The sequence below is a fragment of the Rhinolophus ferrumequinum genome, chromosome 21, assembly GCF_004115265.2.
Source record: "Rhinolophus ferrumequinum isolate MPI-CBG mRhiFer1 chromosome 21, mRhiFer1_v1.p, whole genome shotgun sequence".
In the NCBI taxonomy this organism is placed as follows: domain Eukaryota; kingdom Metazoa; phylum Chordata; class Mammalia; order Chiroptera; family Rhinolophidae; genus Rhinolophus; species Rhinolophus ferrumequinum.
The window spans coordinates 1762503-1899573 of NC_046304.1; the positions used below are offsets into that span (position 1 = coordinate 1762503).

General features: G+C 43.3%; 2 protein-coding genes across 2 annotated transcripts; one reads left to right on the top strand and one right to left on the bottom strand.

Annotated features, from left to right (window-relative positions):
- Positions 1-23652: 23652 nt before the first annotated feature.
- TNFRSF13B (TNF receptor superfamily member 13B) lies at positions 23653-66556 on the top strand. The gene is made up of 5 exons (XM_033089267.1): positions 23653-23740; positions 44765-44902; positions 47645-47881; positions 65557-65763; positions 66294-66556. Exons 1-5 carry the CDS (start codon positions 23680-23682, stop codon positions 66554-66556), a joined length of 906 nt encoding a protein of 301 aa, XP_032945158.1. The 5' UTR covers positions 23653-23679.
- An 11633-nt stretch (positions 66557-78189) lies between these two features.
- On the bottom strand, positions 78190-125267 carry USP22 (ubiquitin specific peptidase 22). The gene is made up of 13 exons (XM_033090004.1): positions 124878-125267; positions 102698-102830; positions 96994-97107; positions 94721-94822; positions 93839-94008; positions 92329-92476; positions 88509-88614; positions 86876-87034; positions 82387-82513; positions 81427-81518; positions 80594-80656; positions 79811-79960; positions 78190-79030 (listed from the first exon to the last, which is right to left on the bottom strand). Exons 1-13 carry the CDS (start codon positions 125046-125048, stop codon positions 78988-78990), a joined length of 1578 nt encoding a protein of 525 aa, XP_032945895.1. The 5' UTR covers positions 125049-125267; the 3' UTR covers positions 78190-78987.
- Positions 125268-137071: the final 11804 nt, after the last annotated feature.

Here is a 137071-nt window from a genome sequence, read left to right on the forward strand (position 1 = left end):
CTTATCAGGATCTCAATACAGATATCAGACACTTCGAAATCCGACAAGGGCCTCTCATACAACAAGGCCCAAACACTGGATCAAGCGGAGCCCTTTGAAATACAACACTGTAAGACTGTACAGAAAAATCAAATTGAACTACCCACTGTGTCTGAGATCCTCCTCCAACTTGATGGCCCACTGTGCGCTCTTGCAACCAGGAGTTGAATTTATGTATTTTTGTCCTGACTGTTTCTATTTAGACCTGTTCTTTTTTTATCCAGCTCTATACAGAGTGATGTCTTGTCCTCTCAAATGGACAGTGGAAGCTGTGAGGGCAAGGACATGTTTTCTTCTAAAAGAGCAGTGACGGGGAGCTCACTCCTTAGCTGGGGCAACCTTTGAATGGTGCTGACTGAAGGAGCTCTCCTCCCAGTTGTGCTGAAGACTTCTTGCCCCATGGAGTCTGCAGGATGACCCCCAGGGTGGCCCTGGGGTATGTGAAGGCTGTCACTGCACCGTCTGTTCTCCATTGGATGACAGTCTGGTTTTTCACGAGTACAGGCTCCAGGCTGCTTGGTGCCCTTCTCTGCTTACACACATTATGGAAAGCCCCTTTCCACCCTCTGTGCGGTCTCGCAATAACTGTCTTTAATAACACAGTGAGCCCATTAGGAGATCTAAGTCCCATACTGGCCAGAGTTCTAAAAGTTCTTATTCAACAATATTTATTGACTTCCTCCTCTGTGTCAGGCTCTGTGTTTGGGGCTGTGAATAAAATGTCCCCAAAGCAAATACAATCCTGTCAGTGTCCCTGGCAAATCCCTCTCAAGCCTTACTGCTTTACTGTGCCGCAGATAGCTTCCAACTGCTGGGGATGTATAGTTCTAATTGTGGGGGCTGCTATGCCTGCTGCAGGGCACGGCAGACGTGCCAGGGAATAAATATCGCTAGAAGAATCCCTTGGCCAATAGAACTGTCGGGAATTGGTGTATTAATGCCCCAGACCCCTTGCCTTGGGCGTGAGTTTCACACCATTTTCCAGAATTTTCCCCACGGGACCAAGCTGCAATTGTCCACAGTGGTAGCCGGCATAATAACATACCCTTCCTTGGCTGCCCCCTTTCCTATTACCTGCAATTCCCAAGCAAACAACTAGCATGCAATCTTCATTTCAGGGTCTGCTTATGGAGGAGACCAAACTATGATAGCTCAAGCCCTTGCGGGACTTCCATCCAGTGGGAAGGCAGAGAATCAACAAGTAATAACAAATCAATATACAACTTAAAATTACAGGAAGAGGAGTAAAGGAAAGAACAGGATGGATGGATAGATGATAGATAGATAGATAGATAGATAGATAGATAGATGATAGATAGATAGAGACAAAAAATGTACACATATTTTAAGATAGGAAAAAACTGTATTAAACTTGTAATACAATGAATGATGCTAGCATTCATTTGATTAATACCATCTTTTGAGCAAACGTCATACTACATATTGTTACCATAATTCAATTCAACTTTGAAAAGTAATACATAAATAACATCTTTTAAAATGTGTACATTTTTTGGCACCCTCGGTACATATATATATCAGGTAGAGAGATATGAGTGTATGGCTTGAATGCGATAGAATGCAAAGTCAGGAAAAACCTCTCAGAGGAACTGATATTTGTTTATTTATTTGTTTGTTTGGAACTGACATTTAAACAGGGACCTGGAGAGTGATGTAAAGGAAACGTTCTAGACAGAGGGGAGAGCACGTAAAATGGTCCTGGGGCATGAAGGAGCTTGTCATATTCGAGTTACATGAAAAAGCCCAACATCTCACTACAGTACAGTGAGCAAGGGGGAGTGATATGACAGGAAGTTGGAGGGCTAGGCAGCATCTAAGCCACGTATTGCCTGGTAGGCATCAGGCAAGTGTTTCCTTTTCTCTGAAGTGTTTTTTCCTTTTTTCAAGAAGTGTTTTCTTTTCTCTGAAGATAATGGAGGGAGGGGCCTCCAGCAATGGTGGACCAGATTGTTTCTGCTGCGGAGAACACTAGAAAGTTGGACAAAATCATAAAGAGAAATACATCTATTTGAAAATATCATCAGGGCAGTGAGAATTTATGGGAATTATGGGGCCAAGATCTAGGAGAGAATGGGGGTCCAGAGAGGTGGAGCTGGTGGTGGACACCTCTTTTCCCCTCGTGGTGATGGCTGACTTGAAAGCAACATCTGAGAGGCCAAGAAACTGAGCAGAGCTTCCATCAGACTCATGGAGCTTGGAGTTTAGAACCTGCCAAGGAAGAAGGGTTTATTAAATAGCTAAGGCTTTGGTTTGGGACCCTTAAGGGCTGATATTAAGAATAAAGATGAACAAGAAATAAAACAGCCCTCACAGGGATTGACTCTGAGATTCAAGCCATCTCAATTCCTCACTGGATTAAGGTGATTTGGGACTGCCAGCGATCCCAGCCTAGCTTCCTGCTAGAAGCAAAAGTAAGAAGGAAGATGACATCAAATTATCTCTACAAATTTTCATACTCAGTGTCCAGGTTTACAAGAAAACAAGACTCAGCCAAATATCAGATGAAAAACACACAGACAAACAATAAAAACAGACTCAAGGGAATACAGATAATGGAATTATCTAACATGAAATTTAAAATAACTGTGAGTATAGGAATGGTGGCAGCAGGGCGCACTTTCTGAGTTCTCCTCCGGATCTTATTACAAACGGGACCTATAACCCATCAAAGAACTCTTTGCTCATCACACAGAACAGCTAAGAGACTCGTGGATTACTTGAAGCTAAGGATTACTTGAAGGTGCGCTAATTGGGCAAGCAGGGGAAGGAAGGAAGGGAGCAGAGTGAAAACGCGCGCGCGGGCGGCAGCGGCGGCGCGAAATCCCAGCCCGTGGCGGAGTCTCAGCCAGCGGTGGCGAAAACCGCGGTGGCACCCGCAGTTCTGGGCACGCACGGGATCCCAGGGCGGAACAGAGAGCACAGAGACCAGGAGGTGGGCTCTTTCCCTGCGTCCCACGGCTGATTTCTCTCGCCGGGAGGGCGGCTAGTGGGCCCTGGGGCGGACAAAGAACACAGACTCCATACCCGGGCCCCTCCCCCACTCTTCCAATCCTACCCCCGCCCTTCCAGAGACTTAAACTGGCCCCTGAACTGAGGAGTAGTGTCAGATTACAGAGGAGCCATAGTAGTGCTCAGGCTCTGGGAAGACTGACAGGCAGCCCTGACCCAGGGAAGAGGCCGGGAAGAGTGTGATTTTGGCTGGGCTAGGAGGGAAGAGACTCCTCCATCCCCAGCCCCCATCCTTTCTGGCCTGCCTAGGGTGGGGCAAGTGCTACTGCCGAGACACTCCCAGGGATCAGCAGTAAGGCAGACACAGCTCTGGGCTTTCAGCAGCTCAGAAATCTCCCGCCCGCACCCCCCCATACACACACACTGAAGAAGTGCCCTAAGACTCAGGAGTACTGGACACGGGGCTGGTGGTGCTACTCTCAGTGTGCATATGTGCAGGCAAGGGCAGAAACTGCACTGACTTTGTAAAAACTATCATCCAGACCCCTCAGGCCCACGGATTTAAATCTACAGTCCCAAAGTCACTCTGGGCACCAGGTGACCGGCTCTGCCTGTGCAATAAGCAGGGGGCTCTTTGGTACAGCAGAGGACAACCTGGACATTGCTTGGTGGGCTTAAGCCAAGACTGGCTCTGCTTTTTGTTTTGCTTTGTTTTGTTTTGTTTTGCTTTGTCTTTATATCTTTGATATCTTTGCCTGTGTCGAGTGGGGGTTATCGGGTGTTTTTACATGTGAATGTATTTGATTTTTTTCTTTGTTGTTGTTGTTGCTGTTGTGCTTGGTGATTTGCTTTGTTCTGAAACTGCCCTACCAGGGCCCAGCTTAAGAGGCACAAGATTCAACATATCCAGAGGCCAACTCCAGACCAAACCAGAGTACTACCGGGTTTGACCTACAAGTCACACACCCAGAGGGAATTCTCTGCAGGCACTAGAGCCCATAGAGGCCAAACCACATTTAAGTGGTCAACCCTCACGCAGCAGAACGCCCTGCGGGGGGCAGAGCCAAGTCTCACAATGAGTCAGCCCAGGAGTTAACCCCACCTACTCACAAGCAAAAAGCAATTAAAGATCTTCTTGAACAGGACAATATACACAACACAAGAGTCACCTTTGGAGCACACGCAGAGGAGAAGAACGACGTAGTGCAAGTCAAATATAAAGGACACATACTACATAAGATAACCTAGCAAGAACTAAGAACTCTAGGGGATCTACCTAATACATCAAAACAAACACAGAGAATCAGCCAGAATGGGGAAACAAAGATACACGTCCCAAATAAAAGAACAGAAGAAACCTCCACAACTGGAACCAAATGAAGCAGAGGTAACCAGCCTTTCAGAGACAGAGTTCAGAACACTGGTGATAAGAATGTTTAAGGAGCTTAGAGAAGACATAAAGAAGGATGTAGAAATCATAACGAACAACCAGTTAGAACTAAAGAACACAATTACCGAAATTAAGAACTCACTTGAAGGAATTACCAGCAGGTTAGATGAAGCAGAGGATCGAATCAGCCACTTAGAAGACAAGGTAGCAGAGATCACCCAAACGGAACAACAGAAAGAAAAAAGAATAAAAAACAATGAGGATGGCTTAAGAGACCTCTGGGATAACATCAAGCGCAACAACATGCGCATCATAGGAATACCAGAAGGTGAAGAGAGGAAGCAAGGGATTGAGAACATATTTGAAGTAATAATGTCCGAAAACTTCCCCAACCTGATGAAGGAAACCAACATACAAACCCAGGAAGTGCAGAGAGTTCCAACCAGGATAAACCCAAACAGGTCCACACCAAGACACATTATAGTTAAATGGCAAAGGTTAAAGACAAAGAGAGAATCCTAAAAGCAGCAAGAGAAAGACAGAGGGTTACATACAAGGGAACTCCCATAAGACTATCAAATGATTTTTCTACAGAAACATTGAAGGCCAGGAGGGAGTGGCAGGAGATACTCAAAGTGATGGAAAACAAAGGCCTACAACCTAGATTGCTTTATCCAGCAAGGCTATCGTTTAAAGTTGATGGAGAGATAAAGAGCTTTCCAGAGAAAAATAAGCTAAAGGAATTTATTACCACCAAGCCAGCATTGCAAGAAATACTAAAAGGACTTCTGTAAATAGAAGAAAGATCAAAACAACCTAACTACAGATTTAAAAATGGCAATAACTACGTACCTATCAATAATCACTTTAAATGTAAATGGATTAAATGCTCCAATCAAGAGACATAGGGTGGCTGACTGGATAAGAAAGCAAGACCCTTGTATATGCTGTATACAAGAGACTCACCTCAGAACAAAAGACACACACAGGCTGAAAGTGAAGGGTTGGAGTAAGATATTTCATGCGAATGGAAATGAGAAAAAAGCTGGAGTTGCAATACTTATATCTGACAAAATAGACTTTAAAATGAAGAACATATTAAAAGACAAAGATGGGCACTATATAATAATAAAGGGATCGATCCGACAAGAGGACATAACCCTAGTAAGCATCTATGCACCCAACATAGGAGCACCTAAATATATAAAACAGGTACTGACTGACATAAAGACAGAAATCAACAGTAACACTATCATAGTAGGGGACTTCAACACACCTCTGACAACAAGGGACAGGTCTTCCAGACAGAAAATCAATATGGAAACAACAGCCTTAAATGATACATTGGACCACTTGGATTTAATCGATATTTTCAGAGCATTTCACCCCAATGCTGCAAAATACACGTTTTTCTCAAGCGCACATGGAACATTTTCCAAGATAGACCATATGTTAGGCCACAAAACAAGTCTTGATAAATTTAAGAAAATTGAAATCATACCAATTGTCTTCTCTGATCACAATGCTATGAAATTAGAAATGAACTACAGGAAAAAAACTGGAAGACACACCAATTCATGGAGGCTGAATAACTTATTACTAAATAATGAATGGGTCAAGCAGGAGATCAAGGAAGAAATCAAAAGATATCTCGAGACAAACGAAAATGAAAACACGACGACCCAAAATCTATGGGATGCCGCGAAAGCAGTCCTAAGAGGGAAATTCATAGCTTTGCAGGCCTACCTAAAGAAACAAGAAACATCACTAATCAACAGTTTATCTTCACACTTAAGGGATTTGGAAAAAGAACAGCAAAATAAGCCCAAAGGGAGAACAAGGAAGGAGATAATAAAGATCAGAGCAGAAATAAATGAAATAGAAACCAGAAAAACAATACAAAAGATCAATGAATCCAAGAGTTGGTTCTTAGAGAAGATAAACAAAATCGACAAACCTTTAGCCAGACTCATTTAAAAAAAAGAGAGAGAGGACCCAAATAATAAAATCAGAAATGAAAGAGGAGAAGTGACAACGGACACTACAGAAATACAAAGAGTTTTAAGAAATTACTATGAGCAACTATATGCCAACAAATTTGACAATTTGGAAGAAATGGACAATTTTCTAGAGGCGTACAACCTTCCAAGGCTAACTCAAGAAGAAACAGAAACCTGAATAGACTGATTACCACCACGGAAATTGAATCAGTAATCAACAATCTCCCAACAAACAAAAGCCCTGGACCAGATGGCTTTACAGGTGAATTTTACAAAACGTTCAAAAAAGAATTATCACCTATTCTCCTCAAGCTCTTCCAAAAAATCCAGAAGGAGGGAAGACTCCCAAACACTTTTTATGAAGCCAATATCACCCTGATCCCAAAATCAGACAAAGACACCACAAAAAAAGAAAACTACAGGCCGATATCTCTAATGAACATAGATGCAAAAATCCTCAACAAAATATTAGCGAACAGAATTCAGCAATACATTAAAAAGATCATACACCATGATCAAGTTGGATTCATCCCTGGTATGCAAGGGTGGTTCAACATCCGCAAATCAATTAATGTGATACACCACATTAACAAAATGAAAAATAAAAATCATATGATCATATCAATAGATGCAGAAAAAGCATTTGATAAAATCCAACAGCCATTTATGATAAAAACCCTTAAGAAAGTGGGAATAGAGGGATCATATCTCAACATAATAAAGGCCATATATGATAAACCCACAGCTAACATCATACTCAATGGGGAAAAGCTAAAACCATTCCCCCTAAGATCAGGAACAAGGCAAGGTTGCCCACTTTCTCCATTTCTATTCAACATATTGCTGGAAGTTCTAGCCACAGCAATCAGACAAGAAAAAGAAATAAAAGGCATCGAAATTGGTAAGGAGGAAGTAAAATTGTCATTATATGCAGATGATATGATACTATATATAGAGAACCCTAAAGACTCCACCAAGAAACTATTAGAGCTGATGGATGAATTTAGTAAAGTAGCAGGATACAAAATTAATATTCAGAAATCAGTTGCATTTGTATATACCGATAATAAAACATCAGAAGGAGAAATTTAAAAAGCAATCCCATTTACAATTGCTCCAAAGACTATAAAATACCTGGGAATAAATTTAACCAAAGAAGTAAAAGATCTGTACTCAGAAAATTATAAGACACTGAAGAAAGAAATGAAAGAAGATACAAATAGATGGAAACACATACCATGTTCATGGATAGGAAGAATTAATATAGTTTAAATGTCCATACTGCCTAAGGCAATATTCAATGCAATTCCTATCAAACAAATGCAAATAATCAATGCAATTCCTATCAAAGTTCAACGCAATTCCTATCAAACTACCAATGATGTTTTTCACAGAAATAGAACATATAATCCTAAAATTTATATAGGACCATAAAAGACCCCGGATAGCCTCAGCAATCTTGAGAAATAAGAACAAAGTGGGAGGTATAACAATACCTGACATCAAATTATACTACAAGGCTACAGTAATCAAAACAGCATGGTACTGGCATAAAAACAGATACATAGATCAATGGAACAGAATAGAGAGTCCAGAAATAAATCCATGCCTATATGGCCATTTAATCTATGACAATGGAAGCAAGAATGTATGGTGGGGTAAAGAAGGTCTAGTCAATAAATGGTGCTGGGAAACCTGGACAGACACATGTAAAAAAATGAAGCTGGACCACCTCCTTACACCATATACAAAAATAAATTCAAAATGGCTTAAAGACTTAAATGTAAGATCTGAAACCATAAAATACCTAGAAGAAAATATAGGAAGAAACTTCACAGACATTACCCGGAGTAAGATTTTTACTGATATATCCCCTCGCGTGAGGTAAGTAAGAGAAAAAATAAACATGTGGGATTACATCAAACTAAAAAGTTTTTTCACAGCAAAGGAAACCATCAATTAAACAAAAAGGGATCCTACTGAATGGGAAAAGATACTTGCCAATGATATATCTGATAAGGGATTAATATCACAAATTTATAAAAAACTCACTCAACTCAACTCCAAAAAAACAAACAACCCAATTGAAAAATGGGCAGAGGATATGAAGAGACATTTTTCTAAAAAGGACATAGAGATGGCAAACAGACATATGAAGAAATGCTCAACCTCACTAACCATCAGAGAAATGCAAATAAAAACCACAATGAGATACCACCTCACCCCAGTCAAAATGGCTATCATCAATAAATCAACAAACAACAAGTGCTGGCACGGATGTGGAAAAAAGGGAACACTTGTGCACTGTTGGTGGGATTGCAGATTGGTGCAGCCACTATGGAAAACAGTATGGAGGTATCTCAGAAATCTGAAAATGGAACTACCTTGTGATCCAGCAATTCCACTCCTAGGTATCTATCTGGAGAAATCCAAAACTCCAATTCAAAAATCTTTATGCACTCCTATGTTTATTGCAGCACTATACACAATAGCCAAGACATGGAAACAACCGAAATGCCAATCAGTAGATGACTGGATTAAGAAACTGTGGTACATTTATACAATGGAGTATTACGCAGCCATAAAGAAGAAAGAAATCTTACCATTTGCAACAACATGGATGGACCTAGAGAACATTATGTTAAGTGAAATAAGTCACACAGAGAAAGACAAATACCATATGATCTCACTTATATGCGAATCTAAAGAAAAGAATCAGTGAATGAACTAATCAGAAACAGTTTTGGAGACATAGAGGAAAAACTGAGGGTTGCTAGATGGAATAAGGGGATAAGGGGGGATAAGGGGGAAGGTGAGGGGATTAGAAAACAGTCGGTAACCACAAGATGGCCATGGGGTTTTGGAAATTAATTTGGGGAACATGATCAGTAATGTTGTAAAGATTTTGTAGGGTATCCGATGGACACGTGTCCCATTTGGGAGACCACTCAGGGATGATGTAGATGCCTGATCACTGCACTGTACACCTGAAGCTGAACAATAATGAATGCCAACTATAATCATATATATATATATATATATATATATATATATATATATATACTTACAAGAAGTGGAGTACAGCATTAGGAATAGAGACAGTGGAAATGTAATGGCTCTGTGTGATTGTGTGATGTCAGAGGGATAGTGGATGGGGGGAGGAGCGTTCACACAGTGTGAGGGATATAAATGATAAACGTCTAAGTATTATTTTGTCTTGTGCACCTGAAACTAATAAAAAAATAAAATAAAAATAATAAAAGACAAGATGGAGAATTTTGATAATGAATGGGACTATAGAAAAAGGAATCATAAAACTAAACATATTCTTACTATATGATCCAGCAATCGTGTTCCTTGGTATTCACCCAAATGTGTCAAAAACTTATGTCCACACAAAACCTGCACATGGATGTTTATAGCAGCCTTATTCATAATCGCCAAAAACTTGGAAGTAACTAAGATGTCCCTAGGTGGGTGAATGGATAAATAAATGAACATCCAGACAATAGAATGTTATTCAGTGCTAAAAAGAGTTATCAAGCAATGGAAAGACATGGAGGAACCTTAAATTCATATTACTATGTGAAAGAAACAATCTGAAAAGCCTACATACTGTATGATTCCAACTACATGACATTCTCTGAAAAGGCAAAATCATTGAAACAGTAAAAATGCCAGTGGTTGCCAGGAGTTAGGGTTCAGGGAGGGATGAACAAGCAAAGCCAGAAGATTTTTTAGGACAGTGAACCTATTCTGTATGATACCATCGTGGGGGATACATGTCATTATACATTTATCAAATCCCAGAGAATATACAACACCAGGAGTGAGCCATAATGGAAACAATGGATTTTAGGTGATGATGATGTGTCAATGTAGGTCCATCAATTGTAACAAATGTAATACTTTGATGTGGGATTTTTTTTTTTAAGATTTTATTGGGGAGGGGGAACAGTGTGTACTTTCAGGACTTTTCCAAGTCAAGTTGTTGTCCTTTCAGTCTTAGTTGTGGAGGGCGCAGCTCAGCTCCAGGTCCAGTTGCCATTGCTAGTTGCAGGGGGCGCAGTCCACCATCCCTTGCAGGACTCGAATTGTTGAACTGGCAACCTTGTGGTTGAGAGCCCACTGGCCCATGTGGGAATCGAATCGGTAGCCTTTGGAGCCTTTGGAGGAGCACGGAGCTCCAACCGCCTGAGCCACCGGACTGGCCCCTGATGTGGGATGTTGATAGTGAGTTAGGCTATGTGTGTGTCAGGAGGACAGGGGATATGTGGGAAATCTCTGTACTTTCTGCTCAGTTTTGCTTTGAACCTAAACCTGTTCTAAAAAATAAAATATATTATTGAAAAAAGAAGATTGGAAGAAAATAAACCATTAAGAAATAAAGAAGAAATGGGAGAGTCAAATGGAGATTGTGGACCTGCAAATTTCAGTAACTGAAATTAAGAACTCAAAATATAACTTTAATAGCTGATTAGACACATGTGAAGAGAGATGTAAGGGATTGGGATAGGTCAGAGGAAACTGTCCAGACTGAAGAGACAAAAGAGCATAAGAAATGTATGTATCATGGTGCAACAGGTCCAACGTACGTATAAATGGAGTCCCAGAAGAAGAGGAGGAAGTGTTAGGCAGTGGTAATAGTTTAAGAGATAATGACTAAGAATATTTTGAAATGAATAAAAGACATCAAGCACTGGACTTGAGAAGGACTATGAATCCTTAGCAGAATAAATATAAAGAAAACCACATCTAGGCACATAACATTACTGGAAATCAAGGAGAAAAATCTTAGAAATAGGCAGAGAGAAAATAAGGTAAATGAGAAGCGATTAGAGAGTTTTCAATGAGGGACTGTTTGGATATATGATTTATGTTTTGAAAAAATCATGTGCACCTGCTGGAGGAGAATGGGTGGTAAAGGTTAGTGGCTCAGCAGAGAGATGATGTGGGTACAAGGAGGGTAATAGCAATAACAAGTGGGGATGGGAAAGAAACAGTCATGTTGAGGACGTTCTATATTTTGAGGTAAAGGGCAGGATGTGAGAGTGAGTGGAGGAAAGAATCAAGAGTGATCTCGAGGTTTCTGGTTTGAGGAATTTGGTAATGGTGGTGTCATTTATTGAAATGGGAAAGACTGGGAGAGGAAGGGGTTTTGAATGTTATGTTTAGGTGATTTATTTTCACTGAGCCTCATTTTCCTTATCTCTAAAATGAAGCCACCTCATAGCTTTATCAGCTTTTATTATTATTATAGACATTCAAGTTGAAATGTCAAGTAAACAGTTCAGAGCAAGCAGCTGGAAGCAGGATCGTACAATTTCTACTCTGCAGCCCCAGTGTCCCTGGCCACTTTCGATCCAGAGCTGAAACAACCAGGCCAGCCCTGCTGTGTGGCTTAGGGGCCCCAGAGCTGGTTTAGCCTCCTGTATCAGAGCCAACTTCTCACGTATCAGCAAAACGGGGAAATGAATTAGCTTTCAATAGGAGCAGGAGATTAAGTTCAAATCCCGCTACACAAAAGGTCTTAAGCACTTTTTTCTCCTTTACCCAGAACTTTTAAATTCTGCTTCTGCAATTTGAGATTTGCTAATCTGCCTTACTCCATCTGTGAATATTGTATTGGTTTGCTAAGCACTAAGAGATTAGCATTCACTGTCATTCTTCCTGGAGGGAATTTTTCTGTGACACAGGTTGCACCAGAAACTGTTTTTTGTTTTTCCCAGATCAATTGCTCTGATCAAGCAGAGCATTGATCTGATTCGATTAGATTCCATTCGATTCGATTCGATTCGATTCAGATATTCCTGGAGGGTCTTCTCTGTGCCTGGCACTGAGGGAGCCCCAAATGAGAAGTCAATCATTCATTGGTCCAGTAAACATTTCTCCCTTGCTCCCCATGCCCACCACCATGGGCCTTTTTCCTATTTCATTGATATGATGAATTTGCTCACTCCTAAGTGCACCAACTGCCTGCACTACCCTTCACCCAGGCCTTTGCAAGCTGCCTGTCGACCCATGTAGGCTGCCCCAACCTGCCACCCCCAGGCACTCCTGATCCTGTCACGCCACTTTATCCCAGCTCAGACTAGTGTCTGATCTTCTGTTATCAATTTACAGGTATGTTGTTGTCCTCCCCCTCCCCCAAACCTGGACAGTGAGCCCCAGGAGTGCAGGAACTTTGACTCATGCACTGCTGTATCCGCAGCACCCACACCCCCAACACACACACAGTAAGTGCTCATCTAATGCTTGTGGACTGAATGAGAGAATAACTCTGCTTCTGGGCCCACATGTCCTCTCTGAGAGGGTTGGGGGTCACTGGGCAGGAGAACATCAGGGTCAGACAGGAGCTTGGGCTCAGATTTGGGACTTGATGAAAATTTGTAACAGCCCCAGCTGTTTCAGCACCCACTAGCAAGAACATGGCTCTGGGGTCAGATATTGTGGGAGAAAATCTTGGCTCTGTCACATACTAAACTACAGACAAAATGCTCGGTCTCTCTAAGCTTTTACTCCCTTTGTTACAGAAAAAGAGGGCCCTTGGCTTCATGTAAGAAGAAATTTGAGTGCGAGCATAGTTTACAGTGAAAGTAATTTCATTTAGCAGAGAGTAAGTAAGAAAAGAAAGGAAAGGCTACCCCACAGACAGAGTGGCGGTCTCTAATCGCTAGTGGAAGAGAGACCCCCCTCCATCTGCTGGGCTAGGGTTTATATGTGTTTCTTGTTTCCAGGGAAAACTTCTTGGAGTGGGGAACTTCTGCAAGGCACAGAAGAATAGGGGCGGTTTACCTTTAACTTTTGTAAGGTATAGACTAGGGTTTCCAGGTGGGAATTCCCGCCCGTTCTCAGGAATTGTTTTCGCTTTCTCGTCCCCAAATCCCGAGATATAAACTGTTTTCTGTTCTCCACAATGAATCATTTCCACAAAGTGACGGCCGATACTACCAACCACCTGAGTTCAAGGAGCTGATTTTTCCGATTTCCCGACCAACTTTTCTCAGGATTTGGGAATGGAAAAGTGAAAAAAATTCCTGAGAATAGGCGGGAATTCCCACCCAGAAACCCTAGAGATAAATAGGAAAAATGTCTAAGAGATACACTGTGAATGTATCTTTTGTTTCATTTTGTACATTAATCTTTTGTACATTTGTTTCCCATTGTGGGTATTACTGGGTTTAAGGAGCAGATTTTTCCTGATTTCCTGACCAACTTTTCTTGGGATTCGGGAACGCAAAAGCAAAAACAAATTCCTGAGAACAGGCAGGAATTCCCACCTGGAAACCCCACAGCCTGTGACTGTGTTACCTGAGAGCAGGCCCTTCTCCGCATGATGTCCAGGTTCTTGGCCTCTCCGGCAAAGACTTGAACGAGACACAGAAACAGTGGTGAACGAGCAGCTTATTAGAAGTGAAAGTACACGCCAAAGAGGCGGGAGTGGGCCTGAGCAAAAAGAAGTGGCTCAAGGGCCCTGACTAATGGGGACCTGGTGGTTTTATTTTCTTTTCTCAAGAATGGGTTACTCTTCTCCAGGTATGGGGCCACTTGATTGGCACCGGTGATTGACAAGAGGCTATTACCTCATCTTTTTAGACTGTGCATGTTCCTTCCCAGAATTCAGTCTGTTATAATGATATTAATGAACTTCCAGGCACATGCATGATATCATAATGATGGTATAATGAGGCTAAGGTGAGATGAAGGTGGTTGTAATCTTCACTGCGCACGTGTGAGTGACCAGTCTAATCTAGTTAGGTAGTGTCTTCTAGTGTCTTCACAATGGTTAATGGTTAAACCTTAACCCTAACCCTAACAATAACCCTAACCCTAACCCTAATATGGCAGATAAGAGAAAACTGTGGGTGTAGAGGGGAGTTTTGGGGAGGTGTCTGGGCGGTTGCTCTCCATAGGCCATGTTGAACACGCAGGAATGTCTGGAGACCCCATTACTATCTCCAACTCCTGCCTCATGTCCCCTGAGAGGCGTTAACGCCCTAAATCTCTATGCAAAATTGAGGGACAGGAGTTCTCTTCTTCTGTATCTGCTTCCTGCTGACTGTGGCCATTGTCCCTGCCTATTGGGGATCCCTGGCACTCTCGCCCTATCTGATCTTAGATGGGAGGAAGGGCTCTTGGCATCGCCTGGAAGGCCGAGTTGGCCTCTTTGGTCGGGGTGCACTGGAAGCCTTGCTGGGGCATCACTTGTATCCTGATGGCCCCTAAATGAGGAGAGATCAATTTTGGTCAATAGATTAAAAGCGCTGGCCCAAGGAGCAGGACTCAGAGCTACAGACGCAGGGTGAAAGTCCATTTTAGCTTCATGGGGCTTTAACTAGTTACTCGGGTGGTGTTGTTTACCAAGGAGTTGGGTCTGGAATGGCCTGGAGAGAATGCTGGGCTGCAATGATTACAGTCAATAGGCTTAAATCACAGGCATCTGGGTAGTTATCTGAAGCAGGGGGTGAGAGACATTCTACGATTCAGGCTAAGAGCAATCTTTAAGATTAAGAAACTGATTTAATTTAAGATTAAGAAAGTGATTAAAACTAGAGATTAGGGAACTAAGAAACTAGGGGAAAGGAGACTTAAAATTTCTGTAGTGGGGGGCTCTCCTGTATCAGCTAGTTTGTAATAGTTTTCATTATGGGAATGGCCATAATGGAATCTCTTTGCTCAATAGGCTTCGGATAATCTGTTCTGTGTGATTGATTAACGTCTGCCCAAGTTGGTGTCTGGCAGCTTGCAGGCAGCAGGCTTGGAATTGGAATCCCCTCCTTGTTCCTTCTGTAAAAATAGTGCTCATGCTTCTTCCTGTACTATCTTATCTGTAATAAGGGGGTCGTGACAGCATCTACCTTATTCTGAGGTTGAAGTGCTTTAAAAGAGTCAACTAACTGTGGTCACTTATTAATCACCTAATGCTCACTCAACACACACATGTGCACACACATGTGTACACACACACACACACACACACCATTACCTTCACTGTGAGGCCCCAGCCCCTCTTCCAGCTCGGGCTCCTACTGCTTGCAGATAGGAATGCCAGAGGCCTCAGCATAGAAACCAGTCCCTAACCCCCTTCTTTCTTTCATTCATGCAGCAGTTATCTGTGAGGTGCCTTTCATGTGCCAGGCACAGCTCCAGGGGCCAAGGACACAGTGACAAGAAGATGAAGCCCTTTGCCTCCTGGAGCTTATGTTCTAGTAAGGAAGCAGATGACCTAGCAGTAAGCACACAGAGAAGCTTGCCCATTCTAAGCACAAGTGCTCAGAGGAAAGAAACCAGATCAAAGTGGTAGGGAGTGGTTGGGGTGGGGCCCCTGGCCACGGTGGATGGGAAGCCCTCTCTGAGAAGGTGCTGCTAGAGCTGAGACTCAGTCATGCAAAGAGCCTGCAGCTGAGTGTTTCTGGCCAGGGCAACGGCAGGGGGAGAGGCCCTGAGGTGGGACTATGTCTGGCACAGAGTAAACAGGAGAGAGGTGGGAAAGGAGAGCCGGGAGGCAGTGGAGCCAGGCCACGCGGGGCCTTGTCCAGATTTTGTTGCTGGCTTGGTACTTCTTCCTGCACAGGAGGTCTGTGAGTCAGTGGGCTGTGGATGTGAATGCTCGCTGAGTCACTGATCGCTTCACTGCGGGGCTGGCCCCATCTTCTCATGAAGGACCTGGTTCATTGATTCTCCTTCCTCAATTGGTCACCTCAACCCAGTAGAATCCAAAGGAACCAAAAGCTTAAGGGTTTGCTTATTTTTAATTTTCGACTTTCTCATCCATTCATTTATTCATTCAACAAGTGTTTTAAAATATATATTGTACACTCAATACTTCACTGGGCTGTGAGGACAAGTCAGACACTTTGATGCCCTCGAGCCACCCAGAGCCTAGAGGTTTCAATGCCTCAACTTTCCCATCTGTAAAATGGGCAGGCTGACCTGAAGTCTGTAAGATACTGCTCTTCTAGAGTCCTTTGGCAATGGAGAAGTCTGTGAATATGTCTGCTCAACATTACATGTACAACAGAGGGCTTGGAGGCAAAAGAGAGAGAGGGAGAGAGAGAGAGAATGAGAGAGAGAAGGAAAGAGAGATTCTTTTTAACCCAAATTTAAGATATAACCAGTTGTTAAGTCTTATAGCTCTATTCCCTACCCACCCTGGCTACAACCAATCCAAAAACTGTAATATATTAAGAGATCACTAACCCACCTGTCCTTCCTGAGAAGCACTAAGAGAGAAATACTTTCAACGGCCCTCTCTGTCTCCTTATGCAGAAATCTAGGCCAGTGCCCTGGGAGTTATTTGCAAGGTTGCCCTTTTGATTAATTTCTGTGCTCATAGCCACGGGGTGGGGCAGAAAAACCCGAACCTGACTTCTTCTTTCAGTAGGAGCCATTTTTCATTCTCTCTGGGAACTATCTGTGCACGTGGGAGGAGTGTGGAGAGGCAATGCTGTACAGAGGGAAGGGTTTGGGCACTGGAGGCACATCACTTACCAACTCCATGACCTTAAGCAAGTCAGTGTACCTCTCTGACCCTCAGTCTCCTCTTCAGCAAAATAGCAAAAATACATGAATTCCTGAAAGGATTACATAAGGTCTGTACAGTGCCTGGCACATGGTAAGCCAGCAAATAGGTGGCAAATATTATTATTAATAGAAATATAGGAACATTATAAATGGAGAATAATTACGTTCCCTCCATGATATCCACCTGAGGCTTGCTAATGTAACACCTCTACGGGTGTAGGGTGGGCTTTAGGTTAGGGACACCAGACATCTCTAGAGAAGATGCTCAGAGCAGTACACCCCCCATGTCTCTTGTTGTCACACACATTCCTTCCTGGTGAGTGGCTGTAAGCCTTCAAGAAGCACCTCCTTCTCCCAATGGCCAATAAACATCTGTTCACAGCTTCGTTAGCAATAGTGACACGTAAATTAAAGCAACACGATACCATTTCTCATCTATGAGATTGCCCCAAACCTGATACTGACGGAAACAGTCTAAATGCTATCCTAAAAATATGGGGGAATGGGGACCATCACACATTGTTAGGAGGAGTGAATATTGGTGTGGTCAGTTTAGCAATATCTACTGAAACTGGGGAGTGCAGACCCCACAATTCAGAGGTCCCATGTGAGAACATCTGGCCAAGAGAGCCTCTCATGTGTTTGTACAAAGAGGCACAGCTCTGCCCAGAGCAGCATCACTCATGACAGCAAGGAATCAGAAACACTTCTCAGCTGAGGAGGGAAGGAAAAGGAGCTGTGGAATACCACACCGCAGGTCAAAGGAGTGGCCTGCTATAAAGGAATTAATCTGAGTTGATCTCAACAATGCTTGGTGAAAACAGGAAGATGCATAATGATAGCATACAAAACACTATTTATACACAGAGTTTAAAATAACTCATGCAAATTAGTGCTAATTACTGTGTTGTTCATAGATAAACACATTCTTATAAAGGTATAAAAATAAGCCTGGAAGACAGAGCTATATTCACGATGGTGGCTCCTTCTAGTAAGGAGAGGAAAGGTCGGGGGATTTCAGAGATTTCATTATAATGTTTTCTTTCTTAAAAGAACAATTTGAAGGTGAATATGCCAAACTTTTAACTCACAATTCTCAGTGATGAAAATAAGAGTTTTGTTATATTTTTTGTGGTTATTTTCTGTATATTTTTACAAAAAAAGGAAATAAAAAAGTTCTCCTTTACAGAAAACACTAGCTAAGAACTGTAGAAGGAACAATATGTTTAGAAAGTCACCATCTTGCAAGTGTTATGCTTGTTTCAGCTAGGAACCATCGGTAAATGTTACAGCTATCTACCCAAAGGTGATTGGGGACCAGGATACGCAAGGTGCCACGTAGCACCTGCAGGTGACACTAATTGCAGAGGGGGCAGGGTGCCTTTTCATGGGGACATCCAGTGTGACCACTTTCACAGGTGATCTGATTTGGCATCACTGCATTGGGATAAGCTGACATCATGTACCACTTGATGAGATTCAATAGGAAGTACACCCCACCACCTCGGTGGTCTCCCCAAAGTGTGTAACATGAATCTGTGTGTGTAGACCTAGCATTAGGTTCTAGGAATCATGAGGCTAGAGGAACACGTCGTAAAGCACACCAGGAGGAAATGGTCAGAGAGGCAGATGTGGGATATTCTATAAGAGGCTGAGTCCATGTCAAACAAAAGAAAGGAAAAGAAAACAGAGCAAGGAGGGGACTATTCTAAAGGAAAAATGACTACAGAGACATAACAATATCAAATGTAATATGTAACCTGTGGCTGGATTCTGATTCAAAAGCTGCAGCCATGAAAAGTTTCTTAGGACAACTGGGGAAATTGAAATATGCACTAGACATTAGGTGATGTTTCTGAATTGTTATTGATTTTCGTAGATGTGAGTTGGAAGTCCATGTGAGAGAATATGCATCTTAGGAGATGTCTGCTGCCGCCGTTCGGAGTGAAGAGTCCTGATGTCTATAAGCACCTGCAGGTATCTCAGCAGAAAGGTGGATCAGGAGATGTTGACGCCATTGTGGATAGTTGTTGAATCTTGGTGGAGGGTCCATGGGTATTCATTTTACTTTACTTTTTACCTTTCTATGAGTTTTGAAATTTTCATAATAATAAGTTTTGAGGAAAAAAATTTAAATGGAAAAAGAAGCCAGGTCTTCCTACAAAAGGTTGGGAGCTCTTACTGTAAAGAAACTACTCTTTGCATCTCTCAAGAGGGTTTTGCTAAAGTAACGCTATCTAGCATTTATGAGAAATCAGTACAAGCTGAGGGAACGAGTGTGTGAGCAATGTAGGAAATTCAGCAGATCTGAGCGGTATATGTAAATTGCAATCATGAAAATCAGGGCTTTCACTGCAGTTCTAAGAAATGTCCTTTTTGAATGCGCTTGGTTTTGTCTTACATCTTATACTCTCAGAGAAGGTTCAATGGCATGACCTCAAGGGGGACAGAGTAGGGTGGCAGACAGTCCATGAAGGAATCAAGCGCTCCCTGCCTCAGAAGAGACCACAACACCTAGCGTGGGCAGGAGCCTTGGGGCCAAAATGTCACAGATGCATTGCGTAGACTGGAACAGTCTCATTGGAAAATATTGATCAAGACAACTGTTGCGCGGGGCGTCCGGCGGGGTCTCTGCTCCTGCTCCCCACATAAGAACGCAGGACATAGTGAGGCCAAACAGGAACACCCACGGAGCCATAGGTAGGGGAGTCATACCACTATATTCTCGCTGGCGGCTGGGTTGGAGACACAGGAAGCAGGAGCCACACTGTTCACAACCCTCACTGCACCCCTTGCAGGCTCAGCCACCATCTTCTTGCTAGCCCCCATTTTCTGCTAGTGAAGCCACAGCAGTTATATTAGTGGCCAACGGCTCCCTGGTTACAGCTGACGGCCAACTAGCCACAGCTGATGGCCATCCAATCATAGTTGATGGCCATTTACTACTTGAGCGAGCACCTTTCCACGTGAGGCCGAGAGCCAGGAAACTGCACTCCTGGCTCTGTGCCCACAACAACACTGTTCCTTTTGACCTAGTAATTCCACTTAAGGGTCTTAAGCCATCTGACGAGACATGAAGACAGAATATATGTTAAATGATGTGTGTGGAGTGTTTAGAACAGTACGTGGAACACTCGTAAGTGCTTGCTGTTATTATTCCTAATGAGCATTTAAAGAGCTCATTTAAAAAGAGAAGGACTAGGGAACATTTGCTATCTTGCTCCCCAGCATGTGTTGTCAATTTGATTCAAATAAACTCTTGTAAAAATTAAAAAAAAGAGAGAGAGAAGGATTCATTGATAGGCTTTTTAAGTGAAAAAAGCAGCATGTCAACAGTGTGTTTAATCTATATAAGCCAGCAATTGTGTAAAAAGAATAACCAAAAAAGGGGGGAGGATGAAGCAGTATCTTTCATTTAATGACACACAGATGCTGGGCTTTGCTGCAGGGCTGTGTGCACAGGATCAGCTGTCTGAGTACGGAAACAGTGGCCTAGGGTATCCAGATGGGAGAGAAAAGTACTTTTCTCTGTATTCCCTTTCACGCTGTTGGAATTTGTCTTTAGCATGTGCTCATTGTAACTGCTTAAGCATACATATGTAAATGAACCAGTTCAAAAACCTTGAGGTCTACAAGGTATCTTTACTCTGGGTTCCAAAACAATTCTGTCACTTTGACTGCGGAACTTAAAATGAAAATCCTGTATTCCTCTGGAGACAGCTCAGAAAGTGCTGTTTCAATGAGGTTCAGAAACTCCAGCACCTGTTCTGCTTGCAACCGTGCAGCGCGGGAACGGGGTCACAGTGCTTTCACCTGTGCTTTCTTGTTTGAGTTTCCTGTTCATCCATTTGGCCAGGAGAAAATGAGGCCCACAAAGACTAAACAGCTTTCCCCTGAAGTGCTCCACAGCTTTGTTCTGTCTGGTTTAATAAAACCTAATGTCAATCAAAAGAAGCCAGAAGAAAGTGGATGATCCCATTTGTGTGTTCCCATTTATACAATGTTCAGAAACAGGCAAAAGGAATCTATGGTGACAGAAGTCAGAATAGTGGCTAATCTGTGGTGGGATGTCCTGCCTGGAGGAAAGGATGAGGGATGCACATGTTCTAAGCCTAGATCTGAATAGTGTTGCCTGGGTAGGCACATATGTAAACATTAAGTGGCCTGCTCACTTAAAATACGTGCATTTCCCTGCAGGTAAATGACACCTTTAATTAAAGAAAACAGAAAGCAAGTAAAATCTATTATTTGTAAATGGTGTTTGAGTAAAAGCATTAACAAGCAATGGTCAGCAAAGAGATGTTAGGGAACCCTACCATTCAATTCTCAGCCACCCCAAAAGTCAGGTTGGAGTTTGTTTTCCATTTCACACCCAACCTACACTGGCTTCAGACGCCAAAGGGCTACCTTATTGGCCAAGATAATGCATGTGGCTTCACAGAGCAGCGTTCAGTCCAGTGGGTCCGTTTAAGGACAGCACAGTCTGCTCAAAAGATGGAGATGAGCTTTCTAACAGTCAGAGCTAAACCTCAAGAAGCCAGCTGCTTTGGATGGTGGTCCTAAAAGGGGTATGCAAACAGAAGGTAAGGAGAGATTCAACAGTGACTCTGGGCTTGCCTTAACAGGCAACAGAATCTAGGATTGCCTCTGGCTCCCAAATCTACTTCACCAGCCCAGCTGTGGTTTCATTACTTTTCATTGACACAAGTAATACCTGACTATCTTCTCCGTGTGAAACATTAAAACATTACAAATAGGGCTAAGGTCCTCTCTACCGTCAACCCTAAGCCTGGGCCCCTTTTGCCCGACCTGGAGGCAGTCGCTGTCGTCATACGTATCCTTTCAGACCTCTGTACCACATGCACAGGTACCGTGTGTCCCCCAAAATAAGCCCCAGTTAAGATCATCAGCCAGACGGACGCATTTAGTACGTTGTGACAATGTTCCAGAAGAAGATGACATGACTGTATTTGAATAAATGTAGATTGTTTTACATGAAAAAATAAGACATCCCTGAAAATAAGCCCTAATGGAGCAAAAATTAATATAAGACCCGGTTTTATTTTCGGGGGAACGTGGTGAGTGATCACAGACTATACAGAGCAGCTTTGTGTGTGTCCTTTGTGTGTTTGTTTTACTAAAAGGCCTCTTAACTGTAAGTATCATGCTGTAAACTAGTTTTTTCCACTCAACGATCTGTCTTGACAATCTTTCCCATCTCAACAATCTGATAGATCTCATTCTTTTTACCTGTTGCATAGGACTCCGGGGTATGATCTCTGTACCTTGCTCATTCAGCCATCCTCCACTGGACCGGCATTTACGTTGTTCGGGTTGCTCGGTATTGTTAACTGTGCTTCGGTGAACATTCATGTGCGTCTGTGGCGTATGGAGAAGAATTTCTGGGTCGTGGGTTAGGGATATGTTCCACATTTTAAGTGACCCTGGCAAATTGCCCTCCAAAATGGCGGTACCAACTCCTCCCCCCAGCAGGGTGTGAGTCCACATTTCCCTAGACTACCTCTGGCACTTAACATTATCAAATTGTAAGACTTTGCCAACCTGCTGGATGAAAATTAGTTTTTCATTGTTTAACTTGTATTTTTCTGAGTATTGATGAGTGATTTTCAGGTTTATCAACCATTTGTGTTTCCTTTCCTCCTGGGCTCACTGTCATCCAAATCAGCCTTCAGCTTTCCTCCCTCCTGTCCTCTCACCTGTCCCAAAGCCTTCCCTCTTTTTCTCCACCTGCCTGAATCCGTCTTCCCATTCCTCAAAGTTTACTTCCTAAACTCCACAGGCTGTCTATGACTTCTAAATTCATCTCACTTTAGCCTTAAGCTACTGGGCTTCCTATCCCTGCAGAGGTTTCAGAGGAGTTGGGAAAATAGAAATAAAGTTACAACAGTGTAATAAACCTTACAGTGCTAATGTCATTTATTGAGAACTTACTATGTGCCAAGAACTTGCTCTAAGAATTTAACTGTTAACTAATTTCATTCTCATAACAACCTGTGAGACAGGTACCGTTATTATACCCATTTTACAGAAGAGAAAATGGAGGCACAGAGAAGTTAAGTATATTGCCACCAAGGCTGTAAGTAGCAGAGCCAAGATTCAAACCCAGGCTGTCTGGCTCTAGTGTCAGCCTCTTGAGTTCTTTGATAGGGGTAAGAACAGGCCTTAGGAAGCACAGAATGGGCTCCTAACCTGGCCTGGAGTGGTCAGGGATGTCTTCCTGGAGGAGTTGGCACCTGAAGAAGAAACAGGAGAGTATCAGGCAATAAAATATGAAACTGAGCCTGAAGAAGGAACAGGAGAGTATCAGGCAATAAAATATGAAAAAGTTGTCCAGGAAGAGGGAAGATGCCTCAGCAACGCTTGGAGGCTGGAGAACTGGTTCACCCTGGCTGCAGCCTGGGGTCTGTACACTGGAGCAGGAGACCGGGCCCAAATGATGGGCCAAGGCCAGATCTGGGCCAAATTAGAGTTTAGACCCCATCCCAAGGCCAGGCCAGCTCTTCCCCTGTTCGTTGCGCCCTGTGGGCACCGTGAGTGCAGTGCGGGTTCAGCAGACAGCACCAGACCCAAGTCCTGGAGCGTCAAGTCCACCCACCTCAGCCCATGAGACAGACTGCGCAGGCGTGGGGGTGGGAGTAGGTTCTGCTGATTTACATTTTACAGGTTGTGGGGAAAACCCAGGAAGTGCAGGCTAGGCACTAATCAAATCTAAGCCTAATAATAACATCCTGAGTAATGAGTGGCCTGGGCCGGAGCAGGCAAGGTGGCTGGAGCGGGGCAGGCCAGGAGGAGCCATGTGAGTAACTGCGGAGGCAGGCGAGTGGGCGCGAGGAGGGCTTGGCCTGGGGGACCGGGTGTGGGTTCAGTGGGGCTTGGTGGGCGTGGCGCCCACAGGAGGTGAGCAACCTCAGGAGGTCCAGGGGCCTCCCCACGTCCCCGCATGTGCAGAACCTGGAGTCTGGGCCTTTGGGGGTGTCGTGCAGGGGATCCTGCCGACTAAGCCAAGTGTCGTGCAGGGCGTCCGGTGGGGTCTCTGGTCCCGCTCCCCACATAAGAGCGCAGGACATGGTGAGGCCAAAAAGGAACACCCACGGAGCCATAGGTAGGGGAGTCATACCACTGTATTCTCGCTGGCGGCTGGGTTGGAGAAACAGGAAACAGGAGCCACACAATTCTCAACCCTCACTGCGCCGCTTGCAGGCTCAGCCACCATCTTCTCGCTAGCTCCCCCCTTTTTGCTAGCCTAGCCAGGGCAGTTATATTCATGGCTAATGGCTCACTGGTTACAGCTGACGGCCAACTAGCCACAGCTGATGGCCATTTGATCACAGTCGATGGCCATTTACTACCTTTCTATGTGAGGCCGAGAGCCTGGAAACTGCTGTTTGGGGCCCTGTCCCCACAGGGGGTCTGCGCCTTGCATTCCAGGAAAGGAGTGGTGAGGCAGGAAGGTGAGCCACACAGACCGGAATTCCCTCCGTGACCCCCACCCCACTCCAAACTGGTCCCAGAACCCAGAGCCAAATTGATCAGGACATTTTAAAAATATTTTCTTTTGAAGTTGACACTTAAGCAAAGGTAGAGAGGAGAGTCTAACACACCGTCCTGCATACATCAACCAGCTTCAACAATTATCGATATATGGCCAGCCTTCTAATATCCATGTCCCTCATTTACCCCCTTCGTCCCTACTGGATCATTTCAAAGCAAATTCCAAACACCACGTTGTTTGATTTGTAGATACTTCAGATTTATCTCTTAAAAACAAAAACTCTTTAAAAAACAAAACCAAAAAAACTAACCATCCATCATACCATGACCACTTCTGAAAAGAATAATTCCTTAGTGTCACCATATAGCCAGTGGTCAGACTGCCTCAATTGTCTTATCAATGTCTTTCCAATTGATTTGTTCAAATTAGGATCCAAAGACAGCCCACATTATACATTTTGTTATATGTTTTAATCTATAACAATTACCATTCTGTCTCACTGTTTGTTTCCTTGCTCTTTATTTCTTGAAGAAACTGGATCATTTATCTTGAAGAATTTTTATCAGGGCAGGTTTTAAAGGTTTGTTCAGCCCATAGGTTGCTAAAGCAGATGAGCAGATTCAAGTCTGTCACCGTGCAGAGGGGACCCAAGGCTGGATTTGAGGATGTGTCATGGTCATGAGTGGCATGGCCTGGATCTGCATGCTGCTCCCTGCCGCTTTGCCCCCTGCACCTTAGACAGGGAGTGTATCTTTTCTCTGCTTCCCTCGTATTTCCAGCGACCACATAAACCCAGACATGTCCCCAAACTAAGGGCTCAAATATATAAAATTTCTGAGAGTTGGACCAGGCGGTTTCGCGAGATTGCCCGGGACTGAGTCAGGAAGCTGTGATCTGGTGCAGTAGAATCAGCCCTGGCTGGGAGTCAGGAGTTCTAGCTCCCGCTGTTCACAGACTTGCTGCGTGACCTGGGGTGATCCCCTTTACCTCTCTGGGCTCTGTTTCCTCAGCTGTAAAATGAAGAAGGGCCTCTGTCACACCAGATGTTCCTCAAAAACATAAAAGCGTTTTGAACCTGCCGGAGCCCCATTTGAAGAGTCACAAGCAAAGGGTCTCAGAAGGGTTGCAGTTATAGTGCTTTGACCTTTAACCCAATGATTTTCAAATTAATTTGACCACAGAGGTCTTTCTTGATATAGCACCTATTAAGGGGTCAAGTACGTGAGGAAATACAGGCCAGAGGCTCCAAGAATCGTCTCTCCTGGCTGCTGTCTGGTCTCAGCGTGCAGGAGAGCCTAGGGTATGAGCCGGGCCCACAGAGGAGTTCTTCCCCATATGTTAATGGAGCTTCTTTCTTAAGCTTCTGTTCTGCCTGGCAGGTGTCAATTTGGGGGTGTTCCTGCCCCTCGTTGAGGCTGGATGATGGTTCTGAGATTTTATATAGGTCCAGGTGGTGGTGGAAGAAGGGAGAGCAGGGACAGTATCCACTGGTCAGTGGGGTGTCTGCAATCTGGCCAGTTGGTACAGATGTCCTCTTTAGGCCCAGTGGCTTGGTTGCTTCCCGATGATGAACAGGTTTTGAAAGCTCTCTAAGGCTTCCCTTGTCCGATCTAACCCACTGTTTATCCGCCCATCGCTTCCCAGTTGGGTGGGGTGGGTGGCAGCTTTCTCCTTCTCCTCCCCCCAGATGAGGGGAGGGGTCGGGTTTCTTTTTCATTTTGTTTGATCCTCTTATTTTTAAAATTTGCTTGTTGAATAGATAGTAGTTACATGTTGGAAGACCAGAAAATGCAAAACGTGATATAACAGAAAGCCTTCCCGCCTTGTCTTCCGTCTGCCCAGTTCCTGCCTCCCGTAGAATAAACAGCTTTATTTAGATATAATTTACATGCCATCAAGTTCACCTGTTTAAAGTAGACAATTCCATTTCTTTAAGAATATTCGCAGAGTGGTGTAACCATTGCTATAATCTAACTTTAGAACATTTCATCATCCCCAGAAGAAACCTGGTCACGCCTCGTTCCTCCCTACCCCCAGCCCTAGGCTACCACTAATCTACTGCCTGTCTCTATAGATGTAGGTATTTTGGACAAGTTATAAAAATGGAATGTGGTGTCTTGTGACTGGCTTCTTCTACTTAGCATACTGTTTTTGAGATTCATCCATGTTGTAGTGTGTAGCAGTACTTCATTCCTTTTGATGGCCAAATATTCCATTTTAATGGATATGCCTCATTTTATTTATTCACTTGTCAGTTGAGGACATTTGGATTGTTTGTACTTTTTTGTTGTTATGAATAATGCTGCTATGAACATTCCTGGACAAGTATTTGGGTGGATATGTTTTCCTTCTCTTGGGAGTGGAATTGTTGGGTCATGTAGTAAGTCTGTGTTTAACATTTTGAGGAACTGCCAACCTGTTTTCCAAAGTGGCTGCACTGTTTTATAATCCCACTTACTGCCTGAGGGTTCCAGTTTCTCAACATCCTCGTCCACACTTGTTTTTGTCTGTCTTTTTCATTATAGCTATCCTAGTAGGTATCTCCGTGTGGTTTTGATTTGCATTTCTCTAATGACAAATGATGTTGAGTATCTTCTCTTGTGCTTAGCCATTCGTGTATTTTTTGGGGGGGAAATGTCTATTTAACTCCTTAACCCAGTTTTAAATTGGATTACTTATCCTTTTATTATTCAGTTATATGAGTTCTTCATATGTTCTGATACAAATCCCTTATCACATACATGATTTGCAAACGTTTCCTCCAAGTCTGTGGATTGTCCTTTTATCTTCTTGATAGTGTTCTGTAAAACATAAAAATTTTAATTTTGATGAAGTCCAATCGCTCAATCTTCTCTTTAATCATTTGTGCATTTGATGTCATTCCCTAACACATGAGATTTATGCCCCCTTTTTAAAAAAACGTTGTCTAGTTTTAGCTATTACATTTAGGTGTATGGTCTACTGTGAGTTAGTTTTTGCGTATGGTGTGAGACAGGGGTCCAAATTCATTATTTTGCGCGTGGCTATTCCACTTGTCTCAGCACTATCTCCCACTGAATTGTCTTGGTACCTTTGTTGAAAATCAATTGACCATAAATGTTAGGCTTTATTTTTGGACTCTCAATTTTATTCTATTGATCTATGTCTATCGTTATGCCAGTACCACACTGTCTTATTTACTGTTGTTTTGAAGTTAGTTTTGAAATTGGCAAGTGTGAGTCCTCCAGCTTATTTTTTCTTTTTCAAGATTGTTTTGGCTCTTCCGGGTCTCTTGCATTTCCATATAATTTTAGGATCAGCTTGTCAAATTCTGCAGAAAAGTCAGCTGGGATTTTTATTGGAATTGCATTAAAGCTGTAGAACAATTTGAGAAGTATTACCATCTTAACAATATTCTTTAAATCCATAAACATGGAATGTCTCTTTGTTAATTTAGGTCTTCTTTAATTTCTTTCAACAATGTTTTATAGTTTCCAATGTACAAGTTTTGAATTCTTTTGTTAAATTTATTCCTAAGTAATTTATTCAAAACACTGGTTTTTTGGTTTTTGTTTCCTTACAGTGTTTCTTTATGTAAACACCAACACTTATGAATTTACAGATTAGAACTTTCCCTTTTGCAAGAAGGAAGGAAGGAAGAAAAAAAAAAAAAGGAAGGAAGGGAGACTATGAGCCATGCTGTTATATACCTTGTTTTGTATTTTTGTTTTTCCACTTAATATATCTTGGAGTTCTTTCCATAGCAATATATAAAGTGCTTCCTCATTTCTTTTTTTAATAGCTGCGTAATAGTCCTGTGCATAAGCATACTATAATTTACTCAGTCAGTCCCCTATTGATGGATATTTGGGTTATTTCCAGTCTTCTGCTATTACAAACATTGCTGCAATGAATTTATTATTTGGCACTCCGGGATAAATCCCAGTTTAGTCACTGTATTAATGGGTAAATACATCAGCAATATTGACAAGTGTTGCCAAATTGCTTTCCATGAGGGTTACTCTTACTTCCTTTCCTCCCATAATAAATGAGAATGCCACTTTCCTCATGACTGCCAATACCGTGTTTCCCCGGAAATAAGACCTAGTCAGACCATTAGCTCTAATGCATCTTTTGGAGCAAAAATTAATATAAGACCCGGTCTTATTTTAATATAATATAAGACCGGGTCTTATATAATATGATATAGTATAATATAATATAACATAACATAACGTAATATAATATAATACTAGGTCTTGATATAATATAATATAATACCGGGTCTTATATTAATTTTTGCTCCAAAAGACGCATTAGAGCTGATGGTCCGGCTAGGATCTTATTTTCAGGGAAACACGGTAGGTGTTATTAAGCTTCTGGACTTTTTTTTTTTTAAAAGATTTTATTGGGGAAGGGGAACAGGACTTTATTGGGGGAACAGTGTGTACTTCCAGGACTTTTTTTTTTCCAAGTCAAGTTGTTGTCCTTTCAATCTTAGTTGTGGAGGGCGCAGCTCAGCTCCAGGTCCAGTTGCCGTTGCTAGTTGCAGGGGGCACAGCCCACCATCCTTTGCGGGAGTTGAACTGGCAACCTTGTGGTTGAGAGGACGCGCTCCAACCAACTGAGCCATCCGGGAGCTCAGCGGCAGCTCAGCTCAAGGTGCCGTGTTCAATCTTAGTTGCAGGGGCGCTGCCCACCATCCCTTGCGGGACTTGAGGAGTTGAACCGGCAACCCTGTGGTTGAGAGCCCAATGGCCCGTGTGGGAATCGAACCGGCAGCCTTCGGAGTTAGGAGCATGGAGCTCTAACCGCCTGAGCCACTGGGCCGGCCCCAAACTTCTGGATTTTTAACAATTTATTAGGTGGGAGATAACATCAGCATGGTTTGAATTTGCATGTCTCTTAGGAAAAAGACCAGGTGTCTTTATACCGTCTGTGAATTGTCTGTTCATTGCCTTTTCCCAGTTCTCTGTTGGGTATCTGCTCTTTTCCGTTCTGTTTACTTTTTAGATATGAGTTGCAAATGTTTTGTTCCCATTTTTCATTTGTCTTTCCTTAAGGTGTTTTTTACCATGCGGAAGTTTTTTGTTTGGGTGTTTTGTGTAGTCTATTTATCAATCTTTTATAGATTTTGGATTTGGGGTCATAGTTAGAAAGGTCTTTCATACTCCAAAGTTATAAAGAAATTAGCAGATTGTTTCTTTTTTAGAGCTTTTAATAATTTTATTCATTTTTCACATTAAAATGTTTGGGCTATGTTTTTCAATCTAGGAGAAATTATTTTCTGTGCTGATTTCTGGCCCAGTCACTTTGTCTGTACCAAGAGTCCTTTCCCCTAAATTATGAAAGCAAAAGCCAGGATTTCTACTTTCCTCTCTCCCCACCCCTCCCACCGGGACACCTCTCCCCTGAGTCCTACTTGAATAGAGGAAATGCAAGCAGTGGAGGGAGCAGAATAAAACTCAGATATTATCTCAGCCTAACTGTGTGTAATACAGTGCAAGAACCAGGACTGCTTTTCATTCTACAAGTCTTTACTGAGGACAATTATGTATAAGCTATTTGGTCATTTTTGAGCATTTGTCAAGGACCTACTATGTGCCTGGTATTATGGAAGTCAGTGGATTCAGAGATGAATGAGACCGTATGAAGAAGCAGAATGGCTACATCCTCCAATGTCAAGTTTTAAAACAAGAAACATCCGCAGGTAGGGGTGCTCAGGCCACATGATCATCCTGGAAGGCACAGACGAGAAAGCTCAGAGGAGAGGCAAGGTGACAAGGCAGCTATGGGGACAAGTGTCTTTGGAAAATTATGATGCTTGAGCTACAAGGTGAGGTTCTGGAAGCAGTTCTCAGGCCTGGAGTTTGATGTACTACTAATTTGATGTAATATAAATGATTATAAATAATCCGTTATATTTTATACCACTTATATCACAACAATAACTACCATTTGGCGATCATGTCTTGGGCCAATTATGTACTTGTTATGTCCATGAAAAAACTTTCTCTGCAAAGGAGAGCCTATAATCCCCAATTTACAGGCCTTTTCCCAAGTCGATTTGGTGGTGGCTCAGGTGTGCTCTCCCCACCACAGGCACCTTTCTTCTCACTCACATTCTGTCACGAAACTGTGGCAAATCCATTTTCTTTTGTCTTTCTAAAATAATTTTTTATTTTTTAATAATAGTTGACATACAAAATTATATTAGTTTCAGGTGTACAACATAGTGATTAGACATTTATATAACGTATGAAGTGGTGACCCTGATAAGTTCAGCATCTATCTGACACCATACAGAGTTCTTCCAATATTATTGATTATAGTCCCTATGCTGTACTTTACATTCCCTGTGACTGTTTTTATAACTGGCAATTTGCACATCTTAACCCCTTCCCCTTTTTCGCCCACCCCTTCAATCCCCATCCTCTCCCATCTGGCAACCATCAAAATGTTCTCTGTATCTATGGGCTTGTTTCCGTTTTGTTTGGTCATTTAATTTGATTTTTACATTCCACGTAGACGTGAAATCATATGGTATTTGTCTTTCTCTGTCTGACTTATTTCACTTAGCATAATACCCTCTAGTTTCATCCATGTTGTTGCAGGTGGCAAGATTTCATATATTTTTGTTGTTATGGCTAATATTCCATTATATACATGTACCACTTCTTCTTTATCCAGTCGTCTATTGATGGACATTTCGTTTATATCCATATCTTGGCTAGTGTAAATAATGCTGCAGTGAACATAGGGATGCACACGAGGTATGATCACAAAATACGGTGAATGCTGCTGCCATCCAATGGAAAGGCAGGGATCTTCAATATGGGAAGCGACACCTTAGTAACCTTAGTAGAACCTTAGTAACAGTGTGTGACAAGTTTCAACTTGTTCGGTGCAGTCAGTTCGGTGTGAGCTACGGTTGAGAGAAGAATGTTTTAAAATGTGCTATAAATCATCCTCCATCATGACAATGCTCCGTGTCACACATCGCTTCTGGTATACGGCAATTTCTGTCAAATAAAAACATTGCAGAGTGTCCTCGTTCACCTTATTCACCGGATCTGGCACCATGCGACTTCTGGCTCTTCCCCAAAGTCAAAATGACTTAGGACATCGAGGCAGCCATGACAGCGCAACTAAAGACACTTATGAAAGAGGACTTCCAGAACTGCTTCAGAAAGTGGCAAGAATGATGGGATAAGTGTGTTTGAAGCGAGGGGGAGTATTTTGAGGGAAATTAATGGTACCATGTCTTTTACTGTAATAAATTTTTTTAATTTAAACATTCACCGTATTTTTTTATCACACCTCTGATGTCTTTTCAAATTAGTGTTTTGGGTTTCTTCAGATAAATACCCAGAAGTGGAATTACTGAGTCCTTCTTTGCCTCTTGTTATAGCCTTTTTTTAAAGTCTATTTTATCTGATAGAACTATTGCTACTCAAGATATTTTTTTCCAGTTCCATTTTCATGAAGAATCATTTTCCATCTCTTTACTTTCAGTCTGTGTGTCTTTCGATCTGAAGTGGGTCTTTTGTAGGCAGCATAAGTATGGGTTTTCTTATGCATTAAGGCACCCTATGGCTTTTGATTGCAGCATTTAATCCATTTACATTTAAAGTAATTATTGATAGGTAAGTAGTCATTGTTATTATTCATATTTTCTATCTTTTTTCTTCTTAAAGAAGTTCCTTTAATATTTCTTGTAATACTGGTTTTATAATGATGAACCCCTTTAACTTTTTCTAGTCTGGGAAGCTCTTTATCTGTCCTTCCATTCTAAATTATAGCTTTGCTGGGTAGAATAATCTTGGTTATAGGTCCTGACTTTTCATCAATTTGAATATTTCCTGCTAATCCCTTCTGGCCTGCGAAGCTTCTTTTGAGAAACCATCTGATAATCTAATGGGCGCTCCCTTATAGGTAACTGCTTTTCTCTTGCTGTTTTTAAGGTTCTTTCTTTGTCTTTAAGCTTTGGCATTTTAATTTTGATGTGTCTTGGTGTGGGCCTCTTTGGGTTCACCTTGTTTGGGACTCTCTGCCCTTCCTGGACTTGTATGTCTATTTCCTTTGCCAGGTTAGGAAAGTTTTCTGTCATTATTTCTTCAAATAGCTTTTCAATTCCTTGCTCTCAGTATATTTCTTTGGATGCCTTTATGATGTGAATCTTGGTATGCTTGATGTTGTCCCAGAGGCCCCTCAGTTTTTTGGATTGTGTCCTATTTTTTTTTTATTCTCTTTTATATTCTGGTTAGGCTTTTTCTGCTACCTTATCCTCCAAATTGCTGATTCGATCCTCTGCTTTATTTAATCTACTGTTGATTCCCTCTAATGTATTCTTCATTTTGGTTATTGTGTTCTTAATTTCTGACTTTTAAAAAATGTTTCCTATCTCTATTTTTATGTTTCCTATCTCTTTGTTAAAGTTCTCGCTGAGTTCATCTACTCTGCTTCTAAGTTCATTGAGCATCCTTATAACCAGTGTTCTGAACTCTGCATCAGGTAGATTGCTTGTCTCCATTTTGTTTAGTTCTTCTGGAGTCTTGTTCTGTCCATTCATTTGAGACATATTTCTTTGTCTTCTCACTTTGGCTGCCTCCCTGTTTGTTTCTATGTACTAGGTAAAGCTGCTGTATCTCCTGGTCTTGGTAGAGTGGCCTTATGTAGCAGGTGTCCTGTGGGGCCCTGTAGTGCAGTATCTCTGGTCACCTGAACCAAGTGCTCCAGGTGTGTCCCTTGTGTTGGTTGTGTGTGCCCCCCTATTGTAGTTGAGTCTTGATTGTTATTGGCATGTCAATGGGAGGGATTGACCCTCAGGCTGACTGGCTGTGAGGACTGGCTGTGACTACAACAGAGGAGCTATGTGCTGGGGCTGACCCCACGGAACAGGATTCATTTTAGTGGGGCTCTGGTGCCTGTCGAGTCCACCCTTTGGGTGTGTCATTTATGGAGGTGATTAGATGGTCCTCTGGTATGAGCTACAAAGTAATCTATAGATGGTTGCCACTTGTGCTGGGCTTAGAGGTGCCTGAGAGAGGCTAAGCTGTGAACTGAGGCTGGCTGTCACTAGTGCTGGGCTTGGGGCCACTTAGCTAGAGGTATGGGGCATGCCAAGGACAGATGCTATCTGTTTGGGGTTTGTGAACCTTTGAGACATTTTTAGGAAAGTCCCCAGTGCAAGCCAAGACAGGCCATTTGAACGTAAAAGCCACTGGAAGCAGCTTGGGTGGGCCTGCAAGTTGGGCGGGTCTGGGGTCTTAGGGAATCACCAGGGTGGGGCTAATGGTGATTAGTCAGGTTGATGGAGACTCAGATATGGCACCTGCCTGCATCTGCACACTGGGTGGAGGGGAGGGTTCTAAAAAGGAACAATGGCTTCTGTTAGCACTTTTGTCTGAGAGAAAGCTGCCCCTCCATCCCTTGCCCTGGAGTCAGACAACTCAGTTCCTCCTCATATGTCCCTGACACCTTTCAAGCTGCTGCCCCACCTTGGAACTCAGAGCATGTGAGTCCATCAGCATATAAGTCTGTGCAGAGCCCTTTAAGAGGAATGCCTGGGACTCCAGCAGGCTTGTCTCACTCAGCCACAATCTCCACTGGTTTTCACAGCCAGAAATTATGGGGGCTTCTCTCCCTGGCACTGGAACCCTGGGCTGGGGAGCCTGATGTGAGGCTGTGACCCCTCACTCCTCAGAAGGGACTTCCACATAATTTACCATTTTAGTCATTTTTAAGTGTACAATTCAGTGTCATTAAGTACATGCCCTATATTGTGCTACCATCACCACTGTCTATACCAAAAACTTTTTCATCATCCCAAACAGAAATTCTGTACCCATTAAGCAATAGCTCCCAAAATCCCCCACCCCCTAGCTCCTGGTCTTCTAATCTACTTTCTAATCTACTTTCTAACTTTATTATTTTGACTATTCTAGTTACCTCATATGAGTGGAATTATATAATATTTGGCCCTTTGTGTCTGGCTTATTTCACTTAGCATAATGTCTTTAAGTTTCACCCATGTTGTAGCATGTATCAGTACTTAACTCATCTTAATAACTGAATAATATTCATAGATATCACATTTTATTTATCCTTTCATCTGTTGATGAACACCTGGGTTTCCCACCATTTGGCTATTGTGATTAATAACTGCTATGAATATTGGTGTACAAGTATCTGTTTGAATCACTGCTTTCAGTTCTTTTGTATTTGGAATTGCTGAGTCATGTGGTAGTTCTATGTTTAACATTTTAAGGAACTGCCAAATTGTTTTCTGTAGTGGTTGCACCTTTTACATTCCCATGATCAATACATGAGGATTTGAATTTCTCCACATCCTCTCCAACACTTGTTATTTCCCCCCCTTTATAAATAATAGTCATCTCATTATGGTTTTGATTGAGCATTTTTTTGTATGCTTATTGGCCATTTGTATATCTTCTATCGAGTAATGTTGATTCAAATCTTTTGTGCAGTTTTGATTTTAGTTGTTTGGTTTTTTATCATTGAGTTTTGAGTTCTTTATATAGTTTGGATATTAATCCCTTATCAAAGATATGATTTGTAAATATTTGCTCCCATTCTGTGAGTTGACTTTTCATTTTCTTGATAGTATCCTTTGATGCACAAAAGTTTTTTACTTTGATGAAGTCTAGGTGTCATATCCAAAGTGTTATTGCCAAATTCAATGCATGAAGATTTCCCCTTGCCTTCTCCTAAAAGTTTTATTGTTTTAACCCCCACGTTTAGAACTTCCATACATTTTAAGATAACTTTTGTACATGTTTTAAGCTAAGAGTCCAACTTCATTCTTTTGCATGTAGATATACTGTTTTCTCAGCAGCATTTAATTTTGGCACCCCTGCTGAAAATCACTTGACTGTGTATGTGAGAATTTATTCTTGGTTTTTATTCTATTTCACTGGTCTATGTGTCTGTCTTTATTCCAGTATCACACTGTTCACTTTAGCTTTATAGTAAGTTTTGAAATCAAGACGTGTAAGTCCACCAACTTTGTTCTTGTTATTCTTCAATACTTTTTGGCATGTTTGGGGTCTCTCACAATTCCATACGAATATTGAGAATTGGTTTTTCTGTGTAAAAAAATCATTGGGATTTTGTTAGGGATTGCATTTATCCTGTAGATCACTTTGGGTAGTATTAACATCATAACAATGTTGTTATTATCATCTTCCAATCCATGCACATGGGATGTCTTTTATTTAAGTTTTCTTTAATTTCAGCAATGTTTTGTAGTTTTCGGGGTATACTTCTTTCATCACTTTGGTTAAATGTACACCTAAGTACTGTATTCTTTTTTATGCTTTTGTAAATGGAATTGTTTCTTAATTTCCTTTTAGTATTGTTCATTGCAAATGCTTACATAAATGCAACTGATTTTTGTGTGTTGATTTTGTATCCTGCAGCAGTGCTGAATTCTTTTATTAGTTCTAATAGGTTTTTTGTGTGTAGGTTTTAGAGAGTTTACAAATATGATCATGTTATCTGTGAACAGAGGTCATTTTATTTTCTTCTTTCCAATTTGGATACCTTTATTTCTTTTTCTTGTCTAATTGCTTTGGCTAGAACTTCCAGTGCTTTGTTGAATTAAAGTAGTAAAAGCAGGCATTCTTGCCTTGTTGCTGATCTTACGGGAGAAGCTTTCAGTCTTTCACCATTGAGTATAATGTCAACTGTGGGTTTTTCATACATATATGGCTTTTTACATGTTGAGGAAGTTCTCTTCTATTTCTATTTTACTGAATGTTTTTATCATGAAAAGGTGTTAAATTTTGTCAAATGCTTTCTCTGAATCGGGATAATTACATAGTTTTTAATTCATTCTTTAATATGGTGTATTACACTGATTAATTTTCATATTTTGAACCATCATACAAATATGGGAATAAATCCCACTTGGTTATGGTGTATAACCCTTTAAATATGCTGTTGGATTTAATTTGCTAATATTTTGTTGAGGATTCATACATATATATTCATAAGGCATATTGGTCTGTGATTTTTTTTTTCTTTTGATGTCATTGTTAGGCTTTGGTATTAGTGTAATGCTGACCTCATAGAATGAGGTAGGAAGTATCTCTCTTCTCTTCAGTTTTTTTTTTTTTTTTTTTAAGAGTCTGAAAAGGATTAATGCTAACTCTTTCTTAAATGTTTGGCAGAATTCACCAGTGAAGCCATCTGTTCCTGGGCTTTTCGTTAGGAGGTTTCTGATTACTGATTCAATCTCCTTACTTGTTATAGGTGCATTCAGATATTCTGTCTTCATGTGTCAGTTTTTGTAGATTGTATGTTTCTGGGAATTTGTCCATTTATTTGCATTATTCAACTTGTTGGTGTATAATTGTTCATAGTACTTTCTTATAATCTATACCCTCACTTTCAATTCTGATTTTAGTAATTTCACGCTCCTCTCTTTTACTTAGTCAGTCTAGAAAAAGGTTTGTTAATTTTATTAAACTATTTAAAGAACAAACTTTTGGTTTTGTTGATTTTCTCTTTTAGTTTTTATATTCTCAATTTCATTTATCTCTGCTCTAATATTTATTAGTTCTTTCCTATGCTACTTTGGGTTTAGTTTGCTCTCTTCTTTTTCTAGTTCCTCATGGTATACAGTTAAGTTATGATTTGAAAATTTCTTCTTTCTTAGTGTATGCATTTACAGCTACAAATGTCCCTCTTAGCATTACTTTCACTGTATCCCATTACTTCTGGTATGTTGTGTTTTTGTTTTCATTTATCTCAAGATATTTTCTAATTTTCTTTGTGATTTGTTCTTTGACCCATTGGTTATTTAACAGTGTGTTGTTTAATTTCAACATATTTGTGAATTTTCCAGTTTTTCTTCTGTTACTGATTTTCAGTTCCATTCCATTTTGATCAGAAAAGATACTTTGAATGGTTTCAATCTTTTCAAAACTATTAATTAAGACTTGTTTTGTGACCTGGTATGTTATCTGTCCTGGAGGATGTTCTGTGTACACTTGAGAAGAATTTGTATTCTGCTGTTGTTGAGTGTAGTGTTGTCCATATGTCTGTTATATGTAATTGTCTTATAGTGTTGTTCAAGTCCCCTCTTTTTTATTTTTGTCTGGTTCTGCTATCTATTACTGAAAGTGGTGTATTGAAATATCCCAATATTATTGTATAACTATCTCTTTCTCCCTTCAATTCTGTCATTTTACTTTCATGTTTTGGGGCTGTGTTGTTGTGTGCATATATGTTTATAATTGTTATATCTTCTTACTGTATCAAACCTTTTATCAATATATATTGTCCTTCTTTGACTCTTGTAATCTCTTTTGATTTAAAGTCTATTTTGTCAGACAATAATATAGCCACTTCAACTCTTTTGGTTATTATTTGCACGGAATATATTTGTTGACTGTTTTATTTTCAACCTCTTTGTGTCCTTTTATCTAAAGTAAGTCTCTTGTAGACAGCATATTAGATGGGTACTGTTTTCTTTTTAAATCCAATCTGACAATTTCTGCTTTTTAATAGGGGAGCTTAGTTCATTTACAATAATGTGATTACTGATAAAGAAGGATTTACTTCTTTATCTATTTATCTATTTATCTATTTGTTTTCTGTATGTCTTATATTTTTTTTGTTCCTCAATTTCTCCATTACTACCCTTTCTTCTATTTAGTTGATTACTTCTAGTGCACCATTTTGATTCCCTTTTTCTTTCTTTTTCTGCTTTTTGTTTTTGTTGTTATTAGTGGTTACCTTGGGGATTACAATTAACATCTTAAATTTTTGAATAATACTAACTTAGTTTGATAACACTCTCTTCTTATATCTCTGTCCCTTCCCATTTATATTGTTGTCACAGAATGCATCTTTATACATTTTATGCCCAGTTGCATAGGTTTATAATCATTGTTTTATGTACTGGCCCATTAAGTCATATAGGAAAAAAGAAGAGTTACAAACCACCTAAAAAGTACAATAATACTAGCTTTTATATTTATCTATTCCTTATTTTTTCTTATGGCTTCAAGTTATTGTTTAGTGTACTTTCATTTAAGCATGAAGCATTTCTTTAGCATTTCTTGTGGGACAGGTCTACTGGTAATGAACTCCCTTAGCTTTTGGTTATCTAGAAATGTCTTAATTTCTCCATTTTTGAAAACTAGTTTTGCTGGATATACAATTCTTTTTTTTATTAAAGTTTATTGGGGTGACAATTGTTAGTAAAGTTACATTGGTTTCAGGTGTACAATTCTGTAATACATCATCTATGTATCACATTGTGTGCTCACCACCCAGTCAGTTCTCCTTCCATCATCATATATTTGACCACTTTTACCCTCATCTATCAACCTCCTCCCCCCTTACCTTCTGGTAACCACTAAACTATTGTGTGTGTCTATGAGATTTTGTTTCTTCATTTGTTTGTCTTGTTCCTTTGTTGTTTTCAATTTTATATCCCACATATCAGTGAAATCATATGGTTCTCGGCTTTTTCTGTTTGACCTATTTCATAGGTCAAACATAATAATCTCAAGATCCATCCATGTTGTTGCAAATGACATTATTTCATCTTTTCTTATGGCAGAATAGTATTCCATTGTGTATATATACCATATCTTCTTCATCCAATCATCTATCAAAGGACACTTTGATTATTTCCATGTCTTGGCTACTGTAAATAAAGCCGCAATGAACATAGAAGCACATATATCTTTACAGATAAATGTTTTCAGATTTTTGGGTAGAGAGGGATTGCTGGGTCATATGGTAATTCTATTCTTAACTTTTTGAGGAACCTCCAAACTGCCTTCCATAGCGGCTGCACCAATCTGCATTCCCACCAACAGTATATAAGTGTTACTTTTTCTCCACAGCCTCTCTAACGCTTGCTATTATTTGTCGTGTTGATGATAGCCAATCTAACTGGTGTGAGGTGATATCTCATTGTGGTTTTTATTTGCATTTCTCTGATGATTAGTGATGTTGAGCATTTTTTCATGTCTACTGGCCATTTGTATGTCCTCTTTGGAGAAATGTCTATTCAGGTCCTCTGCTCATTTTTTAATTGGATTATTTTTTGTTGTTGTTGTTGTTGTATTGTGTGAGTTTTTTATATATTTTGGATATTAGCCCCTTATCAATCAACACTTTCGATAATGGATATACACTTCTTGGTTGACAGGTTTTTTCTTTTTTCTTTTAGGACTTTAACTATATCATCCTATCACTTTCTGGCCTCCATGGTTTCTGATGAGAAATCAGCTGTTAATTTTATTGAGGATCCCTTGTATATGGCAAGTTGCTGCTTTCATAATTCTCTCTTTCTCCTTGGGTTTTGACAATTTTATTACAATGTATCTCACTGTAGGTCTCTTTGAGCTTATCCTATTTGGAGTTTGTTGAGATACTTGAAATTGTATATTCCTGACTTTCCTAAGATTTCATCCATTATTTCTTCTTATTATTAATTTTTGCCCCTTTCTTGCTCTCTTCTCCTTCTGGAACTCCTCTTAGCATATAGTGGTATGATTACTGGGGTCCCATAAGTCCCTTAAGTTCTGTTTATTTTTCTTGTTCTTTCTCAGACTAAATAATTTCAATTGTCTTATCTTTAGGTTCAATAATCCTTTCCTCTGCCTGTTCAAATCTGCTGTTCAACCCCTTCAGTGAGTTTTTCATTTCAGTTATTGGACTTTTAAATTCCAGAATTTATGTTTGTTTTCATATTTAATAGACTATTTTTAGAGCAGTTTGGGGTTCACAGAAAAGTTGAGCGGAAAGTACAGAGATTCCCATATACTCCCCTACACCCTCACGTGCACAGCCTCCTTCACTATCAATGTGCTGCACCTTCTGGTACATTTGTTACAATCAATGAACCTACATTAATACTTCATATCACCCATAGTCCATAGTTTACATTAAAGTTCAGTCAGTGCTGTACATTCTATGGGATTTGACAAGTGTATAATGACATGTATCTACCATGATAGCATCATATAGAATAGTTTTACTGCCCTATGAAATCCCTTGTGCTCTGCCTTTATGTCTCCTTCCCCTCAAACCCTGGCAAACACTGATCTTTCTACTGTTTCCATAGTTATGCCTTTTCCAGAATGTTATATGTCTGGAATCATACAGTAGCCTTTTCAGCTTGGCTTCTTTCAGTTAATTATATGCATGTAAGGCTCTTCCCTTTCTTTTCATAGCTTAATAACTCATTTCTTTTTAGTTAGAATAAATTCCATTGTTTGCATTTACCACAGTTTGTTTATCTATTCACCTACTGAAGGGAACCTTGGTTACTTCCACGTTTTGGTTCCTTTCATACAACTTGTATCTCTCTATTCATATTCTCATTTTGTTCATACATTATTTTCCTGATTTCCTTTAGTTCTTTGTCCATGGTTTCCTTTAGCTCATCAAACATATTTAAGACAGTTGATATAACCTCTTTGACTAATATTTCCAGTATATAGGCTTCCTTGGGGATAGTTTTTCTGTGAATGTGGCATGTTTTTCAGTTTCTTTGTATGTTTTGTAAGTTTTTTGGGAACTGGGCATTTTGAGTATTATGTTGTAGGAACTTGGGAAATCTGGTTCTCCCACTCCTCAGGGGTTGCCGAATGTTGCTTTTGAGGGCTGAAGTCCATTTGTGACTTTTCCAAACTATTTTTACAAAGTATGTATTCCTTTTGTGTGGCCACTGAAGTTTCTGTTCCTTTATCTTTGCAGTCAGCCAGTGACCTGACAAAAATGTCCTTAAATGTCTGGTTCCCAAAAGGTATGTGTGGGCAGAGAGTACTATTGCTTTAAATCCCCTGGACACCGCATCAGCCTTTGGACCACCAACAATGGCCACCAACTTTTATGCTGGCCCCTTAGTGATCAAAAGCAGCAATTGGCAATCAGAACCCACAATCCCAATAGATGGTGGGCAAGGTCCTCATTGCCCATCCAAGTTCCAGCAAATTGCACCAACAACATGAGCCACTGTCCACACTGCTGTCTACATGGGGCTGGGGACTGGGGAGTGGTAGCAAGTATGTTGAATAGGCTGAAATGCACCAAAATTTATCAACCTCTTCAACCAGCCCTCCCCTGTACAGCTCCAGAGTTCCAAAAATAATTACTTCAGAGAGTGGCTACCAGTTCAGAAAGTGAACGGGCAGATTACTGGAGCTTCCTACTCTGCCATCTTCCCTGATGTCATTCTCATATCCCAGTTTTGATTTGATATTTACACTGACTTCCTAACTAACAAAGCTCTGTGGGTAACCTGCTTGTTCTCAAGAAGATTTTAGAATTTGCTCGTAATCTCTGGTGCTCCACATCATTTCATGATGATGGGTGTTGGTTTGTGCCAGACACCTGATTGGCTCTTTGAATCTAGAAGCTAATGTTTTTCAAATCTGTTTTCTCAGAATTCCCATTAGTCAACTTTTGGACCTCCTAAAATGATTCCATAATTTTCATATCTTTTTTCTCCCTATTTTCTGGGAAATTTCTTCAGTTACATCTTACAATCCTCCTACTGATGTTCTTATTTTGAGTATTATATTTTTAATTTATAGTAATTTTTGTTTGTTTTATGCCTCTTATTCTCTTAAAAATAGTACACCATTCTTTTTTCTGAATGTAGGAATTCTCTTATGTTCCTGAGGATATCAATTGTCACTGTTTTTGTCTTTTAATTTTCTTCTGTTCCCTGCATTGTTTCTATTGACTCCCATCATGTGTCTTCTGCTTGCTGTGTTTGAGTTCTCTTTCATGGAGAGGGGGTGCTTCAATATTAAATGATCCTTGGCTGTTGGTTCACAATTCAGACTGAGACTCTAACAGCTTATTGGAAGTTCTGGGTAAATGAATGGAGTTGCTAATGTAGAAGCTTTGCTCTGGGTTGGTCAGGCAGTGACTTGGTCATTTTCTTGAGAGAATCTCCCAGTCAGTGCCTCCAGGTCTTTTCCGTTGGGTCAGTTTTCCTAGAGCAGAGTCTTCTGATTTCCTGCCAGTTGCAGGATGGGAAAGGAGACATTTTTTAAAACCTGGCCACCACACTTTTTAGGTAGTGGCTGGGGGAGAGTGGATCTTAATGCTACCCTCAGCTGTGTCTGAGGAGACTCCTAGTTTTCTGCCTGGGTGAACAAGGGGTTGTCACGTGTCAGGGAATGAAATTCTGGCTGGAGTTAAGCCCTCTTTATATAAATTACAATCAGTTCTTTTTTTCATTGCTTTGCCCTCCCACCCACAACTGTCAGAGATACCTGGTGTCTCCAGTCCTGGAAACTTCCTGGGATTCTGTGGCTCAAATCACTTTTCTTCCCCCAATGGGTTTCAAAGTAGAGAGGTGTTAAACTGAAGTCACTCACTCTGGTTCGTCTACCTTTCATCTTCCAAAATGTTGCTGACATCTGTCCCTTGTTATAGTAACTTCTTCCATTCTCTTATCTTTGAGGACAAATACCTTTTCCTGTTCTCTTAGTAGGGTTTCAAGAAGGAAGGAAGATAAATCCATGTATTTAAGCTGTGGTGTTCAACAGGGAGCCACTACTCTTTTCTAAGCTTGCTTTCATTAAAGAATAAATGAATGCCTTGCTGGACGTTTTAAGGGAGAAGTTGTGGGAGGAAGCAAATGTCATGAGATCAGACAGAAAAATATGGGAGATGCGATGCATTCATACAGTGGAAAACTCACCAATACAAAACAAACTGCTGACAGACCCTTAGTAGGGAAGAGTCTCGGGGAGCCAATGAAACCAGATGCAAAAGTTCAAGAATGGGCAATATGAATAACCTACAGTGATAAATGTCAGAATAGAAGTTACCTCTGGGAGTGGGCATGGGGTGGGAGGGGCCCCAAGAGAGTCTTTGGGGTGCAAGAAATGTTCTATATCCTGATGTGGGTCGTAGTGACGCATAGCACAGCGGTGCCCCTTATGTGGCTTCACTTCTGGTTTCAGCTAGCCCCCCATCAACCATGGTCCGAGAATATTAAATGAAAAATTCCAGAAACAATTCCTAAGTTTTAAATTGTGCACCATTCTGAGTGGCGTGATGAAATCTCACACTGTTCCTCTCCATCCTGTCCAGACGTGAGTCCCTTTGTTCAGTGACTCCAGGCTGTGCACACTCCTCGCCCATCTCAGGAGTGTCTCAGTTATCGGAGCAACTGTTTTGTTATCTCAGTGCTTATGCTCAAGTCACCTTTATTTCACTTAATAATGTCTGCAAAGCACAGGGTAGCGATCCTGCCAATTTGGACATGCCAAAGAGAAGCCAAGAAGTGCTCGCTTTAGGTGACAAGGTGGGTACAGTGCATAAGACGTTTTGCGAGACAGAGAGAGAAACAGTCACATAACTTTTATTATGACATATTGTTATAATTGTTCTATTTTATTATTAGCTGCTGTTGTTAATCTCTTACTGTGCCTACTTTATAAATTAGACTTTATCATAGCTATGTGTGTATAGGAAAAAATAATATATATAGGGTTCGGTGCTCTCAGCAGTTTCAGGCATCCACTGGGGGTCTTGAACATATTCCCTGTGGATAAAGGGGAACCACTGTATACACATGGAAAAATTCATCAAGCTGTACACTTAGGATCTGTGTACTCTACACATGACATTGCATGTGTCTCATATCTCAGTAAACAAGGAAAAACAGAAGGAAACTGCCAGTTATTGAGTGCTTGCAATATGCTAGGGACTGGCTTGATCTGCTTTTCTTTTTATTCATTTAAAGAGCAACTACTGTGTCCTAGGCACTCTCTAGGTTCTCAGGACACAGCAGCAAACAAACCAAATTAGACAGAGCCCTGCCCACATGATGTTTATAGTTAATGGGGGAGACAATATCAAATAATCACACTCATGAAAGTAAAGTGACAACTAAAGGGCATATAAGTGTGCAGAAAAAGGGGTGTCTCCTTGTCTGTGGGGAGAGTCAGAAAGGCTTCCCTGAGGAAATGAATTTGAAACAGAGATCTAAAGGAAATAACCAGCTGAGGAGGTGGGAAGAGGGCATTTTATGCAAAGGGAAAAGGATGTGCAAAGATCCTGTGGTAAGAAGAGGCATGGCAGAGAATAGTGCCAAGCAGGGCGTGGCTGATGTGAGGGAGGGACCTCAGATAGGCATTTTCACAGATGGGGAAACTCAGGCTCAGGGAGGTGAGGTGGCTGCCCCAGGTCACTCAGCGGCTGCAGCTGCAGTTGAAAGCCACTTTTGTCTGGTTCCCCCTCTGCTCACTGAGACAGAGTGGGAATATGAGCAGGAGAGGCTGCCTGGGTTCCAACCTCCAGCGAGTGCCAGCTGCCCTCACACTCCCTGCCTCTCAGCTCCGCAGGGCCTGCAGATGAGGGTGACCATGAAGCCATGCCCGGAAGAGCAATACTGGGATCATCTGCTGAACATCTGCCTCTCCTGCAAATCCATCTGCAGCCGTAAGATTCCACAAACCTGTGCAGACTTCTGCAGTGAGTTCTGGGACCTGAGCCCAGGGGATGACTGGGTCACCTCCCTCCTTTCCTCCCAGAGGTCCCTCTGGCCCCACTGCACTTGGGTGCCCGAGGACGGGGTGGTAGAAGGAGAGTTACAATGTGATACCCCTTCACCCCTCGATCTGCTCTGGCCACATTGGCCTCCTTGAAGTTACTTGAATGTGTTGTATTCTTTCCTGCCTCAGGACCTTTGCACTTGTACCCTCTGGATGGAAAGCTCTTCCTCATTCTTCTTCCCTTGACTCCCTCCTACCCAACCGTAAGAAGGTCTCAGCCCAAATGTCAGATGTCTTCTCTGACTGCCCAATAGAAATTAGGCCCTCTTTCGTCCTCTGTTCTTACTTTCTATTGAAACTTTTTATCATATGTTATTAAACATAGACAGGATAGCATAATAAACCCCTGCCAACCCATCATTGGCTTTAAATTTCTGCCTTTTTATTCCCCAACCAATTTTTTTCTTGTGTATTTTAAAGCAATTTCAAGAACTCGTATCACTTTACCTATAAATACTAGATCATGAATCCCTAACACACAAGGACCTTTAAAATGTAACCTCAATATCTTATCACCCCCAACAATAATCCCTAACATTATCTGTACTCAGGCCCCCAATTTTCTCTGATTGTCCTGAAAAATACATTTTGCTTGCTATTCTTTTTCATAATTTGTTCTTGTCCTTAATGGAACTTATCCCAATTTGTATTATGTTCTTTCGTGTTTCTTTTTGTTTCGTGTGTGTCTCAACCACCAGATTGTGAGCTCCTTTCCTTACCTGAGCTTAGCACAGTGCCTGTCACATAGTGAGTGCTTCATAAATACTGGTCAAGTGGATCTCAGAGAGACTGAGTGACTTGCCCAAGATCACACAGCATAATAGTGGAAAGCTTAGGAACCAGAACTCTCTGATTCCAAAACCATGGCATTTATTGTGTCATTCTGCAAGTATTCGTGGAACTCTCTAGCCCTTTGGAAATAAGAATCTGATATGACCCTTAAAGGAATTACCATCTAATGGGAGATTTCTCTACATTTCAAAGTAGAAAGGTAAAGTTCCATAAAATGCCACAGTTGGGAAAGACCACATCCAGCTCTTAGGGTGGGGAACAGGGAAGTGTTCTTGGAGGAAGTGCCCCCTGAGATGAAGTGTTAAGAGTTGGTAGGTGAGGAAGTCAGCTGAGGAGGACGGCACTCCTAGGAACGGGACCAGTGTGATCAAAAGCAAGACCCAGAGGAAGGTTTGTGAGGTCAGGCCATGAGGGTCGGTGGCCACGGTGGCCACGGGCGGTCAGGAACCAGCTGCGACAGCCATACTGCGGTCCCTGAGGAGGGGAGGAGGTCACAGAAAGCCCCAGGAGCACCACTGTCATTAGGTTAACTCTGCCTTATGAGTGGCAGTCCAGTGGTCCTGAGCAACTCAGCAGAGCCCTGGGGCCAGGGCAGGGCCAGGACAGGGGGAGGTCGTTGGTTTTATAAGGGCCATCTGAGTCTTCCCTGAGGCTTCAGTTCCACCATCTTTCTGGCCTTTTTCTTTATTCTGTCGAGGACATAAGGGTTGGTGTGCTGCGGTTGCAAAGAGGCACAAGTGAATATCGTACTGTGTTTCCCCGAAAATAAGACTGGATCTTATATGAAGGTTTGCTCCAAAACACGCATTAGGGCTTATGTTCAAGGGATGTCATCCTGAAAAATCATGCTAGGGCTTATTTTCCGTTTAGGTCTTATTTTGGGGGAAACACGGTACTTAAACCTTCCATTGACTGATCATTTATTTATTATGTGCCAGGCACTGTGCTGGGAACTTCAAATCCTCAAAACAACCTTAAGAAGTAAATATTATTGCCCCTCTCTTTGAAATGAGGAAACTGAGACACAGAGAGGTTAAGACCCCACAACCTGCAAGTAGTAGAGCTAGGGATACCCCAACCCCATTTGGCTTTGAAGTCTGTGGTGTTAACCTCTGTCTTGGCATCACCTCTGAAATGTGCTCTTAGAATACCCTATGTGAGTCATATTTTCATATAAATCGAATCTTATTTTAAAGACAAGAGAAGCTGCCTTGTAAAAGTATAGATTTCTGTTATGTGCTCAAAGTTGCTCTCTTAAGGCAAGTGTGGTTAGACTTTATTTGGCTTGGCTTCTGCTCTTTGGCACTGATACCTGTTTAAGCTCTGGTAATTCTCATTTATTATTAAGACAGAAGAAAATAATTTGAACTTTGCCACCTTTTTTACGGCCTCCTCTCCCAACTTTCCAAGGAAGATTCTGGCTTTCCCCTCCAATCCTTATGTTGACATGAAATATGTTTCTTCTTTCTGAGGCTTGAAAAATGCAAGTAAAGTACTTTATTGACAATGTAATCACCTAGATATCAATTTTAAAAGATAACAAGAAAATCCTTATATGTGTAGAAACTAAAGAATATACTTTTAAATAATCTTTAAGTGAGGAAGAAATAATGAAAAGTAAACACATTTTAAACTAGATATAGAAAAAAGACTACATATCAAAATGTGTGTGATGTGGCTAAAACAATACTTAGAGGACAATGTATAGCCTTACCATTGCATATTGGAAAAGGACTTGGATTACCCTGGAATTGATTTGGGGGAATTAGATTGATTTTTAAAAAAAAAAACTTTGATGCTCTTTGAGGTTAGACACACCACTCCTATAGGTCTCTGTCACCCAGTAGCACCAATCATTTCTGTCTCCCAGAGTCACTCAGTTGCCGCAAGGAGCAAGGCAGGTACTATGACTTGCTCCTGAGGGACTGCATCAGCTGCGCCTCCATCTGTGGACGTCACCCCAAGCAATGCACATACTTCTGTGAGAACAAGTTCAGGAGCCAAGTGAACCTCCAACCAGAGCTTAGAAGACAACAGATAGAAACCAGGTCAGACATCTTTGGAAGGTACCAAGGATCAGAGCACAGAGTCTCGGAGGCAGGTCCAGGTAAGCCACCTGTGTGGTTTCTGAGTGAGTGGAAGGCCAAGCACCAGAGCTAAATAAGGAGGGTCTGCAAAGAGGAAAGTCCAGGGTCCAGGCAAATAGCCAGAAGAGTCAGGGAGTTCATCACAGGATAGGAAAAGATCTGGGCAAAATATCCAGAAGCCTGTGGGCAAAAAGAAAGCAGGAAAAGAAAAGACTTGATTGTTGAGAGGCTTTTTCTAAATTAAAATCTTTTTTCAATTACAGTGACATACAATATTATATTAGTTTCATGTGTCAACATAGTGATTAGACATTTATATAACTTATGAAGTGATCTGTCCAATAAGTCTGACACAACACACAGTTATTACAATATTATTGATGTTCCTTGTTCTGTACTTTACATCCCCATGACTGTTTTTATAACTGGCAATTTGCACATCTTAATACCTACCCGCTTTTCATCCATCCCCCCAAACACTCTCCCATCTGGCAACCATAAAAATGTTTTCTATATCTATGAGTTTGTTTCTGTTTTGTTCATTTATTTTGTTTTTTAGATTCCACAGAGAAGTAAAATCACATGTTTTTCTCTGTGTGACTTATTTCACTTAGCATAATACCCTATAAGTCCATCTATATTGTCTCAAATGGCAAAATTTCCTTCATTTTTATGGCTAATATTCCTGTGTGTGTGTATGTATATATATATGCTATATCTGCTTTATCCATTCATCCATCGATGGACACTTAGGTTGCTTCCATATTTTGGCTAGTGTAAATAATGCCTGCAATGAACACAGGGTGCATATATAATTGCAAATTAGTGCTTTGGATGTCTTTAGATAAATATCCAGAAATGGAATTGCTGAGTCATATGATAGCTCTATTTTTAATTTTTTGAGGAATATCCATGCTGTTTTCCATAGTGGCTGCACCAATTTATAATCCCATGAACAGCTCCCAGGGTTCCCTTTCTCCACATCCTCGCCAACACTTACCTGTTGGTTTATTGATGATGGCCATTCTGACAGGTGTGAGGTGATACCTCATTGTGATTTTGATCTATATTTCCCTGATGATTAGTGATACTGAGCATCTTTTCATATGTGTACAAGTACTGGCCATCTGTATGTCCTCTTTGGAGAAATGTGTGCTCAGATCCTCCGCCCATTTTTTAATTTGATTGTTTTCTTTGGTGTTAAGTTGTGTATGTTTCTTATATATTTTGAATATTAACTCCTTATCGAATGTATCATTTGTGAATATCTTCTCCCATTCGGTAGGTTGATTTTTTCAGTTTGTTGATGGTTTCCTTTGCTGTGCAAAATACTTTTTAGTTTGATGTAGTCCCATATGTTTATTTTTGCTTCTGTGTCCCTTGCTCAATGAGACATATCAAAAAAACTATTACTAAGAGCAGTGTCAAAGAGTATACTGCCTGTGGTTTCTTCTAGGAGTTTTATGATTTTGGGTCTTACATTTAAGTCTTTAACCCATTTTGAGTTTATTCATGTACATGGTGTAAGAAAGTGATCCATTTTCATTCTTTTGTGTATATCTGTCCAGTTTTCCCAACACCATTTATTGAAGAGACTGTCTTTATCCCATAATATGTTCTTGCCTCCTTTGTCATAGATTAATTGACCGTATAGCCATAGGTTTATTCTGGGGTACTCTATTCTGTTCCATTGATCAGTGTGTGTTTTTATGCCAGCACCATGTTGTTTTCATTACTATAGACCTTGTATACTTTGATATCAAATAGCATGATACCTCCAACTTTGTTGTTTCTCAAGATTGCTTTGGCTATTTGGGGTCTTTTGTGATTCCATATAAATTTTAAGATTATTTGTCCTAGTTCTGTGAAAAATGCCATTGGTTTTTTGATTAGGATTGCATTGAATATGTAGATTGCTTTGGGTGGTATGGACATTTTAACTATATTAATTCTTCCTATTCATGAATATGCTGTATCCTTCAATTTATTTGTATCTTCTTCAATTTCTTTTTTCAATTTCTTATAGTTTTCCAAATACAGGTCTTTTACCAACTTGGTTAAATTTATTCCTAGGTATATTTTATTATGTTTAATGCAATTGTAAATTGTTTTCTTAATTTCTCTTTCTGATAGTTTGTTATTAGTGTATAAAAATGCAACCAATTTCTGACTATTGATTTTATATCCTGATACTTTACTGAATTCATTTATTAGTTCTAATTGTTTTCTGGTGAAATCTTTATGGTTCTCTCTATATATAGTATAATGTGGTCTACAAATAATGACAGTTTTACTTCTTCCTTTCCAATTTGGATTCCTTTTATTTTTTTTTCTGTCTAATTGCTGTGGCTAGTACTTGCAATACTATGTTGAATAAGAGTGTGAAAGTAGACATCTTTGTCTTCTTCCTGATCTTAAGGAAATCCCTTTCAGAGTTTCACCTTTGAGTAAGATCTTAGCTCATATATGGTCTTTATTATGTTTAGGTATATTTTCTGTATCTCCACTTTGCTGAGAGTTTTTATTATAAATGGATGTTGTATTTTGTCAAATGCTTTTCCTGCATCTAATGGTATGATCATATGATTTTTATCCTTCACTTTGTTGTATCATATTTATTGATTTATGGATATTGAACCAACATTGCATCTCAGAAATAAATCCCACTTGGTCATGGTGTATGACCTTTTAATGTATTGCTGAATTTGGTTTGCTAATATTTTGTTGAGAGTTTTTGCATCTATGTACATCAGGGATACTGGTCAATAATTTTTTTTTTTTTTGGTGGTGGTTTCTTTGTCTGGTTTTGGAATCAGGGTAAGGCTGGCCTTGTAAAATGAATTTAGGAGCCGTCTCTCTTCTTCAACTGTTTGGAATAGTTTAAGAGGGATAGGTATTAATTCTTTGAATTGGTAAAATTCACCTGTGAAGCTATCTGGTCCAGGGCTTCTGTTTGTTGGGAGTTTTTTGATTACTGATTCAATTTTGTTAGTATTTATTGGTCTGTTCAGATTACATGTTTCTTCCTGAGTCAGCGTTGGAAAATTGTATGTTCCTAGGAATTTATCCACTTCTTCCAGGGTGTCCAATTTGTTCGCGTATTATTGGTCATAGTAATCCATTGTATTTCTGTGGTGCCGGTTGTCACTACTCTTTCATTTCTGATTTTATTTATTTGGGCCCTCCTTTTTTTTTTTTATGAGTCTGGCTAATGGTTTATCAATTTTATCTTTTCAAAGAACCATCTCTTGGTTTCACTGATCTTTTCTATTGTTGTTTTAGACTCTATTTCATTTATTTCCTCTCTGATCTGTATTATTTCCTTCCTTCTACTCACTTTCGGCCTTGTTGGTTCTTCTCTTCTAGTTCCTTTAGGTGTAAGGTTAGATTGTTTATTTGAGGTTTTTCTTGTTTCTTGATGTGGGCCTGTATTGCTGTGAATTTCCCTCTTAGAACTGCTTTAACTGTGTCCCGTGGATTTTTGGGATGTTGTGTTTTTCACTTACATTTGTCTCAAGGTATCTTTTGATTTATTCCTTGATCTCATTGTTGAGCCATTCATTGTACAGTGGCATGTTATTTAGCCTCCATGTGTTTGGGTGTTCTTCATTTTTTTCTTGTAATTGATTTTTAGTTTCATACCATTGTGGTCAGAGAAGATGCTTGATATGATTTCAGTCTTCTTAAATTTATTAAGACTTGCTTTTTGGCGTAACGTGTTGTCTATCCTGGAAAATGTTTCATGTGCACTTGAAAAGAATGTATATTTGCTGCTTTGAGGTGAAATGTTCTAAAAATATCAATTAAATCCATCTGCTCTAATGTGTCATTTAAGGCCCCTGTTTCCTTGTTGATTTTCTGTCTGAATGATCTATCCATTGATGTCAATAGGATTTTAAAGTCCTCTACTATTGCTTTATTACTGTCAATCTCTCCCTTTATGTCCATCAATATTTGCTTTATATATTTAGGTGTTCCTAAGTTGGGTGAATAGATGTCTGCAAGAGTTATATTGTCCCTTTGGATTGAACCCTTTATCGTTATGAAATGCCCTTCTTACAGCCTTTGTTTTAAAGCCTATTTTGTCTGATAAAATTATTGTTACCCCAGCTTTCTTTTCACTTTTATTTTCATGAAAAATATTTTTCTATCCCTTTACTTTCAACCTATGTGTATCTTTCGATCTGAAGTGGGTCTCTTTTAGACAGCATATATACAGGTCTTGTATTTTTTTTTAATCAAATCAGCCACTCTGTGTCTTTTGATTGGAGCATTCAGTCCATTTACAGTTAAAGAAATTATTGATAGGTACGTAGTTATTGCCATTTTGTTGTTTTCTGATTGTTCTTGTAGTTCTTATGTATTCCTTTCTTATTCTTTTCTCTCTTCTCTTGTATGTTGATGATTTTCTATAGTGTTATGTTTGGACGTCTTTTTTTTCTTGTAGATTTTTGTTTTGTGGTTACCATGTGCTTCATGGTAGATTTATTTTAAGGTGATCATCACTTAAGTTCAAACACATTCTAAAATCATTACAATTTTTACTCCCTCCATGTATACATTTTGATCGTTATTTTTAAATTTTTGTTCATGTGTGTATCCCTTAATTTATTGTTGTAATTACACATGCTCTTCCTACTTTTGCCTTTTAATCTTTGTACTAGCTTTATAGTTGGTTGATCCACTGCTTTTACTAAGTGTTTCTCTTTGTCAATGAGAATTTTTTCTTTCCTGTTTTCTTATTCATATTTTTGATTTTTTTTTTCCCTAAAGAAGTCCCTTTATCATTTCTTATAATACTGGTTAAATGATAATGAACTCCTTTAGTTTTTTCTTGTCTGGGAAACTCTTTATCTCTCTTTTTATTCCAAATGATAGCCTTGCTGGGTACAGTAATCTTGGTTGTCTGTCTTTGTCTTTTGTCATTTTGAATGTTTCCTGACAATCCCTTCTGGCCTGCAAAGTTTCTGTTGAGAAATCATCTGACATAATCTTATGGGAGCTCCCTTTTACATAACTAACTGCTTTTTAGATTCTTTCTTTTTCTTTAACCTTTGGGATTTTAATTATGATGTGTCTTAGTGTGGGCCTCTTTGAATTCATCTTGTTTGGGACTCCCTGCACTTTCTGGACTTGTATGTCTATTTCCTTTGCCAGGTTAAGGAAATTTCCAGTCATTATAGCTACTACTAGGCTTGCAATTTCTTGATCTCTCTCTTCTCCTTCTGGTAACCCTGTGATGTGAATGTTGGTATGCTTAAAGTTGTCCCAGAGGCCCCTTAAACTGTCCTCATTTAATTTTTGTTTTCTTTTTCATGTTCTGATTGGGTGTTTTCTGCTACCTTGTCTTCCCAATCACTGCTTTGATTCTCTGCTTTATCTAATCTGATGTTGATTCTTTCTACTGTCTTCTTCATTTCAGTTATTGTATTTTTCAGTTCTGATTATTTTTTATGTTTCCTATCACTTTGTTGAAGTTCTTACTGAGTCTATCTATTCTTCCTTTAAGTTCTTTGAGCATCCTTATAACCAGTGTTTTGAACTCTGTATTCCATATATTACTTGTCACCATTCATTTAGTTCTTTTTTTTGAGTTTTCTCATGTTCTGTCATTTGGGAAATGTTTTTCTGTCTCCCCATTTTGACTGCCTCCCTGTTTATTTCTATGTATTGGGTAGATCTGCTACATCTCCTGGTCTTGACTGAGTGGCCTTATGTAGTAGGTTGCTGTGAGGCTGTGTCACAGTCTCCCTTGTCACCTGAGCCAAGAACTCCAGGGGTGTCCCCTGTGTGGGTTGTGTGTGCCCTCCTGTTGTAGCTGGGTCTTGATTGCTGTTGGCATGTCAGTGTGTGGGATTGACCCTCAGGCTGACTGGCTGTGAGAGCTGGCTGTGACTACAGCAGACAAGCTGTTGTCCAGGGACTGATTCCACAGCGCAGGAGTGACTTTAGCAGGGTTCTGGGGCTAGCTTAGTTCACCCTCCTGGTGTGCCATTTGTGGAGCTGGTTAGATGGTCTTCTGGTGTGGTCTGAAGCTGGCCACCAGGTGTGTTGGTTCTGGAGCCTCTTGAAAGGGGCTTTGGTTCAGGCCACGTTCAGCTTCATTTTGTGCCAGGCATGGGCCTACCTGGTGGGAGCTACATGGTGACCTGTATGTCCCTCGGGCTTTTCGAGCTGCTGCCCCTGCTGGAGCCCAGAGCAAGTGAGTTTGTGAGCAAGCGAGTCTTTGTAAGGGCCCCTCTAGAGGAATACCTGGGACTCTAGCAGCCCTCTGTCTCACTCAGATGCAATCTCACTGGTTTTCACAGCCAGATGTGATGGGGACTCCTCTTCCTGGCACTGGTGCCCCAGGCTGGGGAGCCTAGTCTGGGACTGGGACTCCTCATGGGGGGACCTCCACAGCCAAGATATCCCTTCTAAATCTTAATTTACACTCTGTGGGTATGGGACCTGCACATTCCATGTCTCTGCCCCTCCTACCAGTCTCGTTGTGGCTTATTCTTTATATCCTTAGTTGTAGGACTTCTGTTCATCTAGTCTCCAGGTGGTTGTCAATGATGGTTGTTCTATAATAATTTTGATGTGATTGTGGGAGGAGGTAAGGACAGTGTTTACCTACTCCACTATCTTGACCAGAAGTCATTGAGAGCCTTGTAATGGAGGTTGACTGAGTTCTTAAAACACAGGCAGCAAGTTACCAGCAGAGCTGACCTTGTGAGCAAGATCTCTAATTCCATTCGGAGGCAATGGGGACTTCCTAAGAATGAGAAGGGAAAAGTATTGCAAAAAAGCTTATTGTTGGGTTTAGCCACTTTGGACATGGTGAGGAGAGTCCCTTGGAAAGGGCATCTACCAAGTGCCATACATTGAAAGGATTTAGTTATCCGCCCAGAAAACACCTCTTGGCTCACCTACCACATTCTGTGGTGTCAGAAAGGATGGGAGGGGGATGTCTTACGGATCCATAAACACTTGGTGTTTACCCTGCTCTTGGTTGGTCAGTGGAGAGACAATAGGCCTGAAGCTCCGAGGGTGCTGCTTTCTTTCTTTCCTTTACTGTGACTTTCCTCATGATAGCATCATTTCTGTGAGGCCAGGCCCTGGTACCAAGATTCCACAGGGCAGGCCTTATGTGCTCTGATGATGAAAGGTGCCCAGCTCCAAGTTCTATGCGGTTAGACTGTTGTCTCTTACTCTTATGCTCTCTTTTAGTGAGCTGTTGCCATGTAACAAACACAACCAAAACTCAGTGGCTTATTATTCCTCCTGAGTCTAGGATTTGGCTGGGGCTAGCTGTGTCCAGCCATCTCAGCTGGAGGTGGGTCTGCTCCATGTTTCTCATCCTCCTCCTGGGACCAGCAGACTGGCAAGGCTTATCCTTCTAATGATGATGGCAGGAGTGTAAGAACCAGAAAATACAAGGCCTCTTGATGCCTACATTGGGAACTTGCATTATTACAGCATTGCTTCTGCATTCTATTACTCAAGTTAGAGTAATAGAAATGCAGCCAGATTCAAGGAAGGGCAAACAGATGCCACCTCTTTGTGGGAGGAGAAGCAAATCATTTGTGGCCATGGTGAGTTTGTGGCTGCCTCTCTCTCGTGAGAAGAACTGCAGACTCACATGCAGAAGGCATGGCTACAGAGGGGAGGACGAACCGAACCGTGAAGGTGGGGGCCACACCTGCTCCTCCAGTGTCTGGTGGCTTGTACATCTGCCCTGCTATTGGTGACATATGTGATTCTTCCAGCCAACCCGGATCCTTTCCCACTTCTGTTGCAATAGATTCCCCTTCAGATCAATCCTACCCAGATCAAGAACCTAAGTCTCAAAATTTGGAGTGACTCGCTGAGAGTTGCACAGCGAGTGCATGGCTGAGCTCAGATTCAGGCTCAGTCTGTGGGTTCCCAAATTTCTTTACGCTGCAAGAGCAAAAGTCCTCGAGCAGCGTCCATGGGATTGTCACTCCCTGAGGGTGACCTGCTGCCTGTGGGACACACTCAGCCATTCCTGTTTGTGACCACCAGCCAAGCCCCATCCTTGGAGTGCTTTGGGGAGAAGCTGGGAGCCTCACCTTGGCTTCAGGGATGGATCCCTCAGGATGAGTGGATGAGGGTGTGCAAGGACATGTCGGGGAGCCAGCCAGGTCAGCATGAGCATGCCTGGTCCTGCATTAGCTGTTGCATTCGTACCGTGGCATGGCTAAGGGCCACCACAGGCCTTCTCAGGGCCTCAGTGGCTCACTGTGCCCTACCCCTGCCCTGTGTGTCCCCAGCGGTCTGGGGTTTTGGTCAGTTCTGCTGTCGTCTCTGACACCTGTGTGCGCTGGCAGGGCAGGCGCTGGGCTTGGTGTGAATCGTAAACAGGAAGTACAGGGGTCACATGCCCAGGGCAGGGACCAGGTGTGGACCTGTTTGAAGGCAGGGGCTGGAGGACACCATGTGACCAGGTCACATCCAGCTGCACATAGTGGTGGAGCTTATCTATCCCCTGTCCCCTCTGTGGGCTCACTAGATCCTGCCATCCCCCTACTAACTCCCCATTCTGTCCAGGCCCCAGCTTAACCCCACTTCAGGTCTCTCATTCATCCCTCTCAGACTGTCATTCCTCTATTTGATGCATAACTGTGGAGGGCTTGCTGTGCATGGGGGAGGCAGCATGAGCAAGGCAGATCCTGTCTTGACCCCACGGAAATCACAGTCGGCTGGGAGGGAAGAGACTCATGCAAATGACAAATGAATCTCAGTGCATGGTGGCAACATAACCCAGCTTAGAGTGCTATGGGGAGCAAGGAAGGCTTATCTGAGGAGAGGCCTTTAAGGCAACTAGGGTGACGGGGTAGGCTTTGGACTCAGACCCAGGTTTCATCCCTCACTAGCTGTGTGATCTTGAGCAAGTTACTTAACCTCTCTGAGCCTTGGTTCTGTGAGACTGAGATCACATGACTTCATGGACTTGTGAAGATTATGAGATCAGTCAGTGAGGATCAATGAGAACCCACTCAACATACGCGTATAGTAACTGCTCATTTATTAAAAAAAACATGTTTAAGAGACAAGGTGGAGGAAGGCTGTTCCAGGCAGAGGGAACAGTACGTGCAAATGCTGTGAAGTGTAAGGGAACTGTGGAGGGGCTGGGAGGAGCTTTGTGCTAGAGACGGGTGACCTGAGGAAACCCCCTAGGCTGGGCACCAGGGAGCCCCAGGCTGGGCCAGTGTGGTGGCCACTCTGCAGAGGCAGGGGGACACCCACCTAAACTGTTGGATGTTTTGGATGTTGAGACTGGTGATGCCACACACTGGCCAAGAGGGTATGGAAAGGCTTGGGACTCACATGATGTGGCTTTTAGGAGTGAGAGTAGGGCAGTCTCCCAAGCTTGTCTGAAAATGGCTACGAGAGCGGGGAAGGAACCCAGTCTGGGTTTTATTGTGGTTGGGAGTTGGGTGGGTGAGTGTTCTCACATGTGGGAGGGATTTGCATAGTTGGGCTCTCTCACTGGCACCAAAGGAGGGAACACTTAGGCTTTCTTGCCAGCTTGCCCAGATGTGGGAAGGAGGGAAGCCTCAAACATCAGAATATGGAGTCTGACTGTTTACTCCAGGGAGGCAGACAAGTGGAAGACTCCAGGCCCACGAGATGAGCTCCCTGCCAGGATCAGGGGCACGGTGGGGGAAGCCTCTGCCTTTCCCTAAGGAGACTGCACAGGGAGGGGCTGCGTGGCTGCACCGCACAGCAGGAGGAGTGCCGTGGGCAGGCTGGTAGGCATTCTTGTGGGCAAGGTCAAAGGCCTAAGATGGGACAGCAAGCTCACAGGGGCGGTTGGAGAGGGCCCTGGGAGGGATCAGACAGCAGGTGACAGAGGGACCTGTCTGCCATACTGGGGAGAGTGACGGCTTCTACAGGCAGGGGCAGCCTGGGCTGTAGGGAGGTTCCCCACGGCCCCCGGGGTATGGATAGTGGCCATGGCAGCAGGGACCCTGCCAGAGGCTGTTTCTGGCAATAACGGCAGCCACCAATGACAAGGACCTGGGATGGAGGCAGAGGGGTGGTGCATTGGCACAAAATTGATGGGGTGGAAAGGCCCTCATGTTGGGTCAGCTATGGAGGCATCGCACACAGCAGGGTCACCCAGCCTCCATTACGCCTTGGCCTCAGGAGCCCACGAACCCCTTCTTGGAAGAATGTTTTAAAGTGCATTAAACACAGCACATGGTTACAAAGAAACCAGTGATGTGGAGAGATTGTCAAAATAGGATCTCAAAATATTAAACCAAATTAAATATTAAATAAATGTTACCCAAACATTGCACAAATGGTGCCGCCAGAATGATTCTGCATGCTTCTCTATCAGTGCATTAAATAGCAACATGGATGGTGTGCTGGGTGGCGGCAGTGACTTCCATAAGCAGACGACACTTGGGGCTGTGTGACATCACTGCACTTAGGGTATGGAAATGCCTGTGATTCTGCTCTCGACAAAGCCACCGTCGCTGCTCATACACTGAGGATGGTGGCCTCTGCGTACAGTGGAAGCGAAGGCTAAATTTCAGTGAAAATAAAGATTAGCTTTTCTTACCCAAGTCCACGGAGCCCCCACACTCTGTCCAGGGGCGCCGTGGAGTCCCAGTTTATGAGCTCTGGGGGGTGTTGCAAGCTATCCTCGCCAGCCTGCCTGCACCTGGACTCCAGCGCCTCCTCCCCGGGGGACCTGGGAAGTTTCCGGCCCACTCGTGCCTAACCATCCCCACAGGGCTCTCACGGGGCCTGAATCACTCTGGGTTCTGAGACATAGGACTGCACCTATGGGACGGCGTTTATGGGACGGTGGCTTCTGTGGCTGGGAAGAGTGGAACGTGGGTCCGTTCTTTAGAGAGACTGTTAGCTTCCCGCAGCTGCTGTAATACACCACAAACTGGGGGACTTAAAACGGCACAAACATATCTCACAGTTTTAGAGGCTGGAAGTCTGCTCTCAGGGTATCAGCAGGGCCGTGCTCCCACTGAAGTTCCAGGGGAGGGTTCTTCCTGCTTCTTCCAGCTCCTGGGGGCTCCAGGAGTTCCTTGGCCTCTGGTCGCACCCCTCCAGTCTCCACTACTGTCTTCACAGGGCTTCTCCTGTGTCTGCATCTGTCTTCTTTCCCTCTCTTCTAAGGACAGTTGTCATTGAAACTAGGGCCCACCCTAATCCAGGATGAGCTCATCTCCACACCATTAACTTAATTACACCCACAAAGGCTCTTTTTTTCAAATAAGGTTGTATTTGCAGGTTACGAGGGGACATATCTTTGGGGTAGGGGGGCACCATTCAGCCCTTTACATGGGGTAAGGAGGAGGGAACCCAAGAGCTCTGAGTTGGGTCCTTCTATGGTGATGCCAGCCTTGGGGACAGCCAGGACCACCACATGGATGGGAGCTCGGGGGAGCATCTCACCCAGGGAACTTGGGTTTCATTGGCCTAGAAGATGGCAGTTGTGATCACAGGAACGGGAAAGGTTTCCCAGGGACCCAGCAGGTATGAGAGAAAGGACTGAAGTGGAAACACTACTTGGGGGAATCCGCATCCAAGGGGTCAGTAGAGTGTCCACAGAGATGCTGGGAAGGAGCAGAGCTTGAAAGGCTGTGTGTCCATGAAGACAAACAAGGAGGAAAGTTCTACAAGGAGATGTTCACATCACAGAGAAGGGTGCAAATGTCCACCAGCTCTGGCCATAAGGAGGCCGGGGACCCTATCAAGGGCCACTTTCAGGCATCCCCAGGTGGAGGTGGCCCTTGACCAGAGGAAATGGGCAGGGGCTGCAGGCTCTCCCACCCCTCTCTTACCGTTCTTGAGGCCAGCAAGCCAGGCCTCTTTCTCTCACTTCCCCATTTAGCCTCGTCACCTGTCATCAGTCCCATAACAGGCTCAGGTCCATTTTAACTGATTTCCACCAGACAGGAATGTGCAGGGCAAGGCCCGTCAGGCCCCACTTGTCCCCCAAACAGCTCAGGGTGCCCAGCCTGGGCCCAGAGCCCCATGGGAAGACCTCAGATGGTGGGACTGAGGCCAGAGGAGGGCATGTGGAGGAGCCAGGAGTTGGCAGTGTCCCGTGTGGCAGGAGAGCACTGAGGCGGAGTGCCCACACCAAGGAGAGAGGGTGCGAGGCGGTCAGCGCTGGAGGACCAGCTCTCCAGACAGGAAGCACAACGGGCCTTTGAGGAAAAGAAACACAACGTCCAAGGTTAATCGGTTTGCAAGTCATCTGTGCAGGGTGGGAAACAGCTGTTTTCTTGCCGAGGTCGTGTCCATAAAAGTCAGGGATCAGCACTACAGGTTGGGATAACACTGCTTTTGTCCCTGAATTGCTTAAGGTTTCCTTTCTTCTGGGAACTGGAGCTGAGCAGGCATCCCTGCCGTTGGCCATAATTGTTGGGTTTTTGCTTATTTATCGCAGGGTGTGCAGTTGTCTCTCTTGCCCCCTATCCTCTTAGACCCCCACCTGACTTCAGTGTGCGATGTCCAGGTGGAGGCAGCCCCATGCCCCTCTGCCTCCCAGGGCTGAAGCCCAGGTCCCTGGGCCCAGGCCCCCAGTGAGACCGCCTGATAAGACATTGGGGACAGAAGACAGAGGAGAAAGTGCATGAGTGGAAGTGAAGTAAAGGAAGCAACTCTCTGGGGAAAGAAGGCTTTGAGGGGAGGAGAGGCACCGGCAGGAGCTGGAAGACTTGGGGCCGAGGGCACTTCCTTTGTTAACTGGAGAGACAACCACGTGCAAAGGCCCATGGCATTGAGCCAAGGCCAGGGAGAGGCCTGAAGCAGTGAGGGCTGTGTAGGGGCCATGTCTCCTCCCTCCCTGTCCTGCTGCAGCCCTGAGTGCGCCTCTCGGGAGGTTTGCTCTCAGGAGAGGTGGCACCAGAAAGAATGGGAACTTGGGGACCCCAGGCCTCGATTGGGTGGTGAGTAGAGTGAGGGTGTGGCATTCTGGAAACAGCCTCCTCCTCCCTCCTTTCCTGAACTTACCTCTAAGAATTATGCAGGCAAGTGCTTCTCTCAATCTCTCTTTCTCTCTCTCTCTCTCTCTCTCTCTCTCTCTCTCTCTCTCTCTCTGTCACACACACACACACACACACACACAGGAGATTGGGGAGGGTCCTCTATGGGGAAAGGCCCACAGATACCGACATTTGGAGGCCCCCTGATGACCTGATAGTGAGGTTTGCACTCACTGCAGGAACACCCTTCTCAAGTGTGAACATTCGACCGAACAGCACTGTCACGTGTGGAACTGAAGTCCACCTCCGCGTGGATGTGGCCCACAAGCCATCTGTGGAAGTGTTCTGTGTGGGAGGAGAAGCAGAAAACCTTCCATGCTGGGAGCCACCCCTGCGGCCTCACCACGCCCCCATGGGCAGCTAGCTGAGCTGTGGGGGCGTGGGGATGCCTGGCCTTTGGCCAGAAGGTTCCACCTGGGCCTAGCTGCCTCATGCAATTCACAGTGTTCCTCCCAGATGTCAAGCACCTGCTGAGAGATAGGAATATCCTGTGCCATTTTACAGAAAAGAAACTGAGGCCTGAAGAAGTTGAGTAAAATGTCCAAAGCCACATTGAACCCAAGCAGTGTGGCTGCAGGGCCCAAACTTAAAATTCTGCCTCCCTGCCCTGGCTTACACAGAGCTGAGGCTGGGATGCCTCTGATTCTTGGCCCAGCCCTGTCCAAGGCCATGAAGTCCGCTTTGCTCTGCCCCTAAATGCAAGTTATAATGCTGCCCAGCTGGCCAGCCCAAGCCTGAGCTCGGGCAGAAGCAGTCCCGGGCAATTCTATTTTTAGGTGAGACCGGGCTTTGAAAACAGCACAGAAACAAAACAAAACCAAAAAACAGCTTGGAAATAAACTTTCGGCTGGGGCTGGCTCTATTTTTAGGTGAAAGAGGGCTTTGAAAACAGTAAAGAAACAAAACAAAACAAAAACAAAAAAATAGCTTGGAAATAAACTGACAGCTGGCTCCCAAGCGGTGAGAAGCTATCTATGCGTGATGCCCCCTCGTGGTGGTGATTGGGAATTGCACCCGCAGTCCAGGTGCTGTCTCCCCAGGACTTAATTTTCAGACAAAGGCAGAGAATGCCTCCTTCCTTTTCTGACAAAAACTTGTGACTGTGCTCCTTTGCTCCTGGGGTCAGCAGACTGTGAAGCAAGTGACAGGACCTCTGTCCCGTAGGGGCCTGGTCACAGAGTTGACCACCTCCTCCCCCAGGACAGTCTTGGCACTCATTGCTGCCAGAGCTAGTGACTGAGCCCATCCAGGTCGTGCAGAAAGAAACATGGGGTCAGCTTTCCTGTTAGTGTCCCCACGACTGCTGGACCTCTGACTTCCTCATCCTCTGATCAGCCTTCAACCCGAGTCTTTGGAAGTGTGAACTACCACAGCAGCTTTGAGCTGTTTTTCTGTTTTGAATATGATACACAGAGATCATTTTTAAAGGAAGGTATTTTTTAAAAGGTTTTGGAAAAGAGTCTCCATCCCACCTCCAGGCACCCAGTTTCTCTCCCAGAAGCATGACTACTAGCAGTTTTTTTCCTTTCACACATGTTCTTATCTAAGGCATATTTGCATTCTTAAGTGTTTTATACCAATGGCAGCATTGAAATGCCCACCTCTCCATTGTTACTCCGTATCTCTAGGGGATGGGTCCATCTTAGGATGCACGGATGTGCCGCATTCATTCTAGTGACCGTGCTGTGGACATTCCACTCATGACGGGTGGCTAGGCCATCCCTGGCTTTTGCTGTTGCAAACAAAGCTCCAATGAAAGCCTGTGTCTGTGAGTGGGTCATGTCCCTGGAATTGGACTTAGTGAGTCCACAGGAATCAGGAAGGTGCATTTTCAGTGTTGGTAGATGGGTCCAAATGGCCCTCGAAGGAAGCAATCCCTGACCCCCCAGCAAGGAAGGAGGTCCCTGTTTTCCCATGCCTTTGTGAGATACGTGGAAAGTGACATCTTGTAATTTTAATTTGCTTTTCTCTTATTCCAAAGGTTTTGAAATGCATGTTTAGGGGGTGGTCACCAGGCAGAAACTAGTTTCATTTCCCACAGGAAACCTCAAATCACTGGTCTGGGCAGAGGGATGAAGAGAAGCTGGGACAAGCGCTTCACGCCTTCAGGAACAGAGAGAGTCTCTGCTCTGCTTGTCTACCAGGGCATCTGAAAGCCACCCAAACTTAGTGGCCTGTGAAAGAATAACAACCATTTTATTGTCTCCCACGGTTCTGTGGGTGATTGGGCTCAGCTGGGCAGGTCTCCTGCTGGTGTTGCTTGCAGCCTCCGTGTAGTTGCAGGCAGACAGTGCTGGGGACGCATCGCCTGGGGGCTCGGCTTGGATGGTGAGATGTCTGGGCCTCACTGTTTTCCCCTGTAGTCTCAGGGCTGACCCCGCTCCATGGGCCTCTTCACGTGGCCTCTCCATGTGAACTCTCCAGCTGAACTTCTCATTTGGTGGCTCAGGGCTCTCAGGGGAGCAAAAGCAGAGGCTGCCAGGCCTTCTGAGGACATGGGCCAGGACTGGCACAGTGTCACCTCCACCTCATTCTACTGGTTGCGGTGAGGCCCAACCCAGCCTGGATTTGAAGGGCAGGAAATGGGGAAGTGGTTCTTTGGGGCCATCTCTGAACATTCACTGCCACAGTCTTAAGAGTTGGTCTGGATGCTAGAAATCATGCTGAAAACATTTGAAATATCCAAATGTTTACTTTAGTCTTTCTCCTTGAATAGACATGGCAGTTCATTTGTACTTCGCAACAATCTGGTAGCTAGGCATCCCATCTCTGCTGTGAAGACTGCTGGCCTCTCCCTGTTGATCTAGCCAATACGATGTTCTCATTTAATTCTAGAGGCAAGTATGAGGTAAAGAGATGGAGAAACCTGGGAGTAGGGAAACGTGGATGTCACTTTGCTCTGCAATGTGCCCTGTGATTTCTTCCTGGATCCTCTCACCTCTTAGGGTCTCAGTCTCCAGATCTGTAGCACCAGCATTCCGTGTGCCCCACGGGGGGGAGGGTTGCTTCCCCCTCCCCATGGCCCTCTGAGCTCTAGGCGTGGGGCATGAAGGTCAGCTGTGCAGGCCTGGGGGTGGTGATATTAGCCCACCCAGAGCTCCTGTCCTCCCCAATGAACCTCAGGGTGACACTTGCCAATTCTGTCACTTTATGGAACTCCTGACCCTAGGAAGCTTGTGTAAGGACGAAGGGCAGTGTCCACCCTTGCTGCTTCTGTGTGGCAGGCCCAGAGCACTGGCTGGGAGTCCATCAGACCAGTTCCCAGGTGCAGCTCTGCGACTGGGAACGTGGGACTTTGACACTTGGCTTCGTCATCTGTAAAATGGAGTGTAAAATGGTGTAGCCCCTGTGGAAAACAGTCTGGCAGTTCCTCAGAAAGTTAAACATAGAGTTAACTTATGACTCAGTAATTCTACTCCTAGGTATATATATATCACACAAAAACTTGTACACAAATGTCCATAGCAGCATCATTCATAATAGCAAAAGGTGGAAACAACCCAAATGTCTATCCATAGATGAATGGATAAACAAATGAAGTATTTGAACAATGAAGTATTATCTGACCATAAAAAGGAGTGAAGTCCTGACCCATGCTGTATGGATGAGCCTTGAAGACATGCTAAGTAAAAGAAGCGAGACTCCCAAGGTCACCTGTAATCTGATTCCATTCATATGAAATGTCCAGAATAGGCAAATCCACAGAGACACAGAGTAGTCATTGCCAGGACCTGGGCGGGGATGGCGAGTGACTGCTAGTGGGTATCCAGGTGATGGAAATGCCTCAAATCAGGTAGTGGTGCTGGCCGCATAACCTCATGAAAGTACCAAAAGCCACTGAGTTGTATACTTTTAAATGGTGAATTGATGGCATATGGATTATGTCCATTTTTTAAAGGAGGTGATCAGTCCTCCTTCCTAGGAGCAGGAGAATTAAAGGACACACTATAGGAAGTGCCTGCACACAGAAAGGGCTCAGTAGGTGGTCCACGTCACGAGTATATTACAAACACATTATATGCACTTGGGTTCATCTGTCCTTCCACCCTGAGGCATAAGAAAACTCCAGGACCAAGGAAAAGCTTGGAATGACAGTGACTGGGCCCCATTTCCCAAGGCCCTCCTGGTTTACACCTGCTGTCCCAGATGCATTAGCGGCCACACCTGGCTCACTGTCAAAGTATGTGCTCCCTCAGGAAGGCTTCTCCCTGGGGGAAGGCCCAGGTCAGGACAGACAGAGATACCCGCCCTGGACTCTTGTCCATTCATTTGTCCAATCATTTGTCCACCCACCTTTGGCACTGTCCCATTCTACATCCCCAGAGCAAGCAGAGACAGCAAAGAGGACCAGCTTGAGAAGTGTCCCGCTCTCAGGTCCTGGGAAAACTTGCTACCAACCTCAGATAGAGGGACCTGGTTTCCTCCAGAATGCAGAGAGCACGCCAGCCAGGTCTCAGGATGAGGAAGGGACCAGCCTCTCCTGGAGTCAGGCCCACAGCAAGTGGCAGCTGGGGCTCGGCCCTCTAGGAGGGTGTGGGGATGGCCATGCAGCTTGCTGGGGCCTAAGCAGGGGACACAAAAGTTATAGGGCAGAGGGCTGCTGGACTAAGTGGGTGGGAGCACTTCAGAGAAGGGTCCGGGCAGTGATGGGCCCCTCCTGAACTCAGGGCCTCACTGCTGTCTTATAGCCCCTCCAGGGCTGAAGCTGAGCGCTGATCAGCTGGCCCTGGTCTACAGTACGCTGGGGCTGTGTCTTGGCACCGTCATCTGCTGCTTTCTCCTGGCCGTGGCCTGCTTCCTCAAGAGGAGAGGGGACCAGTTCTCCTGCCAGCTCCCCCCAGGGCCATGTCAGACCCGGGCCAAGTCCTCCAATGGTGAGCATGAAACGGGGGGGGGGGGGGGGGGTCCTCGCCCTCCCACTGCTTGTGGGACAAGCCGCCAGCCTTCCCTTTGTGCCCGCACTGCCGCTGCTTCTAAATGGAGAGCTGCTTCCTGGGAGAGGCTGGAGGCAAATCCCTGCAGTCTTTTTCCATGTTGGTGAGACCAGGTTCAAACATAAGGAAAGAGATGAGGCACCTGAGTAAGGGCCGGTGTAGGGTAACTGCAGGGGCCTGGAGGTTGCCGGGCTAAAATCGGAGGCGGTCTTTCCGGGTTTGGGGGGGCACAGGAAGAGTGTCAGCCAAGGTGTGACAGCCTGCTCCTGCACAGGTTCCCCCAGGCGGAAGGGGATCTGGCACTGGCAGCCCGCTGGGTGGAGGAGGGCATGGCGGGGTGCAGAGAGGTTTATGTCTGTGAGAGGCATCTCATTCTCCTGACAATCCACAACACAGCCGGAGGTTCCTGGGTGCAGGGCGGAGGAGGAGGGTCGGGACCAAGGCCAGCGCCCTCTCCCCTTTTCGTGCAGATCACTGGATGGAAGCTGGGAGCGCGGCGGACGTGGCGGACGGGCCGCCGGAGCCAGTGGAGACCTGCAGCTTCTGCTTCCCCGAGTGCAGGGTGCCCACCCAGGAGAGCACCGGGGGCACGCCGGGGACCCCCGGCCCTGCATGCGCTGGGAGGTGGGGGTGCCCCGACCCAACGGTAGCCGGACAGCTCTGCTCGGGACACCCGGACAGCAGCCTTGAGGTCGTGTGTGCAGCTGCCCAGGAGGGGGGCCCGGCCACATGAAACGGGTGGGGGTGGGGGGATGTGGGGGCAGGGAATGAAGAGAGAAAGAGACAGAGAGAGAGAGAGGGGAGAGAGAGAGAGAGAGAGAGAGAGAGAGAGAGGAGGGGAGAGCTGGGGGAAGAGAGGTGCCAGGGCAGCAGGCCAGCACTGCCCTTATTCCAGGTCTGGGTCATCACCACCTAAACATCAGAATAAAGTCGTCTGCATTTGCGGGACTCAGTCCCCAAGAGCCCTTCTATGGAAATAAAACCTTCCGTGGTTGTCTGCTCCTTTCTGTCACTGGTTTGGATCACGTGATGATTCTGGATGGTTCCACTCTCACGCTGCCTCCCTCGGCTGAAGGCTCCAACACAGCAGCCGCAGCCCCCTGGTTTCCCAGGACGTACATGTTGACTGTCCAGCAGGCTTGAGAGGGAGCTTGTTGACCTGTGGTGTCAGAAGCAGGGGTCCCCACTGGGACTGCCAAGAGGGAAAGCTAAAGCATGGCCCGTAGAAGTGCGTGCGTGTGGCCACACCAGAACTAGAGCTGGGCTTCCTTACATTTCATCTAGAAAATAATTCCTCACCGTGCCTCCTCAGGGAGGGCACAAAGCACATCGTGCGTGTGGAGCGGGCAGGAGCGGGCAGGCAGGCTGAGCCCAGCGATGTTCTTATTCGCACCCACCTTTGGCCCCATCTAGCCACCAACCTGCACTAGCAGTTGCTTATTATTTTTCTTTCCCTTAATTCTCCTTTTCTTCTATACCTATTTTAACCTCATGCTAAATTTTATGGACTCTGACTGATAACACTAAGCAATTCACAGTTTTAGATGTTACCTATACTTGACATTTTTATTAGCATTGAAATTTATTTTTAAGTAGCATTTAAACCTTAAAATGTATGATTCTTAGAAGCATTTTTGCAGTAAGGTAAACACATGATTATGTAAATTAAAATGATGCATCCCATGCTACCCAAGATTACCTTGCGCACACCCACAGGCACCGAAGGTTCACATACCGTATATTTCCCTGAAAATAAGACCAGGTCTTACACGTGTTTCCCTGAAAATAAGACCGGGTTGTATACTAATTTTTGCTCCAAAAGATGCATTAGGGCTTCTTTTCAGGGGATGTCTTATTTTTTCATGTACAACAATCTACATTTATTCAAATACAGTCATGTCATCTTCTTCTGGAACATCGTCATAATGTACTAAATGCATCCGTCTGGCTGACAATCTTAACTGGGGCTTATTTTCGGGGAAACACGGTACACACTGGGAGGTATAGACAGGAAGCCTGATGATGCTGTCTGATCACAGTCCATGGCTGCCAGGCTGTATCTGCTTCCTGGGGCTGCTGTAAGAAAGTACCACAACCTGTGCGGTTTAAACAACAGAATCTTAGTGTCTCACAGTTCTGGAGGTGAGATATCTGAAATCAAGGTGAGGGCAGGACTAGTTCCCTGAGGGACTGAGGGAAGGACCTGTTCTGACCGCTGTCCTAGGCCCATCTTCTCCCAGTGCATCTGCGTCCAGCTGATTTCTTTTTATAAGGACACCAGTCATACTGGATGAGGACCCAGCCTAATGACCTCATTTTAACCTGATCACCTCTGTAAAGACTCTCTAAATAAGGTCACATTCTGAGGTGCTGGGGTTCGGACTTCACGTGAATGTTGGGGGACACAGTTCAGCCCCTAACACAGGTTGTCCCGAATCCACCCTGCTTCATCTCTGTCTGCGGGTAAGCTGGATTCTAAAGTGCCTGCCCAAGCGAGATGTGTGTCTGAGCCGCTCACTGTCAGCCTAACAGGTAAATGGGGACGTGTCGGCTGTAGTTTCCCACCACCATGCCTAGTGCAAGAAACTTCTGGTCTTACTGCAGGACTGGCACTAAAACCCCGTAACCACAGACAACAGCCAGGCGCTGACAACATAATAGCACATTTAGGTACTGCCACAGTGCCCCTTGAATGCTAAGGCTTATCTCAAAGGCGTGCAGTCTTCCATTCCTCTGTAACACTCAAATTCTGCTCACTGGACGCCAGGGGCTGAGCTGGGTGTTTCTGGTAGTGCAGGAGGGGTTGGGGGGCCGACTCCCCAACTCCAGCTTCCGTCAGATAAAAGTAATCTGGGTTTTTGTCAGTCTTTCAATTGCTCTTTTGTTTTTCTGTTTTTTGAAACAGGGATCCCTTGCTAGAAAGACCATCTGAGACTCTAAATACTGTCCACTTCATCTATGCTCTGTCTGTTGGTTCTCTCTCCTAAATATATTCTGATTTCCGCCACTCATAGCCTCTTGAGACTGAGCTCCTGTCATGTCTCACCTGGGTGAATGCACCAGCCCCCACCAGCCTCCCTGTTGCCACCTTGTCCCCTGGGCCAGGGCTCAGCAGGCTGTTCTGAAAAGAACCAGGTAGGAAGTGTCTTGGTCTCTGGTGACCACACAGTGCCTGCGGCAATGGCCGCACACCTCGTCAAGTCGGCTGTGGCGCACCAGCCTTTGATGACAAGTACACAAGCAGGACGACTGTGCTCTGGCAAAACGGCTTCGGGAAACAGGTGGCAGGCCGAATTTGGACCATGGGCCGTAGCTTGCCAACCCACCTGCTTCACGGCAACACTGATCTTGTTTTTCCAAGCTTTGTTGAGACAAAATTAACATACAACATTGTGTAAGGTTACGCTGCTGATTGGATACATTTATGAGGGACAACATGATTACCGCCAGGCCAGTAACTACCACCTCCATCCTGTCACATGATTACAATCTTTTGTGGTGAGAACATTCAAGATCTACTCACTTAGCAACTTTCAAGTATATAATACAGTATAAATAGCTATCATCACCATGCGATACGTTACATCCCCAGAATTTGTTAATCTTCTAACTGGGAGTTTGTACTCTTTGACCAACATCTCCCCATTTCCCCCACCCCCACCCCCACCCCCTGTCCCTGGAACCACCACTGTACTCTATTTCTCCCAAAACTTACCTTTTTATTTATGCCTCAAGTTTTTAATGGTTATTTACAATATACGTCTTTAATCGCAATCAACCCTCAAATAATATAACATTTCACAGAGTATAAGAAACTTACAATATATTCCCAATTCCCCCCATCTTTTGTGCCACTGTTGTCATACATTTCACTTTTCACACATTCTATAAACTCACAATATATTGCTATTTTTGCTTCAGAAATTCAATACCTTTTAGAGTGATTTAAAGTAAGAAAAAATAATGTCTTTTCTATTTACCTTCATTTCTGGAAATCCTCATTTTTTTGCATAGATCCAAGTCTCTGGTATAATATTGCTTCCACCTGTTTTTTGTTTGTGGTGTTTTTTTTAAACATCTCTTATATTGCGAGTCTGCAGGATCTGAATTCCCAATTTGTATTTGAAAAGTCTTTCATTTTTGAAAGATTTTTTTCTGGGTATAGACATTGGGGTTGCCAGTTTTTTCCCTTTCAGCATTTTAAATGGCTTGTGTAATTTCTGACAACACATCTGCTATAATTCCTATCTTTGTTCCTCTATAACCTGTGCCCTCAAAATTGTCTCTTTATCTTTTTAGCAGTATGAGTATGTTGTATCTAGGAGTTTTTATTTTGGTTAGGTTAGGTTTGTGATTTATCTTTTTGTTTTTAATTTTTTTATTTGTTTCAGGTGCACAAACAATGTAATAGACATTTATCATTTATATCCCAAACAGTGATAACCCCCCTCCCCCAATCTACTACCCCTGACATCGCACACAGCCATTACATTTCCACTGTCTCTATTCCTATTGCTGTACTCCACTTCTTGTAACTATATATATATTTACATATATATGAAATTCATATATATATGAAATTGTAGTTGACATGCATTATTTTTAGCTTCAGCTTCAGGTGTACAGTGCAGTGGTCAGGCATCTACATCATACCTGAGGTGGTCTCCCTAATGAGACAAGTGTCCACTGGATACCCTACAAAATCTTTACATTATTGATCACATTCCCCAAATTGACTTTTGTATCCCTGTGGCAATCTTGTGGTTACCGACTGTGCTTTCTAATCCCCTCACCTCCCCCCTGATCCCCCCCCCACTCCCCTCCATCTAGCAACCCTCAGTTTTTCCTCTGTCTCTGAGACTGTTTCTGATTAGTTCATTCACTTATTCTTTCCTTTAGATTCCACATATAAGTGAGATCATATGGTATGTCTTTCTCTGTCTTATTTCACTCAGCATAATGTTCTCTAGGTCCATCCATATTGTTGCAAATGGTAAGATTTCCTTCTTCTTTATGGCTGCGTAATACTCCATTGTATAAATGTACCACTGTTTCTTAATCCAGTCGTCTACCGATGGGCATTTCAGTTGTTTCCATGTCTTGGCTATTGTGTGTAATAAACATAGGGCTGCATACATTTTTTTGAATTAGAGTTTTGGATTTCTCCGGATAAATACCTAGGAGTGGAATTGCTGGATCATAAGGTAGTTCCATTTTCAGTTTTTTGAGATACCTCCATGCTGTTTTCCATAGTGGCTGCACCAATCTGCAATCCCACCAACAGTGTGTTTTGTGATTTATCTTGCTTGGCATTCTTTGAGATTTTTGGATCTGTAGCTTGATGTTTTTCATTATTAAAAGAATATATTGCAAATATATGGTGATGGAAAGAGAACTGACTCTGGGTGGTGAACACACAATGTGATATATATATAGATGATGTATTACAGAATTGTACACCTGAAATCTATGTAACTTTACTAACCATTGTCACCCCAATAAACTTAAAAAAAAAATATATATATATAGGCCATCTCTTCAAACTGATATTGTCCCGCAGCTCTGATGCCCTGTTATTTTGGGGATTTCCCCCATTCTTTTTTTCGTTTGTGTTTCAGTTTGGCTAAGTTCCACTGACCTTCAAGTTCACTGCTTCTTTCCTCAGTTGTGTTAGTTCAATGATGGGCCTGTGAAAAGGCATTCTTCATCTGTTACCATGGGTGTTTCTTCTAGCCTCTCGGTTTGACTCTTCCTTATAACCTCCCTCTCTCTGCTGAAGTTCCCCATCTATCCATGCAGTGTTCCACATTTTTCATGACAGCCTTCAACACATTAACCTGAAGTATTTAAAATCTCCTGCCTAATAGTTTCACCATGTGGGTCATCTCTGAACCTGGCTCTGTAAATAGGTCTCTTGGCAGTGGGTTGTTTTACTTGCTCTTTTGTATGTCTTGAAATTTTTTATTGAATGCCAGACCTGAGTAGAAATTCAAATAGGAAGTATTTATGCCTGGAAGTGGGCACACCTTTTTCCTGCCAGGCTGTGTGAGGGGTGGAATCAACTGGATGGTGAGCAGAGCTTGGTTTGGGTTTTGTTGCTGTGATCACCTCAGGGTTCAATCTCCCGGAGTGTGGCCATGTTCTTAGGTGGGGGCTGGGTTCCCATTATTCCTGCTGCACCCTCAGCTTGCTGACCTGGGTGGGGAGACTGTCAGCCTCCATCTCAGCCTCGGGCAGGCCCTGTGCTCCTGGGCTAGAGGCGGCTTTTGCAGTGGTCTTTTCCCGGGAATTGGAGCCGGCTCGTGGCTCAGGCCCAGGCCAGCTTCCTGCCTTCCACTGCATGGAAGGGTTTTTCCTTCCTCCCACCCTCACTGGGTTTTCACCTGTATTCTGAGGCCTACAGGTTTTTGCTACCCTTTCCCCAGTAGCTTGTGGCTTTCGTTAGGGAAAGAATCTGAGTGGGGCTGTGTGTTCCTCTGCCACCATGGCTGCTCCCCTGTCCCAGGCCTGCATCCCTTGGGGAGGCTCCCTTTGGTCTCCCACTCTTTGCCTGTTTTTATGAGGGTCCACCGGAAGTCTGTGGAGAACCTGCAAGTGGTGTCAGCCCCCGTGTCTGCAGTTTCCAGCTCTACGCTCTCATGCTAACCCACACGCGGCCGCTAGCAATTCTTGGAAGCATCAGCGGAACTCCTCTTATCCGCTCGCATGGCCGCTAGGCCACAGGGCCGGTGTGCACGTCACCTCTCCTCGGAGGCACGTGCCCTCCTGAGACTTCCGGCTCATTGGCTGCCCTGCACCTTCACCACATGGATGTATTCGGCAGAAGACACGATTCTGTAGACTACCCAGCTTTTTATTTCTAGGGGAGCAGTGGGCCTGTCAGGCTTTCTACTCCTAGCTGGCAGGTGGAAGCCAGAGTGATCTTTTCAAAACATTGATCACATCATGTCTTTTCACTGCTTAAAACCTTCCGGTGTGTTCTTGACACAAAATAATCCAACATCTTACAAGGGAAACGACCACTGTGGGCCAGACTCCACAGTAGGCTGGGGTAAGCACGCTCTGGCGCCCTCTCAGCCTCAAGTTTCAAGGGCAGACACGCTTGCTGTTCCTCACACCTGGAACGTTCCAGCTCTGATAGCTCACGCTGGGTCTGTCCTCATTCAGGTCGAAGGTGTCCTGATTGGACAGCCTCCTCTGACCGCGCTGTGTGCAAAGCCTGGCACGGCAGCTGTGCACTGCGGCTCCCTTACTTGTCCCTTCTACACGTACTTACCACAATCTGATGCATACTTGTCCTCCACCAGGCTCTACCCTCTGAGAACAGGACGTTGGTCTCTCATCTCCCAGCGTCCAGAGCCGCACTTGCATGATATGGGACTGCCAAATACTGCTGAATGAACGAATTCAGGAGCCTGATCTGATCATTTTCAGTCTTTTCTAGTTTTAACATCCTACAAAAACTTAACTTATTTACATTTCTTCCTCCTGTCCTAACTACTAACACTTAAATCCATTCATGGCTGATTGGTATGACCATCAGAAGACGCACAGAGGAAGTAGCTTTAGATTCATCCATGGCAGGGTTGGAAAGAGACTTTCCAGACCACCCATGTTAACCTCTCTCTCTTCCCATCTAACAGACGAAGGGCCAGAGGGGCTCAGAGGGGGATCTCTAGTCCCAGGAGCCCTCTCAGTGAGCAGAGAGCCCTAACTAGAACACTCATCTCGTCTCCTGAACAGAGCTTTTCCCACTATATCAAACTGGTTCCTACGGAAACAGGCCGATCCACTGACAGAGACAGAATGAGGAGATCACGTGGAGCTCTGAAAAATCCTTAATAGTTTGCATGAATTTGTTGTATGAAGAATATTGTCTCCAGGGCAGTCAGACTGCTCAGCTGGTTAGAGCGCGAGCTCTCAACCACAGGTTGCCGGTTCAATTCCCGCATGGGATGGTGGGCTGCGCCCCCTGCAACTAAGATTGACAACGGCGACTGGACTTGGAGCTGAGTTGCGACCTCCACAACTAGATTGAAGGACAACAACTTGGAGATGATGGGTCCTGGAAAAACACACTGTCCCCCAATAAACTTAAAAAAAAAAGTCTCCAACTTCAATGAGCTCCCACACTGGGATAAGGCGCGTAAGATTCGTCCAGGGCCGAGAGGCAGTTTTATGGAGACTCTAGCAGGACCAACAGGAGAGTAGCAGCACTGACCCGCAGGACTGCAGAGCAGCGCAAACCAAATCTATATCCTCTCCTGCAGATGTTCACTCCCGTTTTAGAAATAGCTTCTGCTTGCTTGTGGGACTTAGTAGAGCCTAAACATCTGCTCATGCGACAGCAGTTGACCGTGCAGCCTGAGCACCCCGTAACTAAATGAGTACTGTCTGACTTGCTTAGCCTTAAGGTTGGGTGTGTACAGCAGCCATAGTGCACATGGCATGTACGAAGAGACTGAGTTTGGACATGGCCAAGGAACAGGAAATGACATGAGCAGGTGGCATGGCATCAAGCGTTCCTTGTGGCCAGATGACTGAGGATGGTCCTACAAGACCGTGGTGAGGAAATCCTGAGTGGAACTTGGAGGCAGACATCTGCTCACCCGCCTTGTCTGGAGCGAGATGGGACCAAACATACTGAGCTACACCCATTTATGGGGAGTTGCTAACAGATTGGCTGGATGGTCAAGGACTTGGAATACGATTGAAAGATTCAGTGACAATATCTGGATGGGTACAGATCTCTCAAAATGGGCAAAGGCTGGATGCCCACGAGAATCCCCCCAGAGGGAGCTCTTAATGACTGGGGAGACAAATGGCATGCCACGTGGATGGACTCAGCTTCCGGCCCCAGCCACCAGGCTTGCTCGGTGGAGGCAAGACAGGCTCAATGTCACCGACTTGCCCTGACCAAGAATCGCCAGGCTGACGACTGGCAGCGTGCCTAACCGGCTAACAAGAGACTAGCAGCACTGACTCCCTGCAATGGCATTTCCTAGGAGGCCCAGGAAGCCACCTGCTGACGCTGGGCCTCTTCCATCATGGAGGGGTCAATCTGTCTTCACTGGGAGAAACCAATATTCTGGCTATGGATTTGCCTACCCTGTCAGCGCCACCATCCACTGTTTCAACATTCCAGGTAGTATCGCTTCTGATCAGGGAACCCAACTCACAGCAAGGGCCATGCAGCCTGGCGCTTGTGTCTATGGAACTGTTCACCCGCCACCCAAAGCAGCTGCGCTTACTGAAGACTGTTCTGGTGAAGGGCTGGGGCTCTTCTCTCCTGGGATGACTTATGCTTTTAACCAGAGACCGTTAATGGTGCGCACTCCCCCACAGCCAGGACATACTGGCTGTCCTGTGAGATGGCACTTTGCAGCATTATGACACTCAATAACCCCATCACACATTTTTCTTATTCCTGTTTTGGAAAACTTGGGCTTTGCTGACGTGAAGGTCTTAGACACCAAACGGGGTGCTTCCCCTGGGGAACACAACCCTGGTTCTATTTAATTTGAAAAGACTGCTGCACAAAGGGGCCAGGAGGACTAAGGCCGGAACCCCCAAGAAATGCTCTGGCGCCTCTTGGTGTTGCTATGTAAGAGAAGCAAACGAACTTGCAACAATGGCATCCAGAAAAGGACACTTCAGAAATGAAGGTTTGGATGAACCAGGTAAAGAGCAACTAAGGTTTTGAGGGCAAGGGAAGTGTGCAAGGGGGAGGAGAAGGGTGTCACAGATGCCACCTGCAGCCCTGTGGCCAGTTACAGAATCAGCTGCCTATCTTCTCCTCGCTCATTTATTTTAGATGCCGCAGCCTGCCGCCTCTCACCCCTGCCACCCCTCTCTGGCTGCTGGTACAGGAAGGGCAGAGACGGCCAGTTTTCAGAATAAAATGTAGCTTTATTATGACATAGGAAAGACTACAAGCCATTAAAGGAGGGCGAAGAGTCAAACAGTTCCTCAAAATGACAGGTAAAAGAGGTGTAAACATCTTAGTAATTAATCCACAGCATGATCACTGGAATCTTCTTACAATTTTTGTTTTAAGTTACAGCAAACAAAACAGTCACTTCAAAGGTCAAAGAGGGGGCAGTTACACAAGGGAAGCATACACACCAAGCCGAACCACAAATGCTCGGGTTTATATGGTACAGGGGCCGCTGCAGAAGGTGAGTCCTGGCACGTTCTAGCACCCGACCAGAGAGGGGCTGCGTGGGCCCGAGGAGGGCACAGCCACGCAGCCCTCAAGCTGCCTACCGGGCTCAGGCCCTGACCCACCGCTCACTACACTGCTCGGAACCCACTTCTGATATCTGAAGAGCGGAGGACCACGTTTCACTGTGAAGTGCTCAAGTGACGGTCAACATATGAGAAATACAGGTAATGTTCAACACACTGGTGGGGGTGGATCACTCAGTGACTCCTTAGTGGTCAGACACTAGGTAGTGATCTGAACACCTACATAGGGTGGTTGTCAGCATAAAAAAAAAAAAATTTCCCAAACCCATTATGTACCAATTTGTTCCTAATGAGACAAATTCAAATGAGCACAGCAACGGCAGGGCCTACGGCTGAGCTGGCAGCGCAGGGAGAGGGCAAACACCACAGTGGCAGCAACACCCCCTCCACACGAGTTCTTTCAGTCGGAGGGGAGTTTCTCAGCAGCAGACAGAGAGAGGTACGTGCTTAGAACGCCAATGCCAAAGGGAATAAAGAGAACTACTTTGGATACAAAAGTTTAAAATACCGTCTGCAAAAGATACACATGGCCCCACTGTGTCTCCCCGTCCTCCTGTTCTCAGAGCAGCTGAGCCTGGAACACAAGTGGAGACAGGAAGGGGTGCAGGTGAGTGGCAGACTTCTTTGGGAAGCAGGCTGGCCACACCACAGGTAATCTGCCAGAAACTCCAAGGCCACTGCAGCTGCTTCGTCCCCACACTGCATTAGGACACTCCAGGAAAGCCAGGGGGTCACAGGCGGCAAAGCACAGGAAGAGACTCCATGGCTAAGAACTCTGCAGGCCAACTTCAGCCACTCTCCTTTCCATTAGTCTTTCCTTATGAAAGTCAACACCTCTTTCTAGAAAAAATCTTCACAGCAGAAAGACACACATACACATGCCCTAGGACACAGGGGACCACTTCTGAAAATCTGAACCCATCTATATTTCTCTGGTAATGCCTGCTGTTTTAAAACATGCTTTAAAACCTATGTTCCTTAAATGAAGAACTGTAAGAATGAACTGAGCAAATGAGCAGTGCCTAAACAACTATTACTGCTGTACACTTGAAACTAATATAAAATAATACTGAATGTCAACTGAAGTTGGAAAAAAACCCAAAACCCCTAGCACTGGGGATTTTTCCATATATGATGATTCTGCAGTATGACTGTTTCTTTTCATAATCTAGCATTTTCAATACTGAGTAGTAACTACTCAACTACGTGCTGTGACTACCCCACCTCCTAACTTAGCTAGCTAATGAGCTAGATCTGGTCCACTGCCTGATTTTGTATGGCGTGTCAGCCAGGAATAGTTTACACATTTTTAAATAGTGAAAAAAAATTTCTTTCATGACATGTGAAAATGATATGAAATTCAAATTTCAGTGTCCATTAATCAAGTTGTATTGGAACACGGCCAAGCTCCTTTGTTTACGTATTAGTGCTGGCAAGACCATATGGCCCACAAAGCCTAAAATATTTACCATCTGGCTCTTGATGAAAAAAGTCTGCTGACCCTGAAATAGATGATTCTACTCTTCTCCAGGAAATGAATATTCCAGTTCAGGCCGACTGGGCTCCCAGGACAAGCACAGCTTGTTTCACAACTATACTAAAGCAACTTTCTCTCTCCTGTGTCTCTGGGTTGCAATTTCTCAGAAATGGACAAACAATGTAACTTTGGGTTTCAATAGCTAGACATATGCAAGATATCTTACAAACAACTGTTCCAGCTCCTCAGTCAGCTCTTCCCACCAGCTCAATCACAGTCACTTTTTCTTGCTACAATTTCAACTAACTGAATGTAAAGCAGAGCACTCAGCAATGTAACACAGTCTCCAATGGAAGCTACTCCAGCTTCAATCCCAGCGACAGGGAAGGCAGGTGGGACAGGAGGCCAAGAAGAAAACAGGAAGGGAAGCAATGAAACCACCGAGAAATGCTTCACGTACTCAAACAATTAACATGATAGAGACAGTGAGCTGCAGCCTGATTTTCCTTTGCTGGTCTGTGAGCTTTCACCAGGACACACATGCTTCCGGGGACGGGGGTGGGGGTGGGGCCGCAGGGGTGCGCACGCAACCGAACAGCACCAAAAGCAAGATTCACTCTCAAGAATAAAGGAAAAACTACCTAGATTTCAATACAAACTCAATAATTCATTCACGTTACTATCATTACATTTATGAAATTCACCATTGTGGACAGAGAGGAAAAGGGAGGGGAATGAGAAAATGCCTATTCCTAGAAAACTGAGGGAGAACACCCAGGCTGATATTTCCACATGCAGTTTGATGCTACGTTATCTGCAGAACAGACGTGCTTGGAAACCCCAGTTAAGTGTCTTCAGTTCCACAGGCTCTGGGGGTGGGGGTGGGGGTGGGTCTTGATATCTGCAGACAAAAGAGAAGCTAAGAGTCCCACACTACACATACTCAATACTTAACCTCACAAAGATACTCGCAAAGTCCTCCTTGCACAGAATCTTTTTCCTCTCTAATGCTTTAATGGACCCATAATTGTAAAATGGGCTGGCGCCTTTTAACTGTCATGCAACGGAACTGAAGCACCAGGGCAAGGCTGCTCCATGCTGTGGGGGGTACCCCCACCCCAACTGCCCACACATCTGCTTGAGGAGCAAAGGAGATACACTCGTGAAACATCTACTTGGCCCCTTCCATGCAGAATACACCCCTCGTGATTTTTTGGTCGTGCAGTTCCTGGAGCCTCCTCCCACCGCAGCACGTGTCCATTCAAAGCCCGGTCCTGGGCACCAGCTGCTGCCGCTTTGGGCCCAGGACGCAGAAGAATCTGTCGCTTTCGGGGCACTTCCGTGTGGGTGGTGGGATCATGATGTTGGGGAGGTCGGGGTTCGTTCTGTGGGGCTTGCCAACTCGTGGCCTTCATTTTCCCGACCAGCTGAGGGTAAGGCTATTCGTATTCCAGGAACTGTTTGTGGTAGAACAGCAGGTATCTGAGTAGGCAAAGAAGAAGCATGGTTGTGTTCGATGTCATAAGAGGTCAGGCAAAACCGCCGCTCCCCAGCCAGAACCCTGGCACCACAGCCATCTGCTCTCTTGGTTGGATGGGTCCTTAGTGAGGTACTGGCAGTGCCCCACCAAATGCCCAAGGCCGAGCCCATCCACCAGGACGGCGTGAATCCTGCCAGTCCTGCCTCCCACACAGCCCCTGAACCCGGCGTCTCCTGTGTGACTGCCACTGCCTGTGTCGGGGCTCGCTGGTAAACCTCCTGTAACAGACTCTGGCGAACCCCTCTGCTCTGACCTCCTCAGCCACAAGGCTGTCCTCCCCAACACAAACTCTTCTACACACACTCCCAAGGGGGCTCCCCCACAGCTCAGAATACACCGTCCAGACGCGCCTCACAGACACATGGCAGGCAGCTCGTCCCTGGGGCTAGGATCCTACTGACCGTCTGAAGACTAAGGATTTGGCGAAGTTAAAGGTGGATGAGAATGTGCCACAAAAGAAAACAATGGGAAAGAAAAGAGGAGCCACGAAAGAACTCGCGTGTCAGCTCACAGTGCAACTGAAACACACGACACCACACCACACCACGTTCCCTGTAATCAGGACTGTCCTGCCACATACTATCTCGGCGCTGGCATCCCGTCCAGAATAAGCCTCCTTACTCCCGCCACCGAACGTGAACCTGCTTGAACGGAACCAAGAGCAGACGCGGCTTTGGATTCCCTGTAATCGAATCGGGGAAACAACCTGCACCCCGACATACCCCTCGCTGTCTAGCACGTCCTCAATGCTGGCCTTGGTGATGATGGCGTCATCACACTTGAACCACTGGTCCTTGTGCTGCCGTATGAAGCTGGTGTAGTGGCCACTCTCCAGGGTCCCTTGGTGGTTAACAACTGCAAACAAGGAGTACCTGGTTTGGGAGGAAAGGAGTGGGGAGAGACAGAGCAGGTAACTCCATTTTGTCACTAGCAGTCAGAAGCCTGCATAGTGAGGCGTAGCTCACTGAGCCCAGGAACCAAAGCTGGTGCATAGAAGGCAGCGAGGAAAGCGCCCGTGTGGCCTCCTCTCAGCTCTCAAGCTCCTTCGCTGGAACCACATTTAGTGGAAGCGATGCGAGCAACTGGTGTTGGGAGACACCGTAACCATTCTCTCTTTTCATTCTTTCTACCACATCAACGGTAAGAAGGACGGCAAAGAAAAGAGCACAGGCCTGTCCAATGCCAGTGAAGGCAGATGCCGGGCTGCCGGACCCTCAGTGACACAGACACCAGGAGACAGGGGTCAGTCTCCTACAACAGGAGGGAGTGTTTATGATAAAGGTGTGAAAAGTCCTTTCCTAACAGAAGGCTTATGTATTCTCAACACAAGATCAGTGGGCAGAAAGAAGGCCGGTGGTCAAAGGAAACGAGCTTTGCCACTGCCCCTCGTAAATGCAGTCGTCTTCCCAGGAATGCAGGCGGGGCCCTCCCTGCAAGTCCCACCAAGAGCCCCAGGCTCCTGATCAGCCCGAGGTGCCCGGGGCACCCCCCAGGGCACCACTTACTTGTTATCATTATTCAGACTATCCGCTGGCTGCTGGTACTGCCCATTCATCCTGCTTTCTTTGCTGTGACAAACAAAAGCAAAGCTCAGCATCATTTAAAATAATGAACCAAACAGACGCACGGATGACAGCACGGACACTGTCTGGACCCGTGCTGCAGATGCTTCCTAGTTCCTCCAACCATCGTTGTCAGGCAGAGACTCCCCAGCCCCACGCCAAGGTAAGGAAACCGAGGCCCAGGCTGCTGGAACGAGCTGCTCAGAGCACAGGTGCTGCACAGTGTGGAGCCAGCCCAGACCTACCTGGCACACCTCCCAGCAGAGAATGGAACCACCCTGGGTCCTTCCAAGGAAACAGACCTGCCAACACTTTCCTTGGTGGCTTAAAGCCACCAAGTTGGTGGTAATTTGTTACAGTGCCCCCCGGAAACTAACATGTGTCCAATATATTAGCAAGTGTCATGTTTTTGGAGGGGAGGATAAATTTTATGGAATGTACAACTGCAAAATCAACTATGTTTATCTGTATCCCAAAATCAGTTCGATCAGCTAAAATACTGTCTTGTCGCTGTGATCCTAACCTGATGAATATCCAGGTCTGAAAGGTGATAAAGGATTGCTTGGGAAAAGCCAAAGCTGAAACAGGACATCTGAGGAAAAACAACTCATTAAACTAAAATGTGTCTGGGGTTAAGGTCAGGTAATAATTCAATTTAAGCAGGTGCAGTTATATCCACGTTCTGTCGACTGCCTCATCGGGGAGCTGGTGCCAATCACTGACCTCACAAAGCCACACCCTCCCGACGACAGACACGGGAACAAACCCTTCCGCACCTGGACGCCATGAAGGGGGTCATGTCCAGCTCCAGGGGGAAGGACACGTACGTGGTAATCTTCCGCCGCAGCTTGGCTGAGTGTTCAAATCGCTGCACAAATGGAGGAGAGAAGGAAGAGGAATGAAGCTGTCACGGGCTTCTCTGTGCACACCCCAAAGTAGGTTTTTCATTCCTTTTCTGATCACCTCCTGGCCATGTCTGGAGCTTACAGATTCAATTAACACAGTAACAATCCCTAGAAATCTAATTTATGGGATTCAAGTCAAGTCTTGAAATGATGTGATTGTTCAAAGTCGTAAGTGTACAAAAAAGAAAATAAACCCAGCGAAGTGCAAGATATAAAAGTAGAGAACAAATACCCATAACCTCTGAAAGCAAAAACAAACATATTGTCTCTTTCATTAGTATGAGACATTCCTCTGACTAGATCAGGGGCCACCAAATCCAGTAAGCAGCTAGGAATGTTTTCTTCTTTTTTTTTCTTTTAACATTTTTAAAGGGTCATAAAAATAAAACAAAGAAGAATATGAAACAGATCATATGGCTGCAAACCCTACGATATTTACTACCTGACCCTTTTACAAGAAAGAGCTTTCTGACCCCTGGACTAGATCACAATGCTAAGCATCTCTGTTTGCTGTTAAGTAAAAGAAAAACTGACATTTTGAGGGAGGATGGAAGAATTTGGGTAAGAGTAGTGAAACCTTACCAACCTCCACCCCCAGAAGAGCAACTCCCGCCCTATTTTCGTTATGAGTCGTCGCTACTGGATCACCACAGGAGACCTCTCAGCAACAGAAGGCGGGGTTACAACCCATTCCCCCTTGTTTCTTTAGCGTTCCTTACAGAGTCACTGCAATTATGAAATGTACCCTGTACACCAAACCCACAGGCTGTACAGCTGTACTAGGGACTAAAAATTGAGTCTGCCACAGAGTTTGTTTCCTGGGAGACTTACTTTGAGATGAAAACAGGCTACAATGGGCAGTTTCTTCATGGTGAGTTGTTTAGTAGACTCCTGGTAGCTATGGCAACCACTGCATTTGATCTTGGCACTGCTTCCCAGGTGCTCTGGTCTGGTAAATCTACAAGGCATTTAAAATATGTATTTTTAAGAAAAAAAGATGGGAGAGATTAAGAGAGGGAAAAGAGTTACTTCATCACTTTCAATAGATTGATTTCCCTACTGAAAATATACATACAGTTAGGGGTGTTTGTAATTTCACAAAGGAAGAAAACCTGAAACTACTTCCTCTACGTTCTCTGCTAATCACTTAAAAAAATATTTATCTTAAATTTTTTTAAATGCGACGTCTGATGAAATACTAATAATTTTCTAACTACTATTAAGACCCAGCAATCAAATTTGTCCCAGAAAAATGAAAGCTCATATTCACACAAAACTGTACACAAATGGTTACAGCAGCTTTACTGTTAAGAGCCCAAACCTGGAAGCAACACAGCTGTCCTTCAAGGGGTGAGGGGTGAAACCAACTGGCACGTGACACCACGGGATACTCGTCAGCAATAAGAAGGAACAGACCATTGATAACCCCACCTGGATGAACCACCAATGGACTGTGATGAGGGAAGAAAGCCAGTCCCCAAAGGTTACACGTCGCATGATTCATGCCTGAGAGGTGGAATCCATGGAAATGGAGAACAGATCGGGGGCTGCCAGGGGTGAGGAGCGGGGGGGGGTGGTGGGCTCCTGCCATGATGGAGGGGCCACAGCTGGTCTGCACCAATGTCACTGTCCTGGCTGTGACACCGGATGTCATTTTACAAGAAGTTACCACTGAGGGAACCTGGGTGACGGATACACGGGCTCGCCATGGATCACTTCTTACACCGCGTGGACACCGCGTGGGAAGCTACAATCATCTCAAAGTTAAAAAGTTTAATTTAAAAAATGAGACATTTGGGAAAATGACAACTTTCTAACGATGAAAACAGGTCATGAGATAGAAATGCTGCACCAGAGAGGTCGGCAAGCATTTCTGGCACAGGTGGTAGCTACCAAAGATAGAAACCCATGAAACACATGTTTCAATATAGTTTATGCCAAACTTTTCAAGTTTAAAGATGAAAAACAAACAGAAAATTCGACTTTTTCACAACCAGGTCTGGAAATCCTTGTTTATCCTTTGGAATTTCTGCCATCTCGCCCCGGGAAGCACGAGGCCCCCCTGCGCAGAGCTGACCGTGCCTGCTCCCAAGGCGGCCAGGAATGAACTGTGAGAACAGTTACATGTCATGCAGGAGGGAGGGTGGAGCAGGCATCCTAGCATGTTCACTGCAACCTGCAAGAACCAGCCCACATGCGACCGGCAAGGTCCAGAGTGAGGGAAATTCTGTGGACAAATGACCAAGGAAAGAACGGGGGTGGGGTGGGGGGGTGGCAGCTGAAGCCTGGATTTAAGGAGACTTAGGAGGTCATTCAACCAAATGTCATGTGTACACCTACTCTGGATCCTGATTTGAATAATCTGTAAAAAACATTACAAGAAAAAACCATCAGGGCAGTTTGACAAGGGCTGGATCCCCGACAGCACTGGGAAGAATGTACGCAGGTATCAGTGAAGACGGGTACACACCGGCGCTGCCACATTACTCCATCACCCAACTTTCCAATTCAAAACACAGTTCTGTTCCACCCCAAGCATACTGCTCAGGGGCCAGCGAGCGCGATGGCTTCCCTAAGGTCTCAGCAAGCTTCCTTCCGGTCTGTGGTGGCAGCAGCAGGAACAAGTCCTCAGGTCGGTGTCCCTAGCAGGCAGAGGACTGTGCACAGAGGAAAAACACTTCATTTTAACTGAAGTCCAATGCCAAGCGCAGCTAAAATGGGGCCTAGGACTCCGGCGTCCCTCAAGCATTCCGAGTTCTGAGCAGGGGACAGATAGTAGAATGCAGGTGCCTGAGGCAACAAACTTCCAAGCTAAAAGGAACACTTCCTTCAAGGAGCCCAAAGGCCCTCCTGCAGTGAGCAGATGGCACAGCCCTGAGACCTGCTCCAGGACCGCCTTTCCGACAGGTTCGAACTTCCTGACGTCTGTTCTGGGGCTTGACAAGTCAGACTGGGGGTGCCGATATTCTAATTACCCTCGAATTGTGATTCACATGCTTTAGCCAATTATATCTGCATTGCTAACTATTATCAATTAAGCCTCTGGCCAATAAGCAGACTACTTCTCATGATGATATACATTTAAAAAAAATTACACCAACGCAGTGCAAAACGATCGGCAGTCAGGTCATCTCTGGATGTTTTCTGACCTTCTATATTCATCCAGAAGTTCCTGATCATTTGTCATTTTTCTTTCCATGTGCAGTGCCCGCCCCCAAATCACTGTCATCTCAGCCAAACTAACTTCCTGCCACGAAAGCTGCTTCAGTACCCCAGAAACATGCCGAACACGTCCCACAACATCAGACATGAAGAGAATTTGACTTCATATTCATGTAGTTATATATACAGGAAGGAACTAGGGGAGGCAAATGGAGCCCAAGTCAAATACCTTCTCGGGCACTTATCCACGCCTCCCGGGCCCCGTGCGGGGTTTCCAAGCTGCCAGGAGCAGGGCCACCTTCCATCCGGGAAGGTGACCACAAGAGCCAGTATTTGCTCTTCCCACCCCAGCAATGCAGGCACCGGCCCAGGCTCGGCCAGCTGCATGCTCCTTATGGGGACTTTGTCCCTGGAATAATTTTTCTGAAGAAGCAGATGGGGGAAACCTTGGTTTTTCAGGAGCGGCACGCTGACTGCACCGGGGCAGCCAGGTAGCGGGGGCTGCATGTTGCTGGGTGTGGGTCCCAGGCCGCCCATCGTCACCCCCTATGCACTGAGCCGGGTTCTGGTATCTTCCCCGCGGATTCTCTGAGCTACCCGATGGCCCCACGTGCTTGAGATCACCAGGGCCAGGGCCTGCCATTTGCAACCTTGCAACAATTCTTACAAGGTAAAGGCAGATCCCGACAGCCGGTCAGTGCCGTGGGGACACACAGTTTGAGGCAGTCTCCTCCTCTGAATGCGTTGTATTTCAGTCCCGATTGAGAAAATACAACACACAAACATAAAAGAGTTGAAACAGCAATGAGGCAACAAAGCTCAAAGGGTACACCACGGGGCCCATACAAAAAGGTGGGAGCACGGAACCCTGAGGGAGGCAACGGACCTCGAGGAGCTTTGCCCTGTTACTAGGGCAGCGTTCTCAGTGCTGCTGAGTCCGTCTCCTCCACAAAGGGCTCCAGGCGCTGCAAACGGTGACAGCGCCCACAAGCCCTGCCGTCCTCACCCTGAGATACCCCAACACCTGGAGGTTCTAGAGCTACAGATCACACGTACCGTAAGTTCCCTCCACCAGCTTTGGAATCTACCCTCAACGTAACCTGAAAGGGACCCTTTGCTGTTGATAAAAACTAGACACAAGCAAACCCCACCTTTTCTCAGCCACTTCCACCCTGACACAGACAGCTTCCCAAGCATTTTAATGTCCCTCGTTACCTGCTTTGTGGGTAAAATTTCAATTTTACTGAAATTTACCATGAAATTTAATTTTGTTGTCAATAGTCTCTTGAAAAAACTCTTTTATTTTTTTGGTTTTGATTATTTATATGCTTGTCTTCCAAATTAAAAGTCTGATACCTCATTTACAACTGGATCTATCAGTGTAACAGAGTAAATTCTTTTTAAAATCTTAAACATGTACTTCTGGGCCGGCTGACTATGCAGCAAGGTAAAAATCAAGAAGCGTATCCGTCTCCATAAGGAATACTTCCACCAAACAAGGACTTGTCTGCAGCGGCCTTGAATTCATGCAAGTAAAAGAAAATAAAGGTCGTAAAACACTACCCTCAATTAAAATAAAGTTTAGGAAGGGTTTCTGGCCCTCACCACAACTGTATGTAACAGCTATGTAAATACACTTTATAACAACTGCATCCTAAACCTAATCACTTCTCTAAATCAATGTTGTAGCAAATGCACAGATGTAAACACAAGTGTAAGGGCACCCAGCACATCACAGCTATGTTTTCATCACCTGCAGCAGGAGAGGCCAGCTCTTTTAGTGCCGTCTCTGGCATACGTTATTAGGCACAAAAGGTGAGGGAGCTTCAATTTTTGCTCTCTGTTAATTTACATGGGGGATGGGGTGGAATAGTAGCTGTGATACAGACATCCTTCAGCACAGAGCTGGGGAACGGAATAGCTAGTCAGCTTGCAAAAATGTGACAAACCAGTCAGAGCCACTGGCCACCACTGTAGCTATCAGTAGGTTGTTGTATTTTTTCTCATGTCCTACACAGGACCTATTGGGACCCTGGGTGGTCCTGAATTTATTAGGGCTTCACTCTGATCAATCACTGCTCTGAACAGCCTAAGGCAAGGAGAGGCCAACGCCGACAAGACTTTTACTTTTCTACAAAAGTGCTGGCAGGTTTCTCACCTTCTCAAGCAGTCCGTAAGCGTAGTGGTTCCTGATACGTGGCTTTCCCCGTTGACCACGCTGCCCTCACTCCCTGGGCTCAGGGGCCAGAACGGGGTGGAAGAGCCAGGCAGATCTAAACTGATGTCCCAGAAGGGGTCTATTGTGGTGGAGACTCCACTAGAAGCAAAAGACAGAAACACAGGAGAATTGACAACCACACACAGCTTCTGAGGTGCCACCTTGTGAGTGTATCTCAACCTTCTTTCACAGCTCTGCCCTTTTATCCAAATGACATCCCAGCTCAGAAAAAGATACGCTCACACCCAACACATGCTGGGCTCTCGAGGCCCCAGGGAGGGGCGGTGTAAACCACGTCAGGCAAAGGCTGCTCCATAGGCCATGGTTTACACACCCGGAAGATCAGCACCATCATTTCGGGCCTTTTTTCGGGGCCCCGTGTCCAGAGGTTCTGAATCAATGGATTTACCTCAGCAGCATCTGGGAACCGGAACTGCTGAGCCCACGTCATCACCTAGACCCCTCGGCATAGTTCACATACTGAGTGCCCCCCCTCGGGGCACAGAGCCCGAGCTGAACAGCAGCATTCTGTAGCTAACGAAGCCAGTTCTGTCTGGGAGATTTATTCTAAAATATACAAACAGGAAATTCCCAGAGTGGGACATTTACTACAGAAATTTCCACAGGATGTAAACCTGAGACAATCTCCTGCTGAGGGAGTTCAGCAGTCCAGGGCCAACAAGGCAGTTATTTAAAGCCATGGTCTAAACTGCTTAGAGCGACGGCCCATGACGATACGTGCTACCTAACAGAAAACTCATTTATGACCCAGGCAAACTGACTCTTTTCCAATGCCTGGTGTATCCTACAAAATGACAAATGGTAACCCATTATAGGTTCTGAAATGTCAGTGGATCATGACCAGGGTTTTTTTAAAAAGTTGCAGTGAAATAAAAACCAAGGGAGTGCACTGAGGGTGAATGACAGGGTTCCTCTCACCTCCCCACCAATATACTCTCCTCCTGGTAAGGAAAGCTTTGGGCTCTATGCGCAGAACAGAAACCTGTGAAGAATTTAGGGACACTACTTTGAAGAAAATGGAAAGGAATCTGTGAAATAATTCAAACTGACACACTTTGGAATACGTCTGTCCAGTATCTGAAGGGGCTCATTATTTGGCTCCTGGTGGCAGGGGCCCTCAGGAAAGCAAGCACATGGCAGGGAGCTTCAAAGCACTGCTGGGTGTGGGCAGAGACAGAGGCCTCACAACCCGTGGGGACACTGCCCCAGTGACCTTCACATCAGGGTGACCTGTTCTTTTTTCTTGTTTTTTCCATTGGAGCTATTTTATCCCAACACACGCCAACAGCTGTTTAAACAGAACTGCTTCCCATCTGGCTGTGCTGCAGATGCCCCACTGTGAGACTCAGTCTACTGACACGTCATGAAGAAGGCGTGACTAAATGTCATGCTCCCAGCATCTAAAAATTCTAAAATCTTCTCAGAACACAGCAGTCTGCTGACAGGCCGCACCCAGGAGTCCGTCTCTCTGACAGAACCCGGGGTCCCTCATTATGGTCTGGCTAGCATGGCCCAGAAGGCACTCGGTGTCCCACCGGAAGCCCCCACTTACTGGCAGACCTGGCAGGTGACGTCCGACTGCAGCCCGCCCGTGAAGATCTGGTCGATGATGCAGTTGCAGTGGTTGGGGTTGTTGGCCTTCTTCCCGTTATCATCACCTGGGGAGACCAGAGCTCTGTGATGCCCAACTGCGCCCACCCTCACCCTCCAACGTCAGCAAGTTTCCAAGAGCCACAGACCCCAGCCTGAGGCCGTTCACCCACAGAGGCATCATGGAAGCTGAGATGTCCACACTCGCACTAATCATTCAAACAACACACTTGGCGGGGAAAGTGAGGATGACCCAGCCAATTTGCCTTATCTTCTATTTTCTTCTTCTCCACTCCCTAAGAAGATCTCCTTAGCTTCTATCTTGGCACCAAAAGGTATCAAATGCTCAGTAAATGGGAAAAGTTACTGATTCCTTTTGCATTTACAGAATAACTGAATAAGTATTTTCTAGTGAGGTGGCCCGACATATGAGGTGTGATCAAACGATATGGTGAATGTTTAAATAAAAAAAAAATTATTACAGTAAAAGACACACTGCCATCAATTCCCCTCAAAACACTCCCCCTCGCTTTGAACACATCTATCCCATCATTCTTGCCACTTTCTGAAGCAGTTCTGGAAGTCCTCCTTCGTGTGTTGAGTTGCACTGTCGTGGCTGCCTCCATGTCCTGAATCGATTCAAAATGTTTACCTTTCATGGCCATTTTGACTTTGGGGGAGAACCAGAAGTCACACGGTGCCAGATCCGGGGGATAAGGTAGGTGAGGACACATGGTAATATTTTTGACAGAAATTGCCGTACCAGAGCAATGTGTGACACAAAGCCGTTCCGTTGTGATCACAAAATACAGTGAATGCTGCTGCCGAGTGTCACCCAACAGAAAGGCAGGGATCCTCAATAGGGGAAGCGGTGCATCGAACATTACTAACAGTGCGTGACAAGTTTTAGCTTGTTCCGTGCAGTCAGTTGGGTGTGAACTACGGTTGAGAGAAGAATGTTTTAAAGTGTGCTGTAAATCCTCCTCCATCATGACAATGCTCCATGTCACACATCGCTTCTGGTGCGGAAATTTCTGTCAAATAAAAACATTACAGTGTGTTCTCATGCACCTTATTCACAGATCTGGCCCCATGCGACTTCTGGTTCTCCCCCAAAGTCAAAATGCTTCAGGACATCGAGGCAGCCACGATAGCGCAACTAAGACACTCACGAAAGAGGACTTCCAGAACCGCTTCAGAAAGTGACAAGAGTGCTGGGGTAAGTGTGTTAGAAGTGACAGGCAGTATTTTGAGGGAATTAATGCAATGTGCCTTTTACTGTAATAAATTTTGTTTTATTTAAACATTCATCATATTGTTTGACCACACCTCATATTATGGGTTGAATACTTCCAGGGAAGCCTCTACTTGCACTCCCAGGACTAAATGAGTCCTTACTTCAGAAAGCATCCCTGCAGGACTCCCGCTTGTCTATTTTTCTCATCAGTTCCCACATTCTGGAACTTCAGGAACTGCTGTTTTCCAGTCAGTTGTATCTAGATAAGTATAGTTTCCATCCTTCGTAGTTCAATACAGGTATTGTTTACGGTTGACCCTTGAACAATGTGGGTTAGAACTGTGCAGATTCACTTATATGCAGATTTTTTTCAATTGACCTCACAGTTCAAACCCACACTGTTCAAGGGTCAACTGTAACTGACGGTTAGCAACCCCAGTATATGGAGGGCAGACTTTAGTTATACCCAGAATTTTGACTGTCAAGGTGGTCGGTGCCCCCAAGTTATTCTAGGGTCAACTGTATAAATAATTTGTGTGTACCTATGTGAATATAAAACTTATACGGTGAAACAAACATAATACATATTCATATATATCCTATATACATTCTATAAAACTGTCGTTCAAGTAGACATGGGAATAGAATGTGTGCGCCCACCTGTATATAAATTATATATCAAAAAAGTTAAATTATGACACAGGAATAAAGGGTGGCCACAGTCTTCTGACAGCAGTTGCTTAGAGAGATTAGGGAGAAAATGCTACCCAGAAGGATCTCAAATTCATTTGTGGGACAAGAATGTTAGGATACAAGAAAATACATAAAGGAAGACGCAAAGAAAAATAAGCCGCAAGATACCTGAGGATCCGTATCTTTGATGTTCACGTACAAGAACATGTACGCAGGTGCACAGTGGGCCTGGCTAAGCGGCCTCCCCCATGTGCTGTGAACTAGCGACCCTGATGATTTCAGGATTCAGAAAAATGCCGGTGACTGTGTTTCTAAGAAGAGCCTTACATTTTTTCCCAGACATTTCAAAAGGAATTATGTCAAAGAATAGATCACAATGGTTTCTTCATTTTTTCTGTCATATGAACATTTTAACAGCAATGCATTTTCAAACCGAGGTCTCTTAATTATTCTCAAGTGCTTGGAGTAACAACTTAATAATCTCTAACATGGCTCTTTTCTGTTTGTATGTTATACTTTATACTAGAAAATTAAACCTTACCTAAGCTGTTAGGCAACTTTTATTTGATTCCCAGGGCAAATATTGAAAGGATCATGTGTATGTTTTCATGAGAAAGAAATTTAGGTACAAAAAAAGCTAGAGCCCAAAGCCATGACAGTTGATCAGAACAAGCTGATTCATCTCACGTTTGGCGTGTCTCTGAGCTGTAACCTCAGATTCCACAGGGCATTTGTGAGCAGCTCAATGACCCGGGACACTGAAAGGCAGCAGCATGAAGGCCGTTCAACAAAGTGACCTGGAGAAACAGGACTTTGTTCTTGAAGGACCCCCATGCAAGGGAAAAGCGGCCAGGAGGAAATCACCCTTGACTAGCTGCACCAGCCTAGAGGCCACAGGTAAGCAGGTAACTTGTTACCTGAGCACGCTTCACCTACACTTGAGTGTGCTCTCCGAACCAGTGGCATCGCCTAGGAACTCCTTAGGAACGACAAATCCTGAGCTCACTTCAGAGCCACCCAACAGAAAGGCCAACTGTGTGCTTTAAGGAGCCGTCCAGGTGATTCTGAGCCACACTCAGCCCTCAGCTGATACCTGTCAGTTATACTTCAGCACAGGGCCTTCAGACTGCGAGCCCCACACGGGGCAGGGCCGGGGAGGAGCCCACCGTGCCTGCTGCTCAGTCCTCGGCTCCTGCCTCCAAGTCCTAGGAGCTGCTGCCCGCGGCCCCTCTGCTAGACCATCTAAACCCACACGCATCGGAGAAGCCTATGCGATGGGAGGAGTCGAGTTCCAGGGAGATCGTGAGAGAGACTTGAAAATAAAAGGCCCTTGGTTGGACAATGAACCTGCCTTAGGGCCAGGGAAGTACTGGCAAGTGTGCAGGTTCAGCTCTGCGATCCTAGTCGCTCTGGCTGCTCCAGAGCAACGATGGTCTTTTGGAGATTCCCCAGGGAAGGGAGATGGTTAGGCTGTGTGCAGAGCACATTCAGAAGCTTCTGGCCTGACACAGCCATGACCACCGGGAGGAGCTGCAGGTGAGTGAGGCCCTCACACCTCAGGACTCAAGGCAGAGGCCCATCAAGGACAGAGAGCTCACTGTTCACTATTACGGGCTGTTCCACTCCCGGAACAGTCAGAGAACACTAGAAACTGTTGCCCACTCGTAAGAACAAACCATGAAGAACCCAAGATAATTACAGTGTTTATCTTACTAGGGAAAACCTACGATTATAACACAGCCCCAGTGCAGTTGTCAGGCGTGCACACACCTGGCCCCCCCTTACCGCCCAACCCTCCCTATCCCCCCCCCCCCCCACCGTCCGACATGCGCGCCGAGGTGCAGGCGCACACCTTTGCAGTGCCGGTGCAGGACGTCCAGGGCTGCAATGAGGAACTCGTGGGCATCCTGCTGTTCATAGCCTGCGAGGTGCCGGGCGTGAGTCCACACCAGGTGCAGCAACTTGTACGGGATGTGGGGGGACCGGTGCCCAGAGTAAAACTGCTCAGAGAGAAGGCAAACGAAATCACTTGTCAAGACGAAATGCTACACGCTGAACACAAAGACACACGAGAAAAAGTTTACCAGCTGCCTCGAATTTGGACTCATTGGGCTGCGTCTGCAAGTCATCTTCTCCCTTCCCACTATCTAGTTTTCTATGCTGGGCTTACAGGATGAATCATGACATGCGTCTGTCAAGAGAAACAGATCTCTACGCTACAAGGTGAAGTCTACTCTTTGTAAGTTATACGTTAATATACCCAAACCTATTTGAATCTATCACCCAATAGTGCCCAGTGAAAATGGCTGAAATCCATGCATGGAAGTGACACATCCACCCATTGGTTTTTCAATTGCACCTGCCTTTTTCCTTTAGGCTCAACGATTTTATTGAGCTTGCTCACTGCTGCAACCCCAGTAGTTCCTAGCTTGCTGTGGGTATGAAGGAAATGGGTCAGGCTAGACCAGAGGTCAGAAAACATTTTCTGAAAAGGGCCAGGTAGTCAGTGATTCTGGCTCTGCAGGCCAGGTGGGCTCTGTCGCAGTTGCTCAACCAGGCCTCGCCTCCCCCACGTCAGTGCGAAAACAGCCAGTGCCCGACGTGTGGGACAATGGGCGTGCATGACTGCCAGCAAAGGTCATCACTAGGACAGACCAGGCCGAGTCTGCGGGCTCCTGTACTGACACCTCACGTATGTGCAGACCTCTCAGCAACCTACGGGGCAGGTAGCAGCCCCATTCTGTGGTAGGGATGGCTGAGCTGCTTCAGCTCTGAGAGGCTTTTTTGAGGTCACCGAGCTGAGTGCAGAGAGTCCAGCCCAAGGCTCCCTGAGCTGTCAGCACTGGTTAGGACAGCCACGGACAGGACAGACACGAGTGTAGCCTACAGCCCATCCAGGGGAGAACCTGATGCTCAGGACAGATGGTCACAGAGACAGACGTGTGAAGCACTCAGCGGTCGAGCAACAGAAAGGAAGATCCACACTCCTTGGGAACACACAGGGAAGTGGGCCATGTGCATCCACACACCCAGTGACTGCGGAGAGCGGACAACAGGGGAGGCCGAACCCCACAGTATTCATGAACACTGCCCACCAGCTCTGCCACTCCCTAAGGGCTCTTTCTCATCCTCCACGTCACTTGTATGCCTCGAAAAATAATGCCAATAGTCCTCTAACGGTTCCTTTTGGAAAAAATGTGTTTCTTCCATAATAAATGTACATAATACATCTTTACTCACTATATAAGGTTTTAGAAATTTGCCCTCCTTTATCATGTTGTAGTCAACCTATTTTTTTACAAAGGGGGGAGAAGCAAACATAGTTCCAGAAATGTTACACCGCAGAAGTCAACAGTGCTTACCTCCTGAAAAAGGGATGACATCTCACAGACCAGACAGGAGCTGGGGCTCTGCATTTCACACCTGTGCCTATCAGAGAGGAAGAAGTCTCGCAGAAGTGGCGTGTGGGTGAGCGCCTGGACGATGCAGTTCATGAAGCATGTGTTTCCGAGGTTGATGAGCCCTCGCAGACCTGGGAAGCAGGCAGACAGGAGAGCGGGGGTGACCCGAGCACTGACCTACAGGTACTACTGAACCCCAACGGAATCACAATGGTTCCTCTACATTTATGTGTCCATTTTCTTTTTATTCATTCATTCAAGAAGAAAAAAGAAGAAACATAATGCCGTCCTGATTTTTACGCCGCTTTTCCATAAATGGCACTGAGGAATGTTCATCACCACCACCCCTCCCCCCTGGTCCCACACTTCAGCCATTGTTAAATTTTGATAAAATGACCCAAAGATATTCTTTAACAACAGGCAACAGGACAGGTCAGAATGCAGCATCTCTAACAAACAAAAATAGCTTTTAAAAAGTTTTTAAAATGTCTTTCTTCAAGTCTTGGGAAACCCAGAGAACAGGCTCACACATATATTTCGCTCCCTAAAGATTACTGTACGCAGCTTCTACCTGGTGAGAATAAACTTGAGCCTTTTTACACAAGTGGACTCTACGGGACAGGGACTATTTCCACCCATCACTGCACCCCAAGCCTATCGCAGGTCCCCACAGAGAAGAGGAGCTCGAGAAGTGGCTGGTAAGCAAATGGATGAATGAGTTATTCAGGGGCTTAAGAGTACTATGTTAGGAAACCTACATTTTGACATCTACTAATTTTAAACCCTGAGAAATAAACCTAACCAGGAAACAGACCACAACTCCGAGCACTGCCACCCACCTACCTATGGTGCAGTTAGAGGTGATCTTTCGTCTTTTGGGGTTGTGTTTCAGCAGTTCAAGCTCCCGTTTGGTTGGTTCCCAAGTTGAAAACTTCTCTCCAACGCCTAAGAAAATGAAAGACAATTCCAGGTGCTGTTAGCTAAATTTTCAACAAGTGAGTTTATAAATGAAAATGGTGGTGATATACTACTTATCAGGTTGTATTTCAAAGAAGGACATCTGTAACACTAGGTCTTTCTAAAACCCTATTATGCTGTGACAGGCTAACGGAACACTTACAGGAATTCCCTTTAGAGAATGTGCTGTGAATAAGCTGTTTCCTGCAATAAGGAAAGCAGTACCTCCAATTAAAGCTACCCTGACGTTAATGCCAAGATGGCTGTTTTCTCACAGCCTCTGATCCTTGAGGAGAGAGACTGTGGCATCAGCACCAATGGGAAGTACTTGGCAACTTAGACGAAGCATTCTCTGGTGACTGAGTAAAGCTGACAGATAGAAAACGCATTTTTTTAAAATTCATTCTGAAAAATGTATCTTGTTGAGCAGCTGTACCCATAAGAGATTTAAACCAGAGACAATAAGGCTATAAATGCAATTACTGTCACATTTCATCCTAACACACACCCTATTCACTCTGAAGTACTCGTTCCATGTTACCTAAAATTTCTGCATCTTTCAATCAACTTTAATAGACTAGCATCTCACTGACAGGTGGAACTGCAGAAAGATTTTAGAAGAATTCTACTTGACTCTGGCACACACATTTCTTAGCCTTGCGGCTTAGTGTTCTGTACAAAGGAACCGTATACTCAGATCAACGTTACTAAATTTTTGAGGGGGAAAAGAATATGAAGTTGAAGTCCAAGTGGTTGTTTTCCAGAAAAGATTTGTTAAACACAAACAGTTCTCATCACTGAGAGTAACTGTTTCTATTCTTCCTTTCTCAAAAAAAAAAAAAAAAAAAAAAGGCATTGTTTTTAAAGCAGAACAATTAAGGCAAAAATATGTAAAACAGATGCTTGGTTCTATGTTCTCTTTGTAAACAGCGATGGTTCTGCCAGTTGAGAGACGCTCTGCAGTCGCATGGGAGAAGCTACACCTATCACTGTCATAACAGCATGAGCATATGTGGAAATGAACTAAAAAAAAAGGAAAACAAATCAGGGAAGCCAAAAAGAACTAAGTGAACGCTAAGGAAAGGGGCTGCACAATGTTTGTGTATACCGGACCATGTCCCGATGAAGGCAGCATGTGTGTGGAAGTGACAACAAATAAGAAGCCGCAATGGTCCATGGCCACTGGGGCACTACGCAGGAGAGGGAAAGCCTAACCTTTTCACTGCATTAACTGATTTCAAATTTGTTCTCCAAAATGTGTCAAAAATAATTACACTTTCTCTATTTTTCAGTAAATACAGTTAAGGTGCTACATGTTATTAAAATAAATGATTCAAGTATAAAAATTTCCTATTGTTCTTCATTCTTGAAAAACACAAAAATATAGAAAAATGTACACTGCTTTCCGAAACTTCCTTTGTGGACCACTGAGCTCGTGGGGTCAAGGTGACGCCGCAGTCAGCGGCGTGGGAATCTCATTCGACTACAGACGAACGTCACAGTGAAAGTGCTAAACTAGGGTGCTGAAGGGGTACTTCGTTCTGTTGACACAGATCAAACATAACCCAAACAGGTAAGAGCTTTATAAGAAATTCTACAATAATGTAATCAGAAAAGTCTGCCTTCCTGGAAGGAACCAGGTACATTTTAAATATTTTTTTATATTTAATTTTTTAATATTTAACATTTTTAATATTACTGAGGAGAGTCGGTTTTCTGGAACACTGGAGGGCTCAGGGCAAACTACTCTTCAGGGACTAGATGGGGACGCGGCCTTGCTGCTGCTGCACCTACGAGTAAGCCCTTACATGGGAGAATTAAGAGCTGGGCATCATCTCTCCCCCAGCAGAGCTGCTCACAGCAGCCATGGCCGGTGGGAGACGAGCGGCAGAGGCCGCTCCGGGAAGCTGTGGGCAGCAATGGGCCTTTGTACCTGCACGGCTAGTCCTCCAACCTGCCTGTCCTGGAACCTAGGCTGGCTCCACAGGGAGCCTACAGGAGGGAACCAGCAGGACTGTAGGGGGCTCTTCCCCTACCTCCCTCCACTGACTCTCTCCCTAGATATTGATCTTTCTTTTGGTGAGTTTTATGCTTGACAAACATGAGGAAATGCACGACTAAGAAACAAATCAGGCACGTCAATCTAGGCAAAACCAAACCTTGCATTTTCCAAGCTTTCCGTTGTTCCTCTTTGGCAATGATTTCCATGTCTCTGTCGTATATGTAGTCCTGACACAAAAAGCAGTAGATACCTCCATACATAAGCTCTATGGCTAAAGAGACAAAGGAGGGAAGAGAGACAAAATGTAATTAAAAACGAAAAGGTAATGCTGAAAACACAAATTAGACATGTAAGTTTTTAAGACGTTGGACTGTTTGTACCGTTTCTCTTCTCTCAAATTACAGAACCCTGTAATTACAAAAGGGTTTCCTCCCTCTTCAGACAGTGTATCCTAAACACAAGAGGTATGTATCTTTTCTCTGGAAGCTCACACCAAAGGCTGAGGAATCTGAGTGAAAACGAGGTGCCGCATCCCTATTTTACAAAAGACCCAACAAGTATCAGGGATGCTCGGCCTTTGAAAGAGCGACACTTAGAACAAGGGGAAACTTTCACTGAGTAAGATCCGTCCATCGGGATTCTTGGCCTGCCGTACAGTTAACTATGTTTTACTACATCTACAATTCCTGGGACTGTTACAAGAAAGGAATGCAGTAGTTACTTGCCTACTCTTTCTGTAAGAACAGCAGGAAATTATCGTCTGACCAGATAACCTTGACTTCTTGATCCAGACTGCCTGCTGTCCACCTGTGAGTGGGTCCTACATACTTTCTCAGCTGCATCATCTATAAAATAGGGGTGACAGCTGGCTCCTAATTACTTCATTATAAAGATAAACAAGATAAAGTCCTTTGAGCAATGGAAGAAAGGCACTATCTCAATCCAATAACTAAAAGGAATTTTTTGGGCTTAGAAATCACCAAGCATTATCAGATGTTTGAGAGGCAACGCAGCACAAAGGAAACAGCACGAACTTAGAATAAGTGATATTAATCCCAGCTCTGCCACTTGGTAGTTATGTACCTTTGATAAATTACTTCCTTTGAGCCTCAGTTTCCCTTTTGGTATAACAGTGACAATAACAGCCCTAATATCTCACAGTTTTGTGGGATGATTATATGAATATATATAACTACAGCACACAACCTGGCAAACAGCAATGTCTTAATAAATCACAGCTTTTATCACATTTCATGCCTTATTACCATGACACAGATCAGTAATACTGGGGTGGGTCTGTCAAGTCCTCTAAAACAAGTCTATTAACACTCAAATAGTGATTTAAGGATCCCATGTCTACCCCTTCCCCTCTCAAAAAACTGACAAGACTCCAAAACACTCTTTGCAAGCCCCTGTCAGAGTGTCCCCACGAGCTCAGCCAGCTGCCCTTTGGCACCACATACTCCTTAACGGCACAGTCATGGCATGGGGACATCGAAGAGAAATCCAGTCAGAGACAAGCCCGTAATGAGGATGATGACAATTTCTGAGAAGCGAAGGCATTCATGAAAACGGTGCCAAGCATACAGCCAGTTGCAAAACTACCACCCTGGGAAAGGTGTGTGCTTGTTTCAGTGCGTGTTCAAGGTGAGTCCTTCTTCGGGTCACTTTCCACGGCAACACTTCATCACAAAGGGGTGTCAACAGTGGGGAAAGGACAGTCTTTTCAACCAGTGGTACTCGGACAACTGGATAACCACACACGAAAGAATGAAGCTGGACCCTTACCTTACACTATCTACAAAAATTAACTCAAAATGGATTAGCAACCTAAATCTAAGAGCTAAAGGTATAAAACTCTTAGAAGAAAATATGAGTAAATCTTCACAACCTCGGATTTGGCAATGGATTCTTATATTTAACACGAAAAGCACAGGCATCAAAAGTAAAAAAGGTAAACTGGACTTCACCAAAATTTAAAAACAAAAGACATTATTAAGAAAGTGAAAACACAACCTACAGAATGGGATAAAATATCTGCAAATCATGTATCTGATAAGATTTACTATCTAGAATACGCCATTTAATTGCCAGGTGTATATCCAAAAAAAAAAAAAAAAAACCCACGTCCACACAGAAACTTATACACGAACGTTTACAACAGCATTATTTATAAGAACCCAAAAGTAGAAACAACCCAATGTCTATCACCGGATAAATAAATTAAACGTGGTCAATCTCCAAACAGAGTATTATTCAGCTGTATGAAGGAATGAAATACTGACACGCAACCACAGGAATGAATCCTGAAGACATGCTAAGAGAAAGAAGCTACACAAAGGTCACAGACTGTGTGATTCCTTTTACATGAAATATTCAGAATATGTTCATAGAGACAAAAAGCAGATTAATGGTTGCGGGACTGGGTGAGGGAAGAACGGGGAGTTAACAGATATGGGGTACTCTGAAATGATGACGTTTTGAAGGTAGAGAAGGTGTTTGCACAACATCATCAATGACTAAATGTCACGGACTTGTATTGTACACTTTAAAATGGTTAATTGTATGTTCTGCAAATTTCACCTCAATATACAGTTTAAAATCGCAAAGCAACACCTACCATCAAGGTAGTTCATTTGGAAAATGATTTCATAGTCAAAATAACTAGTCCAAGGACAAAGCCTGACTGCACCAAGACCAAGTGGTGAAGTACAGTAATCCAGCTGTCTGGGTAAGAGCGAAATAAATGTGGAGACGGGCTCCCCCATGTTACACGGGCTCTCCTATTGGTTTTGTTTTTATACATCAGCTGACTTGGCAATTCCCAAGCCATCAGCTGACACAGGCACCACACGTGCACAGGCACGTCTTTCTCTCTCTGGTCACAGGATGGCCTTGAGAACGGAAGGAGAACCTCAGCACTCAGAGGTGAGCTGACTGATATCCTGCACCCCCCCCCTCCACACACACACACACTCTTGTGCAACTGACATCATTCTTCTAAGATGCATGGAACAAAGCTAGAGGCATTACTTTTACACTGTTTGTAGCTCATACAGGCAAAATCCAAGCACCTTTGTGACTCAACACAAAACAAAAACCTATACGAAACTAAAAAGTAGAAAATCAAACAGCTCCAAATTTCTTTCTCTCGTGCCAAAACCTCAGTCACCTGGGATTCCAACATTCAGTTTAGTGCACCTACCGGCACAGATGACGTTGATCAGCAAATGTGACCGACTACACCAAAGTAGAGTAAGTTCTTTTTTCAGATGTGTGTATTGTATCACATGAAGGCAATTTTATAGGGCAGGACGGCCAAAGGAAGCGGACTCTTTCATCAGAGTGCACACCCTCCTTGTTTCATGCCACACTTGTTCCCCTGTCCTTCCACAGGACCCTACTGCTACTTACCTTCTATTTGTAAGTGCATCATCCCCAACATTCGGGCAAGACTCACCTCAGGCCTCTCAACTACTCTCGTTAAAAACCAGACGCCCAATGAGAAATTTCCTAACAATCCACTTCAGGTCCCATTATACTGTATTACTGGATATTCCCGGAGAGGGTGGGGTGTAGAAGAACTTGGCCACTAGGAAATCAAGGCTCCTTGCTCCTCCTCCATTCAACTGCTCCATTAAATGGCCCCTGAACATTCTGCAAAGCACCCTTCAGAAAATGACCACCCAAGCATAAACAGCCTATGAGGTGGGTGTGCAATGGGTCGCAGCAGCAGAGTGAGACGCCCGGGTGGGGGCAGGGAGCTGCCCCTGGCCAGTCAGGAAAGACCAAGATGCACCCGAGGTCGGGGTCAGGGCTGTCGACCCCCCTTTTTCTTCTCTAGCAGTCACAAGTTTATACTTTGGCTGCTCTCTCCTGCTCCCTCTCCTCTGCCCCACCTGGACACATAAAACTAATTTCTAGCTTTGTTAACACAAACGTATGAAACCTTCAGTATCTTGGACTCAGCAAAGAGCTGGTAGATCTTCCTCCCAGCTCATGGTTTTGTTTCTTAAAGCAAACTTTATAAACACTCTTCCTAGCAAAAGTAGAGGAAGAGTTTGTCAATCAGGTTGACAAAATGAATTCACAGCACTAATTTCTGAAGTGAGGATTTTTATAGATGATGCAGGTAACAAGATTCTTCAGACAACTTCCTTAGATGGAAATCTATTTCCAGTTTTCCCAGTTTCCCGGAACCCTTGAAGCACACCGAATCACAGCACAGCTGCAATAGGAGCCTAAACAGGTCAGTTCTGAGAATCAGATGTGGCAGGAGTACCCTTCATTTATATTATTAAAAGCACAGATCTACGTTAAGTAGCTACGTCAGAATTCTATCGCATCCACACCGTCCCCTTCAGCGTCTTTTCTCTCTGGTTACTCAATGTAAGAAGTAGTCACTTGCTGCTCTGTCTCCCCTCCCCCCCACCCCCCTCCCCACAGTCTGCTCATCCACAGCTGTGAGCCCTATCAGGGCCATTAGCTCTCCTTCCAAAAAGGCCAGTTAGCTCACTGTCACAGTCTGAGCCCCAAATTCCAAGCAGCCATTCTGCAAATGCTTGCTGTAAGTCATCAGTTCCAAATAAGTTGTGTCCAACTGGACACATTCCATCTCTACTACCTTAAAAAAAAACAAAAAACACTCCTACAACTTGAGGTAATGAAGTGAGGAACAGACTCTGTTGTATACATTTTCATGCTTTCTTTAATATGAACTAGCACATGTCACCTAGACATTCCTGTTTCCATTATAATTGTAGCTATTGCAAACAGCCCAATACTGAGGCGACGGCCTGCCTGCATCTATAATAAAATAACTGGCGCATAAACACATCATATAAGACAGAGATTTGTTTTGCCTTAAATCAAAAAAAGACCAGAAAAAAAATAGACATACTATTTGTGTCAATCTCAGCTTTATCTTTGACTGTGCACGGCTTACATGGAGCTTTAAGGGACATGGATTAACGCACTGATTTTATTATATAACCTTGTGGAATACCATTTTCAATTAGGGCTTTTTAGGCTAATGTTTTCAAGAAAGCACCAGATTACAGAACTTTTTTTTTAAAGGCCTAAAAACATCTTTAACTGGAATTGATAAGCCCACGTGAAGTATTTTCTAGAATAGGTTCTCTGGCTTACTACCTTTTGAAAGTGATTTTCTTAAGGATATCCTAACAACCTCACAATCATTTAACAGCAAACACTATTCTGAAGGAGACACTTAACACTCAGAAAATAAAACCATGAGCAGAACTTTGCTTTATGGTAACTTCCAGAATGTATGAGTTTAAATTTGTAAGTATATGAAAGGCAAATTTATCTTGATGCCACACAGTGTTGTTAGCCTTTTCATGAACTTGTATCATTGAAAATAATGAACTCCATTACTGAAAGCAATAAAACTCACCTATGTACACGCAACTCCATTTTGACATCAATAACCTAATACTGCATTTGAGAGATTCCTTTGCAAAGTTTTGCCTAATCTATTTCTAACCATTTTTTTCCACAGGGAAATTGAGACTCTGATATTCCACTAAAGAAAAAGCACTTTTCAAAGAAAGTCAGCTGAATATAAGGAGCAAGCCACCAGAATTTATCATTTAAGATTGCACAGAACATTAACACCAACTTATGCCATAGGCTAGGTGGGTACAATAATCCACTTGAGTTCAGTTTATCGCTTTCATTTTCCCTGTACAGTTTCACAAGGAGGCCACAAATTATTTTAGATCAAAGAAGTGGACTTTCGAAAGAGTGGAACTACACATCTAAATTCAAAGAACACAAAGGCAGGGGATCTGACTATTCCCAACGCCCAGCGGGACCTCTCAGGAGAGCGAGCGCCTTACCCAGGTTGTGCCGTTTCGACTTCGCATGTTCGTGAATATGTTTCTTTGTGAAACAGCCGAAGAAGACACAGTGGAGGCAAGAGTGAAGCCTGTTCAGGTGGATACCACAAACGTGACAGACGCATGACTTGGCCTGAAATTCAGAGAAGAGCATTAAAAACCAGCACGTGGTATGACAGAAGTTCCCAGAGAGAAACATTCGAGCAAGGTGATCCATCCGCAGGGGCACAGCTATGGGAGGGAAGGAAAGCAGGTTATTTCCTGTCAGTCTTACTATGCCAAATGGTCTTTCTTTCAATTTAATCCTTTTAATTGGCCCAAAAGGTACTGAGTTCATTTAGCTCAACACTAGCTTCATGTAAGAAAAATCAGCCCACAATCGCAATCACCACAACCCGTGAGCTACCTGGATGGTCACCACATGCAGCTTTAGAAGCAAAGTCTGCATTCTGTTTCCCCCCCATCCTGACAAGCACCCCAGCCCCAGCCCCCAGCCCCATTCCAGGCCAGCAACTCACAACCTACTCGCCCGGAACCTGGACATAATTTTAAATTTGATAATCCAGGTTCCCTAACCACACCAAATTTAGAAGCAATAAATGAACAAATGGACAGATAAGGACATGAATTAGAACAAAATACAGGAACAAGTAAAAGGCACAGTTTATACAGCCAAGAACTAGATCACAGAAACCTAAATTTTGAGCACAGTAGGAAACAAGTCTTGTACCCAACACCACAAAAATGCCCGTTTTCTAGCCCAGTGTGACAATCACACTTATTTTAACTATAAATCCCCTGCAGGCTATTGGACTGAATTTCCGACCCTGAGATGATACCACCCACAGTACGTAAAATTCACTTCTGTCTTAACGGGGGGGCAAAGGGCAGAGATGAAGGAAGGTATAAAACAGGGTGTGGGGAAGGGAAGGTTAAACTGAAAGGGCCTCTGGAAACAACAGCCGGCAACACAAACACTACATACTACCTGCTGAACGCCTGCTCGACACTGGTGCCGGGGTCTTTCAATGTATCCCCTTCAGTCCTTACAAACGCCCCACGAAGAAGGTTTTAAGCCCTTCTGACATATGAAGAAACTCACAGAGTGCATGCTTGTGACACAGCTAGAACCCGTCTGACTCCAAGAGCCCCCCTCCCACTCAGTCAGAGGCGGCCCCTGAGCTTCACTCCGCGCACACAAGACCAAGGCAGGTGCCAAGGGTGGCGGTGCCAGGCCGAGCATGTGCCTGTCATGCAGGGCAGGGCCTGGGCGCAGCCTCACACCTGTATTCACAGAACGCACAGGGACACCAGTAACTTCTGAGGCCTCCAGAAGCAGCAGAAGCGGACGGGAGGAGAGGGGCGGGGAGGGTGTGTGGAGGTCCACTCCAGGAGGGGCGAGAGCCTGAGCTGCAGCACTAGGTCAGGAGACAAACTAGACAAAGTAGAAGCGCGCACACGCTGCGTCCAATCCCAGAGGCGCCTTTGCATCGGCTCCGCAGAACACACAGCCAACCTGGGGCTTGTAAAATGCGCCAGTCCCCCTCGCCACCGAGGGTGTAACAGGCCCCACACACGATTCTGATGCTCATTCTAGAACCACAGCCTTGCAAGAATGTCGGCATGCCCGGGTCCTCACCTTTCAACTGCATGTACAATTTTCTCTCTCGAAACACAAATTCAAATCTGATCATTAAGTGGTACTTAATTATGTTTTTCAAACAATCTGAAGAGGTTATCTCTGCAAACCCGTAAGTTTTAGCCCCAGTGCAGGGCTTCTCAACAGCAGTACAATGGATATTGGGGGCCCGGCAATTCTTTGTGTGTGGAGGGGGGAGGGTGAGGGGGGAGGCACCGTGCACTGTAAGGTGTTTGGGAGCATCCCTCGCCTCTGCCCCCCAGATCACAGAGGTGCCCTCGTGCCAGGTGAGCACCAATGCTCTAATGCAATGCCACAGGAGGCTGAGACTTATTTTAAAGAACTTCTAAAATGCTGTAGAAATGGAAATAGTAATTGTATAATCTATTTACTCTTCCAGTGATAGATCAAAGGAATTAACTAACTATAATTGTTTTCAGTAACACGGGAAATTTAAGAATTACAAATACTGTTGTATTAGGTGTACAACAAATGATGTTTCCAAGAACCATGGGAAATTTCATTGCTTTAGTTATAAAAACTGTTGGGAACAGAATCCTGGAGATTCTTAGTTATAACCACCAGCTAGAATTTATTTACTATTCAAATATTGCAGATGTAAAGAAACGGAAAGATTAAGCAGTGCGTTCTATTTGTATCACTTTATTGTTAAAAACTCTTTCTTTTCCATTTTAATCACTATTTTAAAGGCATGACCATGACTTTCAAAAAAATTCCTCTATGAGCTTAATAAACAAATAACACCCCCCCCCCCGTATACAGGTATATAAAACAAAGAAATTAAAGGCTAGCATTACGTTGAAAATATAAACTCATGATTCTTAGCAGAGTAAGTATACAATTTTAATACTTACCACCATTATTTTCCATTAAAACACAAAATGTTTTAAACATAGACACAAATTAAGCCCTGAATTTTAAGCTGTTTCACCTATTCTTTTGCAGAACTTCATGAAAGGAAAATCTGCCTAAAAAAAAGTGCTTCAAGAATTTTAGCTGCACAAAAAGGAACTGCAGTAATTAAACAAAGGCAGGTCAGGTACAACTAGAAACACAGAAATTGATCATGTCCCGATACTGTCAGGTCAGAGAAAGCAAGTCTCAAATATAAATAAATACCCATACAGTCACCATTCAACTAGATTTCTTTTTTTCATTAAATAAAGCCCATGTTCCATACTCATTTGAAGGCCAGTGAATCAGATTTCATAACTGGGGCTCCATGCTATGAGGTCCCAAGCACATCAGTGATGTGTCACAAATCTATTATCCATAAACACCAATTATTTGCCTCATATTCCACACACAAATTCCTGAATTATTTGGTGCTTCCTAAATAAGAATAAACATAAATGGACACTTCCTATAAGCCACTGACTCAAACACTGATGGAGGAGTATAAGAAATGGGCGTCCGTCAGGCAATTCTAGTACAACTTGAGTACAAAAATGAATAATAACAAGAACTGATTACTATACACCAAATGAAAAAAAATCCGTGTAAGTCCATGCTGAAATTAATACTATATGCTTTCTCTCTCTCTCTCTCTCTCTCTCTCTCTCTCACACACACACACACACACACACACAACACACACACACACACACACACTTATGTTAACAGTCTTCTTCACAAGAGAATTCTACCTAATACAGTATGAAAGACAAAATTACAAATCTTCATTTCATAATCATCACAGTATAGTAACTAATTCAGGCAAGAATCATCAATGATTGCTAAAACCACGCAGTAAAAAAAATCAGGTCACTTACAATAGATGAAAGGTGGAAACTGCCTAAATATCTATCAGTGGATGAATGGATACACAAAATGTGTTATATTCATACAATTGAATATTATTCAGCCACAAAAAGAGATAAAGTTCTGGAATAGAGAGCCCAGAAATAAACCCATGCCTATATGGTCATTTAAACTATGACAAAAAAAGGAAGAATATAGATTGGGTAAAGACAGTCTATTCAATAAATGGTGTTGGGAAAACTGGATCGATACATGCAAAAAAATGAAACTGGCCCACCTTCTTACACCGTATTAAATAAACTCAAAATGGATTAAACACTTAAATGTAAAAGCCAAAACCACAAAACTCCTAAAAGAAAGTACAGGAAGCAAACTCTCAGACATTACCCTTAGTAATATTTTCACTGATATACTCATATCTTCTTGGGCAAGGAAACAACAAAAGAAAAAATATAAACAAATGGGATTAAACATTTACACCCCTCACAAAATGCATCAAACTAAAAAGTTTTTGCACAGCAAAGGGAACCACCACCAAAATGAAAAGACATCCTACTGAATGGGAGACAATATTAGCCAATGACACATCTGATAAGGGGTTAATATCAAAATTTATTTAAAAAACTCATACAACTCAACACCAAAAAAACAAACAATCCAACAAAAACAATGGGCAGAGGACCTAAATAGACATTTCTCCAACGAGGAAATACCAACAAGCTGGCCAACAAACACATGAAAAAATGCTCTGCAGTCACTAATCATCAGAGAAATGCAAATAAAAACCACAGTGAAATATTACCTTACAGGTGTCAGAATGGCCATCATCAATAAATCAACAAACAAGAATTGTTGGCGAAGATGTGGAGAAAAGGGAACCCTCATGCACTGTTGGTGGGATTGCAGATTGGTGCAGTCACTGTGGAAAACAGTATGGAGGGTCCTCAAAAAATTAAAAATAGAACTACCTTATGACCCAGCAACTCCACTCCTGAGTATTTATCCAAAGAAATCCAAAACACTAACTCGAAAAAAATATATGCTCCCGTGTTCACTGCAGCATATTTACTATAGCCAAGATATGTTAACAACTGAAATGCCCATCAACAGACGACTGCATAAAGAAACTGGAGTATTACTCTGCCATAAAAAAGAATAAAATCTTACCATTTGCAACGACATGGATGGTCCTAGAGAATATTATGCTAAGTGAAATAAATCAGACTGAGAAAGACAAAGACCGTATGATCTCACTTATATGTGGAATCTAAAGAACAGAATAGATGAATAAAACAGAAATAGACTCATAGATACAGAGAACAAACTGATGGTTGCTAGATGAGAAGGGGTTGGGGGATGGATAAGAAAGGTGAAGGGGTCAGGAAGCACAAATTGGTAGTTACAAAATCGTCACAGGGATGTGAAATACAGGATGGGGTATGCAATCAATAATACTGTACAGAATATGTATAGTGCCGGGTGAGCACAAGACTTATCGGGGGGATCACTTCATAAATTATACAAATGCCTAACCACTACTTGAAATTAATATAAAATAATATTGAATGCCAACTGTTGTTTAAAAAATTACATAGTCATGTAACATCAAGTACAGCATAGGAAATACAGTCAATGGTACTTTAATAGCTATTTATGGTGTCAGATGGGTGGTAGATTTCTGGGGTTATCATTTTGTGAGGGGCGTAAATGTCTAATCACTATGTTGTTTTTTACACCTGAAACCAATAATAAAAAAAGGAAAAAGAAAAAAAGAGATGAAGTTCTGATACATGCTACAACATGGGTGAACCTTGAAAACATTATGCTGTGTGAGAGAAGCTGGACACAAAAGGTCACATACTGTATAATTCCATTTTTATGAAATATTCAGAAAAGGTAAATCCATAGAGACAGAATGGACATTGGAGGTTGCCAGGAGCCACAGAGAAAATGGGGAGCAGATGAAATGTTTTGAAACTCGATAGGGATGGGGTGGTGATTGTACATTTGTGAATACAGTGAATTGTTCACTTTAAAGTTATTTCACCTCAATAAAAAAATACATTAAGTTATTTATATACACACACATGTACATTAGGGCCCTGGATATTTCCAGTTACAAAGTGTTGACCCAGAGACTACTTTTGTTAACCGAAAGAACTGTCTTCCTCCTACCAACAAGGCTTACCCTCAGTCTAATCGTGAAGAACACGGAGACCAGTCCAAACTGAGGGACTGTGTGCAAAGCAACTGACCTGAGCTCTTTAAAAATATCTATGTAACGAAAGAGAACAAGCTAGGGAACTCTTCTAGATGAACAGAATCTAAAGAAACATGAAAATAAATGCAATGCATGATCCTGGATTGAATCCCAATCCATGTATTTTTCTTAAGTCATAAAGGACATTACTGGAGTAAGTGGGGTTTTTAAATATGAACCATACATTATTAGATAATACTATTTCATCAACATTAAACTTTCTAAACGTGGTAATTGTGTTGCAGTTATGCAGGAGAATGTTCTAGGTCTTAGGGGTAAATTGTCATGATGTCTACAACCAACTCTCAGATGATTCACAAAAAGAGGTACAGAGAGATGTGAAGGAAATGGACAAAAGTCTGATGAATCGAGATAAATGAACATGATTTTCATTTTAGTATTCTTGCTATTTTTGTAGGTTCCATGTTTTCAAAAATAAACTAAGGGAAAACAATGATTAAAGTATATACCCTATAACTCAGTAATTCCACTCCTAGCTTTATACATAACAGAAACAGGTACTTCATATGCAACAGAAATGCATATATTCAGGACACCAAAAGACACGTAGAAGAATGATATGGTAATATTCTTTGTAATACCTCAAACCTAAAAACAAAAATGTTCATTAGTAGTAAAAAGAATAAACTGTCATATAGTCATTCAATAAAATAGCACAGTGATGAGAAGAGCTCATGGCACATGCGCCAGCACAGTGAATCTCACAATGGAACAAGCACCGGGGAAGGCGGCAATAGAAGAACATCCTGCATACGCCAGGCATGTAAAGTAAGAAAGCAGGAAAGCGTAACTGGCGGTTATGTAAGGCCAGACAGCAGACAATCCTGAGGGCGGAGGGTGGGCCCAGGAAGGGGCGCGAGGGGACTTCTGGAGTGCTGGGTGCTGCCCACTCACCTCTGCACGCCAGACACACAAGCCTGTTCCTTTATGAAAATTCACCAAGGTGTACGCTTTCTTTAGGAGGGATAAGAAGCCATAATGCAAAATAATAAACATACAGAGGTACTACACATGGGCACGCTAAGGGAGATAAATGAAAATACTATCAAAATTAAAAGAACGATCATATCTAAAGAGTACTGGGGGACATCAGGAACGTTTGTAAACAAGAGGTGGAATTTGAGCAGAGAGCTCAAAATTCTATGGAATTCTATGGAATGCTTCTTATAAGGCAAATGACCTCAATTCATAGGGAGTAAAGAGAATTCAAGCAAAGCAGAAAGCCGTGCTCTCGAGAGGAGGAAGTGCTCATTAAGCACGGAATCCCTTCCTCTGGGTGGTGTGTACAAACTCAGGGCGCTTAGCACTCAGCAGTGATGCGACTTGACTGAGCTGACGGACTGAACAGCCGAACGGGAGACACTGCTTCTCTAACATTAATCTAGTGCCCACCAATAGGCAACAAGCACTAAAAATTATTTCTCTGTATTAGCAGAAAGCTCTACGATGGTGGAAACGTTCTGCATCTGCGCTGTCCGTTACAGTACTAGCAGCCACTGGCTACAGGTGGCTATCGAACTCGAAATGTGGGTAGTGCCACCAAGAAACTGGATTTTAAATGTTTATTTCATTTTAATTAAAATTTAAATAGCACTCACTGCACAGTTCTAGATCCTAAAACAAGCAATTACTGAACTAGAGAGAATTCGTTTGATAATTATCTCCTGAGTTCATGTACCACAGAAGTTTCTAAAGCACAGAAACTAGAGCAGCTGGAATTAAACATTGGATACCGTAATATAGTATTAACATTTGTAGGTTTGAAAACAAAACTCAAGATATTCATACAAAGGCAAGTGATAAGTACCAAATACTGATGAAAATAGGTACAGATGTGAATGACCGCTGGCTTCTAGATTAACTATTTAGAAATCCTGCCTTCACTTGTAGCCGCAGAGCAGCAGCTACTGGGAATCACTCACCACCAGTTACAGGACACCTAAGACAGTTCACTTTCTGCCTCTGCCACTTTCTGGCTGTGCAACGCTGAGTAAGTTAGGTAATTTCTCTTTGCCTTGGTTTCCTCACTTTTAAAATAGGTATGTTTCTGCCTCCCAGAGCTACAGTGAGGATGAAATGAATTGACACTTTTCAAGTACTAGGACGCTGCCTGCACATATCAGGATCTATGGTGGGCTGATAGTGCTCCCCAAGGTATGTCCTCGTCCTGATCTTCAGGACCTGTGAACATTATTTGAAAAAGTATTTTTGCATGTTATTAAGTTAAGGGTCTTGAGATGAGATTATACTCGATTATCTGGGTGGGCCCGAAATGCCATCACAAGTGTCCTGAGAGGGGGGCAGGCGAGACAGCTGAGTGAAGGCCACATGAGACGGAGGCGGAGAATGGAGTGACAGACGGGCCACAAGTCCTCCAGGAGCAGGAAGAGGCCGGGTACAGGTCCTCCCGCGGGGCCCCTGGAGAGGGACGCGGCCCTGCAAACACCTTACTTGGGGCTCTGGCCTCCAGAACTTGTTCTAAACCACCCGGTTTGTAGTCATTCGTTACAGCAGCCACAGGAAACTAATATAAGGTTCAGGTTAGCTTTAGCTATTAGTATTCTAACTCCTTCCTAATGACACTGAAAAGGTTAGATAACGAACTCCCCAGGGAGCCGGACATCAAACACTGCAGCTCGGAGTTGGTCCGGAAGGCGGGGAGGTGGGTGTGTGTTGCTTTCTGGAGCAGGTGGCTGAGCCAGCTTCCCCGCTAGGGGGCGGCACGGTTCCTCTATCAGCCCGGCTCCCAGCTTCCTGCGGGGGAGGCAGCGCGCAACCTTCCCGGTTCTGCGGACGCAGGAGAAATCTGAAGATTAGAGGAAATTCTTGGAAACTAAACCTAGAACCTATTGCTCCTAAAGCCCTTGAAATGTCTGTATTAAATCCCTTTTTCCTATACATTAATTCAAGAAGATTCAGTAACTTGCAAGGAAAACCCGAAACAGAAGTAGAATTTATATGGCATAGGCCCTTGAGATAAACACTTGCGGCTCACCCCAGGGAGATGACTCAGTTGTAGTGAATTCTGAGCTCAGCGCAAAGGGAAGTGCAAACCTGAGACAGCACCGGAGAGCTGATGCACAGGTCGCACATTACCCAGAGCTTCCCACGACCACTGATCTGGGGAAGCCTGACCACTGGAAAGGTAAGTGGAATTCTTGTGCATTCTCTTCCATGAATTTTTCAAGGGCTCAAAATACTTTTCTACCATCATGAATTTTGATACAAGCAAAGGGACAAGTATAAACATTCTATCATCTACATAAACTGCAACACTAAGAAGCAAAAGACTTGGCCGAAATTGGACAATCTCCACAAATAAATTCCCCAGACTCGGACCTTTGCATCTCAGAGCTAAAATAGATCTTAGGACCTATCTCGACCATCGCCTTCAATTTACAAAAGTGGCAACATAATTGTGATACTGTGATATAGTAAGAACTAGATATTTTGGTTTTACTCACTTCTGGGTTGCATCCACGTGCCCAGAGAGGGACACACACACCCCAACTCCACAGGGACAAAAGCTCCTCTGCTCTGGACCCCCGCCCCCAGACCTCACATCCACTGTACCTACCTCTTCATCTGGCTGTTCATCTGTATCCTTTATAATATCCTTTAAAATAAACTGGTAAACGTAAGTAACTGTTTCCCCGAGATTTGAGTCATTCTAGTAAATTACCAAACCCGAGGAGGGGATCACGGTCACTTGGAAGCACAGCTGACAACCTAGAATTGCGACTGTTGTCTGAACTGGGTGCAGTCTGTGGGACTGAGCCCTTCCTCTGTGCCGTCTCCTACTCCAGGTAGTTCAGAATTGAGTCAAATTAGTAGGACACCCCATCAGTGTCCGCCAAAATTGGATAATTACTAAAAATGACAGCACATCACAGAAAACGAAAATTTAGCTTTTACTTAAAATTATTAAGTTGGCTATTTTAAAAGTTGTGGTCGTTTTGCCTGTCACAAAGCAAACTATAACTTAAGATTTAAAAACGAGGCTAGGCTCGTCCGGGAGCCTGGAGACCTAAAACAGGTTTCAGGAAATATACTGCTTGAGACAAAAAGATGTAGCCTGTTAAGCCCAAGATGAATAATTCTGTTTTTCAGCTCTTAAGGTAACATCACTGACTCACAATCCCAAGATGTGTTACAGAATTCTGGTTTGTTTGGAAAGAAGAATACCTCTCAACAACAGTAACAAAAGACAGGATGACACCAAGGGAAAGATAAATCATTAACAAAATCATGCAAGCTAAAATCAAAACCGACCAATCAACATAGCCCACAACCCTGAACCCCTTACGCATGATTTTTGTCCTTAAAAAGAGGCCATTTGAAAACCATCAGGGAGTTTAGGTCTTTGAGCATCAGCTTCCTGTTTTCCTTTCACTGGTACCTTTGAGATGTATGTTCTTTCCTTTCACTACAAGCCGGTGTCAGTTTATTTGGCTGTCTAGATGCCGGACAAAAAGACTCCACTTCGGGGTCAACAATGCTACTTGGTGGTGTTGGAAACACATTCCAGGATAATGTAGTGAGAGCATGAACTGCAGAGTCAGACTAATCTAATTTCAAGGCCCACACATGCCATTTACAATCAGTGTCCCCTAAACAGGTTAGAAGACTTACCTGCCAACGCAACCTACCAACAACCTACCTAAAAAGTGTATCATGAGTACCAAAATGAAATTACGTATGAAAAATGCTTTATAAAATGTAAAATGCTATATAAAGCTCTGTTACCATAAGCGAGAAATCAGTGAAGCTCCTGAGGGATTTGGGGATCTGCCCAAGGACACACCTCAGGCAAAATCCCCATGGTATTGACCACCCTGGGCTATTAATAATTTAAATTTTGTAATCACCTCCCAAATGTCAGGTACACATGTATAGAGAGAGCAACCAAATTTCCTAAAACATCGTTTTAACCTGTTGTTCCCACTTTATTCCCCCAAATGTTTTACCAGAGCTGCTAGGAAGCAATAATAAAAGTTACTGACTCGATTCTGTTTTATGTTCATCCTCTCTGCCTCAGGTGCTGGCCAACATAAGAGGCATGAAAGACCTCAAATATCGCTCATTTCAGTTCCTGAAAACTAAGTTTACTTACTTTCTACCTAATCTTTTAAATGTCTGCTCTATAGCTGTCTCAGAGGGTCTGTGCGCTAAGACAGCAGAGTCTTCACAAAAGAATACTCAGCTCAGTCTGAGGTAGCCTCTGGATCCGCTAATTTGCAGGAAATACAGAGAACAAAAGAACAAGTTGAACTTGCACCATAAGCATGCAGTCAGCGAAACTGAACTGTAAGAAGTCAACAAGTTAAGGCCCAAGTTCTTCAACAGATAAACTGTAAGGGTAAGAAAGGTATGAAAGGAGAACGTGTAGACTGAGTTAAAAGACATGAATACGGTCATACAATGAAACTCTACCGAATGATCAGAAGGAATGAACCAGCATCCACACATTACGTGCATACAGCTAAAGGAAAGATGTCAGTCTGAAAAGGCTACATGTTGTGCGACCCCATCTATCTGACATTCTGGAAATGGCAAAAACCACAGAGCATAGTGGTTCCAGGGGATTTAGAGGGACGAGTAGATGAAGCACGTGGATTTTAGGGCAACAGAAGTGTTTTGCATAGCACTGTAGCGGTATATGCATGACACCACACACCACGTCTGTAAAAACCCACTGAGCTTTACAGCGTAAGAGCAAACAATATGCAATATGCAATTTCTTAAACAACTGGTTAAGCAGTCAGATACCCGGATGGAATGCTGGCTAAGAATATAGAACCTGACTGTATTATAAATGTATGCCAAAACCTTACTGAAAAGGGTGGAGAGAAAGTTACCTAAGTAACTTGGAAATGGGTGGAGTGTAAAACCAAACACAAAAGGAATCATACATGCTCTAGGTGACAAAGTTGTTTCCCAAGGGGTTAACAATTCAGAGACTGCTACATGTATACATTGAGATTAAACAGGTAAGTGCGTGGATGACAGATGAGAGCTAGATTTCCCTGGTGGACACAGTTACTATAGATAAGCAAGAGGGGAAGGCTGGAATGACCCATGTAGTACTGAATTAGATTTGGAGACTTCAGCATGAATACAGGTATAGTTTAACATGAGTGGCGATGGATATATATATATATATATATATATATATATATACACATAATTACAGTAGGTCCTTGAATGATATCGTTTCGTTCAATGGTCATTTCATTATGTTTGAGGGAAAAACCCTGATTCCCAGCCAGGACTACTGCCTGTCTAGAGTTTGCACCTTCTCTCGTGTTTGTGTGCGTTTTCTCCGGGGACTCTGGATTCCTCCCACATCCCAAAGCGGTGCATGTGAGGTGAACTGGCGTGTCTAAGTCGTCCCAGTAAGAGTGATGGTGGGTGTGAGTGCGCTGCAACGAAGGGCCTCCTGTCTGGGTGGGTTCTGCCCTGCACCGAGCTGCTGGTGATGATAAGCTCTGACTACCTGCCAACACTGGACTGGTGAGCTAGCAAATAATTCTCTTGTTTTTATTAACCTTTCTCACGTGTACATACGTAAAGCTCACATTTATTACACTGTCTAGTATTAGAAGTGTTTTGGATCTTTATTTGGAAGTTTGGTGATGTTTTTGTGACCAGAAATATGGCACAGGAACTCAACTCATTTAGATCAATCGGCCTATGGTAAAATTGATTTCAATAAGCGTTTCACTTAAAGTAGTAGTTTCCAAGAACCTACCGACAACAGTGAGTCAGTGAGGAATGCTGTACAGACGTGTATGTACACACGCCTGTTTCCTAGCTCTGTCCCTGAAGGCCACAAAGCCACAACACTTCACGATTAACAAGCAGCAGAGCCAGGGCCCAGATCATATTTTCTCATTCCTTCTCCAATAAAAAGAACCAGGACTCCTTGGAGAAATGGCACATTATAAAGTTGGGGGAGAAAATATACAATGGGAGCCTGGAACATCTTACAATACCAGAAAGTAAAAAAGTGCTCAACACCAAAAAACAAATGACGAGGGTATGTCAAAGGGACACAGAAGCCAAATGGAAGAGCTCCAAGTGGCTAAAGCTGGAACAATTTGAGCAAAAAAATAAATAACATAGTAGTATATTCTAACCTATAGTATAAAATAAATATCCACAAGTCCCCACTGATATAAATGACTGAATACGTGTATGAACAGGGGAGGAAGGACAGTTCTTCCATAGAGAAAAATCCCAAATAATTTATGCATAGACAGTCTGCCCTCAGGGGGACAGAGGGTAGCTGCCCGCTCCCTCAGTACCTGTGTAGAGGTGACTTCCCTCCCAAGAGGACAGCATGGAAAGGAGAGGAAAAAGTCACTTCACTACAGTGGAGCGATCTAACAGCCACGTGGTCAAGCTTCCCATCAACGGTGATCAGGTCGTGTTGACTACATCACCCCTGACGGAACCTGAGAAGGGCGCTTCACCTCTGTGGTCTTCCTCCCCAAATCTGTAACCATGAGAAAAACAGACACACCCAAATCGAGGGACATCCTACAAAACAAATGATCAATACTCCTCCAAACTGTTAAGGTCATCAAAAATAAGGAAGGTTTGAGAAACTATCACCATCTAGAGACGCCTGAGACATGCCGACTAAATGTGATGCGGACCCTGCATGGGGTTCTGGAGATAAAATTTCTGTAATTTTTTTAAAAATATATAGATGCATGAATTTTAATCTTTCTCCGTAAAACTTATCAACATCTGAGCATCTAGAATTTAGGAGAAAACTAATAAAATCTGAATAGAATATGAAGTTTAATAATAATGTATCAAGCTCGGTCATTGGCTGTGAGAAACGTACCACAGTAAAGTAAGATGTTAACCAGGAAAACCGGGAGTGTGTGTCAGATATGGGAACGCTCTGTATTATATCTGTAACTTTTCTGTAAATCTAAAACTATTACTAATTTGCATACAACCAAATACACACACAAATGGAAACTGGGGAAATCTGAGCGAGATGGGCAGATCGTTATTAAAGATGGAGACTTCCTGGTTGTAATACTGTACCACAGATTCGCAAGATCTTACCACTGGGGGAAACTAAGTAAAAGGTACATGGTACCTCTCGGTATTATTTTTTTATAACAGCACATTAATCTACAATCACCCCAAAATAAAAACTTTAATTAAAAAAATAAAACCCTTTTCCCTTTCAGACTTTTTTAGTTGGAATCGTGTGTCCCCCACTCAGTATGAATGGTGTAATGTTTTGTTGTAATGACTTGAAAGATCCAGTAAATTAATAAAGGAAGCAAAAAGTTAATTCCTCAAAGCAAAACAGTTAGAAAAGAAAAAAGTTTGCTTAAAAAAAAAAGATACGTTCAAAAAAATGAATAGGAAAAGAAAAAAAAGCCAGGAGAGAGCTCCCAGCAGCATTCTCACCATAGTCTCTAAGTACCTGACTCGTTTCCAACAAAGACTCATTTAGTCATTCGTGGAGCCAGTGACAGGTCCATTTCCCAGCTCTTGGTCTACTACCTACCAGACCGTGTATCCTGTCAGTCCAGGTATTGTGTCTAAGCCAGCAATAGCAGAACTGTTCCCAACGATGATTTCTACTCAAAAGATCAAATGAGATTCATTCATGTCTAAATAGACGCATCCCAGACTCCAGAACTGAAACAGCACTGATAAAAAGATGACCAGTACAGAACCCTAGAGTAAATCCTTTTCTAAAACACAGGGCAAAGTACCACTGACTCAAGACAAATAACACAAGAGCATTTTTCAACTGAAATGATCTCTCTTTCCCAGCACAATCCTGACACCACCTCTCTAGCTACTCTCCTTAGGTAAGTATCCATAACCTATAGTCACTTTGTAAAGGTACAAAACGGAAGTTAGGACATTACTTACACTCGATGAACCTATACTGTCTTTTCATGTTTTACATTTGGTTTTTTATTTCTCCCCTTTTAGCTACCTCCCTTGCTCCCTGCTGTTTCCTATATAAAACTGCACTTTTAAATTCATCTCAGGTCTGACGTCAAGTAGACAATCACATTTGAATCCCTCGGCACACCAAAAAATATATAGTTAAAAATGTCTTGCCTAAGACAATTCCTTCTCTAAACTGATTACCAGGATTACGTTTTACAAATTCTTAAATTCTCCAAATTGAAATCTTTATTTTTTTTTAAAAAAAGGAAAATATCCAATGCTGTTATCATTCAATGGACTATTGATTACACAGCTAAAAAGAGTGAGATCTATATGCATAGGCAACAAGTGAAAAAAGGAAATATACACAGCATGTACATTTAAATAAAAACAAAAACATGTAACTTTGCTATACATGTACACACATATAGGCAATTTTTTAAAAAGTCTAGAAGATGCAGCCAGCAAACAGATTTTAATAATGGTTAATGGTTCTTCTGGGGCCAGGGAACACTCACCATGTATATTCTATAAGTCTTTAAGGTAGTTTCTTTTTACACATTGAGAGTACATTCATATTATCATTTCTGGTAATTATTTTTAAAAAAAGACATGGATTCATGAATTTTAAGCTTCCTCAGTAAAACTTACCCACATCTGAGCATCTAGCATTATCTATGTATAGGCTAAAATTATCCTATGTTTAGGAATTTTCATTGGACAGCTACAAATACTCTAAATTTAAAGGCAGGTATTATCTTGCTATGTGACACCTCCTGCTTAAATGGCCTTTTAACAATTATGATTTCAATTCCTCAAAACAGAAACCCAGGGACAAGTGTTGACTCTGGACTACAGAGAGAATGGAAAGTTAAAAAAAAAAGGAATCATCCCACTGTCCTTCAAAGGGTGCCCATGCCACATTTCTTTAAATAGTGGTGTTAAAAACCACAAACGTAGAAAGAGAAAATAGTTTCAGTCAAGATGGCAGAGTAGGTAAATAAATGCTCTGTTTGCCTCCTCTCATGACCACATCAAAATCACAACTAAACTATAGAACCACCATCATTGTGGATCACCTGAAGTCTAATTGAACCAAAGCCCTACAACTAAGAACATGCAGAAGAAACCAGCTTCAGACTGGCGGGATGGGCAGAGACGCGGAATGAGCTGGTCCCACACCCATGTATGACCATTAAAAACCTGGAAGGATATTTCGGCTGTGAAGGTCTCCCCTGAGGAATGAGGGGTCCCAAACCTCACACCAAGCTCCCCAGCTTCCAATGCTGGGAAGAGAAGTTCACACAATTTCTGGCTGTGAAAACCAGCAGAGATTATGGCTGACTGAGGCAGAGGACAGCTAGAGTCCCAGGAGCTCCTCTTAAAGGTCCCACACACAGTCTTACTCACTGATGGACTCACTCACTCTGAGCTCCAGTGCTGGGGCAGCAGCTTGAAAGGCACCAGGGACATGTGGTGGGTAACTGAGTTGTTTGGCTGCAGGGCAAGAGCTTTCTCTCAGACATAAGAGCTGGTAGAATGCATTGTTTCTTTGTTGAGCCCTCCCTACTACCAGTGTGCATACCCAGGCAGCTGCCATATCTGAATCTCCATCAATCTAGCTAACACCATTCATGCACCCTGCCCTGGTGATTCCGAGACCCCTCCCTGGTGATTCCGAGACCCCGCCACACCCAACTTGCAGACTCAACCAAGCCAGTTCCAGTGGCTTTTCCATACAAACAGCCTATCTTGACTCATGCTGTAATGTATGGACTTTCCTAAAATCTCTCAAAGGCTCACAAAACCCAAACAAACTGCCTCTGGCTTCAGCGAGTTCCATACCTCTTGCTGAGCAGCCCCAAGCCTGGCACTAGCAGCAGCCAGCTCAGATCTCTGCTTGGCTTCTCCAAGCACATCCAAACCCAGCGCAGGGGGGCAGCCATCTGTGGATTGCTTTCTGGTTCATGCCAGATGGCCCTGGGCAGGGCACAGGCTGCATCTGAACTTGGCCTGTGGGTGAACCCCTTTCAGGAGGCGCAGGGGATGGCACTCCCAATGGTCAGCTTCAGACCGAGCCATAGCATCATAGGCTGCCTCCAAAGACAACACACCCGAACGGCAGACTGGGCAGGAACCAGAACCCCACTAAAGCAAATCCTGCCCTTTAGGATCAGCCTAAACTCCTACAGCTCCTCCACTGTGGTCACAGCCAGTCTTCGCAACCAATCAGCCTGAGGGTCAATCCCTCCTATTGATGTGCAAACACCAACCAAGGCTCAACTACAACAGAAGGGAACACACACCCACATAAGGGATACACCTGGAGTACCCAGCTCAGGTGACCAGGGAGACTGTGCCACTGGGTCCCAGAGGACACTTGCTACATGAGGCCACTCTACTAAGGCCAGAAGACATAAAGGATCTACCTAATGCATAGAAATAAACATAGGGAGGCAGCCAAAATGGGGAGACAAAGAAACACGTCCCAAATGATAAAACGAAAGTCCAAAGAACTGAACAAAATGGAGACAAGAAATCTACCAGACGCAGAGTTCCAAACACTGGTTATGAGCATGCTCAGTGATCTCAGGGAGATCTCCAAAAAAGAGATAGGAAACCTAAAAATGGAGATGGAAAACAAAAAACAACCAGTCAGAAATAAAGAATACAACAACTGAAATGAAGAATACATTAGAGGAAATCAATAGGTGAAACAGAGGATCAAATCAGCAATTTAGAAGATAAGGTCACATAAAACACCCAAATCAGAACAGCAAAAGAAAAATTCAAAAAAATGAGGACAGTTTAAGGGTCCTCTGGGACAACATCAAGCATACCAACATTCGCATTATGGGGGTACCAGAAGGAGAAGAAGAGAGAGCACAAGGAATTAAAAACCTATTTGAAGAAATAATGACAGAAAACTTTCCTAACCTGGCAAAGGAAATAGACATAGAAGCCCAGGAAGTTCAGAGTCCCCAACAAGATGAACCCAAAGAGGCCCACACCAAGACACAACATAATTAATGTGCCAAGGTTAAAGACAAAGAAGGAATCTTAAAAGCAGCAAGAGACAAGTGGTTAGTTACATACAAGGGAGCTCCCATGAGACTATCAGCTGATTTCTCAACGGAAGCTTTGCAGGCCAGAGGAATTGGCACAAAATATTGAAAGTGATGAAAAGCAAGGATCTACAACCAAGACTATTCTACCCAGCAAAGCTATCATTTAGAATCAAAAGACAGGTAAAGAGCTTCCCAGACAAGAAAAACCTAAAGGAGTTCATCACCACCAAACCAGTTTTACAAGGAATGTTAGAGGGATTTAAGACAAAAAAAAGAAAACAGATCAAAAACATTAATAAAATGGCAATAACTATATATCTATCAACAATTACTTTAAATGTAAATGGATTAAATGCTCCAATCAAAATAAGGTGGCTAAATGGATAAGAAAACAAGACCCTCACATATGCTTCCTACAAGAGACTCATTTCAGATCAAAAGACATACACAGACTGAAAGAGATGGAAAAGAGATATTTCATGAAAATGGAAACAAACAAAAAAACTCGGGTAGCAAAATAGACATTAAAACAAGGCCTATAACAAGAAACCAAGAAGGACCCAGTAATCCCACTTCTGGGTATTTATCCAAAGAAACCCAACACACTACTTCGAGGGGACATGCGCTCCCATATGTTCACTGCAGCATTGTTTACAATGGCCAAGATGTGGGGGCACCCTGGGTGTCCGTTAATAGAAGAATGGATAAAGAGGAGATGGTATATATACTGGGGATGCCAAAAAATTGTATATTCATGACTCACATTCATCTTTTGTTGTCGGTATATATCGAGTATTACAATTTTAATAGTTTTTCCCTTTCTTAAAATATGTATACATTTTTTGACACCCTCTGTATACAATGGAATATTGTTCTGCCAGGGAAGGGAATGGGTCCTTGCCATGTGCAGCAGCATGAATGGACCTGAATGGTACTGTGTTCAGTGGAGTATGTCAGACAGAGAAAGACAGATGCAATGTGATTTGGCTTATATGTGGAATCTAAGTAACAAAATAAACAAACAAAACAGAAACAAACTCATAGATACAGAGAACATTTCCATGGTTGCCAGATGGGAGGGGGGTTGGGGGGTAAGTGAAAATGGGGAAGGGATTAATAAGTACAAACTGGTTGTTACACAGTAGTCATGGGGACATAGGTAGGGTACAGCATAAGGAAAATGCTCAATATTGTAATAACTATACACAGTGTCAGATGGGTACTATATTTATCGGGGTGATAGATTGGGAGAGGGTTTGGGGAGCAGCATGAAAAACATAAAAGCATTAAGAAGTACAAACTGGTAGTTACAACACAGCCATGGGGGTGTGAAGTAAAGCATAGGGAATATACTCAATAATATGGTGGTAACTATGTATATAGTGCCATGTGGGTACTAGACTCGTCAGGGTGATCACTTCTTAAATTGTATAAATGTCTAACCACTATGCTGTACACCTGTAATATAAAATATTGAATGTCAATAAAGGGCAAAATAATACAATCATTTTTTTGGTGTTATGCCTTAAAATTGAAAAAAAAAAAAAGCAAAGAAAGAAAATGCATGCTAGAGTAAGGTGTTACTTCTGGATCTTAGAGCCCTCTAGCCTCTCACCCATCACTTCCCTGATAGATATCCTTCTTTCCAGCCCCTTTCCCAAACAAAAAAATTTTCCTAAGAATTTCTACCCAAAGAGTTACTTTAAGCCCCAAACTGTGCTTTAAAAGACTCAAAAGCAGTTCCCTGTCCTCCAGATTACTGCCCAAATTAAACCAGACTCAATGGTCCAAAATTACTATCAGTATGTTTGACAACTCTTCTTCACTTGTGATAAAACATACAGGTACTTGGTAAAAGTATTTACTATAGCTACAAATAAGGCTCTGTGTTTTGAGAATTAAGTTGCTCTAAAATTTTAATCACAGAAATGTTTCAAAGAAAGAAATTATATAAAAAACATTACCTGTACTCCGAAGTGCCTGTATGTTCAAAAAATAACATAGACTATGTTAAGTCATAACAGCCAACAGAACTGAAAATCACTGATGTTTTTATTGCTAATTTCTACCTTCACATACAAACCCTTATGGGACAAGACTCTTGTTATATTTACCACATGCCAGAAATGACAGGACAGGCCACTGTGGTAGCACTCAGTCCTGAATCATGAAACATTTTTACAGTCAGTAGTGCAATTCAAGCCTAAAGCAGGCAGAAAATTATCAAATCTGACCCTGTTCTTCTCACTCTCTGCCTGTGAAAAGAAGAATCGAAGTTTGGATATAAAAACCATAACCCACCTGTATTTAGATAAGAAAATTTAACTCCTGTTCACCCAGGGATTCATTTCTGTAGTTACACTGTAGCAGAGTGTCAATCTCACAAGGCACTTTTGTTTACAAAGATTGTTACTTAAGTTGGCATATCTTTGTAGGAAACTTATGGTTAAAAACAAAAATATATTAAGCTTATAGATCTGCTGAGAATCCTGTGCAAACTTTAAATAAAACGGATTATTCACTGTTAATCATCAGGGTTAAACTATTTTTCAAACCAACTCTTCCTTAACTGGGCCACTAGAGTGCTAGAAATGCAGTTACACAGGACCCACACTGAGACAAGAAAAAGATCCCCTTAATATTCCGAGAACAGATGAAGGATGTTTCGGTTCATGGTTGGTATACTACCAAAAAGGTACTACAATACTGACCTGAATTTTCAAAGAAATATTTATCACCACCTCTTGGCTGTCTATAGCTCAAGTTGTTTCTTCAACAGCTTTCAAACTAAGCAACTGACATTAAAAGACTAATCCAAGCCATAGACATCAAAAAAAAAAAAAAAGTGGTTCCTTTCTTTAGAAAATTAGACAAAGGATGGGTTAAACCTGACTCCCAACTTTGTTAAAAATTACAGGGGAGGGGGCGGGGGAGCGAAAAAGGAAGAGAGCAGGGGATTCCCTACTTAAAACAAGTAGAGCTGAATCTTGTGTCACATAAATGTTGACCAAGACTACTGCGCAGTAATAAGATCATCATCTGGAGAACACCGGTCAGCTGGATAGATTTTCTTTTTAAGGACACACAATTTCATTCGCAAGAATGCCACTTCGATCCTAATGTAAATCTGTTTCATCTCTGATTTTAGTTCATTCTAAGAGGTACTGCTTCCCAACACCACGACTGATTAAAAAAAGTTAAGTTTAACATACCTCCAAATCAGCAGATGTTACTTTTCCCATAAAAAAAACATGCTACTCAAGTGGAAATTGCCTAACGACTCCCAAACTCAGATGGTAAATTCCAAAACCGCGTTTAATTGTAAAACCAAGGTTTATTCAGATTAAAAGGAAAGAATAACATTATTTCCTTATTTCCAAATGATTGATAAGTCTAATCGCTTGGATGGGATGTATACCTGAAAAATAATTTAACACTAAACATTACTTCTTCGGTGTCTCACGGAAGTGATCAGGTTCTTGCTAAGACTCTTACCGCACAAAGCACGCCAAGTCCCACCTTCCCCTCAGACCAACCTTTTCTTTTAAACCCACTCCTTCATCGCCAGGTACAAGCGCTTCTACCAACGACATCGCGCTCAGAAGGATGCGGCTTTCCTAGATACGGCTCTCAAGGGCCACGACTCGCTACGTTTCTAACTGCCCACCCTGCTCTGCGGCTGCAGCCACGCCCAAACCTGAAATGGCACACACACAAAAAAGCCATCTCCCTATATTCTTGTAGACCCTGGACCCGGTGGGGCGTTTTAGTGAAGCACAGCGGTAACCACACCCTAATAATCCCAGCCCTGACACACGGTTCCGTTCCCTTGGCCCAGGTACTCTAAGGGGATACTCGGCTATGTAATGCATACTCAAGATGGTGGCAGGGAGCTGACCTGTCACAGACCACCACACAGGCCCCGGGTAACCTTTGTCCCCTATTAGTTTTTTGTCTTATTTTTTCTCAGTGCACCCATCCCCGACCCCTCCCACGCCTAGAGGATTCCGCCGAGTGGCCTCGCGCTGGAACGTCGGGCACCTGACTCCTCGGTACCAGGATTCCAACGCAACCCTGGGAAGAGAAAGCCGCCCCCTTCCAGACCCGCACTCGCCCACCCCCGAAATTGGACACGCTCCCGAGACCCCGCCCCTCCTCATTTCCCAGCCCCGCGGCCAGAAGCGAAGGAACACGGGGGAAGGGAGAGAAGGCGGGGGAAGAAAGGAAAGGGGTGGGGGAGGGGAATGAAAAAAGAGAAGAATACTCTCGTGCCCACCCCACCCCCGGCGTGCGCGGCCGGGCTGGGACGCGGCAGGCTAACGAGCCCTCCCTAACCTCTCCCTCTCGCCCCCCCGCCCCGGGCCCAGAAGCACCCCCTCCCGTGCGCGCCAGGCAGCGCTGCAAGAGAGGGGTCTCCTGCGGCCCCGGCGCAGCCCGCAGTTTCGGGACGTGGGGAGGCGGGGAGGGGCTCACCTTGCGCTTGCGGGCCTCCGCCGTGCCGCTCCACACGAAGCACTGGTAGATGGCCCGCAGGTTCTGCTTCCAGTTGTCCACCTTGAAGCTGCTCAGGTGCGAACAGCCCGGCGGCGTCACCACCAGCTCCGCGTCCATGGCCTCGCTCTCCGGCTCGGGCCGGGAAACCATGGGGGGCAAGGCCCGGCCGCGCGCGGGGGGCGGCGAGGGGGACGAGGACGACGCCAGCGCGGCGCGGGGGCTGCTCGGCGGCGGACCCCGGCAGGCCAAGGGTCTGGCGCTTGCACAAAGCACGGGCGGCGGACAAAGATGGTGCTGCACGGCCGCGGAGGGGGAGGTGACGGCTAGCCAGACGCCGCCCGCGCAGCGCTCCCCGGGTTCGCGGAGGGCGGGGCGGGGCGCGGACGCCGCGGGCTGAGACTACGTCATCCCCGGGCCGGTCGCGGGCGCCGCACTGCGCATGCTCTAGCGCCCTCAGGCCCCGCCCCCCCACCCCTCCCCCTCCTCCTCGGTGCCCGCAGGCTCCTGGACGAACCGCACCGCAGAGGGCCGCAAGAGGTTGGAATTAACGAGGGTCCGCCCCCACACTTATGCGATTGGTCGCCGACTGTCCAGTGGCACCAGCAGCCTTTTCCTTAGCTGTCAGTGTAGTCCATCTGGTTCAGAACCACCTCCCGGGACTGGGGCTAATTGACATTCCCGGTCTCCCATCCAGAAGTGGGGAGGTGGAGCCATGCAGATGATTGGGTGACGGGGGATGTCCGTCAGGGCACTGGACCGGTTTGCACCGGCCTGAGCTCTGCTGCAGAGAGGCGGAGCGACGAGCTGAGCTGTCCAAATCCTTGCAGTGTCGCGGGGCCTTGATCTCCAACCGCACTTTGCCAGCCAAGGCAGTACTTCCGTGTTTCACTGTCTGTTCCGTTGACAACAGAAGTCCTTCATCTGGACTTTCTGCAGGGCTCTCCATCTTCGAAGCTATCCCAGACATTACAGTGCTGTCACCGTGGATTGGAACTGCCACTGCCTGCTTGGTTCTGCTTCCTTGAAGCAGACTGGGGTCCCTCCCCACCAGGAATCCAGCATTATCCAAAGAAATAGGACGCGAGCTGCATATCTAATTTTAAATTTTCTAACAGCCACATTTTAAAAAATGATAAATAAGTGAAATTAAGTAATAAACTTTAATCCAATATAGCCACTATGTCATCTCAACATGTAAGCAATATTGAAAAATTATTAAATATTTTACAGTTTGGGGATGAATTCTTCAAGATCTGGTGTTTTACACTTACAGTATATCCAATTTATACTGGCCATATTTCAAGTGCTCACGGTTACTGTATTGGACAGCACAGGTCTAATCAGCGCACAAATGACTGTACCAGGGCAGACTGTGAAAAGATCTTTAAAGACAAATGCAAACAGTGTCTTGGGGGCGTAAAGGTCCAAAGGATCTGGGAAAACTTGGAGGCGGTTTGAGTGCTACTCACTCAGTAACTGCACTGCTAACTGCTTTGCTACATTCCTGGACAGGTTAAGAAAACAGCAATTGCTGTCCAGGTCAGTCCAAAGCAATCACAAGATTTCAAAAAATAAATAAGTGAGTAAAGATAATAATGGCATAGCAATTAAGACTGCAGGGTTAAATGGACTGGGGACAGGAATAAAGCATTTGTGGTTAGAACAAATTGCCAAGCACACTTTTACCCTGGTCCTTGGTCCCCTCTACCTACAACGTGTCCCACCCCATATTCCATGGCTTATACTCCCTAACCTCCTGCTGGGCTTTATCAGGCTCTGCCTTCTCAGTGAGGCCTTCCACTACCACCCTCCTAAAAATTATAACCCCCCTGAAATTCTCCAACACCTTACCCTGCTTTGTTTTTCTCCAAAAACTTTTTGACTTGTGTATTACTTATTCCCTCAGTCGTATAAACACCCATGAGGGTAATGATTTTGTGTGTTTTATTTACTTATATACCCGCCAGTGCCCAGAACAGTATTGGTTGCATGCATGTTCTCAAAATTACCTGTTGAAGTTAATTAATTAACATAAACTTTTATAGGAGAATCTAACAAGATCATTCTCAGAATAAAGCACTGGTTAAGTAATACACCCTATGGATATATTAGAGAAAGGAATAATATCACTTTATTAAAAAGTAAAATCATAAATAGTCAATAAGTTAGGAGATTCACCTCTATAAATATTATATGTAAGGAGTATTCCAATATTACTGGGCTTACACATATGATTTGATTTCCAGAATTGTTTGCTTAGAAATGGGTAGTTACAAAATAGTCATGGGGTAAATAGTCATACAAAATAGTCATATAAAGTACAGCATAGGGAGTATAGTCAATAATATTGGAATAACTATATGTAATGCCAGATGGGTACTAGACTCATCAGGGGAATCACTTCATAAATTATATAAATGTCTAAGCATTATGCTGCACACTTGAAACTAATATAAAATAATATTGAATGTCAACTGTAATTGGAAAAAAAAAATCTGTGCTAAGTTCAAGCCCCTAATATCTACAATAACGTTTTTATCAGTACGTCATACAACCATGGAAGAGTTCCTATGCTCTCTACTTGAGTTATAAGTAATTATTTGAAATACTCTGTAATCAGATAGCCTTACACATAAATAAATTAAAACAGAATATATTTGGGGCTGGCCCAGTGGCTCAGGTGGTTGGAGCTCCATGCTCCTACCTCCAAAAGCTGCCAGTTTGATTCCCACATGGGCCAGTGGGCTCTCAATCACAAGATTGCCAGTTCGATTTCTCGAGTCCCGCAAGGGATGGTGGGCAGTGCCCCCTGCAACTAAGATTGAACAGGCACCTTGAGCTGAGCTGCTGCTGAGCTCCCGATGGCTCAGTTGGTTGGAGCATGAGCTCTCAACCACAAGGTTGCCGGTTTGACTCCCGCAAGGGATGGTGGGCTGCGCCCCCTGCAACTAGCAACGGCAACTGGACCTGGAGCTGAGGTGCTCCCTCCACAACTAAGACTGAAAGGACAACAACTTGAAGCTGAACGGCACCCTCCACAACTAAGATGGAAGGGACAACAACTTGACTCAGAAAAAAGTCTTGGAAGTACACACTGTTCCCCAATAAAGTCCTGTTCCCCCTCCCCAATATAGTCTTTATAAAAGAAAAACACAGAATATATCCTTCAGAAGCAATTTCCAAAAGAGGCATGGACAAAGCTATTTAGTATAGCACTGGGGGTTGGGGGGGGGGAACTGTGCTGAAAACACCTTAAATGGCCATGAATAAGGAGAATGGTTGAATAAACTATGGGATAGCCATTCTAGAGAATACTATGCAGTTGTTTTAAAAAATGAAACATCTATAAATACTAATATGGAAAATCTGTAAGACATAAGTGAATAAAACAGACTGCATAAATATACAGACAATATGCTAACATTTACAGGAAAATAATACTATATGTAGGTGTATATTAAAGGGTTGGAAGAAACAAACAAATCCATCAATCATAGTTAACTTCTGGTAAGGGATAACTTAGTCTATAACGTTTGAATTTTTTACATTAAGAATCATATTATCTTTTACTAGAAAAATCATATTTTCTTACTTGAAAAGTTAAAAAGAAATGACAAAATGTCAAGATACGAGGGAGCACAAAGAAGCTTAGGCCCAGATAAAAGGGAACTTGCTCAAATGCATACATTCATACTGTTGTACAACATCTAGAAAACAGTCAGGGGTCCAAAAATTTTATTTATTCATCTCTCCAGGAAACAAGTTAGACTGCTCAATTAGAGTCCTGGCTCCACCACTTACTGTCTGTGTAACCTAGGGCAGATTCCTTAATTTTCTCAGCCTGTTTACTTACCTGTTAAAATTGGGGCAATATCAGCTCAGTGCTCATATTAAAGGGTTGTAGAAAGAAAGAAATGAGGTAAGAGTAAAGCTTGTAGCACATGCCTGTCATTTATTAAAGACTCATGAAACATCAGCAATTATTGATCTGGTAACTTGCAGAGCATTGAGATGATTAAGACAACATCCCACTTTAAGAATCCTACGTCCCTGTGGTGGAATAAACAGCAGTGTTAACAGTCAGTTATAGTTATATGAAATTGCAGTGATAAAGGAAAGTCCAGGTAATTTCAAAACACTCCGTGACATTTCTAACCCTAACCTCACCAGGTAGTAACAGTGGAAGAAATCCAGAAATGTTTCTATGTCTTACCTAAGTATAGAAGGATGGGCAGGAGTTTGCCAATTTTTCAAAATAAGTGACATGAGGAGGGATTTGCCTCAAAAGGCATTTGAAACCATCCATCGCACTAACATGGCCTAAAATGTATTCTCTATATTTATCTGTTATTTAATTTTTTTGTTTTCAAATAAAAAATTGTAAACACTGATAAAACTACGCTTCCAAGATAGCTCTGTAATATTGCCTAGACCAATCTGCCTTCAGATAACAACTCTGAACAGAATACAAAAAACAAATCCCAGAATGCATTGGAGATTGAAACAAAGCAGGCAGACCTGGGAGGGAGTAGACACTTGGAAGATGGGATCTGCCCAGAACAAGTAATCTTTCTAGGGTTTTTTTATGGCTTGTAAGATAGGCTATACTTGGAGGAGCTCAGGTGATAGGCTGAAATGCTCATAAAAAAAATAATAATAATAAAATAAGACAAACAAAAAATCAATTGTCTTTCTGAACTGAAAAAGCAGAGAACAGAGAACAGAACAATTAAAGCCACTGAGAAATGAGGAGAGTCAGAGAAAGGGAGACCCAGGGGCAGTGTATAAACTGTGTCCAAGTATCTAGTTGACCACTGAACCACTGTAGGGGAAATTTCAAGTAGTCCAATTAGAAGAAAGAAGTGAGCAGAGACTTAAGCTTCTACCCAAGAAAGAGTTACATTTGAAGTCAACTACCTTCTAAAAGAAAACTATGGACTCTCTTTGGAGGTACATAACAAAACCCCTATTATCAACAATATAACATTCAGGGTGCAATCTGTAAAAAGTAAAATAAACTAATATAAATGGAGTCACACTAAAATGGAGTTGCAGCTGCCATGCCAGAACTGCCTTGCACCTCTTATGCCTCAAACCTTTGGAATGTTAACACACAATAAAATAACCTTTGGACTGGGTCTAAAACATCATTCTGTCCTAAAGAACTGTTTGCAAAAATAACAAGAAAGCAGATGTTATGACTACCACACTGCTGACTACTGGACTGAAAAATTTAAAACACTGTTGAGTATTAGCATCTCTATGTTAGCTTATCTACGCCAATAGAAGTGCCTTCCTTCTATTAATATAATTGCTCCCCTTCCCTTTTTCATAAATACCCCTTGCCTCTATCTCCTAATTGAAACACTGCTTGGGTTTCTGCTTGAATCAGGGCTTCATGAATAACTGTTCTTTTTCCTAATCTCAAATAAGTGCTTGTTGCTTCTTACTTTGAAAAGCCTTTTATTTTTAGGTTATCAAATCCAACATTCTGATATATGAAGAATAAACAGGAAAACATAGTCCATTTTCAAGAGATAAAAGTTTTAGATAAAACCCTAAAATATTTGGAAGTAGCATATGAAGACTTCAAAGCAATTATGAACACTGTGCTCAGTAATGTGAAGGAAAATATACTTGAAATGAATGAAAAGATAGGAAATAGAAGTGAAATAGAAACATATAAAAGAAACAAACAGAAATCCTGGAATTGAATTATGCAATATCTGCTATAAAAAGATCACCAAGTGAGCTTAAGAGTAGAATAGAAATGACACAGGAAAGAGTCAGTAAATTTGTAGATCAGTTGAAATTATCGAATCAGCAGAATAGAGAAAATATTTTGGAAAAAAGTGAACAGAGGTTCAGAGACCTGTGGGACAACATCAAAAGTCCTAATATATGTGTAATCGAAGTCCCAGAAGAAGAGGTGACAGAATATGGGAGAGAAAAATATATTTGAAGACATAATGGTAAATCTCAAGTAGGATAACTATGAAGAAAACATGCCTAAACACAGCATAGTTTAACTACTAAAAACGAATAATAAAGAGCATATATAGATGTAGGTGTGATCAAGACCAACTCCATCTCTGTGCCCAGAGTTCATTTCATTCGTAAGTTTCGTACTGTGGCTTTTGACCAACTTGACTCTCCTTAGCAAGCATATCAAAGCTTTCTAGTTTATGATTACCCGTGTTCCTTAAAATGTAGCATAAATATTTTTGTTAGCAACAGCCAGAATGGCATAACAACCAAGATAAATATCAAACTGGTGATAATATTGATTATAAGCAATCAGTTATCAGAAGACCACCAGAATGCCTCTGGCACTACTGAATTCTTTTTCCTATTGTTTTGAAATTATTAGTCCCAAGTTATACTACTAAAACAGTACTGTAACAGAGGTCTGGTAACAGAGAATAATTTGCGCAAACCTGCTGGGCTGTCTGTTCACTCTGGCCCAATCTTCAACAGAGTAACTTACTCTATAATAAATTCTGTTTTATTTTATTGAGTTGCTTGCTATGTCTTTCGGTCTGAAGATATCTTCTCGTTATGGCAGCCATTACACCTTTGCCCCACTGTTGGACAGAGCAAATCTTGATAGCAGCTAGAGAAAAACAAGACATCATATACTGGAAATTATATATATAAATTTATATCACAAACCATGGAAAACAAAAAACAGTGGAACAATATCTTGAAAATGCTGAAAGACAAAAGTTGCTAATCCAGATTTCTTTATACAGTGAAAATGTCTATCAGTAATACAAGCTAAATAAATAAATCTCATATAAAAGAAATCTAAAAGATTTTTCTCCAGCAAATCTGTACTATGAGAAATGATAAGGAGAGGTAGGTCCAAGATGGCAGCATAGGGGGACACTGAGGTTGTCCCCTCCCAAGAACACATTGAATGTACAGCGATATTCAGAGTAATTCCTCCTGGGAGACAACTGAAAGACAGTTGAACAGCTTCTGCCCAACAAACAAGAGAGAGACTGCATAGAGAAGGTTGGGGAAGACGAGAGCTAAAATACAGGAACGAAGAAACTGGTGAGTACCTTGTTTACATCTCCAATGCACTTGGACAGCAGGCAGGAGCTCTATCCAGGTTCTCTGGCCAATCTTCGGGGCTGCTATAGTATGTTCCCAGCCACTCCTTCCTAAACTAGATCCAGCAGGAGCAGGAGGGCACCATAGCACACTTACAAGGGGCCCTTCCACCCGGAGATTGATCCAGCTGGTATGGAAGGATGATATTCATGCATGTGGGGCCTCCCCCAGCTGGAGAGAGCACAGAGCTAGCAAAGAATTGAGGTACCCACAGGCAGGGCTGCCCACCGTGGAGTGAGTAGGGTGTTATTTCGTGCTTACATGGGGCTGCCTCACCCGGAGAGGCTGTGGAACTAGCAAAGTGCGGGGTTATGTGCACACAGGGCTGTCCCAACTGAAGAAAGGGTGAAACTATTAGGGCCTTGTCACACATGCACGTAAAACAGCCCTGCCTAGACCAGTTTGAGCAATATGCAATTAAAGTAACAGGGCAAGCAGAGCATGCACACACGGGGCAGCCCTGCCCACACCAGGCAGCCTCACCTGGATCAGAATGGCAAGGACACACTAGGCTGACTCACCAGTATCCACTCCTTCTGGCCATACAGTGCACCAGGCAATGCATGCAACTGCCCTGATGACAACCGCTGTGCCAAAACTATCTGGCACAAAGATGCCATTTTTTCAAGATTGGTAGAGATAGGTATTTCATCTAACTCATAGGAGCACACACAGAAAGTCAAACAAAATGGGGAGACAGAAGAATTATCCCAAATGCAGAAACAAAGAAAAACAAAACAGAGAAAAACTAATGAAATGGAGATAAGTAATTTGTCTGGTAAAAAAATTGAAAATAATGTTCATAAGGGTGCTCAACAAACTTGAGAATAGAATACAGGAGCTCAGAAAGTACTTTAACAAAGATTTAGAAAATGTAAAAAAGAACCAATTAGAGGTGAAGAATATAATAACTGAAATGAAAATACACTAGAAGGAATCTACAGCACATTAATTAAGACAGAAGAACAGATTAGTAATCCGGAAGACATAATAGTGGAAATTATCCAATGAGAACAGCAAAATGAAAAAAAAAATTTTTTTTTAATGAGGATAGAATAAGAGACCTTTGGGATAACATCAGGCACTCTAACATTTGCTTTATAGGGATTCCAGAAGAAGATGAGAGAAAGAAAGAGACAGAAAGTATATTTGAAGAAATAATACTGAAAACTTTCCTAATCTGAGGAAGGAAACAGGCATCCAGGTCCTGGAAGCACAGAGAGTTCCAAACAAGAAGAACCCAAAGAGGCCCACACTAAGACATATTGTAGTTAAAATGGCAAAAGTTAAGGATAAAGAGACAATATTAAAGGCAGCCAAAAAAAAAAAAAAAAAAAAGCAACAAGTCACATACAAGGCAACACCATAAGGCTATCAGCCTATTTTTCAGAAGCAAATTTAGAGGCCAGAGGGAATGGCAGGATATATTTAAAGTGCTGAAAGAAAGGAACCTAAAACTTAGAATACTATAATCCGCAAGGCTATCATTCAGAATTCAAAGAGAGATAAGGACTTTCCCAAGCAAGCAAAAACTAAAGGAGTTCACCACGACTAAATTGCCTTTACGAGAAGTATTAAGGGACTTCTTTATGCAGAAAAGGTCATAACTAGAAATAAGAAACACAGGAAAGAAAAAATCTTACTGGTAAAGGCAAATACATAATAAACACAGTGAATCAACCACTTAAAAAACTAATATTAAGGTTAAAAGACAAAAGCAGAAAAATTAACTATAATTACAACAAACAGGAGACACACAAAAACAAAAGATGTAAAACAAGGTGTCAAAAACACAAAGAGTTGAGGGGGTAGTAAAAATGTTGTGCTTTTAAAATGTATTTGAACTTAAATGTGCATCAGCTTACAATAGACTGCTATAGATATAGATGGATATATATGAACCTCATGGTAACCACAAATCAAAAACCTACAAAAATATGCAAAAAACAAAAAGAAAGGAACCCAATAAAAAACGCTAAAGAAAAAGAACAAATCAAAAGGAGAGAGATCAAGAGAAGAAGAAAGAAACAGAGAAGAACAATAAAAACAACAAAAAACAATTAGCAAAATAGCAATACTTATCAGTAATTACTTTAAATGTAAGTGTACTAAATGCTCTAATCAAAAGACGTAGGGTGGCACAATGGATAAAAAAAACAAGACCCATCTATATGCTGCCTATAAGACACTAATTTTACATTGAAAGACACACAGAGACTCAAAGTGAAGGGATAGAAAAAGATATTCCATGCAAATATAAATGAGAAAGTTGGCATACCAATACTCATATCAGACAAAATTTGTCTTTAAAACAAAGAGTGTAAGAAAAAACAAAGAAGTACATCACATAATGATAAAACGGTTGATTCAAGAAGAGGATATAACAATTGTAAGGATCTGCACACCCAATATGGGATCCCCCAAGTATATACAGTAAATATTAATGGATATAAAGTCAGAAATTAACAGTAATACAATAATAGTTGGGGACTTTAATGCTCCTCTTACCACAATGGATAGATCATCCAGATAGAAAATTAATAAGGAATTGATGACCTAAAATGCTACATTAGACCAGATCAACTTAATAGATATTTTTAGAACACATCATCCCAAAACTGCAGATTACACATTTTTCTCAAGAGCGCATAGGACATTTTTCAGGATAGAGCACATATTAGGTCACAAAAGAAGCCTCAATAAATTAAAGATGATTGAAATTATATCAAGCATATTTTCTGACTATAATGGCATGAAACCAGAAATCAATTACAAGAAGAAAACTGGAAAAAATACAAATACACTGAGAGTAAAGAACATGATACTAAACAACCAATGGATCAAAGAAAAAAATCAAACAGGAATTCAAAAACTACTTTGAGACAAATGAAACTGAAAACACAACTTTACAAAATTTATGAGATGCAGCAAATGCAGTAATAAGAGGAAAGTTTATACATATACAGGCCTACCTCAAGAAGCAGGAAAAATCCCAAATAAGCAATCTAACTTTACACATAAGCAAATTAGAAAAGGAAGAACAAACAAAACCCAAAGTAAGTAGAAGGAAGGAAATAATAAAGATCAGAGCAGAAAAAAATGAAATAGAGACTAGAAAAATAACATAAAAGACCAGTGAAACTAAGAGCTAGTTTTTTGAAAGAATAAATAAAATTGACAAACTTCTAGCAAGACTCACCAAGAAAAGAGAGACAGTCAAATAAATAAAATCAGAAATAAAAAAGGAGAGATTACAACTGATACCACAGAAATACATAGGATCATTAAAGAATGCTATGAACAGTTATATGTCAACAAATTCTACAATCTAAAAGAAATGGATAAATTTCTAGAAACAAACAACCTTCTGAGACTAAACCGGGGGGGAAAATCTGAACAGACTGATTAATAGCAATAAAATCAAACTAGTAATCAAAAATCTCCCAACAAGCAAAAGCCCAGGACCAGGTGGTTTCACAGGTGAATTCCACCAGACATTTACAGAAGAAATAATACCTATACATCTCAAACTATTCCAAAAAATTGAAGAGGAAGGGATCCTTCCAAACTCATTCTACAAGGACAGTATTACCCTGATATCAAAACCAGACAAAGACACTACGAGAGAGAGAGAGAGAGAGAGAGAGAGAGAGAGAGAGAGAGAGAGAAATACAGGCCAATATCCCTCATAAACATAAATGCAAAAGTTCTTAACAAAATACTAGCAAAACAAATTCAACCAAAACAAATTCAACAATGCATTAAAAGGATTATACACCATGGTGAAGCGGGATTTATACCAGGGATGCAAGGGTGGTTCAACATCCACAAAACAACTAATGTGCATCATCACATAAACCAAATCAAGCATAAAAATCATATGATCGTGTCAACAGATGTAGCAAAAGCAATTGACAGAATTCAACATCCATTTATGATAAAAACTCTCAACAAAGTGGGGATGTAAGAAACGTACCTCAATATGATAAAAGCCCACAGCTAACATCATACTCAGTGGTGAAAAGCTGAAAGCTTTTCCTCTAAGATCGGGAACGAGATAACGATGACAGCTCTCGCCACTAGTATTCAGTGTAATATTAGACAGACAAGAAAAAAATAAATAAATAAAAGGCAGCCGAAATGTAAAAGAAGAAGTAAAACTGTCACTATTTCAGATGACTTGATACTATATATAGAAAACCTCAGTGAATCCACCAAAAAATAATATAATTAATAAATGAATTCAGTACAGTAAAAAGATACAAAATTAATATATAGAAATCAAATTTCTATGCACTGATAATAAATGAATAGGAGTAATTAAGAAAACAATCCCATTTACAACTGCATCAAAAAGAATAAAATACATAGGAATACATTTAGCCAAGGAGGTGAAAGACCTGTGCTCTGAAAACTATAAGACATAGAAGAAAGAAAACTATAAGACACAGAAGAATATACTGTGCTCATGGATTGAAAGGATTTAATATTATTAAAATGATCATACTACGCAAGGCAGTACACAGATTCAATGGAATCCCTATCAAAATATTGATAGCAGTCTTCTCAGAACTAGAACAAATAATCCTAAAATGTATATGGGCTCACAAAAGACCACGTATAGCCAACAATCTTGAGAAAGAAGAACAAAGTTGGAGGTATCACACTCCTTGGTTTCAAACTGTATTACAAAGCTATAGTAATCAAAACAGCATGGTACTGGCACAAAAACAGACATATAAATCAGTGGAATAGAACACAGAGCCCAGAAATAAGCCCTCACTTATATGCTCAGTTAAGTACAACAAAGGAAGCAAGGATATACAATGGGAAAATGACACTCTTCAACAAGTGATGTTGTGAAAACTGGACAGATATATGCCAGAAAAAAAAAAAGAAAGAAACTGGACCACTCTCTCATGCCATATACAAAAATAAACTCAAAATGGATTAAAGACTTAAACATAAGACCTGAAACCATAAAAAAAACTCCTAGGAATAAAAATAGGTAGTAAATAATTTGACATCAGTCTTAGTATTTTATGGATATGTCA

What these genes read in the sequence shown, in the direction of transcription:
- TNFRSF13B (XM_033089267.1), top strand. Translation starts at nt 23,680, where the DNA reads ATGAGTGGCCTGGGCCGGAGCAGGCAAGGTGGCTGGAGCGGGGCAGGC. An exon ending in GGCAGGCCAGGAGGAGCCAT is followed by an intron (nt 23,741 to 44,764) that starts GTGAGTAACTGC and finishes CCTGCCTCTCAG; the next exon opens with CTCCGCAGGGCCTGCAGATG. An exon ending in AACCTGTGCAGACTTCTGCA is followed by an intron (nt 44,903 to 47,644) that starts GTGAGTTCTGGG and finishes TCTGTCTCCCAG; the next exon opens with AGTCACTCAGTTGCCGCAAG.
- USP22 (XM_033090004.1), bottom strand. Translation starts at nt 125,048, where the DNA reads ATGGTTTCCCGGCCCGAGCCGGAGAGCGAGGCCATGGACGCGGAGCTG. An exon ending in CGGAGGCCCGCAAGCGCAAG is followed by an intron (nt 102,831 to 124,877) that starts GTGAGCCCCTCC and finishes TCTGAATTTCAG; the next exon opens with GCCAAGTCATGCGTCTGTCA. An exon ending in GACGTGCTAGACAGCGAGGG is followed by an intron (nt 79,031 to 79,810) that starts GTATGTCGGGGT and finishes TTGCCTACTCAG; the next exon opens with ATACCTGCTGTTCTACCACA.